This window comes from Eutrigla gurnardus, assembly GCF_963514095.1.
Source record: "Eutrigla gurnardus genome assembly, chromosome: 1".
Lineage (NCBI taxonomy): Eukaryota > Metazoa > Chordata > Actinopteri > Perciformes > Triglidae > Eutrigla > Eutrigla gurnardus.
Genome location: NC_139915.1, coordinates 31,678,249 through 31,800,144, shown reverse-complemented (window position 1 = coordinate 31,800,144; position 121,896 = coordinate 31,678,249). Strand labels below are relative to the sequence as shown.

The following is a 121,896-nucleotide window of genomic DNA, read 5'->3' as shown; positions in this document are numbered from 1 at the left end:
ACTCACTTTAATCATATTTAGCTCATTTTCCTCACATTTGAGGTACAAATTAAATGGTGAATCTAAATGGCAAATCTAAATCCATCCATCCATCCATTGTCTTCTGCTTATCCGGGGCCGGGTCGCGGAGGCAGCTGCCTGAGCAGGGACGCCCAGACTTCTCTCTCCATGGACACTTCCCCCAGCTCCTCCGGGAGGACCCCAAGACGTTCCCAGGCCAGCCGGGTGACATAGTCACTCCAGCGTGTCCTGGGTCTTCCTCGGGGTCTCCTCCCGGTGGGGCATGCCTGGAACACCTCCCGAGGGAGGCGTCCAGGGGGCATCCGATGCAGATGCCCGAGCCACCTCAACTGGCTCCTCTCGATGTGGAGGAGCAGCGGCTCTACTCCGAGCTCCTCCCGCGTGACGGAGCTCCTCACCCTATCTCTAAGGGAGCGCCCCGCCACCCTGCGGAGGAAGCTCATTTCGGCCGCTTGTATCCGGGATCTTATTCTTTCGGTCACGACCCAAAGTTCATGACCATAGGTGAGGGTAGGAACGTAGATTGACCGGTAAATCTCTCTTCACCACGACGGACCGATACAGCGACCGCATTACTGCAGCCGCTGCACCGATCCGCCTGTCAATCTCACGTTCCATCCTTCCCTCACTCGTGAACAAGACCCCAAGATACTTAAACTCCTCCACTTGAGGCAAATCTAAATCTAAATGCTAAATCTAAATGTTAAATCTAAATCTAAATGCTAAATCTAAATGTTAAATCTAAATCTAAATGTTAAATCTAAATCTAAATGTTAAATCTATATCTAAATGCTAAATCTAAATCTAAATGTTAAATCTATATCTAAATGCTAAATCTAAATCTAAATGCTAAATCTAAATGTTAAATCTAAATCTAAATGTTAAATCTATATCTAAATGTTAAATCTATATCCAAATGTTAAATCTAAATCTAAATGTTAAATCTATATCTAAATGTTAAATCTATATCCAAATGTTAAATCTAAATCTAAATGTTAAATCTATATCCAAATGTTAAATCTAAATCTAAATGTTAAATCTATATCTAAATGCTAAATCTAAATCTAAATGTTAAATCTATATCTAAATGTTAAATCTAAATCTAAATGTTAAATCTAAATGTTAAATCTATATATAAATGCTAAATCTCACTGTCTATAATCTGTGACATATACTTTGAAGATATGTCGAGATAATTTGGTTTTGTACATATATTTGTTACGTCTATATTTTCTGTTATTTATATCTTTTTCACCCTTATAGAGAAAGAAGTTGCTGAACGTCTTCATGCCAGGACCCTCACTGAGGAAGAGCAGGCGTTTATCCTGACATTGAATCCTGGACACATCCTAGCAGTGTTTCCCCTAGAATTTTTTTCAGGCCCGGTGGTACCCACCGAAAAAACCCTACACAGACGAGAAGCGTGGGATGGTGTATTGGTGCAGTTGGATTAAGTCAGGTGGCACAGCAAGCAGTCTGCAATTCTGCAATTATTATATTTGCATTCAACATTTTTGTTCAACCAGAGTGTATTCAAGGTTTTCAAGGATTCAAGGGGAGAGTGACTTATTAAGGTGCCGGTTGATGGAAATGATCCAAAATTAGGAGCCGGAAAAATATGTCTGGAAAATGAGGAGCATCACATTAATTAAAAATGATTTTTATGCTGATGACACGGTTATCTATTGTTGTGGCTCCACTCTTGCTGAGGCCCTTGGCAACTTACAGATTGCTTTTAACCTTGTGGAAAGTCAGCTCATTGAGCTAAGACTTGTCTTAAACGCTGTCAAAACTAAACTGATGATATTTTCTAATGGCAGGGAAGTACCTGTGTCTCCTCCCAGCATTTCGTCATTACAAGGTTGTGAGATTGAACTTCTGACCTGTTACAAGTATCTCGGCATTTTAATCGATGATCGGCTTTCTTTTATACCACATGTAGAAAACCTGGTAAAAAAATTAAGACTGAAACTGGGATTCTTTTTCCGTCACAGATCTTGTTTTTCTTTTTCTACCAGGAAAAAGTTGGTTGCTGCCACTTTCCTCCCTGTACTTGATTATGGGGACCTCTTGTATATGTATGCCCCTGCAAACTGTCTGCGCTCTCTGGACACCGTGTATCATGGTGCCTTAAGGTTTGTCACTGGATGTAAAGCCCTCACTCACCACTGCACTTTATACGCCCGAGTTGAGTGGCCATCTCTGGCAGCACGCTGCCTTATACATTGGCATATTTTTATTTATAAAGTCATTTTGGGTCTGCTCCCCCTCTATTTATGTAATTATCTCTCCAAATCTCAAAGCAATTACCGCCTACGTTCAAATGAGTTTTATTTATTAAACGTGCCCAAAGTTAACACTGAACTTGGTAAGCACTGTTTTAAGTACGCTGCACCTGCTGCTTGGAATGCACTGCAGAAAACTCTAAAGCTAAAGGAGCTGATCAACCTTGGATCTTTGAAAACTCGTGTGAGAGAAATTGGAGCAGCTTCATACCGCACTTGTTCTTGTTTTAATGTGAATCCGAACTTTTAGTCCTGTTGCTTTTATCTTGTGTTGTATTTTATCTGTGTGTTTTGTGATTTCTGTGTCATGTATGTGTAGTAACTTTTCTGCTGCTGTCTTGGCCAGGCTTCCCTTGAAAAAGAGGCCATTGTGTCTCAATGGGACCGACCTGGTTAAATAAAGGCAAAAAAAAAAAAAAAAAAAAAAAAAAATAGCACAGATACTGTAAAACACTATAACGACATATGAGTGCATATATTGTCTTATTTTATCAAGTAAAATATAAGTTATAGGTTTACTCAACAGCCTAATAGTTCATAGAAATTCAGGTAGAAATAGGTTAACTCAGAGTTCCACAGCTTATCAAAAAACAATCCTTATTTTATTAACATAGGCTGCCTAAGGGCGCGATCAGTAGTGTGCCTACGGCACGATTGCCCCCGGGGGGTCCCCCGCGGCTTTGCATTCACACTGCTCCAGCCCAAACGGACTTTGGCCCGTTAGCCGGTTGTACATACGTCATCACGTCCTAATACTACACACACAATATGGCTTGATGTTGTTTTGAAGGAGTGCATATATTTCGAGCGGATCTGTGCGAGCAGGCAGCGCGAGGAAAGCGGATTTTGGACGGAGACACACAGCGGCATTTTTCTTATAAATGCACCGGTCCGGTTCCGGTACCGGTCCAGTTCCGCAAACACCACAAATCTGAAGAGTGCAACAGCTTATCAAAATACAGTGTCAACTTTCCGTGTTTTCAAAGTAGAAAGCGACATCGTGGTGGTTTAACGAGGCAGAACGGCATCAGAACAACATCAAGCGCGTAAAGTACACGAAGAAGAACGTAGCGGGAGCAAGTCTACTGTGCTGCGCGGAGGCGCTCCTAATGTAAATGATTATTGATTTATGAATGAATTGATAGGTGGCTTATTTTTTTGGTATTGATTTATTTATTTTTTGGCCTGGCGGTTGGTCTCCTTGGCCTGTACAATGGTAGGGGAAACACTGCCTAGCCTTTGCAACAGGAAGCAGCAGAGTTCCTGCGATTGGATTTCTTCCCAGTCCAAAGCTGACTTTTGTTCATGACACAAAACACATTCCAGTTGCTCACACATGCTCAAATGAGCTCCATATATTTGTTAACAGAAAGAATCTGGCAGATGATGAGTTTGATTACCATATTCTGGTGGCTCTCATGAATGCCGCCATTTTCAGTGTAGTGTAGCTGACTGCATTGCTAGACATGCACAGCCACAATAAAGCCAGTAAACCAATGGGTGGTTTTGCTGATGCAATGTCATTTATTTTTCTCTTTATACATTTCAGTTTCAATTATTGTCTGTTAATACATTTCTGGCTAATGTTGAAACTGTTTAGCCTTTCTACCAGTCTACTCTTAAGCTGTGTACACACCGGAAGAACTGCCCGACTCGCGTCGGTAAATTCGGCGTCGGCTACTTAATATGGCCGACTCGAACAACGACATGGGCGGTTCACACCTACGGAATTACAGCCGACGCCATACGTTCCGCGCTTGCGCGAGATGTAATGTCTCCAAAACAACAGGCGGCGCTAATCTGTATTGTGGGCCAAAAAACACGAAAACCGGAAGTAGGCGGTCCTCTCTAGACCACCTTCTTCGATTCCACTGGTTATCTGGTATGTTTACCATCGTCACTTCCGGGCTTCACTGATTCGCTGGTCAAGCTGCTAGCCTCCACCAATCAGAATGGTAAAAGAATGACCGACTCGAATGGCGGATTACACATTTGAATCGGCTGAAATGAACGCCGACGTGGGCCGATTCGAGCGACCACACCAAGGAGACTCATGTCACGGACGCCGACTCTCTCAAAGACGCCGATTTTCGGTCCGGTGTGAGCCCGCCTTTATAGGGCCCTAGTTTCGTAGACCAGGCGCAGTCAGGCGCAGTCAGCTCTCAGCGCACCTGCGCCACGCCGACGGGGTGTGTCCGCCTGGACTTTGCAAGTTTCGTGCACCGCGCAGGCTCGCTCAGGCACACCTCCCGTCTCGCCCACCGGCGCAAGTGGGAAAGAGGGAGGAGAAGAAGGCGTGAGTGGGAGACGAGGCGTGGACTGGGATTAATACAGCCGATTCAGATCTTCACCAATCAAATGAGCTCCTCTCCTCTCCTTTAATGCGTTAGGGGAGGTTCAGTGCAAGTTCCGTCACTTGACAACCCGATGACAGAAGCAGCGCCGCCGCTCCCACCACGCGCATCACGTGCTGTGCGAGCGTATCATAATAATAACAATGCCGATATTATAAAAAACAGGAGAGAGAGAGGGAGATGTTTTGGTCCGAGAGGCTGAGTTTCCGTTACGCGTGCCATCCGCCTTTGATCTGACGTCAGATGTGACGGGACAATCTATATAGATATAAATTCACGTGTTGATTCAATTAGTTGCATTAAATAGTGTTTGTTGTGATTATTTATTGCATTTAAATGTGCCTGGAACTGTGGAAACCTGCCTGTGAGGTCTCGGTGACGTGTGCGCACTGCGCGCCGTCAGCCAAACTTCCACTCCGCCAGCTGTGATTCGCATTGAATGAATGGACTTTATTTACGCCTTGCGCCTTGCGCCGAGAGTAGACCAGGTCGGAGCTGGCGAGCTTTCAGCGCAGTCTCGGCAAGGCTTTTTGCCACGAAACTTCCGCTACGCCAAGCTGAATCTGTGACGCCTCCCCCTGCTGCGCCGCCACACCCATCTTGGCGCAGGCGATCCACCAAACTGCCAAACTGACCGTGCGCAAGGCTGCGCGGGTCGAAACTTGCATTGCGCCGGCTCCGCCACCCTGCGCCGCCCTGCGCTGCGCCACGAAACTAGGGCCCATAGTATTTACAGTACAGCATTGTTAAATGTACACCACTACCGATGTTAATGTTGCATTCTTAACTTCAGTACCTTCATTATTATGGGCTCAAGAGTTAGTTAGACATTTACAATTTTGTGGTATATGAATTCCTGTACCCTGTGATATAATGTTTGTCCCCTGTTACCATCATTTTCAAGAGGGTTTACTGCAACAATCCATTCTTGCAGCTCCTGCTGGTTAAGTGGGCAAAATGTATTAATTGCATGAGATGTTGAGGCCGAGTCCACTGTTCTTGCCTCAGTTGCAGCTTCAGGATAGTTCAGTAACAGAAGATGTCTGTCTAGTGTGAAAAGCTGAAGTGGGGTTCTGTTTCCTTCAGATGAGATTGAATGATTGTTAAATGCAGCTTTAAACTCATCTAATGTGCGATTGATCCTGGGAATGTACACAAAATAAATCCGATTCATTGTCTACATCCAAGGCCTCCATTGACTCCAGTTCATAGAAAATAGGTGCAAACACATGACGGCAGTTTCTGTTCAAGTCCCGATTGAATCGTTCGATTCGCTGATTATGTACAGAACTTCCAGTCAACACAGAATTTTCACCTCTGCGCAGTCTCATGTCCTCCCAAATCTGGACATTTTCCCCTCCATGATCAGTTCTGATATGAACCGGCCGGCCAAGTTCACTGATGGCTGTACTAAAGAGAGCCATGACAGTCTCAGCCCTATTGTTGATGGCACACTGGAGGGATGTCAACATTCTGCTGTAACCATCCATTGTGCTATGTACAACTAATTTCCATCTAATTAGTTTGTGATTGCCATCAATGTGCCATATTAGGACAAGGCACAGTGTATACTCGTCTTTGTATTGTTGTTGTACTCCTGGACGCGACACCAGCACCATCAACCCTTTTTACAGAGTCTCTGAGACGATGTCTCTGCACCATAATGTTTCTGGCACGCAAATGTCCATTAAGCATAACTTCTCCTATAGCCTATGAGGATGTTCTGCTTTTATCTCTATTATGGTTGCATTCAATTCCTCATCAGAAATGGTACTGAATTTTGTGAGCCTTATGTTGTATTCCCGCATCAGCTTGTATAATGTGGGTCTGGAGATCCGCAGGACTGAAGCCACTTCAGAAAGCGTTGTTCCGAGCAGCAGCAAACCCTCAATGACCTCTTTGTACGCCCATCTTTGTTACTGTACGCCCATCCTACAAAACAGGAAAAAACGGACATCCTGAATTGCACTGAACTAATCAACCTGTTCTCATTTCCAACTTACGTGCCTCCTCCACTCCCAACCCCATCGGTTTTGTTTAGTTTATGTATGCAGCAGCAGGGGTGGGCTGCCAGTTGCTTTGTCCTTCGTTTTTCCTGTGTTCAGTAAGTAGGGAGGTAAGACTTTGTATTTTGGTTTCCTCTTCTTTTGCAGGTCAGCCTCGGTTCTTTATAGTTGGGTTGTGTTTGTTATTTCGGCCTTGGCTCACCCCGACACAAATGCTGCTTTATGCTAAGTTGCGTATCTTATTACTCTTATTATTTTGTAAATAAATTATTGTTTGATATACGCACAAATCCATGTCCTTGGGTTCTCTGTGGCTTGGGAGTAAGGGAAGGTGTCCGCTTATTCGTGTTGTGCTCTAGGTTCCCCTAGCTGGGGCATAACACATCCCTATACACAGGGCTGGGTTATTGGGATTACATAATCAGATTACAAAAAAAGTACCTATAATCAGCCCATATTGCATTTGAAAAATGTGTAATTAGATTATAGCTACATTGTTAAGGATTACTTGTTACATTTTTGATTTCTCCATTATTTTGTCTTTAAAGCAGAACAACTCTTAAAAAAGTCATAATTTGCATATTTGGTTTTAGGTAATTCAAAAGTAAAGCAATGAAGTTAAATTACTTTATTACTGTGATACATTAGTAATTGTATCGGAATACATTTTTAAAGTAACCTTCCAACCCTGACCATTCATTACATTACAGAGACCTTAAGAGCCAAGCTGGGACAAGCTGGGAATGACAAGGGAGGTCTAATAGGCAATTATAGTGTAGTCACACAACCAAATGATGTATATAATGGAAGGAAATGTATCAAGATGGACTATAGCAGAACAATAAAACTAGCTCTAAAATATGCCTTCTGAATTAGCTGATGAACTGGATGAGTTTTCTTTTGTGAACTAATATTTCTCAGTTAACTTAAGGTAACAAAACTTTATAATGCTATATCACAACTTCACTTACTGATCTCAATGATGCAATAGTGGTAGCAAAGGTGGCTGAGGACACAGCTGGAGGTGCCTGTGTGTTAACCTGGGGTGTGGAGACCTGAAACAAGAGCCAACATTTTAACCTGTTAAAAATCCATGTTAAAGTGTTTAATGACCATAGAGTCTGGTGTACACCACAAACATACTAACAGGACACATCCTTCGAAAGCTTAGATTCTTTGATTGCGATTGATGCAAAGGAAACGTAACCAATGTGCCGACTGCAGCCGATTCTTAGGATGACTGACGCATTGTACAGCCAATAAATGCGCAGATAAGATTACATGGTAGATTCAAGACCCAGGGAGAAATCACATAAATAAGAGTGTTCCACAGGGCTCAAGTAATTAGATGGCCTAAAATGTATACATCTGACATAAATGTGATCATTGATGTGTACAAAATATGACTATAGATGACCTAGATATATGTGGGCTACATATCAACTGCCACCTCCATGAGTAACAGGACTTTTTGGAAAATGCCTAGCCATACTCTTAGAAAAACGTGTAAAATATTCATTTTCTGTGGTATGTTAATCAAATGTGTTGAAATTCGACTGCGTTTTCCAGCTTATAAGTCCGAGATATAACATTAGTCATCTGCAGACATCTGTTTGCAGGGTCACAGTTCAAAAGAGTCCAACACACGCCTCTAATCAAAATGGTTTAAAAAAAACAGCTTTCAACTCATATTGGTTATGCCTTGGAGAAGAGTTTTAAGCATTTTTTAATCAAATGTCCTTGATGGCGGCAAGACTCCTGCCAGGAGTCTCCTGGTCCTTCGGTTAATGCAACGAGCGATCCCGCTAAAGTTAGCTATCTGGGAAAAGTTAGACACATAACATTATTTAGCTACCACAGCTTATACTTCATGGGGCACGGTCAGCTTTCTTACCTGTAATCACTAGCTAAGTTATAGGAAACTCTGAATAACAGTCGCTGAAAGTCCTTTCAGTGAATCACAAAACCTTAGCTGACACCCGAGTCACACTGGCAAACGTTAGCTTGCTAGGTCGGTTAGCTCACAATAGCTTCCCCCAGAATACAGTAAAAAGTTCAGCTTTTATCTCCGTAACTTACCGTTAACGGTGTGGACGGTACCGGCGGAAGTGCACCTTGGAGTGCAGCACGCACACCTGCTATAACCGCCCGCTCAATATCTCCTAATTGGAGGGAGCCGGCCATGTTCGGTCCTTCCTCTCTTTGCCTCCGCATCCACAGCAAGTCGGTCAGAGGTGTGGGCGGATCTGTGGAGCTGACGGGCGTGGGCTATTTGCATATTTTCTAAACATTTAGATTTAGATTTAGCATTTAGATTTAGATTTAACATTTAGATTTAGATTTAGCATTTAGATTAAGCATTTAGATTTAGATTTAGATTTAACATTTAGATTTAGATTTAGCATTTAGATTTAGATTAAGCATTTAGATTTAGCATTTAGATTTAGATTTAACATTTAGATTTAGATTTAACATTTAGATTTAGATTTAGCATTTAGATTTATATTTAACATTTAGATTTAGATTTAGCATTTAGATTTAGATTTAGCATTTAGATTTAGATTTAACATTTAGATTTAGATTTAACATTTAGATTTAACATTTAGATTTAGATTTAACATTTAGATTTAGATTTAGCATTTAGATTTAGATTAAGCATTTAGATTTAGCATTTAGATTTAGATTTAACATTTAGATTTAGCATTTAGATTTAGATTTGTCATTTAGATTGACCATTTAATTTGTACCTCAAATGTGAGGAAAATGAGCTAAATGTGATTAAAGTGAGTTAAATGTGAGGAAAGTGAGCTAAATATTCAAAATATATCAGCTCGAAAAGTCTGACTAAATTTTTACATTCGGCACCCCATAGCAGTATGCATTAAAAATACTGTTTATGGCCCTCTTCTCACATGGTGTTTACGGAGAAACAGACTCCCACAGCAAACACCACAGGTGACTGGTTTTGGAGGTAAGGCGTTTTAACGCCCACAATAGAATATGAAAACAAAGACCCGAGGATCGTGTTCACACCGCCAGTGTCAGTCCTCACAAAGTAAAGCAACACTCCGCTCCGACAGGAATGTATCGCAGTCGGGCCATAAGTTCACCCTCAGATGAATTTTCTTAAACAATAATGTACATGTTGTATCTGTATTTTGGTATCTTGTCTTTTTTCATGTGTCTGAGTATTTTATTATTATTATTATTATTATTATTATTATTATTATTATTATTATTATTATTATTATTATTATTATTATAACAATTGTGATTAAACTACCATTTTATTTTGTTTTCAGTGTTGTCAGCTCATTTATATTTGATTTGCTATTAAAAGGTCAGTGTGTGAGGTTTTGTCACAGCTCTATAAAGATTTTGCATTAATGTGGGAGAATGTGATATTTCGTTTTTTCAAAAGTCGAAGATAAGAAAATAAGTACTTGTGAATATTGTAAATTACCTCATGTTGTACCTTTCCTCCATTCTATAAATGTAATTTCTGAATCAAAAAGGCTTTGAAAACTTTCAAAATATGGTCCTCTCTAAACATCCTTGCATAATATAGACTACCCCAGCCAATGTTATTATCTGTATCCTTTATAGGCCTGTACTGTTCTGTATGCTTTTGTATGACGTCACGTATACTTTGTACTATATCTTTTTCAATAATGTTTTCAAAAGAGAAATTGGAGAAAGTTGTAGTTTGGATCACTAATTTAGAGTTTATTCTTTTAGATCAATAGATAGATAGATAGATTCATTTTATTTTATTTTATTTTATGGTTTATTTAGGTTGTCCACAAAGAAAAACATTAAGTACCTGACGCATAAACCTGAGTAACATTATATTATTATTATTATTATCATTTTCTGAAGGTTTATTGCTGGGGTCAAATTGGAAGGATAACACATGTGAGACAATTTGAGGGTAACAGGAGGGATAAGACAATACGCTTCCTCAAATCTGACACACAATAGAGTAGCAAAGCAAAGCTACAATGAAAAGCTTAAAAACAGGTTTTTTAAACAATGACTCGTGCCTTTTGTGGTGACGAGACAGGAAAGTACCAGATTGATGTGAGTAGTAGTTAGTAAAGTGTTTAGTTACCTGGAAGAATACAACATAGGCGTAGGTGGCAGTTCACTGAGTCAGTCAACAACCTCCCCCTCACCTCACCCACCTTCTTTGAATTGCCTGCTTTGTGTCAATTAGATAAGACGTTTGGGCTTTTTTCATCTGAAGTATTTGTCAAACTATATCAAATTTATAAAATCACCAACATAACAGTCCAGAACCTCAATTTTCTTCTGTACAATTTGTTTGGATTTCCCTCTGGTATAAAGACCCAAACAGCCAAATTGATTCCACTAGTGCAGAGAACTTATGATATAGGGGGCAAACAGGGAGCGGATCCTCTGACAAGGTTCAGATTCTTGGTTTGTCTTTGAACCATGGAGGATGATACATATTCCATGCCTATTTGTATTTTATCTGGAGACCAGCGTGGGGAATGTGGAAATAATTTGAACTCTGATAGTCTATTGTGAATTTGATTTTGAACGCATCGCAGAACCGAAGAAGTCACCCCCCCCCCAATCAGAAAGTAAGCATTGACAGACAGGGAGATGGTCCAATTACTTTCTCCCGCCCGACTTTTTTTTCCCACGGCCATTTTATTTATTCATTTCTATCAATATGTTACAAGGATTTCAAGTAATATAACAGAAAGTGTTTCTGAATAGTATGACCTTTCAGCTTTCTGCAGAAAGGATCAGTACACGAAGCAAAGCAACTCGATCTGTCTGACCAAGAGCACTATCGATGGCCTACCTTGGCTTTTCCTCTTTCTCCGGTTATGGCTCCCTGCAACAGGACTGATACAGCCTGATACACAGCAGGTTGATAACTGATAAACAAATATTCATATAGGTACAGTGGATAGAGAAGTGCTGTCTCAGCAGCTCAGTGTTTCCATTTCCCTAAGCAGAATAGATATCATCTCATGCAGCCGGTAAATTTCCATTGCACAATCATGCCTTCTGGCTCTTAACAGTGAAGCCAATGCGTTAGTGCCTTGAGCTTGCATTCTATCGAAAATGGGTGAAGTGGTGTCCAACCTTCTGTTCTGAAACATCCTGTATGGGTTTACATAAGTGCAAGTGGTAGGACAGGTTAGGTCTGGTAAGGTGTGTGGCATGCAAAGGTTTTGGGAATGCAGGTCTGCTGGTTGTTGAAGTCTTTATCGATATAATGGCAAGGAACAGCAGAAGCTATCTCAAGAGCAAGTCTAGACCATACTTTAAATTCACACAGACCAGGAAAAATGAAACCAATGAGGAAGTTCCTTGAACTCTCATTCTTTTTTCCAAATGGCCCAAAGGGGGTGACTCCTCTGATGGCAAGTAGTCAGATTGTATATAAGTCTATGATAATTATCACACCACTTGATTAATAACCTCACTAAACATATAATTATATTATATTCAATCACTGGTCTCTCTCTTCTTCAATATAATGTGACAGTCATTTAGTAAATTGTGTTTAATTTAGAATTCAATAGACAATAAAGCAGGAAAAGCTTTAGGCTGTGTCTACCGTGTGATTGGCAGAATGAAACATACACACAGACACACACACACACACACACACACACACACACACACACACACACACACACACACACACGCACACGGTTGTGTGAAGCAAGAACTGGGAAGCAAGAAGAATCCATCACTTTCTCATAGGTTTTTAATAGACTACTAAAAAGACATTGGGTGTTATTTTTGATTCATAGGTAAGTCTGTAGTTTATTAAGTCATGTTCAACACTGACCTCCAACCTTGGATCTCTAGGACCAAAACCAATGGCTGTCTTTTCTGCATTGAGCAGTGCAATTCTGGATCATCCACTCATTGGTTTGTTCGATACACTTACTCAGTGAACGAAAGGGATTATATTCATGTGATGACACTGTAATGTAAAGCTGTGTGTCATCAGCATAGTTGTAAGAGATGTTGTTATACTCCATAATCTGAGTTTGAGGGACCATGTAGATTTTGAACAAAAGTGTCCCCAGAATAGAGCCTTGGGGAAACCCACATCTCTTTTTTCCCCCGCTCAGATTCATAATCAGGAAGTAGTCCCAAAGTAGGATTTGGACCAATTTAGCACAGTACCAGAATGTTCGCCCACTTCTCCAACCTTTTCAATGATCTTGTCAAAAAATGTTAGGTTTGATTTGGGCCTGTGATTAATTAATACTTTTTTTTTTAAAAAGAGGTTTGAATACTGCAGTTTTCAAGGCCTCAGGAAAAATGGATCTGGGGTTCGGTTCCTCCCCCAGAAATGTTTTAACAGACTAGATGTCATTTTTTGTATTCTGATGCATTTTAACATGGTTTTATACTTTAATCTGACTATAGCATGAGAAAGAAATATGGGTACTGGTGGTTTGCGCCTGTCTGATCACATATTTGAAAATATTAAAAAACAAAGTATAGAAATGGATTCTATGACTTATTCAGCCTATCTATTTATTCTTGCATACAATTGCAATTTCTGTTAAATTAATTTCTGTTAATGTTAGAGTACATTGTCCATTAAACTTCATCCCTGTCATGGATTATTCCTTAGGTATTATATTATTTCCCATTGATAATAAAAAGTTCTAATGCCGTGAGCTGAGCTCATTTTCTCAAGTGACAGAAATCAACATCGTGGCTATCTACGATACATGTTGAGGACCAGTCACACTTATAATGAGCAAAACAGGGAACCCCTGTCACATGGGACTGATTCACAACTGAAAGTAGCGCAAAGTGGGCAGACAGATGCGCTAACTTTTGACATGTAAAAAGTGGTAATTATTTTAAAAACACCAATGTTACTAACGACTATGATAGGAAAAATATTGCATGCAAGATTTTCCCAGCTGAACACAAAAAACAAACTGAAAAACAACAATGATAATAAACCATCTACATTTCCGTATTGAAGGTACAGCATGACAGAGAGAAACTTAAAATGTAAAAACATTTGCTGCACATTGAAACTCCTTGGAGCACAGAAACTTGTGAGACTTTCTGCATGGTTACAGCTATAACAAATTCTAAAAACAAATCACTTTTGATTTGATGGAGTCGTTCGCTCTCTTCACAATGTGCTCAGACAGGATCAGATCTCTCTTATGATTCTGCACCAGTTCGAACACATTCCACTGTGCTTCAGTTAAATGCAATTATTGGGCTTCAGCAAACACATTGGAGACCATCCATCTGTAAGGACCACACCAAATTCAAACTCAACCTTAATTTTGAGTTCAACTACACGACTTTAAAGTTTCACGGTTGCGACACTATCGTGTCCAATTGTTGTCCACATAATTGTTTATGGGATAAAAGCATCATATCTTAGGCGTATCATGAGGACAACACCAAATTCAAACTCAACCTTCAAGTTCAGATACACAACTTTAAAGTTTCACGGTTGCGACACTATCGTGGTGACAATGTCTGTCCATGGACACTTTTCCTTAAAGAAGCAACTTTGTCCACATGATTGTTCATGGGATAAAAGCATCATATCTTAGGTGTGGCTAGGTGTGTATCGTGAAGCTACAATGCAAATTTAAAGCTCTTTTGCTTTCCACCTGCTGGTGGAAGATGGCATTATTGCTCGGATCACAACATTTAAAATATGATGCACCACATTTGTCGATGAAGCCTTCAAGAACAAGTCAGAATTTCCTTTTAAAATTGCTTTGTTTAAAAAAACAAAAATACACACATTTGACAAGTCATAATCCTTCCAACATTCGAGAAATGAAAGACAACAATTAAAGGCAGAGTAGGTAATTTGGAAAAACCACAGAGACTTTGAACGTATCGCCGAACCGAAAAAGTCCGGCCCCCTTCGTTCAGACCTCGGTTCAAAGCCGCTTCCCAAGAACGCCAAACGTATGCTCGAGATCGAAAGGTCGAAAGGTAATTTCATGGTAAAAATCCAATACAACACTTTTAGTTAACAATCTTGCACTGCGATTAAACGTATCACAACGAGTGGATCTTGTAACCCACTCTACAGCGTACGGAGTTTGTCATAATTTTTTGGTGCCCACACTAGGCGGGTGACGCTTATGTCCCTTGTGTCAATGATAATCGGGTCCCAGCAGTACTCAGGCGAGAGCAGCCTGCTTGGTTTGTGAAGCCAAAAGAATTTGTTTAGATGACTCTCATCATGCCACAGAGCCTCCACGTTGTTTAGTTTGTCCTCCATGATACTCAGAAAGCAGTAATCTGCCAAATCCTTCACATTGTCACACAAGCCTCCAAAGAGAGCAGCGTGGTAGTAGTAATCTCCGGATGCCATGAAGGCTTTGGATTTGGGGTTTCTGTCGTAACTGAACCGTTCCTGTGGAAGATTGTAATACCATGCATGTAGCAAAGCAACCGAATCCCCCAGAGCCTCTGAGCCAAATCTTCCCTTGAACTCCTGATCCACATCCAAGCAGAAGACATAGTTGCAGCGGAAACGAATCTCTGATTCGATGACATCTGATATTGTTTTCATGCGCATCATCGAGATGTCCTGCCACCTGGAGTGCTTTTGTACCTGGATAACCTTCATGCTTCGATTAGGAGCGAGCTCGATGCTTGGCACCTTATCTGGTAGATCCGTAAACACGTAATATGTCACTTGTAATCCCACCATAAAATGTATCTCCGCAGAGGTAAGGAAAGTCTTGAGGTAGGCATCAAGGTATCTGAGACAGAGACAGACAAGTGAAAAACAAGTGATGCAGATGGGAAAACGACACAAAGAAAATATGTTTTCTGTCATTTCTTTATTTGAGACAACTATCACGTGCGTCCATGTTTTAAGGGGTCATTGCTTTGAGCCTTAACGTGGTAATTGGTACATTTGCATGAAAGTTGTTGAACTGATATTCACGCTGGTTTGGAGAAAGTGCTCACAATGCCAAATCTTTAGTATTAAAAGTGCTATCAGACTCGTATTAGGGCCACTGTAGGAAAAAAAAATAAAAAATGGAGCCGAGAGAGGTGGGCAATATTCAGAGAAAAAAAGTTGCAAATGTGCTACTTTAAAACAAGCAAATTTAAAACTGCCCAATCAATAACCACCCATAAGATGACAATTTGGCCCATATAAAATTAACCAACAATAACCATCAACAGCCATCACCCGAAGGACCTGAGAAAGGCGTTACCATCACACATGTTGTGATGTATTAATTAGAAAAATAAATGCAACTTTCATGGGATTTTAGCTAGCATAAATGCCGGTTGTTAGCATTGTAATAAAGTAGCAAATCCGCAACTTTATAAAGTAGCACAGTTTTTATTTTTTCCCCTACAGTGGCCCTAATACGCCGTCGTAGAAGAGCTTGTGTCAAAGCGCTGGTGCTTTCATGGTCAGTGTTTATGGAGGAACAAACCTTCCCACAGCAAAGACGGTGAGGGCCACAGATGACTGGTTCTGGATGTGTATTTGGTTGTAAAGGTTGGGGTCGAACATCCCCTCCCAGATGATGGGAGCATTCCAAGCTGTGCGTGTTTTAACATTTGTTCTGGCCCTGAATGGAAGATGAAAACAAAAGATGTACGTTAAAAACAGTCGATATGACAAACTGCTGCTTCTCAATGAGGCAGACCCACACCGATCTTCTGCCTTGTGCTTCACCGAAACCTGGGTTGTGTCGAAGAAACCTCACAGTTTTATTTTCATCTCATTCTAATATTCTTTTCTCCTGTACTGATCAAATGTCCTGCTGCTCTTATTTCATTGTGGTTAACTCGTTTTATCCTGATTAGAAGAAGTAATTCTCTTTGCTATTGAGAGAAAAGACCTTTTAGTGTTTCTTCCTTCCTGGACGGACTCCGAGAAACTTCCTTATCTCACATTGATTGATCAGAGTCTGATGAATGGCCTCTGTTGTGACATTGTGTAGAGAAACCAGTCTGCCCTGAGAGCAGTCACACCTTCGACTTCTCAGGAAGTCTCTGTCTCTACAAGCAGGTGTGTACATGCGTACCAAAACAATCTTTTTTTTCTTTTTCTTTTCATACAGTGGCCCTAATACACCGTGGTACAGAGGAGCAGAAGCATGTAGGCTGCCATTGCTGTTACGAAACATCGCGGGGGAAGAAGTCAGGCTAGAGGGTTTGAGGGGCGGCACAATGACATCATCGTATGCATATTTACCGTTTTCAAGAACATGAAACGGAGGGGCGTGTTTTTTCTTTTTCACCCTCTCACTCGTTCCGCCATGCCAGGGTGCTATCTTAACGCATCGCAGCGTTATTCCGCAAACAAAGTGCGATCTAAATGCTCCAGTTTGCGGCATATTTTTACTCGCCTTTACGCCATTCCAGTGGAATCGTCTGTCTAAAAGGAGCTACAGACTGTTTATAAGAAGTTTACATCATCATTGTGATTTGAAGTTGCCGCCTGATAACAATTAGCATACTAAAGATGCAGGGCTTCTAAGTCCTGGACCCCCCCCCCGTTTACTAATCAGAGGAAGAATGTTCTTGTTTTCCCAAAGCTTGCCGATTGTTGATCTAGTTCTGCTTGAATTACTTCTACATGGGGTCATTTTCAGACTTAATTTTCAACTTAAAAATAGTGTTTATTGTGAAATTTGTCTAAGCAGATGGGCAACATGTTGATTTTAGATTCAATTTCTACATATTATTCATGATTTCTGAAATCTATACAGCCAAAAAGGTCAGATCTCTTACCCAAAGTTAAGCGTGTGGTCTAAATTGATGCTCTGTCTCAGCAATCCTTTGGCCGCCGGCTTGTTGTTCACGGGGATGAGCGCCGCTATATTTCTAATATTGAAAAAGGACCCATCGTGAGACTGGAATGAAATCATTATTAAGTGACTTTTGCTGTCATGCATAAATTCAACTTGCTCGCATGTGCTGTTATGGGTCTTCAAGAGCAATAATCTTGAATAATGGTGATCAATAATGATGACTTTAGTACCCTAGATACAAGCAGGTGACGCTGACAATGAGCAACACGAGGCAGCAGAAGAGTCCAGTACTCTTTTCCTTTAGTCCACTGAAAAATATGCAAAAGCAAAGAAACACAAAAAGAGAACATATCAGCTTCAACCCACGTGATATGGATATAGTTGTATAGGGAATAAAGACTCATAGCTGAAGAACATAGTGAATATTAAGTGGTATGAGGCAGGATTCTGACCTTAGTTCGAGTTAATTTTGCTGTAAATGAGATACATTGACCTGAAGAGTGTTATTTTAATGTACATAACGTCTATGTTTTGTAGTAGAGCTATTCTTCAGTTATTTATAACCTCCTCTTCCCATTCACAAAGTTAAAAAATAAAATAGTAAAAATCCATGGTAGATATACAGCATTAAACAACAATGCAAATCCAGAAACAATGTCCTTAAATAAGGTTTTTGTAATCTGATACTTGTTTATTTGGGGTTTGCTGACCGTCATCTACTGTAGGTAATATACTAACTATAGAAACATATCTTAGACAAGCCTACTTCAAAACACCTGAACTATCCCTTTAGTTTTTTTTTATCACTTAGTTATCATGTCTGTATTTACATATACCAGCATTCATTTGTTCATTAACTCGTTTAGAGCTACATCACCAGATTAAAAAAAAGAAAAAGAAACAAACATTGCGAAAAAAAGAGACGATACCTTGTGCAATACTGCCGCTTCATTTTTCCAGGAAACAAACTGTCAAAGGAGGTGGAGGTATCTGGTCGGTCGATACGATTGTACCTAGAAGAAAATAGCACTCAAGACTGCAGTGAAACCAGACACACAACAGAAGAGCGGCGGTACCCCCCCCCCCCCCCCCCCCCCCCCTGTCACTATAAAGTGTGTATTCCAGAAAGCAGTTTTTGCTAAAACTCTGAGTTTGTAAACCATTGGAAGAGGGATACTCTTGAGTTTTAGTTAAAGATACCATGCTAGCATTTGCCTGAAGTAATTCACCCACAATTCATAGCGTTGTGACGTGAAACACATGTTTGCCAGGGAAAGACAGAAAGAAAAGGTAAACAAAAATCATAGGAATGTCATCGTAGGCTACACACCTGGTTTATTCATAAACCATTTATTTGAATTATGCTCATTGAAGCCACTAAAAAAAGTAAATCAATTATTTGTTAATGATAACAGCGGGAGACGTTCAAATCAGGCTGTAAAAAACTGAACTAAACTTAAATTTTAAGATAAAATGTTTTGTCTCATCAAAAGTAACGTGGCGTGTCAAGTGATGTCCCATTTGTATTTCTACCATTTCAAGTCCTCACAGCCTCACATTCATTTAACGGGAGTCCCAGAGGGTTTGGGGGGGGGGGGGGGGGGGTCGGCCCCCTGAGTTTCTCCCACCTGTCTCCGCCCTTTTCCTGAATACCAACCAGCTGTGGATAAATGGGATGTCGTTTCCTTGTGTTAATAGACACGGAAGCAGTGATTCTAGCAGCATCACGTTGGGTTTTGATGAGCCCACTTAGTCCAATTTTACAAGCAATCACACATCTTAACAATATTCTTCTTTTTATATTTTCATACATTTCATATCACGGACATAATCCGCGACCAGATGCTTTGCAGAAAATGAAATGTTTATACAGAACATTTCTGTGTTGAAATAGCAGCTGATATTTAATGTGTGAAATATGATTAAAATCTTATATTCTTATGCTTAATTTTCACCTGCAGCCACGTAATGTTTGTGGCTGTGGGATGGCACTTCTATGAAAATTAGTATTTCCTTTACATCTCGCCTTCCACTCACTGCGGGAATTGAACCCCCGTCGCCCCGTGCGCATTTAAAAAGAGAATCTAAACATCGACTGTTTAATGAAGTCACACGCATTCATATAGGCAGTAATTGCCTCCCACGCCAACAAGTAATATATCTTAACTCGCTCCCCGATGCCAATCGTAATTATCGACGGGCACGCGCCTATATGTAAACTTGTTGAACTCGATCCAGAGCAGATCGTTCTGGAAGCGAAACCTACTGGGAATTATTGTTTTTAAAATGAAAATTAATAACAATAATAATAAAAATGTAAGCAAAAAAAAATCAAATAATAATAAATCTGACATTTCTGACAATATGGAGAAAAAAGGGTTTAAAGATGAACTGCAATGTCATCTAAAGAGTGGAAGTTTAGAATGAACCCCCCAGCAGGGAACATTGCTGAGACCTACCTGGTGCAGGTTTTTCTCAGGTAAATAAATCCACCAAGAACATCATCACTCGGACTCTCCGCTCTCAAATGACCGTGTCATCCTTCTCACACGAGGAAGGCGCAAACAGGGAGTGGCTCCGTTGTAAAAAGCTTCAGGTGCATTTACCCTCATTTTTTTCAGTGAGTCCTGAAGGAAACATGCCTTTGGTAGTAGTCCCTCCTGTTATTAAATATGATTTGACTCGACTGTGCATTAAATTGTCTTAACATTCTTTGTTGAGAGGTGGGTCACCCAACAAGTTTCCCTCAGCTTTTGTCATGAAAACAGCAACGTTTTAAAGTGCCTAAACCTGCTCCGGAGCAGGTTATGTTGCTGATAAGAGATCAACGTGGAGAAAAGTACCGCCTAGCCTACTGACCAATCAGCTCTCTGGGAAAATGGCATCAGCGTTTGGAAAAGATCCCGTGGAGGTCTGTGCGCGGATGATAACAAAAATAAATATCAATAATTTAAAAAAAGCTCTCGAGAGCTTCAGAGAGCGATGTTTTATATGAGGGATCGCAGCTGAAAGAATGAGGCTGATATACACCACGCCATAAAAATACATCAAAGCACCAGATTAGTTTGTTTCAAGGTATATTTTTGTCCTTTTATTACGGGAGGACAGCGTGAGAGCGAAAGGGATTCGAACCTGTGACCGCTGCAGGGAGCCCTCATATCAATTCTGCCATGCCCATGTCGATTGCAGGGTCATGCCAAAATAATCCCTCTGGATAACGTAAAATAACGTACTGTCTCTTAGTTTAAAGCTAAAATAAAATACATGGTTGATGAATAAACCAGGTGTGTAGCCTTTGATGACATTCCTGTGATTTATGTTCCATACACACAAAGAATTGTTGGGTTATTTTTTCAACCCAACAGCTGAGTTGAGACTGTTGGTTAGTTTAATTGGGTTGTTTTCATTAAGTTGGGTAATCTAAGAACCCAATTTGCTGGGTTATTGTCGTTGGCAGTTGAGTTATTAGCTGTTGGGTTGTATTTTCCATTATACTGTGTTGGGTTATTTCGGACTACCCAACATGTTGGGTTGACGTTCGCGCATGCGCGACCAACAGTAACGTTAACGCCACGGTCATGGACATACTGAGAGACTCAGCTCTATACAAAGCAAGGTTTGTTACGTGTGCACTATTGTTTCACCACAATGTTTAATTTATATGAATAATATGTATATAAAGCTTATTGTAGTAACCGTGTATGTTGGTCATACGAATGGTTCAACGTAATATGAGCGTGTGTAGCAGTGATTGGGAGCTCTCGGTCATTTGTAGTTAACGTTAGCGATAGCTTGTTGTGGGTAACGTATGTTAACAGTTATGCACACCCACAGTGGGCCAACGTAAACGTATATGGTTTTAATACATGGAAGCCTTTGCGGCCAGGGCTTTAGGAAATATAAGGTTTAGATGTGAGTTAATGAAGCACCAATGAGCAACGTTACTATCTATTGGTAAGTCAGCAAGCTGTTAGCTAACGTTATTAGCATGCACAAACTCAATTTCATTAAACGTAGCAAGTTAGCATGTTAGCTGGGTCGCTATGTAGCAGTTTCGAAGTAACTCGAGTGTTTTAAAGTTAAAGTTAGGAGGACAACGTGAGGTTTTTCATCAATTTGGCTTCCATGTATAACAACGTAAGTAGGAGAGTGTTGTAAACCCGAGTGAAGGAAAAATATATTATGAGTCCAATTGACCGCGGTGGGGGATCGATTTTGGTTTTGACTACCCCGCTACATGCTAGCAAGCCTCAGCTAGCCAGCCAATCCGCACTGTATTAGCCAGCTTGAGTTTGCCGAGGGGGAACCGGTAACTTTCTTATTTGCTCAAGTCGAAGTTTAAAACCGTAGAGAAGTTAATTGTTACAACAGTGAAAATACCTTTGATTTAACGTTACTGAATGAGTTATTTATGATACGTTTGTTTTATTTTAATTCTTTGTGTTGGCTTTGCAGTTTGATTCTCCCACCTCATGGACGATTTTGTGAGATCCAAATTGATTGAGTGGCAGCTTCCAGGGCTCATTGACAGGTTTAGTGGTAAGTCAATTTAAGTTGTTTCCATGTCACATTATTTTATTGGTACTAACTTGGTAGCCACTACTATTATAAATAAATTGGGATAATTATTCACTGAGCCTTAAGCTACTGTCTGCTAAAGGACCACTATTTTCCCATATTAATTTTAAGGAAGAAAATAGTTTGAGTGTTGTACCAGATAGATACTCTATTAACCTTAAATATCTTAAAGCTAAATCTGGGATGTTTACAACAATTGTGTCCCATTAATTTGAACATTTTACAATAGTTCTACTGCAGTGAATTCTGTACAATAAAACTGAATTTCTGTAACACCTGGCCATATCATAACAGGTTCAGATTATATAATGAAACCAGGTGCAAGTCATGAATAGAAAGGAACACACAAGCACTAAAAAGATTTTGGTGTGGTGATTTTAATGGGGTTTTTTTCTGTGTTCCAGAGGAGGCAATTGATGAAGAGAGCTTTGGCTACCTTGATCTTCCAACCATCACCACCTTGATTCCCAGAATAGGCGACAGGCTCAAGTTTGTGTAAATCACTGTTCCCTATTTTTGATAAAAAGTTTGTTACTTAAAATATTTTGTATTCTGTGAATTTTGAATTTTAATAAATATTTGTTCTTAATTTTTTGTGTCAGAATATATTTAATCAATAAATACCATAACAATATTATATAATTATAATAAAATATTAATAATTAGAAATTAGCAACCCAACTGATTGAGTAGAAAGAACCCAGCAGTATAGTCAAATTGAGCCTATGGTTGGGTTATATGAACAACCCAACTGGGTTGTATAAACAACCCAACTGTTGGTTTAAGGAAACCAACCCAACTTGTTGGGTCAAAATAACCCGGCATGTGTTCTGTCCAATATTTAACCAGTGTTGGGTTAAAAAATAACCCATATTGGGTTGTTTTTAACCCAACATTTTTAAGTGTGTATAACATCTTTAATGTTAATATTTCTGTGATATTGTAATATGCAGGGTTTGAATTTCATTTTCCCCCTAGACCAGAGATCTTCAACAGGGGGTCCCCGAAATGATTTGATCCCAAACTTTTTCCTTTTTTTCTTCCAAAAATACACCTTAACATGAATAAAACCTATATTAAGCACATATGAATCTCCCCGTTTGTTTGATATTATGTTTTGAAATTGTGATGTGGACATTCCAAAATAGAATTAAAATACAAACCTTTCAACAATTAATATTTTAATGGCTTACCTACATCATTACAAAGTACTTTAATGGTACTATAGGCTGCACTACACTTTATTATTGGCCCGGTTTAGGAAGGAACAACCACCAACCACCTTGACCTGAAACCGTTGGAGACCTCTACCCTAGAGCCTTGAACCCTGGACCCTCAGGGTCCTAATGGACGTCACCTGGTAAATAGTTGAGTGTGAGAGGCTGTGAGGGTCTGAAATGGTAGATGTAGACAGCACTTGGCATATGACTTATGTTGGTTTTTATTCGACATGTTTTCCACCCTGATCTGAACGTCTTCCAGGCTCTTATCATCCCAGACCAGACGTAACTGTCAAACTCCCCCTTTCATCTGTGTCTGCCGATACATACAAACATGGTAGACTGATTTACGGCCCAAAAGTTCTGTTTACAACCACGAAAAGCCAGCACGCCAACGATGAGTTCAGGTGGCGACGTAAATCCAGAATGCGCCACGCATGGATGGCCACAGTAGGACTAAAGAACTGTGTTAATTCGTGGAGAGATGTCTCCCCTCATTGTTGGTTCTATAAACAGGCTTCAGTGTCAGCGGCTCCTCCTTCCTGTCGCTTGTCACTCATCAAAATTCCCTATGTGGAATTAAAATGACAAAAATAAATATTATATTTTGCTTTGATTTCTAGTCAATTGTTTATTAAAGGCCTATGGTGCTTCTTAACTATCCCATTTACTGCTGTAAACACTGTAAATTCAAACCACATGTAAAGATACTGACATGTAAATGTCATGTGCAAATCCATTCTTTTACATCGCCTGGCTTTGCAATTTAAAATTTCACCAGCTCAGAAACACCATGTGCAGCCTATTGTACGTTAGTCCCACTGACACAAGGATTGGGTTACCGAGGTTGGGTTACCGAACTGCAGGATTTTACAGATCCTCCCATCTTGTCTTTGTTCACATTTGAGAAAGCAGACATTTCTTTAGCCAGAGGCTTCACTAAAAACTTTGACATGTGACCTGTATGTTTCTACAATGGCAACATGCAGCTGAGAGAGTAGAGCCATATTCAGAGAAAAAAAAGTTTATAGAAGAGAGTTTATAAAGTAGAAAATTTGCAACACCCATAAGATGACAATTTGGCCCATTTCAAAATATTCAATATTCAGAGAAAAAAAGTCGCAAATTTATTGCTAGGTTATAAAGTCGCAGCTTTGCTATTTTTTTTAAGTAACAGATTTGCTTTATTATCGAGGTCTGAGGAAGTAAACACGTTGCTTGACCGGATGTTTGTCGTTGCTATGACAACAAGTGAAAACTACTGCTACTTTCTTAGCCCAACCACCCGTAAAATGACAATTTGGCCTCAAATAAATTAAACCAACAATAGCCATCACCTTGAGGACTTTAACGAGGCGTTGTCACGCGTTGTGATGTATTAATTAGAGAGATTACGTACATTCATGGGAAGCTAGCTAGCATAGATGCCGGTTGTTAGCACCATAATAAAGTAGCAAATCTACGACTTTATGAAGTAGCAATGGAACATCAATTCAGCTGTTAAATATGAATATCCCCTATGTGCAATGAAAAAATAATGAAATCAACCCTTCAGTTTTATTGATTAATCATTAATCATTTATTATCTTGTTATTGAACAACAATCCCATTTACTGCTGTAACACTGCAAATATCCAGGACGAATAAAAGCTTATCTTATCTTTATGTGGACAGCCACGTCACTATTCCAGGTAAGTTGTGTATACTTTCTGCCTGTATTTCATTTGACGATGCCAGTATTGCCTCCCAGAGCTTCCTTTTAAGGACGCTTAGGGTTGAGGATGATGATGGCATCTACACCATGATTTGTTCTCTGTTCATTCCCATAGAAACCAACAAGTCAATGTTGTTTTTTTGACAGTGCGTTGTCCTGCATGCCCTGTGTGTTTTGTCTTTTTTAACACTTGTGGTCTACCATAGCTCAGGCTCGTGACAACAACACGAATTAGCAACATTGGTCACTTGTACCGTAATTTCTGGACTATTGAGCACACCTGAATAATAGTATATATAGTAGGAGGAGAAGCCTATGTTGTGAAGAACCGTTCATGTTCTGCATGTTCTGAATTGTTATTAGTAAAGACTGAGAAGATTGGATCGGTTATACTTTTTTTTGGAATACTTGAACCCCTCTTTTTGTGGAGTACTTGACGCGGCCCAGCCTCACCCAGACTCTACCTCCAGCGGCCCACAGGTAAGTTGAGTTTGAGACCCTTGCCCTAAAGGGATCTCACTTCCCAATAATCCAGCTCAAAAAAACATCACGCAGTCTTGTTGGAACACCAAGCATCCGAAACTCCATCCAGTGGAGCACGTCATTCATGAGTGAATGAAACTGTTTGAAAATGAGTCTTCATGTATTTCTGAGCTTCTCTTTGTGAGTATTAGTTAGGGGGCTTCGAACAGAACTGAAGCCTCTGAAGGAGCCTGCATCGAGAGGTTTCTTGGGACTCCAGCAGCTTCAAACTTATATTAAACTTAAACTTAATAAGCCTTTATCTGACCGGTTTCGTCTGGGCTCTGAATCACACACTGTTCACAGTTCGATGATCTCTCTTTAGTGTTTGAGTTTTTGCGAAACATCTATCGTTTTCCTACCTTTTGTAAGACACTATTTCACACTTTTACTCTTACGAAAGCTCTTTCTTCCTCCCCACATTGCATGATAACTGTGACTGGCATAATAATGTGGAACAACCTCTTTAAGTAGGTTCGCCTTTAATTGAGATCACCTGGCAAACTAATCAACACACCTGTCTGAGATTGTCACCTAAAAGGATAGGAGGGCTAAAACAAGCTAACAAAAGTGTAGACATATACTGATGCATATAATCGGAACTGTGCACAAAGCAGAAGTGCAGATTTGACCACTTCTGCTCCCCAGCAGAGAGATGTTTTTGCAGATTAACGTTTGAGCAACAGCAGCGTGACCTCTTTGGTTATTTCACAGGACAAAACTTAGGTTCGGTTTCCTCTCACAAGTTTGTGACCGCAGACGTCTCTGTAGCCTGTTTAAAGAAAAACATGCAATTTATGTCAAGCATTCAACGTACTGTAAAAGAAAAGGAAACACAAACATAAATCAGATTAATTCAGAAATACATTGAGAAGGAGCAGACAGAAGCAAAATGCTTATAAACATCTTTACATCATGTCATAAAAAAATGTATGCCTGATACATTAACAGTAGAATTCTATAATTTACCTACAATATTTATCTGTGATGTTGTTTGATCAATAATTAGACTCAGGTGTCCTCCTCTATATTGGTCAAATGTACCTTTTTTTATTGTAAAATGCTATGGCTTAGTTTGATCTCACAATTTAAGGGTTAAGCCTGGATGGCAATTTCAAATAAGATAGTTGGGACGCACCCCTGCCTCCTAAATGGGCACTTCTTGCAAACTCCCAGTTTGTAATGCAGGTTGTTTCTCCACCATTGCATGTGAACGGTGTACTCCTGAGTCCCATACTATGGAGGTCACTTCCAATCCTTATATAAATATATAAAACGTTTGGGTTTATTGCTCTGTCCTGTGATCAGGATGCATGTTTGTTTGTCTCCAAAACTGTGTTGGCAGTGTTTTGTTTTAAATGTTTCATTTGTAGTGTCTCTCCAGCATTAGCATCCATGTGTTTTTACTAACTAACTACTAACAAATCTAGAATCTGTGTTGTGTAACGCTCACAATGCGGTCAGACATGATTGGAAGATGTGTCACAGCTCTCCTGCTGATCTCCTTTGTGTTCGGTGGAGGGCGTTCTGTGCCTGTGCTGAGCAGGTAGGTCCTCTTTCTGTCCGGGAGCAACACTTGAATGTGTGATCGTCGTCAAGGAAACGACTGCATTTTTGTTTGTGTTGGTATTTGCCTGTGTCGGAGTGGAAGGAGCATTCCTTCTCTTGAAATCTGTAGGATTGAGTATTCAACGAAGCAGTGTAACGATGGCATTTCATTGGTTTTCTTGAGCTTGATTTATAAATTGCAAAACCTTAAATTCTGCTGGATACCTCCCTCCAAACACATCTAAAAAAAATGAAGACAAGAAGACTCTTTATGGAAAAATAGAGCCTGGGAATGTGCTTTGGAGGCCGCGAAGGTTGAACCGCTTGGTCTCTGAAATGAGACGGTCGGGTTTGGGGAGAATTTCCTGTTTGGGTAATTTGGCGCTCCCGTTGCCTAGCAACCAGCGATTGAGAAGAAAGAGCACGGATGAGATAAATAACGCTACATGATTCAAATGGAGCCAGCGATCATATTTACATTTTTCTTTAATATATTATGATGGCGTGTGATGCTGTTTCTACCACCGTCTTCATCGGCTGTCTTCTTCTAGCAGAGCTGATGAAGGAACGGCAGAGTTGGAGCTGCTCTTTGACCCCGGCCTCTTCAAACAGCATGTCAGCTATATTGATGGTAAGAAAGCCACATCAGGATGCATAGCGCCCTTTCAAAATAAAGTTCTGTCTACAGGAGGATTACGCTACAAAACCACTTAACTGACTATTTCGTGTGACTAACGACTCAAATGTTGAGTGCCTAATGAGTCATGTGACCAATACTTAACATGTCACTTGAAATAAGTGTCTGATCTTTAGTTTCACATTGGACACAAAAACAGCGGCCTTCTGGGTGAAAGTTGAAAGCCTCTTAGCAGACTACTACATGCTTTAAACTACTAATAACGACTAATAATGCTAATTATTATAAATGATGATTGTGTTAATGTGTTGCTGCAGATTATGGTGAGAGGCCCCTCCCTCCTCCTCCGCCACCCGGCACCGAAAATCCTTACCAACCGAACCTGGAGGACGAATACTACTAAGAGAAGTCCAGCAGATCCTGATGCAAATACCAGAAGCAAAACAAAACAAAACAAAAAAACAACAACCCTATGTTCAAATAAATACTAAAAATAAACAGCTTATTGTATGCAGTCCACTTTTCACACCAGGACACAAATACAGCGTTGCAAATGTGTGTGTGTGTGTGTGTGTGTGCGTGCAAACGGACAGCAATAATGACAGGACACAATGAGTTCTGCATTAAACTTTTTAAATAAAGAATAATTCACACCTAAAAAAAAAAAACCAAAATAAAGAGAAATCTTCACATACTACATGTGGAATCAATACAATGTAATATTTTATAATTACAGATATTAAATTATTTATTTATATATGGCATGTCTATACACCCTTTGTATAGCCCCCCCCCCCCCTGCTATCTGCCCTGATCGGCTCTCGAGAAAGGAAACCCATAGAAAAGTCAGTGTTGCTCCTTTGCTTTGATCAGCATCAGTAGTTTTGTTCTGTTCTTTTTTTTTAAAGGAATAAACTGTGGGTTTTGGTGAAATGGCTGATTCAACAAGTTCCATATCCTTCCTTCATTCATATTTATTTTACAGACATTTCTTTTTTTTAATCTTCTGTTAAATATAGATCACATAAAATAATCTGTTAGAAATTAGTGTGTGAGAGAAATGACATATAAGCACGCTTTCTGTCTGTTTTCCACTGCAGCAGCTGTGCTGTAACTGTGCTGGACCCGGAGCAATTACAGAAACCTAAACATATCAACATTATTAATAGTAATGACCATTGTGTCCACCTTTCAAAATCACACACACACACACACACACACACACACACACACACACACACACACACACACACACACACACACACACACACAATCACGTCACTTGGATTCATAACTGTAATATAATATTTGGGAATTGTAATGCCTTACTCGTTACTGGCTGAAGTAATAATACATTACTACATTATCTGTGCAACATAAGTTAAGTAACTTAACTTTTAAACGCTCTGCTATCATCTCATGAGAAAGGCTGGCTAGGTCACTGGTGTGTTCATTTGATCCATTTACTGCAACCAAATCTATATATCATGGGTTCATATCACTGTAGTAAACCAGCTGATGTGTGGCTCGCTACCACTAAATGCTTCCACCATTGGCAACTTGAAGGATTATGTTCTATAACATATGAAAGATGCATTATTTGTGTATTCCTATATGCATATCTTGGACATATTCAGAGATGTATATTATCATTATAATACAATTAGATATATATTTCTGTCGTTTTATGCACAGCACAGCTACAGCACAGCCCATTTAGCGCAGCATGGAGAGAGAAAAAAAAAGGTCACATCAAACATACTCCTTCATCGGCAATTTGCATTCCAAACTCTTAAAAGTCAACACACGCTCAATGGCAATCGCTTGGTGTGATAATGTTCACTGAGGAAGGTCACAATGTTGAAAAAGAGGCACTACTCGTGAAAGATATGAAGACACCAGAGTTTTCCTTTTTTTTTTTTTTGCTCCCTCGGCCCTTAACGTCTCATCGACGCCACGCTTTCATATTTCTGATGCGGAAACTAAGAGGAGCACGTTTCTAGAACACCGACGTGGAGGAGGATTCTGAATGTCTTGAAACCACCGAAGACCCTAAGACGTGGTGTTCCCATAGTAACGACAGAAGCTGCTGAAAACGACTGAAAAGGCAAAATCCACACTCGTACACCTTCACGCTGCTATATCGTATTCAGATAAGTGATGCCGAGCACATTTCAGGAACTACAGTCTGCCCTGCCTCGTCTACTCTGACGTCAATTAGTGATTTCCTATATTACCCAGAATGCCCTCAGACTTAGAGAAAACACACAGATCCCCTAGGATGGAAGCTGAAACTGTGGCATATTGCTCCACAAGGTTATTGGACATTTCCTGCCATCAAACAGCTGATGTTATTGTCTAGATTTGACAAAATAAGGTTTGGTTCAAGGCCAAACGTCTACAAAGGGACCCAAAAAAATGCGGAGAACATCACCTATAGCTGGTTTTTGGGGTGGATTCTTTTTTCTTTTTTTTTTGTGGATATCAGGTGTGCTAAAAGGAAATCACGGTCATCGTTCTCACATGGGTGTGTTTTTGTGTACACAGTGTGACGATGTTATTTCAGGAAATATGCAAACTCATCATGTAAGTGCAAATAGAAGCTGGTGCAGTCCAGTACGGCTCCGGTTGGGGGGGGGGGGGGGCTGCCAAACGCTGCAGTGACAGTAAGTTTGTGCTTTTCCACGTTTTCCTCATCACCGTCTCCACTTTGCATATTCTCCCGTTTCTCCTCATTTGGCTTCATTCTCATCTCGCACTGATCCTTCCCTTGCTTGTCAGATGTGTTGATTTTGTTTTCCTTTGTTTTAAGATATGTCTGTCCTTCATGCAACGTTATGTTATGATACAGTGTACTGTACAGGGCTGTGGTGGAAGGCAGGGCGGGGCTATTCCAGGTAGATGTCCTCTGTCGGACACGAGAACTCCACAAACTCTTTATAGTACAACTGGAAGGCTTTCCTGCAAAACAAAGGCGTGCACGTCAGATCATTGAAGAAGACACACCCTGATATATGAGCCAAAGTTAGCTTCTGTTATGATAGTGTGTTCAGCAACACAAAAGGAACAAATAAAAAAAAATGTACTGGCCAAGAATTGAAAATCAGTCAACAGTTTCAACTTGGCAGCGATTGTTGTTTGTGGGTAGCTAAAGTCACATGTAATAACACATGTAATAATGTCTTGAGAGGCCTGTTGACTTGGGCCTGATGCCAATAACATCCATGCATTGTCTACGTATTAACAGATTTATGTATTTATAAATATTGCACATCTCAACACAAATCGAGAGATTTCTTCTTTTACACATTTCCAAATCGGATTTCTTAAACATGGATTGAGATGCAGTTAAAAAAACTCAGCACACATATTTCTTCTTCACACGTATAGTTTTGCTTCGATAAATGCTCCCATTGTTTTTTTGTCACTGCTCTCAAAATTATAATTATATTAGTATTTCCTGTTCATGTTGTTTTCCGGTTCTACTGTTTCTTGTAAGCGACACTCAGTGGTGTTATATTTATATATGTGTCATATTCAGTCATGAGAGAGAGAAACCTGACAAGCATCGGCTCTGTGTCCTCTTTTATTTTGGAGGATCTGATGAAATGTAAGAAGTGTGTGGTTTCTGTATGTTTCTCTGATGTTACAATACAAGCAAATGACAGTAAATGTATTGTAAAAAAAGAAAGAAGACGAAAGGTACTAGAAAGCATCCTCACCGTCTGTGTTACCATGTCCTGCATGTTGTCATGAGGAAGAACAGCGGAATGTTTAATCTCCCACAATTAATAGTTACTAGTTAACAGGCCCTCTCTAAATCAACTACAGCGCATCTCTACGTGTCGGCAGAAAGTAAATGTTTAACTCTGCTGCGTGCAAAGAATGAACATCCAAGCGCTTACGTGTGTGGCGAGGTTATGCATTTTAAAAGAATGATGCATTATGTGGCTTTCACTGCGTCTCATCGCAAATTGCTGTGTGTTAAAGTGACACGAGGGTGAAGGTATTCCACTCAGAGCGAGTGTACACGGCTTTGCAATGTATATTTGTACTTGTAGTTTTTTTGCTAATCAGTCTTATTAAATACTTTTTTGATTTCAACTATCAGAAGTTAAAAAAAAAATCTAATGATAAAGAATTCACTACAAACATGAAATACAATATAAATTTGCAGAGGATATGAATTATGGAGAAGGGATGGGATTAAATAAGTGTATACTTCTTCCCACTCTCCTTTTTGGAAAAAGTTATTCATATATATCTCTATGCTTTCTAGTTTAGTGTAATATTTTGTTTTCTGTATTAATTTTGACATGTTTGAAATAAAAAAAATCTAAATCCGGCTATTTTGTTGAGGGAGATCCTTCTCTCATTTAAGTGGGGATCCAGTCCGACTCACCCCACTGACTCTGCCAGAGGTTTGGTGGAGTCTTCGGACACAAACACGTGGCAGGCAAACCTCTGGTCCGCCGGGTGCTTCGTAATGAACCCAAAATACCTGCAGGGAAGACCGGGGACAAACATAAGTCACCACGAAGAGGGTTCATTCAGGGTCGACGCCGCCTTTTTAATATTGTATTCTTTCAGTCATGCATTAATAATAAACTGCTGTTCGACATTCCATCAGCAGGCAGGCTAGACGTCCAGTCTACTGGTTCAGTCTGTCGTTTGATGATCTGTGTTGACACCTGCTGGTAAGTGAATGCTTGGTCTCTGCAGGTGAACACTAGCAGAGGATTCAACACATTGCAGTTGTTTCACGGCGTTTCTTGGATTCTTTTTGACGAGGTCTCACAGTCCCTGTGCCCTTTGACCTTCACTTACTTGCTGTTTTTAGGGTGATATCCGCAGAAGGAGACGTTCTTTAACTGGAAGAAGTGGCTGCACTCGTTACTCTGTGAACGGGACGAGAGGGAGAGTAAATGTCTCAGGAGCTAAGAGTTTGATTGACACGTATCACATATGTATTTAGCCCACTATACATCATGTCTGTATGGAACTAATGCTAAACTCATTTATACTTATATATCCTGCATTCAAATGGACAAAAACAAATAAAATGATTTACAGCATAATGTACAAAAGTAAAAGTACTAACTCTGTTTATATCTTTATATGATTATTTAAGGGTTGCACTTTAAATGTCGATAATCTCTCCTTCATTCATTTCTTACGACGGCGTATTAGGGCCACTGTCGGAGGAAAAAAAAAAAAAAAAAAAAAAAAAACGGAGCCGAGAGAGGTGGGCAATATTCTGAGATTAAAAGTCACAAATTTGCTAGTTTTAAAGTGGCAAATTTGCTAGTTTATTACGATGCTAACAACCTGCATTTATGCTAGCTAACTTCGCTTTCTAATTAATTCATCCCAACGTGTGACGCTTTGCTAAGGCCCCTAAGGTAATGGCTGTTGATGGTTATTGTTGGTTAATTTTATATGGGCCAAATTGTCATCATATTTGTGTTTATTGAGCAGGTAGTTTGCCTAAGCTAGCAGTAGCTTTCACTTGTTGTCATAGCAACGGCAAACATCCGGGTCAAGCTACGTGATTACTTCCTCTATGACCGCTAGCTTAGCCAAACCACCCGATCAACAAACACACATACCGTAAGATGACAATTTGGCCCATATAAAATTAACCAACACTAACCATCAAGAGCCATCACCCTAAGGACCTTAGCAAAGCATTGACACAAGGGATGGATTAATTAGAAAGATAAAAGCTACATTCGTGGGAAGTTAGCTAGCATAAATGCAGGTTGTTAGCATCGTAATAAACTAGCAAATTTGCCACTTTAAAACTCGCAAATTTGCTAGTTTTAAAGTCGCAAATTTGCCACTTTAAAACTAGCAAATTTGTGACTTTTAATCATATAAAAGGTAAGTCATTTTTAGTCATTTTTAGGCCTTTTTGTATCTGATTCTATTTGTAAAGTTTGCGATTGGAGACAAAGTACCATGTTCTTCTGATGAATGTTGTTTCACCGCAACAATATATCATGTCTCATAAGCCCATGTGGACGGGAACATTTAATTGTTTGTTCAGCATTTAAAAACTATGAAAATAAATTAACTGTATTGGAGAAATAAACGCAATGTTTCTGTCTGAAATGTTGAGGAACAGAAATTTAAAAGGAACATCTCCTCCTCTCAGAAAACACATGACACCCTGGAACACATCCTGCAGTCTCTATTAGCAGCCACACGGGGGCGACGTGACCCAGCCGTTTCGATGAGTTTACATGATGAACCTCATGAAGCTGCTCTTGATTTCCTTTGCATTGGAGACAAAGGGACACCAGGAGGACTCACTCTGTCGTGGGCGTAGTAATCCTCTTGAACGGCCAGCTTGATGCCTTTAACGTTGATCTCCAGGATGCAGGAGGAAGGCGGGTTGTACTTGACTGTCATCCTTCGGTTGGTGGCAATCTGGAAAAAACAAAGTAATGCAAATGATGGATACTAAAATGTAAAAAAAAGCTCAAAAATATTAAAATACAATTTCAACCTATGACCCAATTCTATATGACATGATAATACACAAGTAATACTATGTTGAGAGTAAAACAGTCACATGATTTTGGAGAGCTACTATCAATTTACATGTTGAGAACTTAGCAGAAAGCTAGTATAATACTGTTCATCCTATGTGATATTACATAACTAATTTGATATGTTGCCAACTCCAAGAAGCTCCTTCAGTTTTGTTGCGTGTTGCATTGCTGGACGATGACTTAACATGCGATCTGCATGTTTTCAGACTTTTTAAGTGCTTGTTATGAAATGTAATTGTTGCATTGTGGACGCACCACACACACTACAAATAGGATGCATAACATTTTGTATTTTTTTTTTGCATTATGCCACATGTCCTCTGCCACAGTTTCTGGGACAACAGCAGCTATTTGTGGCATTTATTTCTAAAGGTGCAATGCGATGTGAATGTTGCTGTTTTTTCTCGTATATTATATTGTATGGACCTGGAAGTAGAGGTGAAATGCTGCCCCCCTATTTATTTGAAATTGACAGACCTTCTGCATAGCTGCACACAGAACGTCGTTTCCTTTGTGGGAGGGCACTTGAACGGAGCCCAGGAACTTCAGCCGGTATCTGTCCATCCATTCAGTGCTCTTCACTGCACGGCCAAGTCAGGAGAAACATGGAATAAGAGCCCAGGAAATAACAATAATCAAAAGGAAGGAACAGCTTAACGGGGTGAGCTTTTTGTAGCTCATTTAAATTGACAGAATAAGTTGTTTACTTTGGTTTTACACAACAGAAGGATAATAATATCAATTCAAGAAGTTAATCACCATTTGAAACTAAATAGCAGCCTTCTGCCTCCTCATGAACACGTTCCCATTCAGCCGTCTGGAATTATTTATATTATTTAATACTACTATACTACTATTATTATAATCATGCCAGTACCTTTGTAGTTCTCGGTGTCCTTTGTCACCTCGATGGCGTAATACGCTGGAAAGATCCCGCGAGCGCCGGTCCGCATGTTGTAGCCCTCGTACCAGTAATCCTCTGACTGGACCTCCACCAGCAACGGATCGTCCACCTCCAGCTCCAGCTCGTCGTCATGGCGAGGGACGAACCTGACGAGACACATGCAGTTAGTGAGCTGCAACAACAGAGCTCGCTTACATCGGTCATAAACGATGAAGTCATTCATCGATCCACGTGAGTTTAATACTCAGAGCATAGATTTGTTTTGTGTCAGCTTTTCCAACGTTGTTTTTTTCACATTTGAAACTGAATTTGCACTTATTTAAAAATGCATTATTAAACATAAACATTCCTAAAACTGGATGACTGGATGATGGTGACGATGATGCACTTCTTCCTCACCTGTAGACGGCTCTGTGGCTCTGATCCCTCTCCTCTCCGTTTATGAGACAGGAGAATAAGCCAAAGGATTCTGCACCTTGAAAACCACATAGAAATATTATTCATGGCAGTGTGCCTAAATAAAGCTAAACAGATGACTGACACTGGCCCTAAACTGCATGAACACTCCCGTCGTAAACACACAGAAAACGCATTCAGGGTGCATTGTGTTTATTTTAAAGCACACCTGCATCCTTTAAGGAGCTATGAATCACGCTTTAATGAGGTGTGAAACAGACGAGCATTGTGTATTTCTACCTACGTCCCCCTGAGACCCCCCCCCCCCCCCCCCCCCAGCACTGCTCAGATAAACGTTGGTGTTTCTAATGACTCTGCAAAACACATGGACGCCGTCCAAGAGCGCTATCAGAGGAAATGACCACACACACAATATAAACTCATCTATGTCTGCCTCTTTCATAGGCCTTCCTCCTTCCTGCTTCACACACACACACACACACACACACACACACACACACACACACATGCACGCTGGATGGAGTCAGACTAATGAAGGTGAGTCCTGGACCCTCCTCCCTCCTCGCGGGTCTGAAATCCAAAAACACACGGTGGTGATGAGAACATATTTAGTGTCATTGCTTATGTTCTTCCTCAGAGCTTCCAAACAGCCTCTCTAGGACTGCCATTGTTGTAGTGTCTAACACGAGACTCAACCAAAACACACACACACACACACACACACACACACACACACACACACACACACACACACACACACACACACACACACACACACACACACAGGAAAACGGCATGCTGTTTTTTGGCTGGGCGTCCCGGCAGCACCTCCACGTCCAGCTGGGCTTCAGCCCCGAACGTGCTGCTGTCGCAGTGCTGATAACGGCACATCGACAAAGCAGCTTCCACTGCTGCGCCGGGTATTGTGACCTAAATGAGTCCTAAACTTTCATGTAAATCACGTGTTCCAAATGTTTCATCTCCAAGCTGCTCGTGCGATGTCCCTCCTCATCGCCATTCCTGCACCGGTTTCAGCTCCGATTCAACGGGACGGCAGTGAGACCCAAACTCCTCGCCGCCGCGGACAGACAGCCACGACATCCAGAGCTGCGTGTCATGCCGAGGATGATCCGTGCTGAACGAGAATATTCCAGCTCCCGAGTATCTGTGTGGCTTTGCTTCATCAGCCACATCGCTTTAAGCCTTTCCCCCGACCACGCTGCCAATTCGGCCAGACAGCATTCACCGCCGCGTTCCTCTATGTTTAAAGGGGATTTACGCGGAATAACAGTCCGCCGTGTCCATGTGAGGCTGTTTCACACATAATTCTGCAGGGGGGGTTGAATGCCTTGTATTAAAAATTCCATATTCTCTCTCAAAAAAATAAAAAAAATACAGTTTCTTAGTTTTCATCTAGAAAAAACCCTTCAACTGCTCTTGAGTCAGTTAAAACAATCATTTTAATAGTCATCTATAATGGTTATTTGCACAAAAACACACAATACAAATGATGAGGAAATAAGAGATATTATTCATATTGATAAAGAAATCGTGGCGTAAGTAGTTTTAATTATGTCTTTAAGCTGCTTAGAGCTTAATTATGAGGTCATAATTCCCTCTCTATTATCTATTTTATATCACAAATATAATCTCCTTCATACAACTGTATTTGTTCAAGGAAATTACAAGATTTGAACACATTCTGAGAACATTAAAATGCACCTTTGCCCAATACTCATTTTCACAGGATCGAGCATCGTAATGTATAGGATGTAAACAATCCTAAATCCACTACGGTGTGGTTGAAATACTAACATTATTTTCTATTTTTTCCATTTATGACATAATGTATGCAAGACCTCTAAATGTTAATGTATGCAAGACCTCTAAAATTGTGATCAAATTCAAATATCATCAATATATGGTAAGTATAGTAATGTGGTAATGGTGGCGGTGACTTACTGGAGGAGCGAGAGCGTCCGTTCATGAAGACGTTGAGGAACTTCTTGGAGAAGTGCAGGTCGACCTCGGGGGTGGAGTCCTCGGACAGACACGCCGTCGCCTCCCTCCTCACTCCTCCGATCTGCAGGCCGTCCTCGTCGTCCTCCTCCTCCTCCTCCTCCTCGTATTCCTCCCCGATGGCCGACTCGTACGGAGACGACACGCAGTTGTCGTAGACGGTGGCGGAGTCGCTGTCGTCGCTGTAGCCTTGGTAACACTGCCGGAGGCTGACCAGCTCCAGCTGAGCGTGCTCGTCCACCACCAGCGTGTATTTGACCGAGTCGTACGAAAGCCCGCTGGCCTCCGAGTTCATGGAAGTCCTTATTGGGACTCCGCCGCCGCCGCCGTCCCCCTTGTCTCCCCTCCTGCTCCCCCTGTCCATTATTATCCTGTCCACATCCTCGTCCTCGCCGCAGTAGCTCTCATCCGTGGCGTCCACGTACTCCACCGAGGACCCGGGTCTCAGCATGACCCCGGCCCCCGTTCCCGCCCCCTTCAGGCTGAGGTCCAGCGTGAGGGAGGAGCGGGCCATGCTGGGCGGCGTGATGAGGGACTCGACACAGGACGCGTACGAAGGCGGGGGGACGTAGACCTCGTCGTCCTCGTAGATGGAGGGGTTGGTCCTGTCCGGGAGGGGCTGGTACGGCGGCGGCCCCTCGGTGTCGGAGCTGATGGACATGCGACCCTGCTCCGTCTGCTGCGACAGGAAAGGTCGCTCCTGTGGGTCGGGGGGGTCGAGGGGGTCGGCGGAGCGCTGCACGGGAGTGAGGTAGATCTCCTCCGTGGGCTCTAGGTGGACGTCCGTGTGGTAGCGGATCCTCTCCCGGTGGGGTCCGCCTCCATCCGCCTTCCCCGCCGGGTACAGGGGGGCCGGCGTGTAGTTCTGCGGCGGGGGCGGAGCCGGCGGCTTCTCCTGGAGCTTGGAGCGCGTCGACGCCGCCGTCGTGGTGGAGGAGGAGGAGCTGTGCGAGTGTCGGGAGGTGTGGCTGTGTCTGCAGGGAGCGTCGGTGGAAGTCCCGCGGTCTTTGGTCTGCGCTCCGCCGCCGCCCTGCACCTTGTCCTCGTCGCTCAGGCAGCTGTGCTCGCGCGGGGGCGTGCGCTCACCTGCAAACGACAACGCGCACAAGCACACGCGCAGACACACAAGCACGCACAGAGGCCAGACACACAGGCAGAGTGAATACGCGTGATGCAGGAGGGCAGACATGGCCGACGGACGAGACAGACAGACAGACAGACGGGAAGGCAGACGTGGCGACAAATGCACAGATGTGGGAGAGCGGGGACGGGACGGGGAGAAAAAGAAGAAATGGTTAGGTAACGGATGTCGGGATTACGCAGATAAATCCCTATTTGCTCAACAAATTCATAGCCAAAAGTCGATTCATGCATTATGTCATAATCCACCGCCCGGCAAATCCCGGCATGATGACATCACTGATGATGATGCAGCGCCGGCTGCTGAGGAGAGCAAACGGCAGGTGAGGAAACTACAACAACACAGTTGATACAACTTTACTTTTACAGCAATTAACTCTCTTCATTGAAAAAAATGAGCTTTGGCGCTCGTGAGGCCGTGTGATGTCATTTGCTACTCTGCATATGAATGGCGACAGATGTGTTTGGTAACAGTCTTTTTCGTCTTAGTGCGAGTAAGAAAAATAACAGATGTTACGACTCAACCTACACTGCCTACTGCCCACTGAAGTGGACCGGTGCCCGACTAAGCTGCTCCTGATCATTATAATAAAAAAAGCTGTTTTCTTCTATTCCAAGGGTTCCCAAAGTGGGGGTTTGTCCTTAAGATGCTCTATCTCCACCTGTTTATGGTCCAACGGTTATCCTGATGGAGATGAAAATCATATTCCGCTCGATGCTGCTGGAAATCCATTAACTCGTTCCCTTTAGACAAAAGCTGCTGCTAGCGGGATTGTATTGGGACGGATCTTTCTAGTGCAGCCGTATCGTATTGTATAAACTGTAATCATGAGCGGCCAACTGAGCAAACAGGTTTCCATCCGCCTCTTAGCTGCAACGTAGAGATATCAAATGGCAACATGGCAATGCAACATCTCCATCACCGGCAATCGCATCTACATAAAATCCCAACTCTTATTAATGAAAGTTTAAATTTCTTTGGCCAGCAACCATTTCAGAACGATGCTTGAACACAAGCTGAAATGTGAAATGATGGTTTATATAATAAGTGACGTGCCGTGTGACTTCTCCCATCGATGGCTTTGGTCGGCCTCGCCTCACATGTTGCTCTGAAAGGCTGCCGCAGCGATGAGCGATGACAGCTCCGAGCTAAGCTAAGCTAAGCGCTGCCTCAGCTCGAGCTACTCCATATAACTAATCCCAGCCTTGAAAGCGAAGCTCTCGGAGGATCAGAGACTCAGGACCTGCTGCTGGGTTCGTATCGCGATGCTGAATTATATTAGAGAGCATTCTGCTCATCACATCCCGGTTAAAAGCAAGCAAACAAGAAAGATCCACTACTTTAATTCTACTTGAACCAACACTTAGAGCTTCATGGTGCGAATATCCGGTGGGAAAGAAAACTCACCTGTTTTTAGAGGGGAGGACGAGCCGGAAACCTTCTCCTGCCAGCTGTACTTCTTACCGAAGGAGTTGTTGTTCAATGTGTCCTGTGGAAACGCACACAGGGAGCTTCGGTCAGTTCAGGGTCCAGACTCTCAATGTACACAACTTTTTGTCTCCCTCGCTCACTCTCTCTCTCACACACACACACACATACACACACACACACACACACACACACACAAAGCTTTTATTCTGTTGAATGAGCAGGGAATCTTTTGTCTGTGCTCCGTGGTGTGCATTTAAAGGGAACCAGACCTCTTAGCAAAGCTGCTGGGAACACACACACACACACACACACACACACACACACACACACACACACACACACACACACACACACACACACACAGGGGTCTCTTTAGGCTGTTTTGGGGGGAGTTGTTGATAGATGGGTGTTCTTTTTTCTCAAATGCCCGTTTTCACTCTTCCAGATTCTGAAAGGATGATGTCATCCGCATCACAACACAGGATGTCTTCATCTCCTTTGGTTTAAAAGTCTTGTGTTTCCCGTCCTTAATTAGTGCATCTTCTCACCGTGCTGCACTGCTGTAGGAAAGTACTTTTCTATCTATTTAAATGTGTCCTCAGTGCTTTGACACTGTTAGATCACGGATTGGTGCTTTGTACACATCAGCGTATCGTTGGTTTCATGCCCTCAAAAGACTTCTTCTTTCAGAAGACTACACAAGAAATACAATATATATCCCTTTCAGCAACCCACACAACGATCAGTTACCTTGAAAAACGTAAATTTACTGAATTGAAGTAAAAGGAGAGGACGTGTTTAACACATGGCCACTATCGCCACGGTGACTTGCAGGAGCCGGTTGATGGCAGTAGCGATACACTTGGATTAAAATGCTTTGTTAACTGATTTTTGGCATATTGTTTAAAGTTGTTAGACACGGCCTTTTTTTGTTTCAACTTTCTGTTCACTTTCTGTTGGTGGCATCCGAGAAAAGTTTTCTTTGAGAATTAAAGGTAACAACACATGGTGAATTATTGATCTACAAATAGTCCTTTCAAGGATAAAGTATTCATTTACATATATTTTTTAAGGTTTCCCCCTGTTTAAAGTGACTATTAGGGGTGGGTAAAAATATCAATACGGCAATATATCGCGATACTTTGCCGCCCAATACAATATCGACTTTTCAAATCCAAAGATCGATTAAAAAAAAACAAAAAAAGATTCACGTTTAGACGCCTTGTGAATGCAGTACTTTATCCTTTTTCATTTTATTTTCAATATTTATTCCAGTGAATTTCATGGGAATTAATAAAATGGAGAGGCTGTTTTGAATGAAAAAGTTTTCACTCAGTTTGTCCTCTGATCAATATCATCTGATGTACAAATACAGGTACTTGTGTTTTCATCTTTATTTATATCGCAATATCCTGATATTGTGATACGTATCGTATCGTGACCAAAGTATCGTGATACCTACCGTATCGTGAGGTTCTTGCCAATACTCACCCCTAGTGATTTGAATGAAAATCTGTATAATAATGCATCAGGGGTGATGAACGGATCAAACATGAGCTCTATAGTGAGTTTCAGCTCATATTTGACTGTCAGGCCCACGATTTCACTGTAACAGTGAAAAAGCTCTAAAAAAACACCGTACACTACCCGCCCAGCTCCAGGCTAATCGGTGAAACATGGAGATGTCTTCCTCACGAGTCGGTAGAGACCAAAATATGAACGTTGCCACTGATGGATGAGTAATAATCAGATTTTTAATAAATAGAAGGAGAACTGGAAACTCCTGTGACGACGACGTGTCGCCCAAAATAAGATCCTGCTCCGTCCGCCCACCGCCGTGCATGACTCACTTCCCCATCTACGTGTACGGACCGGGCTGTCGCCATGGCAACGGGTGAATCAGCAGGTGGGAGATCTGAGTGGCTAATGGAAGTGACTCTGATAACACATGACTTTTCTCAACTTAAGCTTATAAACTTTACTAGTTTATTAACGTCTGATCATCATATACAATACAACACACACACACACACACACACACAACACACACACACACACACACACACACAGGAGCCGTGGCCAGGTAAGAGATTAAAGTTGGACTGAGATTAAATGGGAGAAATCCCTCCTGAGTTCTGCTCTGTTTTTCTGTCTGAATCATTTAAGTAAAGCAGCATCTTTACTGTCTGTCTTCTCATCCTCATCCTCCAGATTTCAAACATGTTGCAGGCTCACTGTTTTGTTTATTTGTTTTGCTTTTAATACTGCATTGGACATTAATCCGTAAAAAGTCGGATTCTTCAACTTGTAACTTCTCTGTCGGATGCTACTGGATCTAAAAATATATCTTTTTCAAAGGCCTCAGTGCTCCAAGCCTCATCAGTATTCAGAGCTGCTTCCTCTCAACCACAGGACTCTTCTTACGCGCTGCCAAATGATGCTGATCTAATTGCAGAATTTAGCATTTTTTACCAATCCTCTGACCTGGAAACAGTCACCCAGTCTCTCTCTCAGTCTCTCTCTCTCTCTGTCTCTGTTTGTGGAAAACGCTGAGTAAACTTTTGGGGCGGTGCCATCTAAAGATGTGAATGTTGCGTCACGAATAAACAAATATGTGTGGTGGGAAAGCCTATCAGCGTTTGTTTTGTTTTTTTGTTTTTTTCTGACCGCCAAATTCTGTGTAATAACACATAAGAACAAACCACAGACTGTTTATGGTAGCAGCAATAAGGTTGCTTTCATATTTAGGCCTAAATAACATTATTGTGTGTGTTTATGGAACAACTACGTTTGCATGACCTAGCACTGATTGATTAAACTCCATTCAGAAAACAAGCCTCGAACGACCTGACAAAGCATGGATGCAGACTTTTTACAAATCTGCATCATTATTGAATTATTTCGGCATCCTTTGTTATCCCGTCATTGCAATCAAATTGGTGTGAACACATATTTATCAACCTATTTTGGTGATGTGCTGCACATTTCAAGGTCTGTAAAAGTTATTTGGGTATTTGAAATTGCCATTAGGTCTTCCAGATCTGTACTGCAGCAGGTACAACAGAATCGATAGTCTGAGGCTAAAAGGGAAATGAACATCCTTTTGCTTATGTGAGAAATCCAAGAAAGAAGAAGAACCACAGGGATACATTTCTAGACTCATGGGAGCAGGAAATAGACCAGCATGCACTGCATTTCTTCTTCTACCCATCTTTCCTCGACCTGAAAACGTTGCTAAGCTTTGTGTTGAAGGTTTTAAAAAGGCATTCTGGTCCTCCAACATACCTGATGAACACACATGCACACAGGTGGATCGGCTAAGCGTTGCCCTAATTGAGCAATAAACCTGTTTCAAGTATACCTCCCAACATTTTTAATACTTATTTTATCAGCTTTTACTTGGACATGTGTAATCTCCTTTTATAGTTGTATTATTTATAAAGTGTACGTCTATGAGCAATGACAATAAAGGCATTCTATTCTAGGATTAGAAGTTGTTTTCATGATAAAAAAAGACACTCTGAAGTTGCTCTAAATGTAAGATTTTTGGAAACATTAATATATTGTACTGCAGCAGAACGGATGGGATGTGTTTAATCAATCAAACAGCCAAAACGGAATAGTGTCTCTAATCGAGGCTCTCCTCATTTCATATACAATCAATAAAATGTGAATGATTCCTGAATGAAATGGAAACGTGTCCATGAAGGTTTCACAGCCGTCTGCGGAGCAAAGGGCTTTTCTCATAACCAGGTGGTTCAGTCAGCTTTGAGTCTGTGAGAGATGAATTGATCTTCATGATTAATAGATGAAGGCCATAACACATAGCAAACAGCTATCAGCACATTAAACAGATGAATGAATTACAAACACTAATACATGGTCTGTAAATATGGCTAAGGATATTCAGCAGCAAAACCACTGTTTGCTACGTAAAGATACTGTGGAGAAATGTCTACCTGGGCAGAGAATAAGTCTCTCTCCCTCTGTGTGTGTTGTAATCCAAGCTTCTCGTACATAAGAGGCCCAGCGCCAGTCCAGATTAACACTGGTAGCACTGTTAGCCGCTAGCTGCCGGCTCAGCCGTTCAGAGCTGCGCGCAGGAAACAGATATGCTCTGAATCTCGCATTTAACACGTTAAAAGTCCAGAAATCGAACCCAACAACATGGACGTTTCAGTGGCTTTGTGTCTTCCGAGGTCACGGAAAGGCCACTTTGAGGAAACCTTCAACCCGCTTCACATTAAAATGCTGCAAACGAGGGTTTGTTTTCTAGCTTCTGAATGAAGCGAGTCAACACTCTCCCGGGAGGACAGGAAGACTTCCCAAGAAGAAAAAAAAACATCTCAGAGCAATTATTTCCTTCATACTCTGGAGTTCTGACAGCTCACACACACACACACACACACTCACACACACACACACACACACACACACACACACACACACACACACACACACACACACACACACACACACACACACACACACACACACACACATAAATGCACAGCAGAAAGAACAGTAGGCTTGTTTCCACCTCACGGAAACTGAGCAAAGAACAAAGCGCAGTCAAGTATAGAGCTGCCTGGTTGATCAAGTTGGCAGCCTGCGCTGTGGGGGGGGGGGGGGGGGGGGCATTTATGTAAGATTCAAGGGCAAACTCACTATACATGACTGTATACATAGCACGACAGGAGCATTCCTATACTCGCTGGCAGGGACGTGTGATGTGAACGAGGCATGGCTTTGACTTTACAGCACATTTACGATGGTTAACTCTCGTTGCCTGTTTTTTTCAGGAGCAGCAGGGGTTTTTAGCTAACAAGATTTGACAAACCCACTTTACATCACCTGCACCAGCATCAGGCAGCAGAGGGAAGAGGCTAGCGACTAGCTGGTGGTGATAGAAGAGCAGATAGCAGCTACAAAGTCGCATATTTCCATCGGGAGATAGTAGAGCTCAAGGCTTGGAGTGAATATTGGTATTGCAGTCATCAGCTGGGCGCATCATGAAATAAAAGCTGAAATGAAATCTTTGTTTTTGCCATGATCACCTTTTTTGCTGAAAACTCAGCCACTAGCTTGGTGGATATAATATCATCAGAACCGATAGGAAGTTGAGTAGAATGTTATACATGCAGCTGTAAAATTGGGGGACGGATGTATGGATCAACAAAAATGCATTACATTTATGGTGATGATCCCCCTAATTTTATTCATGTATTTGTTATTGTAACCATGGCGACAACACCCTCGCAACCTCACCGCTGTGGTCATTTGAACCCAAACCACCATCTTCCCCTAATCCCAACCAAAACTTCACCACATCCACGTCGCACCATGAAAACAGATGACTTTTTTCTGATATGACGCCGACCTGCAGGATGACGAATGACGTCATCCTGCAGGTCGGCGTCATATCAGAAAAAAGGGCTTGTGTCATTCTAGAGGCATCTTGTTGTTTAATTTGGAAGGACTTGTTGCAATAGACACTCACAGCAGTAGTTTTCTACATCCTGTAGCTCCTAACCTGGAGCTAAAGATAAAAGCACCTTCTATAACATCCACTCCACAAGAAAACGGGTCGGATTTAGCTTCATGCCTTGTGTTTTTAGCCCTTCCTGATCTCATAATGCCTTTCTTTAATGTCTCAGGGCAGGGGCAATATCTCACAAATCTTTTCCCCTGCATCTTTGTATTGACTTGCAGGTTTATTGATCTAAACGGCTTGCAGCTGTGTGCAGCACCGCTGCCCGAAACACCTTATATCATCTACACCTCAAGCCTAAAAGTAATCCTCAAACAGCTCTTTGAAATGAAATATGTTCCCCCTCTGAGGTTTTTAAGGCGGAAATTGGTCTAAGGACACACACACACACACACACACACACACACACACACACACACACACACACACACACAGTCACGAGCTGTAGCAGCATTCAAACACAAACAGAGACAAGCACCAAGGGGAGGAAAACAAATCCTCGGTCCTGACAATTGAGGCTATTGTTCAGCCCAGTAAACACATCCTGTCAGAGAAGCAATTGTAGTGAATCCAGTGGTGATGTCAGGTGGGTTGTTCATTCATATTTACATCTGTGTGTGAGGAGGAACGCAGACAGACAGGTCGCACACAGACAGACAGAAAATCATCTCCACTGAAAGTCCACTCCTCTTGCTTTCTGATCAATACTCACAAACGTGTGTGTGTGTGTGTGTGTGTGTCTACCTGTGTGCGCGGCACAATCGGGAAGAGGTTAAGGGTCGTGGGTCTCTTGGGCCGGTAAGTATCCATGGTAACAGGTGCTGCGGGGTCCTTGGTGACCGATGGTGGTGCGATGGCTGACGCCTTCGAGGACTCTTTGTCGCCGAGGTAACCGTCAGCGCCGTCGATGAGTTCCAAATGCAGCATCTCTGCCTGGAGCTGCCCGACGGCACCAAGCTCCGCCCTCCCCGACATGCTATTGGTTCCTCGCCTCACATGGCCCTGCAGGGATTGGAGGGAACGCACCGTGAGTCGAGGCAGGGAAAGAGGGAGAGAGAGAGAGCGAGTGTGTGTGTGTGTGTGTGTGTGTGTGTGTGTGTGGATGGGATGAGGAGACTGAGCCGGCCAATTAGAGGCTGCTCTGTCTTCTGCCTGTAACACTGTCGCTGCCAAACACCAGCTGCTCAAAGCAGAGATGGACTTCAGCTTCTCGTCACGGCGTTTAGTCATGTTGATATATATTAATATTTTACACATCTTGTTGACAACGACCATCTGTAGAGCCGTGTTGATGGTATCCATGGTTGATGCCATTTTTACTGACTATTTGAAGCTTTGCAGCCGCATGCCTCCAGCAACAGTGATGCCACAACTTAAATATTAAATATTAACATTACAGGCATTTAGGTTTACTATTTTGTGGTTTCGGAGTGAACTATTGCATGGTTCCCACCCCCCCCTTGAGGATGATTTCACCTGAAATATTAATGGATTGCCTGCTAAATAGCAGCATGTGAGCATGTTGATGTAAGCGTTCAGCTCAAAGCACAGCTGTGTCAAAGTACTCGTAGTCTCCATTCTCAGTCCCGTCTACAAAAGCCACATTTTCACCACATTTCCTGGTTGTTTTTTTGCGACAGGGACTACTTTTTTCAACGTAGAACTTTATCTAATTCCCCATTTGAGTTCCTCTGGTCCAAAAGATGCTTCAAGCTCTGCTCAAACCAATCAGAGCATGTGTTTCATGTTCTGATCAGATCGACTTTGAGTTTCTTCAACATCGCTGCTGAAATGAAAGCATGTGACCGACACCAAAGCCATCTGGGAGACGGAGTAAGTCAGAGGTCACTGGGACGGCACAGTCTGCTTCACTTAGCATCACTATCTGTGCAGCTACAGGACACACACATGCAGAGAGAGAGAGAGAGAGAGAGAGAGAGAGAGAAAGAGTCCAACTGTTGGTAGTTGTGATGTAGATGTTGTGACATGGACACCAAGCAGTCACGGCTAAGCCTATTACAGTATCCTTAACTCCCTCTTTGCTCCACATCGGATACAGGAATGCAAACACAACTATGCCGACCCTCAACAGAACTGCAACACAAGCAGCATGTAGAACTACATGCAATCTGACAGAATTATGCATCAAGTTTACGATATTTTGATTTAAAAATGTCTATATATTTCACAAGACAAGTCAGACTGGTGAAAATGGTGAAAATGGTGTCAGTTGGCAGCTTATTACCATTGGGAAAGTCTTTTTCCACTAATATGACTTTTTTAAATTTTAGAATTTAAAACAAAACAAATGCACAAAAATGGCCACGGGTAATATAACAAAACCAATTACATATTAATTGTACATTCAATTTAAGTACATTTTTCTTTTCTTAAATAGCAGTTAATAACAGTAGTGAATAATTAGTAAACATTGTGACATATAGCTTGTTATCATTAATCACTAAACCATGACAAGTTTCAACCATGCTATTGATTAATGATTCATATCCACATGTCAGTAAAATCACAATTTGGATGTGATGTTCAGGGGTCAAGGCACTGTGGGAAAATCGAGAACAACACAGAGTTGTGTTAACACTCAGCATCCATGGTAACGACATTCACCACAGTCTGTTTCAGGGGAGACGGTCAGTGATCGCACAGCTGTGAAGCAAACTGAACAGCATTCAGGTCAAAATAAAGCTAAAATCATGTATTCAATCCTCGGCTAATAGTGTGTTTATGTACACCTTAATGCTGGCTATACAATATACTGTATGATGGTGAACGTCTGCATTATGAAGATTATTCTTCAGGCATTTATATGTGTGGACAATTCCATCGGCTAAGCGTTGCTTTCAAGCACATTTGTATGCAGAGAAACAGCGACCACAGATATCCAGAGGTCTCTCTCTCACTCTCTCTCTCTCACTCACTCTCTCACTCCAGAAAGAGGCTTTTGAATCGGGACTAAAATGGGTGTAAAGTGCTTGTGCAGCTGCCTTCCTATTCAGCCATTAAGTCCTTGAAAGTCCACATTTCCCCACTTAATTCCAAACCTGTCCCTTTTCAAATGCAGCGTGGAAACGCCGATTCCTTTCACTGATGCATTCAGGACCAGCTCGGTAAGAGAAACATCACATGCTCATCAGTCGCAGGCAACGGCATCAATTAATGGGAATCACTGGAAACCCAACTGCAGGTAAATAATGGAAGCTGGCTATGAATCCACATGTTTGGAATTAAACACAGATATTAGCAAAAGTCAATACTCCTCAGGGCAGAAATTATGTCTTTAGAGTTCATATATATTATATAGTTCAGCATGAGAGCTGACTGGATTTATAAAAGACAGGATTTAAATATATATTTTATGTGTCCTTTATGAATGCAGGGAGACCTTATAGTCTTATTTAAGATTATTTGATTCTTTTTCACTAAAAACAGATGATGATTTGATGATTATGGGGATAATATTGTGAATTATTTTGGCCAGGCTAATGTTCATATTGGCTTATGGCTAACGCTAATATCAGGTTGAAATGTTTTGTGGTTCAGAGTGAAATGTTTGAGAACTATTGGATGGTTTATCATATTTGATATGAATAATAATAATGGTGCCTAGAGAATAATTGCTCTTGATTGTGAAGATCCTCTGAGCTCTCTAGTGCCCCCTAATAACTCGACACCCACTAGATGGACTGGCTCCTCTTCAATTTCCTTTCCTTGACCTCATGACCTTTTCCACTGATATTTTTTATTTATTTGACACTTCAACTGCAGCCTAAATGGTTGTATTATTTCTTGTTTGCTCCTCCCATTTTCAAAGCCATAATCTCAGGTAACACAACACTGAGTCTGCAACAAATGTCCATACAGGTTCATACTTCCACGTCATATTTTATGTCCATCCACCCATCCATATATGGTCTGTCCTCCATCCACCGTCCGTTCTTCATCCATCCAGTCTGCCCATCCTCTTCATGCATCCACCCAACTGTCTAACCCTTCATCTATCATTTATAACTCATCCATCCATCCGTCTGTTCATCCACCCAGCCTTTAAGTCCCCATAAATCTCACTTATTTGATGATGATGACACCCATTTTAAGATCAGTCACATCACACCCCCGTCTGTCTGTCTGTCTGTCCGTCTTTCTGTCTGTCTCTCTGCCTCCAATCACAGTGCAGCCACTCGCCCCCGATCATATTTCTCCTCCTTTTCTCCTCCCCCCTCTCTCTCCACCTTCTCACCTACTGACGATCAATGTCTGCTAATGCAAGCTTTTACTCTTCCTCTCATGTTTTATGACCTCAAATTACGGCGGGCCGCTTTAAGAGAGCCCCGGCCCCTGTTGCTAGGAGACAAGGGGCTCGGTGAGGAGGAGTTTGAGAAGATGCTGCTGATTCTGCCCCGAAGCGACCATGTGATGCTCGGCTCTCATCCAACCAGAGCAGCCAATCACAAACCAACAGGTGAAATATAACGATGCAAGACGGCTGAAAACGCAAAATCACCCTAAAACGCCAATTAAAACAACTAAAGAGAAATTATATAAAGTCAATATCTGATCCATATGTTGCAGACGGACTTCAGATCATCTGACAGAGAATCCATTATCTGAGTGATATCTGAAGATAATATGTTCAATAAAATAAATCATCCATCCATCCATCGTCTACAGCTTATCCTGTATTATTCTGGTTTGCTATAAAACGTTGTTTTAACTTTGACATTGTGAGCCACTGCAACTGGAACGATCCTTAAAGTTGCACTTCAGTATTTTTATTTCAACAGTGGAGAAAAAACACTACGTGTAACATTAAATTACAATACATTACTGTGGTTTTCCTTCAACTCTACAGAGTATTTGCACCATTTCAGCTCATTGTTTGTCAACCTTGAAAAGTTAACAACTAGCTGTATGAAGAAAGGCAACATGGTGGATTAAAATGGTCTTGAAACATCACCAATTCTGTAAGGTGATGTGTCAGTTTTTTTAATATTGCTGCATATCACCCTGATCATACTCGTAGACAGATACGACCTGAGAGTTCCCAAAAGTGAAGCCCAAACATATTGATCGCCCCCTGGTGGCTGGCTGCAACATTCCATGCTGGTGAATGGGGTCAAATTTTAATAAATCAATTAAAACCCACCTACATTTTAGGTGGTTCTCATTCAAATGGTAATTTCTGTGCTTGGCTCCTGATTGGCTAGGGTGGGTGTGTGGGCGGGACCATGATAATCCCATGATCGTCCCCCGATCACTACTGTGCGTACATAATATTTAGTTATTTACAGTGGGGGGAGGTGATCACGCCCAGGAAACAGATTGCATTGAAATGCATGAAGAACGTATCAGCAGACATCGAAGGGGGACGTTGCTCTCAAACAGAGACACAGCGAGCATCTCTTGGATCTGTTTGTGTTCATGATGCAGCTTCCTCTCTGCTGTTACGCTGCACGGATGACGTGAGCAGTATCCATGGGGGCAGTGTGTGTGTGTGTGTGTGTGTGTGTGTGTGTGTGTGTGTGTGCATGCCAACACTGTATTGCATGTATTTTTCAGCTCTGACACATAGGGTAGGTGAGAGAAACTCTGTTGCCATGGAAATAGGTCTCCTTCTCCTCTTGTTGGTGTTTTGCTGGCCGTGCTCTCCCTCTCTCTCCACCTCGTCTCTCTCACTCTCTCTTTTCCTCTCTCTCTCCCTCCCTCCTTCTTCCTATCTGGGTTAATGAGATCTGGTTTTACTGATGTGTAATGATGTATTTAAACACTGTTAATAAGAGGTAAATAACATCAATGATCTCTAGTGGCGATGAAGTATATGGCTAATTTACCATATCCACATATCCTAATGCAGTAATTCTTATAAAAAGGATATTCAGAATCGGTTTAGGAACACAAATAGACCCTCCTCAACTTCAGAGCAATCCTGTCTGAATTACATACTTATGTACTATTACATATGAAAAGTATTAAAGTATGTTTTTCTTTTTTTTTGTGCAAAATGAACATAACCATGTCAGGTGAAATGATTTGCTTGTGCATGTATTATGTAGAATGTGTGTGTGTGTGTGTGTGTGTGTGTGTGGGCGGCTACAGTCACTTACTGTTATTGCCCATTGCATGTGACCCCACCCCGACACATGGCTGCTCATCCCATTCACACATGACAAATGACCCCTGTCCTCCCCCTCCCACCCAACACACACACACACACACACACACACACACACACACACACACACACACACACACACACACACACACACACACACACAGAGAGGGTGGTTGTGATAATGCATGTTGTCGTCTCATGTCTCTGAGGAACACCAAATCTCTTTATGCCTCGTCCTGGACTGGAGCTGCTGCACATTAGCGATTCATAACGACAGCCATGTGCACGCTAATTGAAAATCTCATCTCTCTTCTTGCTGTTTGGAGCTTCTGTCCACAAACAGATGAGCCTGTTACACCGGGAGCTGAATTCCCGGAAGTGAAAGTCCACTTGTGTGTGTTCCCGTCACATCAGAGGAGCCGCAAAGAGCATGTCAATTATAGTGATCATAAAGGACTCAGCTTTGTTTGAGGTTTTAGACAGTAACAGAGTGCTTTTCACCCTCTCTTCTTCTTCCAATAGATGTTGGACACAAGCTTTAAACAGATGGAACTGAAAATAATAGAAAGGCGAGACACCTGTGGGTAACGAAAACTATCAGATATATTTCAGACAATTTGTGAGCTCTTTATAAGGCTGTGGAAGTCTATTTTATTTTAAGAGACATCACAAGAAATTCTAATTCATAGTTTTAATATTGACACTGCTGGAAATACATTCTTGCTTACTTGCAAATGTATCCTAATGGGGCTAAAATTAAAGTAAGAACTAAAGTAAGATGGAGGTTAAGTTCTTTGTGTCCAATGAATTAACAATGTTTAGTTTCTGGGTACTTCATGGGTGTGGTGAAGAAAAGAACATTTAGATGCTCGTTTTTATGTTATCAATGTAGATGTACAAACTAGATCACTACAATCCAAAATGCTAATGTGACTGGACACCAGTTTCTAGACATTTACAATCTAACATGTCTGCATCAGCATGGACACGCCCTCTGAACCCTCCCTATAAACTCCTGGAAACACACACTCACTTTAGATATCACATTGTCTTACCCTAACAATAACCATAACCGTCCCTTAAGTAACCGTAACCTTCACCATAAACCAAGTCTTCACCTTGAAATGGAATGATTTACATCCCAGGGACCTGCATTTGGGTCGCATAATGTAACTCTATCTCTGGGTAACACACACACACACACACACACAAAGACACACACACACACACACAAAGACACACACACACACACACACACACACACACACACCGAGGCAGACACCACGCCTGTCTGCGGTGAGTGAAGCCCCCTCCATGTGACCGTCCATTATTGATAAGACGAGATGAGTCCTGCAGCTCCCCGGGGTGATGAGCTCACTGATGAGGTCATCGCTCTGTGTGTACATACAGGGCCGACACGAGGCCTCGGCATTAAGTGCAGACGACCCCTCCTGACATCCTGCAGCTGCACCGCCTCCTCCTACATTCAGAACGGGCGGGGCCTCCGTAAAAACACTTGTGAATGGAAAGCGAAGATGCAAAGCTGTCTTTAAGATGTGAAACGACAGCTGAAATATGTAAAAGCAGAAAGGAAACGACAGTCAATCATTCGCCGGTATTTTCCAAGAAAAAAAAATAGGTTTTCAGACCTGACTTTGCATGAAATACTAACAAGAGAAAGACAAAAAGACCACCTGATGGTCATGTGTCTTGTCCCGTGTACCGGATTAATCTCTTCAGTCTCCACCGACTGCTGAATGAAAACAACTGAATGATAATAGCAGCAATTAAAACAAACTCTCTTATGTAATCTGTTGTGGCTTTGACTTTTACTACAAGCTTCACCATCTGATGTGGATTAAATGCTAATGGAACAAACAGCCACTGAGAGTATTCTGGGATTTGCTTTCAGCATTGAGCTCAAACGTTTGTAGTTTACTGGCAGACCACAGCAGCACCACAGGTCCTTTCTTTTTTAATTAAATATACAGATTGTATATTGACCTTTGACCCACAAACCCAGGTCATCCTTGAATGCAAAGATATGTTAAGGCTAAAGGCATTCCAGAGATGTCACGTTCACAAGAATGGGACGGACGTGAGGTCACAGTGACCTCTGCCAAATTGGAAGCGTTCCCGAGGTATTACTACCATGTCGTTAAGGTCCGAGTTGTGGGTTCAAATAGGCCTGCAAGTTACGCTGATTTCACACAGGACACGCACAGCTGTCTCCAAGGTGAGAGTCCTCATGCTACGTCACCTGACTTCCTCCCTTGCTCCCGTCATAATCACTACATCCACTAGAGGTCACTGATAACGTACACACTCTCTACTTACACAGACGTTTTTTTTTATGCCCCGAGTGTGACGTCAATGACACGTGCGGTTTGTTGTCGTTGTTGTCGCCACTGTCTCATGTTCGCCAGACGCCATTTTGGATTCTGATCTCAGCAGAGCCCCTGCAAGGCGATCAAACCAAATGTATGTACAACCACCATCACCAGCAGCAGAGAGCTCTCTAGCATTCACCAATCTGGACTATAATTAGCTCCCTGGATAGGAAGACATGAAACAGAGAGAGAGAGAGAGAGAGAGAGAGAGAGAGAGAGAGAGAGAGAGATGAATGGATTTTCAACCTAAAAATCCCCCCAGCGCTCTAGAATAGTGATTTCCTCATCCGTCAGGTCGCAACCTCACTATAACAATCAAATACGAGTCACAGAAGAAGAAGAAATGTCTCATCTGCTCCAATAATCGACATTGAAGAAAGACCCTCGGCCGCCCTGTTGCCTTGGTTACGGTAGCCGAGCCGAGTGGAGGAGGAGGAGGTGATGAGGGTTTTACTGGGAACGGAGCCGCCGAGATCTGACAGAATAATACAGTTACCTCTGCTTATTTTCTCCCTCTTGCATACTAGCACTCGCTCCAGTTTTCATTAATGACACACTCATTTCCATGCACATGACACTTGATGCTCGCAGTGCCCCAAAAAACTTTCTTCACTGGAAAACAAGTTTCAGAGGATTTGAACAAAACAGGAAACAGGTCAGATTGAAATATTCAGATCGCCACGGACGCGACGGGGAGATCGTCTGTGATCAGACTCGGGGTTTCTTCCTCCGTCTATCAGGGCTCTGGAGTCTGCTGGCAGGAAGCTGAATGAAGCAGCAGGACAACATGCCACATCCAATTTTAGGAAATGACACTCCACTTTTGTTTTGTATTTTACTTAATAATGGATAATAATGAAATGAAAATTGTATTTCAGGGTGCAATGGCAAATTGACAACTCCCTCGTAAGGCTTATTTATGAATGAATATTTAAAATAAAAGTGCAACACTAGAGAAATATATACAAATGGTACAATGTGCATGCCTGCTTCTTAAATATGCTCAGTTAAAAATAGTGTGAGGCCTGAAGACAAACATGATCTTTCTCGATACACCAATTAGTTTTGATCAAGTAATAAAATGCAAAGAATGGTCTGTTTGTGTCGGATGTTGAATCGCTTAAAGCTGAAAAATGAGCATAAAAAGAAATAGGACATTACCCGCTAGGAGTAAATACTGAAGTTGTTTGTTACTGTTACTATAAAACAAACAGCTGCCTTTATTGTTGAAACGGTAATTATTTATTGTTCATGGGCCGCAGAGTCCTCGACCCACAAGGTTCTTGACTTCCGTGCAAACGTTAATATTGATCAGTCCGTGGATCGGTAAAACCAGTCAGATATCTGCTGAGTTATGTAAGTATCTGATCCCAATACCCAAACTGAAGCGGCCCCAACTCTAAACCATGCAGCCAATCCGCTGGCGTAACCTGAACACAACACACAAGTTCACAAAACCATAGAACGGGAGGAAGTCTTACATATCTTATTTAATTACCTTTATATCTGGGCCGTTGCAGTTGAGGCTCATCCCGCACTCGTCTGTGATCTCTGTAATCTCCGACAGGTCGTCATCTTCAAACTCATCCAGGCTGATGTCATGGGTCAGCCTGGATGAAGGGGGGGGGGGGGGGGGGGGGAGATCGGGGTGAGACGGGGGACAAGGGCAAGGGGGAGAGACGGGGAAAGAAAATGAACGTTAATCCCAGCAGCAGCCATCCGAAAGCCAAAGTACATCTCAAAATCTCTTTTTGACCCAATTATCTGTCCGACTGGGTGCAACTCCAGGGCGAAAAACTCCGAGCCCGATGACACATCAGACACGTGGGACACGAGCTCTGGTCATGACTACGAATATCTACGTCCACCACGACGTCCGCTTGGTTAGCCATCACCAGTTTATCAGTCTGCATCTGGAAGTCCCACAGGATCTTAGCTTGGTTTGTTGCCAACCACCTTTACAGGTGCCTACCTCAGGACTCCCAGCCCATAATACTCAGCACTTGGGGTGAGTATTGGCAAGAACCTCACGATACTTTGGTCACGATACGATACGTATCACGATACTTTGGTCACGATACGATACGTATCACGATATTGCGATATAAATAAAGATGAAAACACAAGTACCTGTATATGTACGTCAGATGATATTGATCAGAGGACAAATTGAGTCAAAACTATTTCATTTGAAACAGCCTCTCCATTTTATTAATTCCCATGAAATTCACTGGAATCGCCCACCCCTACTCAGCACAGATGTACGCTATGCAACAGGTAAGGGACTGGAGAGATGGAGCTACACACCTCCAGTGATGAGAGAAACCATAGCGATGGCAGGAAATGCATCATCAAAGACAGCAGCTCAATCTGTCAGTTTACTGAATCAAAAATCCCGACAGGTGTGAGAGCAGACTGAAGTGCAGTGTTTCAAAATTGCAAAAAAATAAAAAAATAAAATAAAATCTGACAACAAGACTAAAAGACACAACAATCAGTCCACGTTCTAGCAGCAAGAGAGAGAGAGAGAGAGAGAGAGACCTCTGGTGTGGGGACTCTGGATAGCATGCAAACAAATCACAGAGGTTCATCCGCTTGGGAGCATGAATGTAAACAATCACATGGCAGACTACATTATATACTGGCCTTGCATACCAGTCTGTGGACATTAAAGATGACAGCGTCGGGAAGACGCTATATTTATATTCTGCAGGGGAAAACGTGATTGTCTTCTCTCGGTGTCAGGCAGGCGAATGTCTGGATTCAATTAGCTTCCAGTAAACAAAGCTTCAGTTTTCCCCATCTGTAATTATGTCCGCCTGTTATCTCTTTCCCCCCCGCAGCCTCCTGGGCGTAGCAGACGAGAGTCAGGGACCAGGAAAATGTTATTAGAGGGTGGACAGGAGAGGATGGGAGTGATCGCACGAAAGCAAAGCTGTCAGAGAAACCTGGTGAAGTTGATGATCCCGGCTGCAGCTGTGTTGGACTACGGGTACGGGAGTTGGATAGGCATTTGTTGACCTCTATAATGAGGCCCTCGAGGAGGCGGGAGGATGGGAAGAAAGAGGAGCGGGAGGATGGGAAGAAAGAGGAGCCATCTATTGGTCGGGAATAAAGGAACTCAGATGAGAATACACGATAGAAAGAACAGGAACAGACATGAAGACTCGACCCAGTGGAATCAGCACCTTCACTGACTCATCCTCCAACTGGCAAAAGCTGCAGCATCGGCAACTTTCTATCTTCCGCCAGGAGATAATGGGATCGGTCATTTTTGTGCATCTCCGTGTCTGTCCGCAGCTAAGCTCCCATACTGCTGCACCAAACTGCAGGAGATTTTGGATGCTCCTTCATGGCTCTGCTTCTCGCTCACTACTCTTTCCAAACTCAACCCAAGACACAGAGGGGGAAGACCGTTTGCTCACTTTTATTGTTTTAGTTTTTTGTGTATTTGACTATTAGCTAACAGCTAACATAACTAACTGGGTGCAGAATCGCCGCTACTCTTTGGCTAGAAACACAGTGGAGGAAAAGAGTTGACCCACTTTTATTGTTTTGGATGGTCTGCAGCCAGACACAGTTATTATGTGCCTTTTTATTGGGCATCAAATCAATTTGACACGCATGTTGAAAAACGTGAAGGCTAAATAAACGCTTCAAGTTGGGGATACAGCCATGAGACGGCGCCGACACACACATGTGCACAGAAACCAGTTCAGACATCTTCATAGATGAACATGTAAGCGTGTCTGATGTGTGAAAATCCCGTTTGATACGCCGCATTTAAACATTATAGCAGTTGCAGACACTACTGCCCTCCACTGAGTAAACCTGTCTTGTCATGTTTGTTTTTCATTACCTTTAAACGCAACATCTAGCGGCTGACTGCATTCACGCCTGTAACTGGCTTTGTAGAGTTTGAAGAAAGGATAATAATACAATGTCTGTATCCTATCGTTCTTATTGTCAACAAATACCACACAAAGACCAAAACCAACAATTACTTTTGGCAACGATTGCATTGCCAAAGCCTGGTAGAGATGTATTCTCTTCTATTGTTGACTAAAAAAAAACACAGCTACTGTAGTTTATTTGTGATGAATGCAGTACTTTATCCTTTTTCATTTTATTTTCAATATTTATTTCCAGTGAATTTCATGGGAATTATTAAATGGAGAGGCTGTTTTGAATGAAATAGTTTTGACTCAATTTAACCTCTGATCAATATCATCTGATGTACATATACAGGTACTTGTGTTTTCATCTTTATTTATATCGCAATATCGTGATACGTATAGTTTCGTGACCAAAGTATCGTGATACATATCGTATCGTACGGTTCTTGTACTCACCCGTAGGCTTAGATGTAGACGTTTGATTCTCTTCTGGAACTCAAATGTTATTTGTAAAATTCAAATGTCTCACATTGAACGTCACCATTCAAGTACATCAAGTACTTCAGCCCATTTGTCTGCAGGTCTTCTTGCCTTTACACACCAACATGTGTCTCAGGGCACCATCTGAACTATTTTGGTCCCAGCTGAATTGCACCGACAGGCTTCAGCCTCGGGACACTGCTCTGCTTTGTAATAACAAACAGCTTATCGGTTCACTCCAAATTTAATTTATTCCGATACAGAGTGATGCTGGGCAGAGGAACAAAATCAATATGCTCTTTAGTGTCCCCGTTATCAGCATCACTTACAGGAAGGAGGAGAAAGGTGGAGGAGAAATGAGGAGAGGAAGGAGAGCAGAGGGAAGGAAGGGTTAGGAAAAGAAAGACGACGAGCCAATCAGAGGCAATCAGCCATAAGAACGGCTTTGCAAGGACAAAAGGGTGAGGGGGGTCTCGAGAGCGGTGAATCAGATGTAAGAAGATGATGTCGTGACTGTAGATTTAAAACCCAGAGGAAAAGTGCAAATAGAAGTAGCATACAGTGAGAGGATGGAGATTCACCGGGACAAAATAAATGAAGGGAGGGAGGGAGGGAGGGAGGGGAAAGAGGAGATAAACCACCTGGATGGGACAGGGTGACCCCTTTGCTGCAGTGAATTGTGGGTAAGCATGCCTGCAGTCACCAGTGAAAACCAACAGTGTGTAAAACAGAAGATTACATTGTCACACATCAAGACATTGCAAGGAAACGTAGATATATTATGGTGTCAAAACCTCCTATCACACATTTTGATGGTGGTTTTTTTTTCAATTTGCAAATTCAAAACAATTTCTTAGCTATTGTCCATATCGTAGCAAGCACCTGTTTAACAGTAATTGCTATTTAAAATGCTCGATTTACACTCCCTTTATTTTTTTAAATTTCCAAATAAAAGAAAAAAAGATGAGGAGCATCATAAATGGTTTAGCTGAGATTAAATGAAAGAAATGCAAATTGTATTTTATAAACAAAGACTTTTTTCCTCCATCCTGCAGATCCCCCCCGCCTCCATACACATGATCCCTCACCTGCTTCCCATCAACAACACTGTCAAGTAAGCTGAAAGCACTGCAGCTGTGTGCTGAACCCATGGACGTTTGTAGGCGGTCACATTCTATGTTGAGCTCCTCTAGTATATCCTGTATACAAACACTCAGCTGCCAATGTATTAAGCACACATAGCGAATAAAATAAGCCTGCAATGAAGAAAACTTACAATCAGTGTATCTCTTTGATTTTGAATTCCTGGTATCGTGCATTTTGCCTTTTTTTTGTGAACGCAAATATACGAACAGGAAATGTGATAAAGGAGAGAGGGCTGGAAGACATCCAACAAAAGGCCACCTCAGGCCAGGAGACGCTCCAAATGTTTCACAATTCCGACTCCACTCACACACTCACAGCACCCTCAGTGATCGATGCAGGCTGACTCAGCAGTCTGGCCGGGCCGTCCAGGTCAGAGAGTCCTGTGACACATTTACTATGTCATCATCACCAAAAAGTGACACGCAGCAAACCCCTCTGACTGTAGTAACAAACGGATATCATCACTGTGACACTGTTTCCCCACACAGCACCCTAAGGAGATCTCATATCAGCATCGAGAGCCGGTTAGGTTGTACGGCTTCAAGTACTATTAACTTGCTCTGTCAGCAAAGTTCTCAAGGAAACTGCTGGCTGGATTATGTTCAACTTCAACTCTTTTGAGTGGATGTTTGGACCTGCAAAGACCAGGACTTCCTATGTGTCACATGACCTTAACACTGGTTAAAGTTTCCGGTCGCTGGTCTGCACTACAATACGGTAGTTACACTGTTACTGATGACGCCGTCCCAACCGACTGCATCATCGGGGGAGCATAGCGCCCCCCTCGGGTAGAGACTGTTACCGCCGTCTGCACTGTTGCCATTGTTTGCACCGTTAGCTGCAAGACGCTGAGTTAGCCATCACCATGTTGAGATCAGTTCATACTGATCACCTTTAATGTCGAGCTGAAATGCCCTTAATCCCTTTAGAATGTGTTTGTATCAAAATCCAACAACGTTTTCTTCCTGGAAAGATAAAACATGACTGATATTCAGCTACCAACAGATTTCAACCAATAATGTCATGACAACGATCCATCAAATCAATCAGTCAATCAATCCTAGAGTTAGAGAACCAGCACCACAGCTTTATTTTTGGAATACTCATCCCTGAAGCAGCTGCAGACACAATTCAGATGTAGTTCCCCAAAAGACGTTCAATACCAGCTCCAGGAAATCTAAGACTAAGTCACCTGAGAAGACCCCAAATCTCTTCAAATATAGATTATTTTCCTCAAGATATCGGATCATTTTACTTCTAATGTGTCTTAGGTTCACCTCTCCAGGGAAGTTTTTAATATTTCATGTGCTGTTCAGTGATTTTGATCCCTCAGCCTGTACGATCCTCCTCCCAGAACAGCGTTATCACTTTCATTAAGGCCTCTGTGAGTTGCAGGATTCAAAAGCGTCCCTTCAGAAACGTGACATCACAGCCACCATGTCCACCGTTCATGTTATTAAATGACATCGGAGGGCAACGCCACTGCAGGATGGATGTTTCTTCTTCTCCCCAAAGGATTTGGGATAAAGTCCTGCGTTATTCTGACAGTGGGGGGGGGTGGACAGGCCAGCCGGCCTCTCTGCTTGTGTTAATGAAGGACAGCATGACCTCGCGCTCAGGCCGCTCATTAGTCTTTATCTGAATCCAGCAAGGAGCAAACTGCACTATATTTACCTGCTCGCTTGCAAACGTTGATCGCTGCTTTTGTTCACAGGTAGCATGCAAGGTCAAGTAGAGATAAGGGTCAACATATATGTATATTATCAGACCGGCAAAGAAGAAGAGACAGTTTAAAAGGTCATAATGGGGTGAAGACAGATCGGAAAAACACACTCCTGGTATTTGAAAGTGAGAAATAAGCCATTTCCACCCACATATTTGTATTATTACCATGTTACACTCCCTGAGGACTAACATCTGTGTTGTTATGATTCCCCTCACACACACACACACACACACACAAAGTCATCACATGTATACCCTCGCCCGTCTATTTTCTCATCTCTCCCCCAAAAAATGCCCACAATTATCGGCTTGGTCCTCCTGCAAAGGACAGGACCAGGACCAGGACCAGGACACGGATCAGGACTGTCCCGTTAACCCCGCCCCCCCTTCATCATCGTCACGCTGGATGAAAACAAACTCCGAAGACACAAAATCCATCCAAACGGTGCATCGCCGTGACAACACACCCTCAACATAAAGTGCGCTGGTCTGTATTTTCAAAGCAGAAAGCAGCGACCTCCTCTGCACCGCTCCACTTCTCCTCCTCAGACACAAACACACAGCCGTGTGCATCACATCTCGCCTTCAAGGGCAGAAGACGACGTACGGCAAGAAAAAGCACCTCCAACGCCTACAAGGTCACACACACACACACGCACGGCCGTGTCGTTGCATGCCAGTACATATAACAACACACAGAGAGAGATGCCCTACCATTTCTCCCACTGGTCCTCCATCCAACCCTCTTCTCCTTCCCCTCCCGAGTCCATACTGTAAGTGAGGAGGGCATCCACAGCTGAGAGGAGAGGCGGAGGAGGAGGAAGAAGGGGGTTAGAGAGTGAAGGAAGGAGGGGAGGGCGGGAGAGAGGGAGGGGCGAGCAGGAAGAGAGCCGGCAGGAGAGGGAGGGAGGAGGGGCGCAGCCTCCCCCCTCCTCCCCCCCTGGGTCGATGGCGGAGGCGTCCGGCTCAGAGCCTCCCTGCTGCTGCCGCTCATCCCGAGGAGAGAGAGGGAATTACTCAAAGCAGAGGAGCTGCATCTGCTAACGGAGGAGTCATGTTATACAATACTCTCTCTCTCTCTCTCTCTGATGTGTACTCTGTCCTGTGTGCATCAGATTTACTACACCACTGCAGGAAAGTGCTGGCGTTGGCAGGACATCCAACGCCACGGCGAGCCCAAGCAGGAGAACCATCAGTGCAGGAGGACACTCCTCTCTCTGTCTCTCTCTCTGTCTCTCTCTCTCTCTCTCATTATTCATGAGGCCGCATTGATCATAGGACTCCTAATTTCCCCTTCTCGTCTTTCTCTCCATCCATCCTCTTACAGGGAAACTCTTACTACCTTACTTTTGTAGTCTTACACCTTAATACGATAATATTGCACCCTCCCAAAGTAGTTACTGAGGTGTGGCAACATGGCAACATTGATAAAAACATTTTAAAACGTTGCCTGACGTGGTATAAAACAGTCAGAAAAGCAGACAAGCCAACAGTTTATCCATGTATTTTGAGGTAAAACTGGAAATATTCCCACCCAAAATCCCTCATTATGCAGGGAAATTAGATTACTATAATTGTGGTGGGTCAAAGTTGAACCAGGAAGTTGGTCCCTAAACTCTCATGAATGTTTACAGCATAGTTGTCATTATGGGTACAGGTGAAGATGACATGATTCATGCCGATGCTCGTCTGCACGGTTGATCAACGTCCTCTGGAAACCAACAAGCAGTGAACTGTACAGTCCATGAACCCGCTCAACCCAGTCAACCCTGCCGACCTTAAAGACCTCCTAGCCGCATGCTATAGGCCGAAGCACATGCACTGTATCCGGGCAATAACACTGCAGCAACGAGGATCGAGCTAATTTTAGCCGCCGAAGGCTCACATGAAGCGGGAAGATGTGTCTCAGTGCTCTCTGACAACACATTCGTGTTCCAAACTCGACAAATAACACAGCCAGGGACGAGGTGTCGATATACGCTTTACATGCATGAAGTCTTTTCAAAATAAAATTCCATCCTCATAGGAAATGAGGTTTCCAACCAACCCACTTAGATACGCCTGAGCTGTATGCCTGTCATGAGGGTTCTTTTTGATTTGGACCCGTTGTTTTGACATCCTTTATCAGGCAGTGATTTATCTGATTCAATAGTTTCATATAATATTGGCTCAACATAACTCCCTGGCTGGAAAAAGAGAAAAAAAAAGGAAGATTTGGATGAAGAGGAGGAGCTCCTGAGTTAATAATGTTCACGAACCATCGAATGCCATGCATTCACATTTGCAACCCACGTTACAACTCGATGGAAAAGCCCAGGATTCACACATTCCTTCACAAAGGTCAAACACACTGGGTCCTTGTGTTCTGCACCCTGAGTTGCAGCAATATGGCCGTATGGGCCGGCCTCGGCAACCAACCGCAACCTATGGAGCCCGAGGAGTTCAGCGCTTCCCTCTACACGTGTGAAAAAATAACATATAAAGCTAGAAAACACACAGAATGCATACAACGTGTTTTATATTGTAGTAAGGTATCACAACTAGGAACAACCAGCCTGATATTCTACATATATATATATATATATATATATATATATATAGTATATTTTAACCTGATGTATTCTTGTTTTCTTTCTGTTTATGCAAATTCAATCATCTCCATGTTTACCTGTTGTAATAAATTCACTCATGTAAATTTCCACAGCACTAATTTCATTAGCCGGTAATCTAAAAATATAACTCAACGCTACCTTCACATTAAAAGCCCTCCAGCACCTGGTAGAGGGCATAATTAACGTGAAACATCTGCATGAAGTGTCAAGTCTCACAGATTAAACACTAATTGGAAAAAAAAACTTAAATTGGCAGCACATCTCCTAGCAACGCTGGCCCACATTTATCCGGCAACCGTGGGAAAACACTCACAAATGTGTCTAAAAAAATGTATTAATATAATATCCTTATATATGTGTGAGGAGTGAGAGAGAGAGAGAGGGAGAGGGAGGGAGAGAATGTGTATGTGTGCACTGTAAGCAGAGGGGAGGTGCCATCAGGTGGAACGTGCCGTGTCAGCAGAACTGAGCGACAGCAGTAAATAATGAGCATTCTCTCTCTCTCTCTCTCTCTCTCTCTGAGGATCAAATACTGAGGGAAAAAAAAAACGGCAAGCTTGTTCGGTTGAAAAACCCTGAAATCAAGGATCTCTTCTTCCCACCGGAGAACATCAAAGTCCACGAAAGACGGATGCAGTGAATCAGGAAACCCCGACACATCAGAATCTGCTTCACCTCCCCCGCCTCTCTCTCTCTCTCTCTGTCTCTCTGTCTCTCTCTCTCTCACATCCCACACCCTGTGAATCCATCTGGTCTTAGCTGATCTTGTCAGTCACGTCATTTTGGGGAGCTGAAGTGAAAAGATGAAAGAAGAGAAAGAGAGAGAGAGAGAGCAACAGAGAGAGAGAGAGAGAGAGAGAGAGAGAGAGATCACGGACTGCACTTTCAAGATAAATATTTGATGGTTCAGTCAGCTGTACATTTTTAAACATATGCTGAATAACTCTGATTAATTTTCATTTAATATGAATGTGAATATAAGCGCTACTTTTTTTGCAACTGCTACTTTCAAAATGGTAGGACAAACAATATTAATGTTTGTGTCAAAACAACATTTTAAATGTCATGGAGAGACGTCCTGGCCTACACATCATATTCTACAGAATGAATAAAACATCTTGGTTCGGAAAAGATTTCAATCAGTGTTACAGAGAAAAGTAGAATAATGATGGAAAAATTAATAATCACAATTAAATAGATCTTCAAAAATCATGCAGCACAACATCACACTTTTCTTTTGCCTGAAAAATTACAAAATTAAATAATAATCCATAACTGCAATTTAAATTAAGACAAATACTGAGCTGCGTATAAGAGGAATATGCTGGATCTCTGGTTTTCATGAGCTCCATGTTTTTTTCCCATAATGCACTACAAGACAGACTGCAATCCTACAGTGTTGCGGAACCATACATGCTGAGTCGCACACACACACACACACACACACACACACACACACACACACACACACACACACACTAAATGCTGTGCTAATGTGAAAGAACCTCCTGCTACGCCCTCTCGTGCCAAAGCTGATCAATGCAGTGGAGAATTAAAAAAAAAAAGGTAGTTCACCTAAATAAATCACATGAAATATGAAAAGTCAGTCTTTACCTGAAAAAGCACCAATTCTCGATCTCATATTTAATGTTTTAGGATAGCTGCACGGCTCACCCAGTGTCGTCAAAACTAGTCGAGCTGATCATTTATGACATCCTTTCGACTTTCATTTAACAACTGCGAGGGAATAATAATGCAGATTTGAGCAGCTGCTTTTGTCACGTTCAGATGCCGTTTTCATCAAACAGAGTGTGAACCTGAAAAATGTCACCAAAACCCTATTTTTAACGTTGCTGTCATCGCTCGCGGTCGGTGTGAATATCATTAACACGCCAGCTGCTGCTTATTGTTTCCTCTCTTCTTTTGGTTAACGTTTTGGACCTTCAGTGCTTCTTGCTCATGACAACTTGTTTACTCTCGAGTCACAGTGTGTGTGGAGGTGGGGGTGGGGGGGGGTCGAGGAAGGAAAACATGGCAGCATACGGCTGCTCTGAGATCAGGCCAACACCGAGTCTGAGGGATTATCTGGCTTCCCTTCTCCAGCCCACGACAACTCGGAAATACCAATCAGCACACTTCAGTCTGCTAATTTAATTCGATTTAAAGCGAGGGATTAAACTTTTAGCTGCTACAAAACCAGTTGACATAATTTCATAGTTTGATTTATTGCTGTTATCACCAACTGTATTGTCTTGTTTTTGCTCATATGTCACTGTTTCTGCTTGTCCTTTGGCTTAAAGCAAATCCATTACAAAAACAAATGACTATGACTAACTAGTCATAACTGCATCTTGTTTTTTATTTATTTTAATGATACAGACAGACAGACAACTAGATAGATAGGTAGATAGATAGATAGTTTTGCGAGAGCAGCCATTTATCAAAAACAACACACTACAATATAAATAATATATTCCATTATACACCAGACTACACAAAACTACAGTATAAAATATGTATACTATATACACAATTTACTACTGTGCAATGAAATAAAAATGAGGTATTGTGATAATAAAAAAATAATGTGTAAATTCTCCTTGTGCAGATTATAAATTTGCATTTTGGGTCACAGATCTTCAATTTCTCATGCCACACACACTCTATTGCTTCTGTTTGATGGTATGATGTTTGTTCTGTGAGACGTTAAAAAAAATCATATTTAAGTGTGTTTTCTTTCTGTCAGACAAATCAAACACTGCTGGAGAGACTGTGAAGCCACTGCCATGAAAGTCTGCAGAAAGATGGTTTGTGGGTAATGAGACAGGGCCGACTGAGCCTGAGGGTGGGGGGGGGGGGGGGCGGGGGTGCTGCTATCCCGCTGGGGTGTATATTGATCACAGGCCTCCATCCACTCCCGTCACACCACTGAAGAATCACAGCTTCTCCTCAGGCAGCCTCGTATGTGTGTTTGTGACGGAGCATGAAAGCATGGTGACGACAGCATGCAGCTAATCCCTCACCCTGTTGGTTTGACCTGCAGGCTGAATTTAGCCCTCAACCTGATGCATTGTGGGTTAACTCTACCGTAGCTCCCCAGCACCGTTTTCAATATCGACTGATCTGTCAAGTGTGTGTATTCATGCATCTCATCGCTAATTCATTCTGTGCAACAAAAAAAAAAACGCCCATCACAAATTCCCAGAGCCCAATTCCTCAGTCTGGACCACAAGAACTAAAGGGAATTCAATCAGACGGACATTATTCAATTTAAAATTAATTAAACTTGATGAATGATTTCACAGTAACTCATTGAGAAAATTGCCATCAATTATTTCTGTGGTGTGTGTCTATGAACTGTTTAGCCACACATTCAAAACCAAATAGATGATACAAGTAGTGTAGTATAGTATAGTATAGTATAGTAGAGTAAAAAGCTGTAAAAAAAAAAAAAAAAAGGGGGGATTTGTGTTTGTTTGTGCTTCCAATCCATGTTTAAATTGTCATAAAAAAAAGAAATCTTGCAGACAAAATCCCAATAAAGCAGCAACAGAATAATATTGAGTTGCTAATAAAGGTTGCTGTAAACTCACTTCATAAGAGGTTATAGTGACAGGTGATTGATATGCTGTTAATAAATTATCAATGCGCACTATAAACACACTTTAGACACTGGATGGTCTTCAAAGTAACTACAGGATACGCAGCCAAAAAAGGCTAATTAAAAAGGGTACTATCCTCCAGTAAAAACACATTTATTAAAGGAAGAAATGCCATGAAGCAGGCCATAAAGCCACATTATAAACAATTGATTTGAAGCTGGAAGTCGTGAAACCACTGCACGGTTATTACAGGGATTTCGGTTCGGAGCAGAGAAAAGTATATGCGACGGATGAGTAAGGCAGTTTCTAGAAGCTCCACCGGGGAGCAGACACGCCCAAACAAAAAAACATGCGGCTCCAGAGTCAGATTTCAACCCGCAGCTGCAGCGCGGCTCCGCTCACACACAGCATCCGCAACTTCGGCGTTGCAGAGCCGCCGCGGCTCGTCGCTCATTCCCTCGCAGCCTCCACCAGCCCAGCCGGCGCCCCCTCCCCCTTCCCTCCCTCCCCTCAACAGGCTCCCTCCGCCGGGGCGCTTACCTGAAGCTGGCCGGGGAGTTCACCTGGACGCTGCGGCCAGGCGGCGGGCTGGCTTTCCTCTTCTCTCTGTCCGCCATGCTGCCGTCCCGTTTTCATTCCTCCATTGGTTCCGCGCTGTGCGGCCGCCCATCAGACACCTGAGGTCCGACGATGATGCGATAGGGTGCTGCCTTCGCGGACCGTCGGGGAAATTAGCAACTCGGCCCAAAGGCGTAAGAATGTCTGAATACTATTCGTAACTTTGCAGGATTTGGAAAATATGGTTTATGTTTGAGTCCACATTTAATTAAGTGCTCAATTGTTCGAAATAGGTCTCTGATGTGTTGCAAAGCCTACAATAAAAAAAATGAATAGTCTAAATAATTAATATGTACATTATAAAAATCGATAAGTAGCCTAATAGATACTTTACAGTTTGAATGTAAAGACCATCATAGGCTATAATAGATAATAGACCATCTCACACTCAGGATTCAGTCACAATTACAAAACAACCACAATAAAAACAATTAGAGGTAGACGTTTGTTTTACAGGTCCGCCATGGGTTGCGAAATTAACCTTCCTCCATCACGACAATTGTTTTTTTTACTAATTTGAATTCACAATTTGCCATTTCTTCTGATTAAAACCACATTCCGTGCGTGACTTATTCTTCTTCTAAAAAGCTGGCGATTACGAGGAGACCGTGAAGGCAGCAGGAGTTCCCACAGAGAGGAGAGGGCTGCGAACTGGATGAAAAACAGAGACGCATTACAGGCGACCAACCTGGTGGATAACTGGGCTAGTTAGTATCAGACTGGATTGATTAATTCAACATCTGACCCAGTATATGTATCTAACGTGTGCGTGTGTGTGTCCGGTCTGCATGGAACAGGTGTAATGTGTCCTGCTGATCTGCATAAACACTGTAGTAGTTTATTAATCCGGGAAGAAGAAAAACACTGACTATGTTGATAATTAAACTTATTTAGCTTGACCTTTGAAACAAGCAAACAAACACATTGGAGACAGTATGTTGGCCTGCTGAGATCATAGGAGTCATGTGCGAGAGAAAACAGTAGAGGGCGACACTACACAGAGAAACTGTGAGAAGTGATGTAACTGATGTCTCTGACTGGAAGTCATCTTCATTGTGCTGTTTCTCATGATTTAGGTTCACTTCGTCAAACACCTGACTGCAGAATGGGAACTGAAGTGAAAACACATTGAAACATTATAAATACATTGTAAAAAAATATGTCCCTTTGCATTACATACTGTCACAGACATGTATTTACCTTTTAAAGATCAGCTCCGTCCGTCGTGTGTGGCCGCCCAGGCAAACTAATTTCTCCTCCTTTACACTATTAACACAGAAATAACACTTTTGGATTGCAAACAAAGAAAACAGTAGTAGTAGTAGTGATAATATCTGATAATATCTAATGTCTGACTGTATTCAAACACAGTACATTAACTCATCACAGTGAGTCCCAACCACTTTTTGTTCACTCTGATTGGCTCAGCCTGACCCCCGGCCGGGTCACCGACTTCCCTCTGAAGTTACACAGAGAAAAAGAAAAAAGGTTGAAACGAAAAAAAGGGAGATGAGAAAGAAATGGATAATTTAAGTAGCTGGAGGGAAAAGTCCTTGTGTAAATTAACAATGCACTCTCAGATTAATATTTAGTCTCTCATGAGTGTATGCCACTATGTGATATACACTGTGCTAAAGCTTGTGTTGATTCTGTAGTCAGTTGTATAACCACTATTGCAAAGGCTAGATAAAAATGTCAGTATAACAATGATAGGCCTATTTAAGTCTGAAAAATAGAATCATAAATCTCCCTTAAGACTCTTTTCATGGTATATTACCCTGTTTTTGAAGGCATAATACCTCACTGGAAATACTTCACCTTGAGCTTCATGATGTTATGTAAGCATTGTGGAACAATTACGATATTTCTCAATACACAGAGAGATATGTCGACATTCCTAGCAATAATCACAGACCTCTAACAATAGTTTAAATGGATGTAATGTTCCTTACCATTTAGAGAGACCATTTTCTCAAGTATTCTCTCATTTGGAAATAGGGAAGTAAAAAACAGAACGTTCCATCCCATTTTTAAAGCTTTAACAGTTTGCTTCTGTACAAAAAAGACAAATGTCATAAAATGTGAATCAGAATTTTTGTTGGCATATAGTGTGAAAACCTTTAATAGTTTATTTTAGTTTAATAGTTTAGTTTAAGAGTTAATACTAAAAGTTTAGTTTATATTTTTATTTAGCAATTTACAAAGTTGCGAATGCGTCAGTTCATTTTTTTTTGTACAGGAATCAAATGTTGCATGGCAACCGGCTCAAAGGTCAGCACCAAAGAAATAAAAGAAGAGAACAACGGACATTCAAATCCACGTAGCATGATGGTCAGAGTAGCATCCATTGTTATGTGTACAGTTGACGTTCCTCACTGAGGTCGTGGCTAATTAGCCAGCTTACTAATTCTGTCATTCTTTAATGCTTCACTGGTTACAGAAAATGTGTTGACCAGCGCTTGTGAGCAGTCGCACCGCTGGGTCTAACGGTCACTCCCCTGGGTCTAACGGTCACTCCCCTGGGTCTAACGGTCACTCCGCTGGGTCTAACGTTCGATCCACTGGGTCTAACGTTCACTCCGCCTCACTCCCCTCGGTTCTGGAGAAGGGATAGCATTACCAAGCGAAACATCCGTATCGGGAGCTGCGTTCACTCTCTTCCCCGACAACACTTTCCAGACCCGCCGACACCGAAGTTGGCTCGAAAGTCGAGGTTGTCAGAAAAAACGTCTTCCATTTACTGTCCTTAGTAGGTTTACATTGCACACACTTTTCATAATCAGCAGTTCATAGTCAGAGTTTGACAGGCGTAAAAAAAGAAAAAGACATTTTGTGATTCTGGGGGAGCTTTGTGACGATAGCGTAGTGAAAATCTAAATGACACTTTCAACCTGCTGCTTCTATTTCTTGGTGCATGTGCTTCCATCGTGCCCTGGGGAAAATACTGCATTGTGCTACAACTAACCGCATTTAAAATAAATATATTTTATAATTACAAGATAATTTATGAACAAGTAATGCCACAAAGTAAGTGATATTCTAATCTATATTATATTCTAATGTAATGTAATAAAAAAACAAGAAAAATTGTCATGAGTCAAAAAATGTCCATGTGCAGTGTTTTCAAGGGCGTCAACAAAAAATACAGTCAACACAATTTTTTCCTCTGTGTTCAGCATGCAGTTCCTTTCCATTTGGCAGGCTGGTCTGAAGATATCGAATCCCTTCAGGTGTCTTCGGCACTCATGAGTTTCCTGTCACACAAGTACCTCTGGACCCATCCGCAGGGATTCACATCGAGCCGCAGGAAGTTCTGCAGCCACGGACTCCTCTGAGCTCCCTCCACGAACTCATCCAGCGTGATCTGACCTGCAAACACAACATCCGTGAAGGAATTATTCACTGATAGGTATTGAGTATTTTTTATTTATTTATTTATTTTTTGAGTTGGTAGTCAACCTACCATCACTGTTCACATCCACCTCTCGAAAGATGCGCTCACACACCTGCTCAGCAGTGAGGTTCTGTGTTCCTGTTTCATCGGCAACACAGCCGTTCTTTATCCTGTAGATGATCTGAAAGACAAATCCAGCAATTAGACTGTTCTCATCTTGAAATGGTAATTCTGTGGTCAAATTGTGTGGTGCAAAGCCACACCAGTGCTACTGTTCAAGGGTCTGTCAGTTGGTTGGTTGGTTGGTTGGTCCATCACCACAGTGCAGACGAAAATATCTATAGGATAAATGACCATAACCTTTGCACTTATGTAAGCACCATAAGAGTGATATTGTAGGATTTTTTATATCAGCATTTCCACCCAAATAATTATGTCCTCCCACAGTGTGTACATCACAGCTATTCCTTTCTGGGTACTTTATGCAGGAAGTAGTAAAATGGGTCTACTAATCCTCCTGGAGTTCTTTAGACCCATTTTGCTGACTTCTCTAGGGCATGACAGCTAACTGGTGAACTAGTTCTGTCAAAAAGTGTCATGGCAACAGCCTCGACAATGACACACTGGTTGACTGACAGGCTTGTCAGTGTTGTATTCAGGCAGGTGGTGAAATGTTTTTAGGTTGGATAATGAATAACGAGTGGGACAGAACATGATTAACGCTGAAAACATGTATATTATTTTAACTGGGATGTCTGGTAACTGTAGTTTATTACCAAATACCTTCAAAATGAATGGCATCCCAACAGCATCAGCTCTACTCTGCATTTACTGCTTATTGTTAGCATGCTAACACACTAAACTAAGATGGTGAACATTATGCCTGCTAAATATGAGTGTTAGCATTGTCATTGTGAGCATGCTGATGTGAGTGTTTAGCTCAAGCTACCAGTGTGCCTAAATACAGCCTGCAGACTCTGAAAAAAATGCAATAATGCGGTAATTAGTCCTTAGAATTAAGAACGTGTATTTACTGCAGTAGAACTTAATATCATAAAGTGAAATATGCGTTTTCATGACATCTGCGCTTTTTTTTTTTACCTTAACAATCTTCCGGAGTTCATTCCTGTCTAGACACCCGTTTTCATCGCTGTCAAACACCTTGAAAGACCACCGCAGTTTATCTTCAAGTTTTCCACGCAGAACAAGATTAAGTGCCGCCACATATTCGATAAAATCCATTGTGTTGTCCTGAAGACGTGGAGACATGACATACGTTTTCAACATCAGGTGTAAAATGATTTTTGCCAGGGTTTTCATTTCAAGACCAAAACATATAACTCACATGATTCATGTCAAACGCTCGGAAGATGCTGTCCATGTACTGTGATTCGGGTGTGCCGTGGTGGACTCCAAACATCCTCTTGAACTCGTGCAGGTACAAGGATCCACTCGGGCACTCTGTGATGAATGACTTGTAGAGGTCCTGGATGCTATTTAACTCCAGTTCTGCATCCTGGGTCTGTACTTGCTGATTTTGACCCATGCTTTGTTTGAGAAATAAATAAATACAGATATTTCAGTGAAGTTGTATCCTTAAAACAGCCTGCGATGAATATTTCTGTGTCCACTTCATGGCTGCCGTTGAGGGTCTCCATCCAGAACTGAGTCCAGTGTAATAATGGATTCATATGTTTGACCCCAACCAAGGAGCTTATTTTCAGCCTTTGGCAAGCTGCGTTTAAAACACTAATCCACGTGCCTGATCCCATCTTGAACCTTTCGTGACCTAAGGTCACCGGTCCTTTTCACGCAATCAATTACTAAAATGATGGCTAATAATAGGGACCAGAGGTGCTTTTCTTGTGTCGATCCATGGAAGGAAATCAGGTACATGTTTGTTCTGGAGCTGTTTGCAGGTCGCTAAGAAGCTGTTGATTTAACTCACTTGTACATTTCCAAAAATATATTTAATATTTCCTCTATTTTGTCAAATGCTCATAAGTCTTTGTGGATCAGGTTTTGCTATAGAAATGGTATGTTTTATTAAGTGTTTAACCTGAATCCCTCTGTTTGTTTGTTTGTTTGTTTGTGTGTTTGTTTGTGTCAGCTTAAGTGGATTCAGTCATTATCAGTTTTCCTATTTAAACCTGTAGATTCAACATGTCAACATGTCTTAAATCAGAGGTCTGTGTAATCATTTGTTACATCCATGTCTCCTATATGTCTAATAATATAATTTTATATTAGAAGAACTATCACACCTTGTACTTATTTATTGGTATCTGATCCAGACTGTGTGTGTGTTTGTAAGTGTTCACCACTTCTTTTTCTACTTTAATCATGTGTCAGCGAGCGTTGCTAATCTACAGTATGACGGACATGGTGAAACTCTATAAACCCGTAGAGCTAGAATAACTAAGTGAGTAAATCCCAGGGGTTTATGGGTCGGGCTGACTGGGAGGACGACGGTCTCTGTACCTCATGTGGTTCTAGAACGGAACGGGATGTTAAAAACCTTCTGATAAAGAGATGGATGTTCCTTTCAGGTCGTATTTCAGTGAGAATAAGTATTAGAACACATAGTTTTTTTTAGTTTTTTATTTAATTTAATAAGGGCTTAACGGTGTTAGAAATACTATTATTTGCTGAAAATGAAAGCAAAATGAAAAACAGTAAATAAGTAAATAAAAAAAACAATAAAAAGCAGACATTCATTCACTATTTACATGTTGACACATTATACCAAGAAGGCTGTCACTTGAGTAATAATGAATTAAACCATTAATACTGTTTTAATAGTGAAAACAGGGTATAATGGGTGCAAATGAGGAAGTAGTAATTATTCATTGTTTCCCAGATAATTTAAGTGGTACCTAAAGCCAAATGAGGGCCAGTTCTGAACAATGTCTTTCTTTCGTCGGCCTGTAAATATAAAACTGCTCATGTTAATTTGAATTTTAGTTGTAAAATGTGTGTTTAATTCATTTTTTATGGTTTCTTAACCATTCTTCTTCTTTTGCATAGAAGGCTTGTGACATTTCAAAAGTGTGCACTCCTTCTGCGCTGCTCGAGCACCCATCCAGCAGGGTTCATGTCCAACTTCAACATGTTGAGCACCCAGGGGTCCTGTTGTGCTCCTCTAATGAACTCCTCCAGGTTAATGTGTCCTGCGGAACAAATCAAAAAAGTCAAAGCAGGATTACAACAAAGTATTACCTCCATATAACTGCTTTCACTGCTTTACATGGCATGTGATTTAATGCTCACCATCGCCATCACTATCCACGGCCTGTAATATTCGATCCACAACCTCATCTACTGTAAGCTGTGAATCACTCGTGTCTGTCTTTGTGCCTTTCTTTATCCGATAGAGGCTCTAGAAAGAAAGATGAACAAAGAATGTTTTAATTCATGTTATTAACACAGGAAATGCATCTATATATCATAAATCTTTGGAATCCAGCAGACACAAATTGGATATTTTGTATATCCCTCAGAATCCATGTTTTTACATCCACCATCACACCTGTAACTATGACAACCCCGTTGTTGGAAAACATATTGGCATTCTAGATTTCTGCAAACCAATACGTCAAATTATTACTTTCTGAAACAAAAATAAGTTTCATAAAGCGGTTCCAAAAAGGATCATGGTTTGTGTTAATAACGGAGCAGCAAAATAAACAACTATAAAAGTGCACGTAAATAGCATTAATAAACGAAAAATGTTTCAGTAACATTATTGTAATAGTAACTTTCAGTAATGTGATTGTACCACTTAACATTCAGTAACATGATTATACCACGTAACTTTCAGTAACGTTATTGTACCACGTAACATTCAGTAACATGATTATACCACGTAACTTTCAGTAACGTTATTGTACCACGTAACATTCAGTAACATGATTATACCACGTAACTTTCAGTAACGTTATTGTACCACCTAACTTTCAGTAACGTTATTGTACCACGTAACATTCAGTAACGTGATTATACCACGTAACTTTCAGTAACGTTATTGTACCACCTAACTTTCAGTAATGTGATTATACCACGTAACTTTCAGTAACGTTATTGTACCACCTAACTTTCAGTAATGTCACTATACCACGTAACATTCAGTAACGTGATTATACCACGTAACTTTCAGTAACGTCATTATATCACGTAACTTTCAGTAACGTGATTATACCACGTAACTTTCAGTAACGTTATTGTACCACGTAACTTTCAGTAACGTTATTGTACCACATAACATTCAGTAACGTGATTATACCACGTAACATTCAGTAACGTGATTATACCACGTAACATTCAGTAATGTCATTATACCACGTAACTTTCAGTAACCACGTAACTTTCAGTAACGTCATTATACCACGTAACATTCAGTAATGTGATTATACCACGTAACTTTCAGTCACGGTATTGTACCACCTAACTTTCAGTAACGTCATTATACCACGTAACATTCAGTAACGTTATTGTACCACCTAACTTTCAGTAATGTGATTATACCACGTAACTTTCAGTAACGTTATTGTACCACCTAACTTTCAGTAATGTCACTATACCACGTAACATTCAGTAACGTGATTATACCACGTAACTTTCAGTAACGTCATTATATCACGTAACTTTCAGTAACGTTATAATACCCTGAAATTTTTAGTAACGTTATTGTAGGCTACCACGTAACTTTCAGTAATGTGATTATACCACGTAACATTCAGTAACGTCATTATACCACGTAACTTTCAGTAACGTCATTATAGGCTATCACGGAACTTGCAGTAACGTTATTAAAATGCAGAAATTTTAGTAACATTATTCTACCACAAAACTTTCAGTAAAGTTTATTGTACCACGTAACTTTTATGAAAGGTATTATACCACATAACTTTCCATTTTTATTTTGCAGAAGTTGTCCATGATGCAGAGGTGAGAATAAAACACTGTTAGATTACGATGCATTTACCCAAGGTGGAAAATCAGCTCCTCTAATTTTGATTCAATTAAATTAGTTTCACAAAAGGTGTATAGAATTAAATATGGCTTGGTTTCAGGGTCCTGGAATCATGCATGCTGGCTCACTGTCATAACTGTGTGACCCTTGAAGGAGCCATTATCAATGTAATTAGGAGGAGCTAATCTTTTACTATGACAAATCAAAAAGTCCCTTGTGAAAAGGGGCTATTATTGTTCTCAACTGAAACTCTCAGTAATTCATTCAGCTAAGACATACTGTGAAGTGCCATAAGTGAAGTGTGTATGAAAGTGAATATGTGAGAATGAGAGGGAACATAAAGACCACAGACTGCTCTGCAGAGTTGAACTGCAGGAGAAAACAGTTTCAGACTAAATGCAATTATGTAAAAATAATGCTGTAAGAGAATCCCCCCTTTTTCAAGCTTGCTATTTTATTTGCATCCAACACCCTCGTGTTCTGCGATAGACTCATAGACAGACTTACATCAATTATGGACCGTAATTCATCCCTGTCCACATAGCCGTTGCTGTCTTTGTCATACACCTTGAACGACCAGCGCAGTTTGTGCTCTAGGTCTCCCCGGAAAACCAGATTCAGCGCTGCCACGAACTCAAGGAAATCGATTGTATTGTCCTGCAAGGAAGGTTGAATGAGTCACATTTGGTTAGATAAAGATAAACAGTATGCTAGACTGTAACCATGTGTACTCTCTCACCCCGTTTCTGTCAAAAGCTCGAAACATGTTCTCTGCGTAGTCGGATGCTTCCCCCGTCGGGTCCACACCGAAGAAACGCTTGAACTCGTGCAGAAAAAGTAGTCCGCTCGGGCACTCTATGACAAACTTTTTATACATATCCTGAATTGCTTTGACGTCAATCTCCTCTCTGTTCTCCGTTTGCTGCGTCTGCCCCATGGCTGGCTCCTAACTCAACCGTCCATAGTCCTGAAGGCTTCGGGGTATATGCTCCACACACGGAGTGGCCAGACTTGAAATGGTCATCTCTTACGCTAAAGTCCTTTAGTTTAACCCTGCGGAATCCCAAAGCTCTATGAGACAGACGATTACTGTGGCCGTGGGATTATTAGGGCATTATGTTGGTGGGGTTTCCTTTGTAAATGAATTAGTTTTGCAGCTATATGTGGGTCTAGGCCCAACGCTGTCAGAGTGGAAGTCCAACATGTTAATTCAAGTATGTGCATTCAAATAGTCTATCCAGAGTGATTGCTCCTAGCCTGCATCTCTGTCGTTGTTGTCATAGCATGTTGCTTTGATACCATGTGACTTTTCGTCGCTCCTTCTACGACATTGCTTGCTCAAATGCATAAAAAGCATGCTTCCCGAGTGACTGGGCTGGTTGTGGTCTTTTAGCAAGTTCTTTAACGGCAACAGCAGACGTTCCACTCATTTTTAACCAGCTTGCTTCTTAATATTGCTTAATGTCCGTTGTTTCATGGGGTTTAGGTAATTATTAGCTGATAATGGTAATAGGGTTGACGACATCAGAGTTTGCAGACCAGAAAAACCGAAACAAAAGAGGCAGAAACTGTAGTGCGACTTTTACTATCGTTAAAAATAAAGATAAGATAAAAATAAAAACATGAATTCCTGCAGCCTGAACAGTGAGTCCTTTCTAAATACTATTATTTATTATTAATCTCTTGACTTTTCCTACTTAAGGGAGACATTTATTAGTAACAGGCCTCACCAATTTTTTGATAAAATGCGACATCTTAACATTATTAGTCATAAAGCTTCAACAAACATGCTGCAGCAGTTAGCATGACTCCTTAAACATGTCCATGTCTTTATCTTCCAAATGGCTGATGTCCAAGTTTACTGCCTTCCTTAATCAGTCATAGTGTTGTTTTTTCTGTTTGGAAAAAAAAGGACACTAAGAGGCTAAGGTACTCTAAATCACGCTAATTTGAAATTGGTATATCAATCTCTTTAATTAGATTACATTAGCTCTGCAGATAGGCTACAGACAAGATCACTCAGAAAACCTTAGTGTGAGTGGCCAACAATATGTTATAGGCAACACAATGTTACTAAAATGTCCAGCATCCTAACCTATTATGGGATGTTAGTACAGGAGTAGAGGAAAGTGTTGCAACCTCTCGGAAGCAGTATGTAACTGCTGATTTCTTATACCTTGCTTACTAGTACCAAAAAAATGCAAAAATCTGTGCTATATTTAACAATCCCATGTGAATATATATAGTTTTGGGATTCCTTTCAAGCCAATGTCACGTTGGTTATTGGGTGCTTTTTTAACGATTCACATTGAAATTCCTGAGAGGCGATTCGTGGTTGCTCAGATTATCATATCGGAATAACCTCTCAGGCTTGTCTCGTGAAAGTATTCTTAAGTATGCTCATGTGTTTAATATTCATAATATATTCTGGAATTTGTAATGAGGGATAAACATTTTGTTGCTTTTTATCCAGGCATCATCATAGCAGTTAGCCTCACAAGAGGGGCCCAGATACGAGTCAAAAAACATGCTTTCCCAAAATATTATACTACAAAGGAGGACAAACTACACCTTAAACTTAAATATTTACAAGGTCAACCTTTAGCTCCTCTGTCATGGCCGAGTTTAGAGAAAGTCTTACTCAGTCCTTCACTAAGAGGATTTAAAGAAAGGCATAATGGGTTTATAATACAATATAGTAGATGTTCTTCTATTGTCCGTATATTCAATACTTTAGTATAAAAGTATACAGAAGATTTTTGCCTCTTTTTAGGTGGCAACAGTGAAAATAAACTGTTCTCAATATTTGTTGTGTGAAGGTTTCAGAATGGTTAAGATAATTGGCATCATTGGAGATGAATTAGATATAAAATGGGAACATCAGATTTGCCTTATACCATTATTCAACACTTCTGCTCTTAATTTACTTTAAAGCAGAAAACATCTGTTTACACCAATTAAGGTCTATTGACTGTGTGTTTGCGTTTGTGTTGATTTGTTGGCACTCTTCAACAATTATGTTTAACCTAACCAGTCGAACAAGCCTAACGAGATTAGGCTCTTGACGGAGGGATTTCCCTCACAGGGGTTTGACCTTCACTGCCCCCTGCTCTTCTTTATCTGTCCACAGATGCATAATATACTGTTAAGTTTCACCTTTACACAACATATTAAGTCCATATTAATATTAATTTCTCGCATAAATAGTTTTTATTCAAGCAAGACACAGAAAGGCATCTACTTGTGTCTAAAACAAGCAGCTCCGTGGTGATTTGTATCAACAAATGCTGTTTCAAAAAAGGTAAATAAAAGGAAATGCCAAGATATAAAGTTATACAATTTGTAGGGATTTGACAAAGGTTATTCAGGTATGTAGAGTACATCAATATTCGTTGTCTCAGCATTGGACCTATACAGTATGTAACTACACTCAGTGGGCACTTTATTAGGTACACTTGTATATTCTAATCAGCTTTTGGTGACATTGTTGGAAATGTATTACTCCAATTACAAGTTTATTATTGAGATCAATTAGTGGTGGTGTTGTTCTGGACTTTTATTTATATTTTTGGAAAGCTGTCTGATGTATCACTTAATAAACACATCAATAATGTTCTAAAAAAAACACCTGGATACCACAGGTATAATGCAATTAGACTTAATAGTAGAGCTGTTGTATTGCTGAACACGACTGCATATCTACCAAGTCATCCCATGTCCACTAGGTGGTGAAGTTGCTTCACTGCTGGAGCTTGTGGACCGCGTTGCAGCGTGATTTACATGCTACAGCTTATAGTGGAAACTATTTCAACCCAGAAATGAATGCATGACAGAATGTAGTGGGATCAGATGATCAGTGTAATCAACTGTCCCAATGTGTTGCTCTGAAAATACTCACCAGCATCAATAGCCCTGATTTAAAAAAAAAAAAAGGCATTTCATTGATTTAACATAAAAATCGAATGAAATTGATTCAATTCTTATTGATTCTCTCAATGTCTTTTATCAACATGCTCATTTTAAATAATATTGGAACATATTGTTATAACCTTTTCTCTGTTACCATAATGCCATTATGACTGAATTACTGCAGGGGGACCCTGACATTTTTTGCTCCCCAACTCCCCAACTCCCCATACTGTTTTTTATTAATATATGCAAACAAACACATAAAAAAAAAGATCTCAAGGTCCACTAAGTAGCTTTTTCCAAAGCACTCAATCACGTCTTCCTTTGTGAGTTGCTCAGGTACCACGACTCATTTGGAGCTTCAATCAATCACATGACAACCAGGATGTTTGAGTCAGATCATTTTTGCTGAAAACCGCATGATAAACCGCATGATAAACCGCATGATAAAAATGATCTGTATATATATATATATATATATATATATATATATATATATATTTGAAAAGGCGAAAGCATGCCGTGACACCTGCTGTTGTTAAATTATCTGCTGTGATCACCAATCTAAAATCACTGTGCCGGGGCCAAATATTTTCATTTCACTTGAATGTCCACTGGGTGATGACAGAAGATAATGTCTACAAGAGCAGCAAAGCTCCATTAATCATCCCCTTTTCATCTATTACTCATATCTTATACAAGCTCTCTGCACTGGCTAGTAATGTTTCCTCCATCTGTTACCTTCTCTGTATATACTATAGGGGCAAGCTGCTCTTTTTCTTCCAAAAAGGTTCAGAAGACCAATAGTGGGCTGCAAATTTTCTTTTTTTTCAAATCAAGTCAGATATGTTTTAGAGAGATGGCACTGTTATCATCCCCTGTTTGACATAAAATCATGCTAAAATTTAAGGATCAATTTTCCAATAGTGGACACGAGCTCTACAGACTTCAGGACCGGATCACGACAGATGTTTCAGTTTAACGAGTGATCTTGGTAACTGGTGACTTTTAGCTGAAGGCGTCCATGGTTGCTTATATAGCTACATACATAAAGGGTTGGTGTAGATGATAAACCCAGGTGAGTATGCATTTAACATAGATACCTAAAACTTTGGTCACTAAAAGCAACCATGATGCATTTTGGATGCCGTGATGGCATTTGAATTTCTGTACATGACGATGGATTACATCAGATAGCATCGAGCATGTTATCTGTCTATAAGTGTCTAGTGGACTTTAAGCTCATAATTTCTCACTGGTTTCTATATAAACACAAAATAATGGATCCACTTGCTAATGTCTTCTACTCACTCACTAAAAGACGGCTCTAGAAAGTTAATTTGATTAAGTTGAATTTGTGATCTTTGGTGGATAATGCTTAAGTCCAACCTATCCCCTCATTGAGTTGCAGAGCTTCATATGTATATAGTCACAGCTGCAACACAGGCAGAGAGAACCCAAATTCAATATTTAATAGTGCAAAAAAAGACTTAAAGACTCAGAGTTCTAATGTCCATGCTGCAACAACGACAAACCAACAAACAACGCTGGTTTAATCACAGAGTGGAAACAGGTGAGCAGGAGGCAAGGCTAACAGGGACAGGTGAAACTAATCAGACTATTCAAAATTGGCAGGAAAAAACAAAAAGGCAGGAAGTGAAGAGCAGAGTAACAAAATAAAACAGGGAGAACATTCTTCCCTGGGAAGAATGTATGACACACAACATGAGATTGTTAGAGGCATTTGGTCACAATGTTTGGGTCAAACAACATGTGTAGAGACAAAGCCATCTCTTTGGATTTATGGGAATATTCTGCTAAACCAAGAAATGATCAGAAACACATGCTGTTCAGTTGTAGAGTCAGCAGAGTATGTCTGGGTTTGATTCATATCTGTCTGTCAGGACGGATCTTGCCTCGCCTGGAATGACAAGTATTATTTTTTTTCCTTCACCAGGAGTAGTGCAGGGTCAGAGTCACCGCTGTTTTAGGAGGTTTATTTCATGGAAACTCATATCCAGCCAGCATTCAGTGAATGGAAGCGTCCTCTTCAGGTGAGCTCCAACCCCAGAGATCTTGAAATGCTGAAAGCCTTGTGTTTCCTAAATCTAGCCCCAGCCATTAGGCTACCGTAGCTTGTAAACACTCATGTGAAGACGCTGTCCTTCATTCACAGTCTGTGTTGGAATAATATTTTTTTATTTGTGTTGGTCAATGTTTGTCAGAGCAAGAGCAGAGTGTTCTGACAATTTGATACGATTAAAAGCCTGGAGGTCTTTGCCCATGATGACCAAGGATGGTGGAGGTATGAAACAATATTTACACCAATTTTTAAATGTGTCAACTGAATGAATGTTTTTGTTTATACATTGGACTCGCAACTCAGAGGGGTATTCCATCAAACTAGCTAAGCGCAAAGCTGGGCTAATTTCAATAAGCCTCGCTACCTTTAGCGAGAGTTGCGTTCCATCAACGTGACTTGAGGCACTCTCCGCTAAGTAACCATTGGAATTTATCCGACCAAACTAGCCTGCTCCGGGGCAGGCTAACCATCAGGCTTACTTTAGCGGGGGTTTCAGAGAAGTCCGTCTGTCGGAAACAACTGTACCAGCAGAAGGTTCCGCCAAGCCTAGTCCTCGTGATTTCGTCACGTGAAAGACCAAAAATTACCAAAATTACATATATGAAGTACAAACAGACTATATTTTCATCAAGCGTCTAAGAATACATGCTTGCAATTAAAAAAATATGAATAAATCGTTTATTTTGTTTAAGACCGACTGGCCATATCATAGTCTAAAGCCCCTAGTTGGGTGAGTGGTGATGCACCTGCCCTCGGATGTGGGCATCCCAGGTTCACATCCCGGCGAGGACATCTCATGTGTTTTTTTTTTTTTTTTTTGTGCTTGTATAATTGTCTTTAGATCAGAGAATTAGACCAACATTTTACCTTAACTATGATAAATATGTCATACAAATTCCCCAGAACCCAAATATAACTTGCAAAAACATGATAGGCATAAATATGTTATTATTAATAGCATGATATAGATCCCAATGACAAAGGCATTGCTGCATGCAATTTTCAGCCACATAAATTCCTTTCAGGTGAGTTCATTAATAGGTTCATTAAATGTGTTCATTAAATTGTTGAGATAAATGAGTTGGTCAATGTAGATGCATTTACTAGGCCCATCTATAAAAAAGAGAGAGAGAGAGAGAGAGAGAGAGAGAGAGAGAGAGAGAGAGAGAGAGAGAGAGAGAGAGAGAGAGAGAGTGAGTGAGTTCCGGCTAAAGAAAGACATTTCTCAAACTTGTGTTACCTCTACACTATCCTCACGTTTGAGAAATTGTTGTCAGTGATATATTAGAACATGTTACTCTTGACGGTACTTCTGTATTTAATCGCTCGGTAATTAATTTGTATTTATCACTACAGTATTCCCTTTTTTGGTTATGATGGGTTTATAGCCTACTCCTCGTACAGTTCCATCAATATTTTTTGCGCTGCTCTTTTCTGCCATTTTCTCGATGATTCGACATTCACGATTCTGGTCTGGCTTCATATCCCGTGAACGCGCGTAACACACGACAACGTTAACCTGGCTTGAATTAGCCTCAACAAGGCGCGGCTGAAATGCGTTAATGGAACAGGTTTAGCCGCAAGTGGAAGTTGGCGTTAGTTCTAACCAGGCTTAACCAGGAAAGCGCCGCCTTAATTAACGAGTTTGGTGGAATAGACATTCGTATTTGGATTTTTTTTATTGTTTTGTTCGACCTCTTCGCTCTTATGAATCCAATTTTCAGCAGCATCACTCAGCTCCTCCAAACTAACTGTATGCTACCTGCTACCTGCCCAGCACCAAACAAGCTAATCAAACGTAGCCGCAAGCTAACCAGCTAGCTAACAACTAGCTCCTTAACAACAAGAAAACAAATCTTATCTTAAAGGAAAGTTAATCCTGTACTAGCTGTCTTACTATTTGGAGTCTGATGAATACTCTCGGGGTCTGCTGGATGTGACTAGATATTTGAGTTTCAGTTTGTCTGTGGAGCGCTCATGCACTGGAGTGCCTGCATAATTATACAGGAGTGTCATAAAGTTTCCATTGTTTCATTGTGAGAAGGCGACGACTCAAATCCTCTTCAGTATGACCAAACTGTACGGAGGAGAATATGAATCTCTTTTACATGAATTACACTTGATACAGATGTCGTTTCAATTTCAAATAACAGGTGTTTCAAATCTCCCTGGTTTCAGACCTGAGAAGAGGAGACTGTTGAATATTTTTATGGTTTTATTTCCGTAGAGATTGAGATGCTTTCTCAATAATTTGGCCGGTATCAATTGATGATTAAAAAGAAAGGCTAATACAGTGGCTTTTTTTTTTTTCATCTCATGATGAACAGTCTGTATGGGTCAGTGATCACCACCGCTTGAGATGAAAAGGAAGAACAGCATGGATGATTGCATTGATTTTTGATTTCTCTCTGCACGATGGTCCGTCAACATGCGGCCCTGATGCTTCCTTATTCTTTTCTTAGTGCTGAGCATAGACTTAAACACTCACACAAACACTCTAATTCAAATTCACCTACACTTCTTCTCTTGGCTAAAACAGAGGCTCGCACACCCAAGAATCCCAAGAACAGGACAGATGGTTTCTCTTCCTGGTTTCACAAGAAAAGGTCTCCTGGTCTCCTGGACTCTCCCCCCATTCTATCACGTTCTCATTTATCATGTGCAATGACAAGATTTCAGAACGGCTCACATTGAATGGTATCAGAAACTTCAGGCTTTCCGGAGACTTCTATGTCCTCCCGAGGTAGCTTTTGTATGAGAAAGTAGGGGGAAGAAAAAAAAGGGTGAAAAAAGAGGTTTGCCTGTATAAATTATAGGCTCATAAATAACAGTGTAGACTGTCTTCAAGGCATGATCATGTCTCTCTCTCTCTGTATGGATAGATTGATAGATGTTCACATTAAGGCCCTCGTGCCATTAAACTGAAAAACATTAACAAACACAAATAAAAATCGAATTCAAACACATATAGTGAATAAATGACAGCGGGAGTGACGTTGCATATATGTGTCTATATAAATATAAACTACAGTCGCAGTAAACATGTGGTTTAGGAAATCATGGATGCAAGTAAAATAAGTACATACAGAATGAACAATAAAACATAAATACAGGAAACATGTCACAATCACTGCTATCTGGTTGAAAGTCCTGTGTATTAATACATACATATATTGCACTCCAGCGAGAGGAATATTTAGATGTCCAGACAAACAACAACAACAAAAATAGATCAAGATTATTAACTTCGCTGCACATTCTTGTTTTGCAGCCGCTGCCATTTTTAGGACAGTGTTTCATTCTCTACAAAGGCCTGCGAGCACCTTTTGAAATCTTCTAAATAGTGAATGCAGTTATTTTGGGGTTTTTTTTTTGGTGTTGCGTGGTCGCGAGTGTGCCAGAGAGTGTGTTAGTGTGTTTATGAAGTTGTTTTTCTGTGCAAGTGGTGTTGTGGGGATATGAGGCAGAGGGTTTTTGGTTGAGAGCTATAGGAAATTCTGAATCATTTATACAGTTTGATCCCAGCAGCACTGCTGAGCTCAAGCAGCAAAAACACCCTATAGGTAGGTAGAGGAGGCTACAGAGACATCTCCAACTAAAAAAAACAATATCCGAACACACTATTACACTCAAGAACATTTACATTTTTTCTACATTTGAGTTGAATTGATTTCCTCTCCTTAAATACCGCCTAAGGATTTAGAATCACGTCTTCATCTGTTAGTGACTCAGTTGTATGTATTTTTTTTGTCTAATGGCAGAAATCCCAGATAAACACCAAACTTTAATGAGTTGTCTCTCACCCTAAGGCCCATACGTCTGCCAAATTTCACTGAAATAAAGTCATCTGTTTTTTGGAGTTATTACATTGACAGATGGAGAGTAATTTAGGATCCGCTAATGTGGGACCGTGCTCAAAGTCTCTAGATAATTATCCGGGAGTTAAAGAGGTTTACTTTCGAAACAACAGATGCATGTGGAAATATTTTAATTCTGAAATGGAGAAGCTTTGATTGTTTCCTGTATATTCTTAGAGTATTTGCGTGTATTCGAGTGTTGGAGTAATAAAATAGTCCCATTTACTCTCTTCTGAATGGTGAAAATTTCCCGGCTGCAAAGAGTTGCAGGTCGAAGGCGGCAGAAAAACCTGATCTGGGTCTGTGTCCCGGCAGGCAGGTCCACTTGCCTGAGGCCCTGCTGGAGTTTGAGCTGAATAATTGTCTGGTGAACCCACACGGTCTGAACTGATTTCACTGGAAGGACCCAGTGGCACCGATCACAAGTATTAAGGATAAATAAAATAGCCAACTTCTTGCTTGGTCTCATGCAGGTCATAGAGAAGCATTATACAATTGAAACAGCAATTAAACATCCTTTACAGACAATTAACAATTAAGATTCAATCTTCTTTAATAAACGAAATCTTACCTAAATGTGTTTTCTTCGCCAACGTTGGTGATGTCAGCGGATATCCCATTTCATACCAGTCCAGGTTTTGTAAAGACTTGCACTTGCAATGAAAGACTGATTTTAGGATCTCAAAACCAGCTTTCCTTGCTCCAACTACAGTTTCAGACACAATCCTCTGTTTATTCCGATTTAAATGCATCAGTTACTTTTGACCAGGCACAATGATTACATCATGTGTCCCAATTACACAGGTGAAATTAATTCATGCAAATTGTTTGGCGCTATAAAAGAGAAGACATTTGCAAATTAGTCCAACGACCCTATCTAGTAAATAGCTATTCCCACACCTAGACTCAGTGATGCTAGACAACTGATACAAGTAGTAATAAAGTACATAAATCATAAACTGTGAACTCACTTTATTTGTGTTTGAGGCATTAGGGTGGAATGGCAGGAATTGACATAAATACATGCAGGACCTCTGGATGTTTAGCACATGTGTGTGCCTTATGTGTTTGCCTCCAGAAGACTGAAACAAAGATGTCCGCTCCCAACCTCGTTAACACTTCACCATAACTGCTGTAGCTGTATATTCTGACCTCAGTGCTGTTATTATGCTAATGTAACCGGATCAGGTTTCAGCTGGCAGCTCACAGAGCAGCTGTGTGATTACATATTGTTTAGACACAGGGGCTGCCAACGCTCACACTTTTTGGCGTTGGAAGCCAGCTTTTTAACTCTGTCCCATAAACTCGCTCCACCCAAATAAAGTCTCTCCAATACAATTAAGGTCAGATAGATTTCAGCATCAAAGCTGGTTAAAAAACAAGCTTGGGTCCTGAGCTCCATCAAAGCTGTAGAGACTTTAGTAGGCAGTGTGTTTTTACCAATTTAAAGATATCACCATCTGAACTTATAACTATGAGGGGAAATACAACAAGCATCATTATAAACTTTAGTTGATGAGTAATACCCCAACAAAATGAGTCACATTTATGGAGAGGTTTTATCGTAATGCCATCCTGGTAAAAAACATATTCAGGGTTGTTGGTAATTAAAAAATCACAGTGAATTCCCTCTTCTGTCTATCTGTTCTAATGAAGGCCAAAAAAGTTCTATTTTCTCATTTACTTATTTTGGAACGTTTCCAACTGCGGCTTTAAATCTGTATAACTTCGTAGTTTAACGCCGACGATGAAGCTCAACAACCCAGGTATTGTTTGCCTAATGAGAAATGATATCACAGACATTTTAGGGAGATCCACATGTGAATTATCGTCCCCTTTAGGGCCAAACTGCACGCAGGGGAGGAAGGTTTTGCCCTTTACCCCGTCATTAACCTTTGTCTCCCTTCCCCAGACACAATGACATGCACCAGTGAATATCGACCACATGGCTAAGCAGACGAGGAGGGTAGCATGTGTGTGTGTGTGTTTCTGTAAATCATGTCCTCTGTCTCTAGAAGAGTCTCCAGGGCAGCGATCAAGGTCCCAGACACAGTCCTGCTTCAGCTTCCTGGATGTATTGACCGTCCAAATCCACAGTAAAATTCACTTAAAAGGAAGCCGTTGGGGAGACGGAGGAAGGATAGTTCATATCCCGTCTGTATTATTATCAGCAGCCACATCTGTATGTATCAACAATGATTTTATCTGAGTCGCATGTATTTATCATGTAGGACAGGACATTTTCTGTGATAAATGTGGCACAAGGCAGACTCGTGTCTTCTTTCCAGGTTACATGCTGGAGAGGAGGCGGTGTGGATCAGGCTCCATCTGTTGGCCAACTGCCGGATCCATCTTTTTCATATACAGCATGTTCTTTCTTTACTTTTAATTGTTTTACTTTTGAAAACACAACACTTCAGACATCACAATATAAATGACCTCCCACCCTATACAGCATGTTCACATGTATCATTTCCATCCTTGATTGTCTTAGTTGTAATTCTGTTGTTTCTCCAATCACAGAGGGGCTTGTATGCTGTACAGATTGCTAATTTGTGACTTTTTGTTTTGATATTTTATTGATATTAATTTAGGATATATTACTAGTACTGATATTTTTATATTTTGATTTTTTTCTTATATTTTAGAAACATTTCTGGGACATTTTACGGATTTCTTTCTGGTATTTTATTCATATTTTGTTTTTCATGCCTTTGCAAATTTATCTTTGATTGTCTGATGTCCAATTTGTTAGTGTCTTTTTGGTGAACTGTATTTTAATTTCCATGAACTGTATTTTATAGTGCGAGTTAATAATGTGACTTGATGTCATTTAAGTTTGAAGAGAAATGATTTGGGTTATTTAATATAAAAAAAGACTGTCAACTTCCTTGTTTCGGGGGGAAAGTCGGGGTGTAAGAGAGGTTAATCCGGTCCATTATACGATCCAGAAGCCTTTTTCTTATCTGCTGCTGTCCAGAAGCTTCGAGGCTCCAAAAAGCATTCTGTTTTTGTAATTACTGCCATGTGAAATTGGTCCAGATGGAGCTAAGGAGAGGAGGATAAAAAGGTAACAAGGAGTAGAAAAGCTAGAGGCCTTGTTTTATCACACAGAGATGAAAATGGCTCTTTTATGGTGCCAACTTTCCTTTTTACAATACAGAGCCAATGCCGATCGTGTCTCTTTGGCGCTGTTCAACAGATTGTGTGGGAAATATGGAAAGTCAAAAATAAAAAGTGTAAATATTAATCCATCTGACTTGAAATTAGTTCAGTTTCCCCTTCTTCTTGTGTGTCTGGGCTTTCCAATACAACATCTCTATGCAAATGTTCCATTTAAAGTCATCATAAAATGAATAAATGATAAAAGTTAATCACCATATTACACGCATTAAAGATCCATGACCTTTGTACTAACTACAAAGCACAAAGAGGACAGCAGACCAAAAATTAATAGAGCAAATTGAAATGTCTCCTTACCCTTTTTTAAAATGTGCTAGCCTACCCATACATAAATGAAACTGGGGTCAACAACTGCCGTTTATATTATACTTGCCAAATATTATATTTCTATCATTAGCTCTAAGAGTGACAAATCATCTACATACATGCTTTCTAAAAAAATATCTTTTAAAGTAAAAATCTGATACATTTATAACAAAGAAAACCAAAGATGGAATGCATCGAAATCGACATTGTATCTAAGTGCCAAGAATCCTTTAAGTCAAACATAACATAAAACATAAAAAGAATCTGAAAGCAAAATATGGAAGAAATGTCAATTATAAATGACTAAAATAAACCAAAAGACAAAATCAAGACATGAACCAATAATAGGGGTATCGATACGGCAATATATCGCGATACTTTGCTGCCCAATACATTATTGATTTTTCAACTCCAAAGATTGATTAAAAAAAAAGATTCATGTTTAGACACGTTGTGAATGCAGTACTTTGTCCTTTTTCATTTTATTTTCAATATTTATTCCAGATAATTTCATGGGAATTAATCAAATGGAGGCTGTTTTGAATGAAATAGTTTTGACTCAATTTGTCCTCTGATCAATATCATCTGATGTACATATACATGTACTTGTGTTTTCATCTTTATTTATATCCCAATATCGTGATATTGCGATACGTATCTTATCGTGACCAAAGTATCGTGATACGTATTGTATTGTGAGGTTCTTGCCAATATTTACCCCTAACCAATAATCTATAAATTAAATAAGATTACACTAACTCTCAAAACACCTGAGTGAAAGGAGCTCCTCAATAATCCAAACTATTAATACATTTAAGAAAAAACAAAAAATACTGAAAATACAGCAAAAGGTCAAGAGAAGAACTATGAAAATCAAATTTGAAATTGCCATTTGGCTGTGAGGTTGTACTTTCAACAGTAAACAGTACACCATATTTTGTAATAAAAGACTAAATCATAGGTGTCAAACATAAGGCCCGAGGGCCAACACCGGCCTGCCAAAGGGTCCAATCTGGTCCACTGGATAACATTGTTTGGTGCTGTGTCATGGTGAGACACCAGAACGACTGAGAACGGCTGAGAGAAATTCATCCTTGGCAGGTTTTAAGGAAACTGGACAGTTTTCAGTCATAGCCGATAGATCAGTGAGACGCTTTCAGAATGCACTTCAAAAGATGATGATATAAACTGTCGAGTGTTTCAGGGTTTTTTCTTGATTACTGTGATATACAGTATGTGTAGCTGCATTTTCTCTGTAGCACTCAACCCAAAACATCACCTGATGTCTGCTCAGCCATGTGACGCGCTCGGTGACTAAGCATTACACAATACACACATGAAAATAGTGATTCACGGATTCACCGTGGCAAACATCAGTTCAGTTATTAATGACACAGTAAACCTGGATAAGCTCCTATTGCAGCTATACACACAAATATACTCCACCTCCTCCCGTTGACTGCAGGCTCGTCATCAGCAAAAAACACTCGGATTTCTATTGTAGTGTTTAAACTTAATTTGTTCCATTCATGCATGAAAACACGGCGCTATTCAAAGTCTTACAGCCTCTTTTTTTTTTTGAAGATGTCATATTACTTCCACACATAATCACTTCCGTCCCGAGGACACTGTAATGAATGCCGGACTGGATTGTCAGTTATGATTTTTTTCCCCCCACATTAAGCTAGTGGATGATCAGAGCCATTGAGGCTGTCGGGTTTAAGAGATGGGTGTGTCGCAATGTCGGATTTAAAAGTCGAGGGGCCAAATCCTCCGTAATGCGTTTTATTAAAATGAGGCATATTGAACGTGATCGCAGAGAGATCTCCTGTCAGGTATCCATGATCAGTTTTTGACAGTTGGCCTATCCTTTGAGCAAAAAATAGTTTTACAACTACATTGCAATGTTAATATGCAATAGGAGATTAGCCCTTTAATGAGCAATGCAGTTAAAAGCCCCAATTACTCCACTTAATCGGTGCCCAGCTGCTGCTGTCTGTAGGGGACATTTTTAAATAGTATCAACTATTTTTACTCACGGTGAAAGATTTGGTCATGAAATATACATAGACCTTATAAAATTGACGTTAAGGATAACATGCTTGAGGGACGACCCTGAAGTTGCTTCAGCAGAGGAATGAAAAATAACGAGCTCGCCATATGTTTTTTGCAGAGGCGGCGGAGTGAGAAGACGTGTCAAACTTGTCACATTGCAACAAAATTGTAAGGATAAAAATCTCCGTGGCTTTAAATGAGACCTGCGTGTTTTTCGTCAGCGATCAGGATCACTGTCAAAGTGGGAGGAAGGCAAGCGGAATAAAAACACACAAGCAAATCCCGTAACCATAACGAGGACCAAAAACGGAGCCAACTAACAAAAATTTAAGTCCAAATAGTCAGTGTTGCCCTCGAGGCGTATTAGCCAATGAACACCTTAGCAAATGTTTCAAGCTGGAGGCTCATCATCACGCTGGAGACAGATGAATCTACACAACAGTGGTGCTGAATGTCCACAGCACTTCCTTCCCTGAGGGGGGGCAGGTAATCTGCCTCACTGCAGGATGCCACAGAGCTTTGGAAAACCAAACAGGAGCTAATAAATGTATGCACCCGGGTGCACCTACCCCCGTCAAATGCAGTTTGCTTGGAATTCTATTGTATTTGTTTTTCCTGAATGAAGGTTGGGGAGAAAGTGATAGCTTCCGATATGCAGAGAAGAATAATTTTATATGAAATTTCTTATTGAGGTCATAAAATGAACAAGAGACAACTCAAAGTCTGACAACACTGTCTCCCAAGTATGTCAATCAGTATTAAAAAAAAGTAGTGGTAGTATTGCATATATATTTTTGGAAATGAACATTCCATTTGAAATTTAACACAGTTTCATCAAAGTAATGATTAGTATATCCTAACTTTTTGGATGCTAATTTCAAAAGTGATGTAGAAAGTGACTGGTATGAGGTACTACAGAATAATGCTATTTTCAGTAAAACATAAATAAACATTTCTTTTGTTAAACTTACCTGAAATATAGCATGGCTGAATTAAAATGACCCTCATAAACACACAACACAATAATGTATTATGAAGGCATTACCATTAGGCATGAAACTTGAAGCAACTTAACAACACTGACCACGCCCCTACATAAATGAGATCAATGCATTGTATCCCTCTTTACGAGCAATGGCAGGAGTGGTAGCACCATTGGGAGGATATTGAAATGGCAGCCTGTTGGAGCTCAACTCGCTTTCCTTTACGTTGCTCAGTGAATTTAATTGAGCTGCCTTCACTGTGTATTGCAAGCCACACATCGGCTGGTTTACTACAGTAGTAAGAAACCAAAATCATTTGCTATTTAATTGGAATAAACAAATAAAAAAGATGCCGAAAAAACAAAGTAATGAAGACGATTTGTAAAAAGTCAGAAGTCATGGTTTGTTACGTCTGTCCGAAAGACGATGAGTAAACATCTTTTAAAATGCTTGTTTCCTGAATGGAGTTTAGATCCATCGGAGTTATGCTAACACTGTAGCTGCTCCATCAACACTTAACGTTGTTGTTTGTACTAGACCATCTCTGGTTGTTGTTTTTTTTGTCTGGAAGAGAATCTCAACGCTCACAGGTGTTGAATTATTTCCACTCGCACAAATAAAACATTTGAAAATCAAATTTGAACTGCATCTTTGCATTGACTTTGTGTGACATTATGGGCTGTATTGCTGCACACACACTTTTACACACATACACACTTTTCCACTCAAGAACTCGCCTACACTGCTGAACTTACTGACACACAGCACTGTTATTTTAAGCTTTCCTCTTATGTTAACTTTAAATTAATTATTTGTTAATTAGCTTGGTTGAGTGCATATCCCTTTCCCGTCATGAGCAGTGTTTCATGAACCATAGATGAAATACCGTCTGCTACAGGCAGTATTTTTATAAAGGCCTTTATATTTCAAGTCTTTTTTTATTGTATTTTGGGTTATATTTTCTCTTTTCCCCTTGTGGAATCTGGCTTTTTAGATAGTTAGATTCAATTTGAGATGTCTGTCACTGAAATGTCACCAATACAATGGAGGCAAATAGAATTTGGTTGGTGGAAAGGTATTAAAAGAAATGACATTTAGGAAATTCAACAGCAGCATCTTTTTTCCAGAAAAAGTGGCACAATTACTCCGGACATCATCTACGGTTTAAGCAGAGTACGTCGAAGAAATAGTCCTAAAGTCCCAGCCGAATCAGAGACATTGTCTTTTATATTCCATGCATTCTTCTTTGTCAAAATCTTGCACTGCATTACCCAAAATGCAAGTCCAGCAATGCTGGAGAGCTTGGCTTGTTATGTTAGTAGGCTAAGGGATCATATAGCCTTGAAACCTTGAGGAGCTTTTTAGCAACTATTAGTCGTTGGCTCCAACCGATGCTGCCTCAAAAAAACGGAAGTACATTCATTTGGAGCTGGACATTGAACCACCAACCTTGTGGTTAAAGGCTGGTTTAGACTTCACACAGCTTCCTCTGGGGACACTTTAAGCACTTTAACATTTTTCACAATGCCGTAGTGCTGATGAAGGCTTGGAAACAAACATTTGAGGACTACACATTTTCTGTCTGATTAAGAAGGCTGCTAACTATTTGGTTAAGCTCCGACGAAGTGGTTAGAGAAAGGTTGCTTTTGTGGTCAGAAGGAATCGACCTTGCTTTAGGGAACAGGACACGAACGCCATCAACTGATGACATGAAGCAGAAAACCTAAACTCCAGGCTTATCACAGTATTACCATCAGTGTGAATTTGTTCTACATTTCTCAATAGAAAATTAGAAGGCTCAGAGAAGCTCATGTGCTATTTCGAATTGTGTTTTCAATATTGACTGTTTGACTGAAGGCCTGCATTTCCATAACTTTTAAACGCTTGAAAAATAAGACAGTTTTTGACATTTCTTCTTGCATAAACAACTGCCTCATTAGAGCCAGGAAAATGCACTGCGGGGGATCAGTCACCAATGAAGTGTGACCGTCTCCTCCTCAAACACACAAGTCAACATTTGAATATCTGCTTCTTTAGCACCACTGAAATGGTGGTGTTTCAGTGGTGCTAAAGATTGTTTTCTACAAATGATTACTTGCGTACCCTCCCGATCAAATCTGATAAATGCATCTGAAAATAAGCACGAGCTAACACCTGCAGCTGTGACGCCCACATCGACTACAAATGAGCTAAATTAATTTATTTTGCTCATTAGTGCAATTTATTGTGTTCATGGATATAAGGACAGCTGAACTAGTGGAGAGATGTCTTTGGATCCATGTTATTATTGTTAACAGGTAACATAACGTGTTGTGCATGTGTCCCAGACAACATTCATATAAGAAAGGATCCTTTAAGACAAAAATCTTGCTGAGATTATTCACACTCAGGTGAATACAGGATGCGAGTCACATGCATTTCACAGCCTTCGGAGGCTATTGAGCATATGTACGGGGTGACTCAGACGGCTGTAGATCATCGTTGGCTAGCAGCCGTTGTCTCGCCTTGGGCCCCACGACGAACTCGTGAAATTCTGATTCATCAACAAAACATCCTACTAATGCACGGGCTGAGATAATGTTTTCATAAAATCTGCATAAAAGTCACAGATTCTCTGGCGATCAAAGAACATTTGTCGGACTTTCGGTTGGTCCACTAATTTGGTCCAAACTAGAGCATCGATCTATCATTCCTCACACCGATACATTGGATTTGGAAGTGATCTTGGATCATTCTTTTATGTGTTAACAACACTGGGATTGACTTAACCTTGCTTTCTTAACTTTGTAAAACCAAATTTAACAATTAGATACATAAATATAAATGCTGTGAATTGCTATCCATGAAAATCACGATATCCAATATCAGGAGCTGTCCATCGTCATGGTCACCCAATAAAGCTATTTGAATCAGTTATTGGTGTTGGATATCATAACAGCCGATGTTACTGGAATGCATTGAGATTTCGTAGATAAACAGAATTTGGCTTTTAGTGAAACATCTTGATGAATATTGGATGGATGGAAGGGATTTGGTATTTGTGGTTCCCAGATGATGTATTTTAGCAGCTGCTGGCCGTATCGCCATTAAATGGTAAACACATTCATGTTCCCCTCAAGATGCATCTAAATAAGTTTGGTGATCACTTGACTTTTCCTCAAATTTGTCCAATAATGTGAATTACTTGCAAATCTACTAACATTCTCATCGGCCTTAATCCTAATTTTTGTACCATTTAGTCAATGTGAACATACTAAAAATCTAAATAAGATGGCAATCATTACACTTGCCAAACAGAGAATGTAATATACTTTAGTATTTAGCTGCAAAAGCATAACTTTACAGAGGCAAAAGACACTATTTGTTTTATATAACAACATATCTGAAGAGGGATTATTATAAATCCTGTCATCCAAGCTAAGACTTTGAGGTTGCACAATACCGTTTCTTGTTACTTGAAGTGGTTCAAAGTCATGAAACATGAATCAGAAAACATGAAACTCTGTCTGGCACTGCATGATGGGAAAATTCTGGACATCACTACATTTGCTAGAGTGGTGCTGTGCATCCAGTGAGTGCTCTTTCAACTCAGCTGGTTGGAGCTCAAGTGCTTTGGTTTTCATTCTTCTTTTTTTTACAAAGCGCAGCCAAACACTAGGCTAAAAAAGAACAGACCTACACATAAGTGCTACTACTTTGTCAGAATCCACTGTTTATTCAGCCTCAATCTTCCCACCAATGGACTACAGCAAACTCTACTCGGCTGGTCGCAAAGATATGGATAAATATATTATCCAGTGCCTTTTTTATTGAGTGTTTACACATATATTGTTGAAAAATCGACTGAAGCATAAATAAACGCTTCTGTCGTGTTTTACAGGAGGGAAAAATTCTTCCTCCGGTCAAGACGGGAATGATTGAAACATCCTTTTACCGTGTTGCGATATGGGGCCAACATTTGTGGGGAGTCAGTGATTTGTGACTTTGTGAAAAAAAAAGTGGGACAAGGCCATAAAGTGGATCCAATGGCTTCCATGGTCACCCTTCATCCTGCAGCCACAATATAATTAATGTTCATTCCATTCGTTCATTCTTCCTCTCTTTAACCAATATTTACCAGCATTGTGTTTTCAGATGAGTCGCCTCCATAATCTTATCTTCCCTCTCCAGTCTTCTATTTCAATGGATTAGTTCAGATATATCTTCTCTTTTACATAATCCATAACAAACCCTGCTTTATATTTATGTATATTTAACATTTACCTCCGTCATTTCTTTTGGTCATTTCTACAGATCAGATTAAACGTCTGAGCATCTGGTTATAAAAGGTCACATATGGCTGATACATCTCCATCAATTGTACTTGAGCCAGCTTTAAACAGAGCTTCGTCTGGCAAATATCTCTATTTTTTATGTGTTGTATTATATTGACACATACACAGTTATGTCTGCATATAAGAGCTTTTCTACATTAAAGTGACATAAATTCAACAAAAAAGGGCCATGAATGAAGACTATTGAAAGTGTTCCTTAGTTCCTTATAGTACGAATCAATTGGTATGATATTGATTAATGGCAAAATGGGCTGTACATTTCATTAATACCGCTGTTGGCCTTAAATCAATAATTTACATTAAATATGCAACAGGTAATACCACAAGCGTTCTGCTTTGAACCATGTGATTGCTGTGCTGTAGGTCAGTTTTGCTTGCATGAATTGGACTTCTCCATACTTTCAATAGACAGGAACGATGATGATGAATAAATTGTGAAGCACTTTCAAAGAAAATCTTTCAAAATGTCATATTAAAAATGATCAATTTAAATGACTTTTGAGTGTCGACGACAAAATCCAGCAATCGATAAGTTTCTAAATTGTTTTTAATGAATGCCGTTAAACTGGTGGTTTTATTGAGTTTGAGCCTAAGGTTGAGTTTGAGTTAATGACAAAGAGATAAATCGAAGAAACGGCAAAATTTCAATAATTAATTTAAATTTAACATATTTAACACATTATACATGCTGGGCATATTTTTCTTACCCTACTCTAGATTCTACAATCACTGACCGAAGTCTGATTTGATTAGGATTAATTTATTTTAGAGATAACTGTTGGGAAACTATGAATCTATATACTTAAGGTGGTATCATCTTTAAACAGCAGAATTTGTTTTTCTCACTTACGCCTACTTACTTCACTATTTATTCTGGCTCACTCCCCTTTTTTCCAATTCCATCTCTTCTTCTAACTCCGTTTCTAGTCTCCCGCCCACCCAACGCCGCCGCTCGCTTTCCCCCCTCTGTCAGCGTGTGACAGATCGATGCTGTATCCTTTCGGCTTCCCTTTGCAACTGTATTCTCCTGGTAATTGAGCTCAGCTGGTCTCCCAGGGGGCCGCAGATTTTCACAGGCGCTTCGAGGAGCTCGCCCTCCTCCCTGCCATCTACATCATCACTCCGTCTGCAGCCTCTTTTTCCTGCTATCTTTTCCCCCCGCTCGCTGCTGCCACCTGTAAAAGCAAACCCCTAAAACCAATACCCACCAAAGCTGTAATTGGTTTTGATTTCCACCTGCAATGTCATCTCTCTCGCCGTCTAGCGCCGGCTGAGCGGCTGAGCTCGGCCGTGCACACACACACTCATGGACATGCTTTCCCCCCTTTACCAACCAAAAAGTTTGGGATTTCAAACATGAGGGAGAGTGGAGAAATGGACTGTCAGCTCTGCCATTGTGTTAAAGACACTTAGAAGCCTTATACTGGAAAGAAATCTGATTTTACAGTGTCCACGTTGTAAACCAGGACATCAAGATTGAATGGAAGAAATGCCATTTCCTTTCAAGGTATGGTTTGTTATTGGACCTCACCTAGTATTTGTCATTTTCTATTCTACTATGAAAAAGTGTGTATTTTCAAACTTCTTCAAACAAAAGTTAGGTTTATAGGCTCTCTATGTCAGTTACTCAAGAGTCCAGTAAGAAGTGAATGCCATTCGTGTCGCATCCTGCTGCGAAATGGTGCCTCCGTCCGCAGTCTCTATATCAATATCAAATGCCGAGGGGGCCAACGATTAAGCTGACGGGTCGGGAGTGAGAGCGGTTCGCTCGCGCAGTGTCAAACTCGTTCGGCCGGTATTGATTACCTCGTGATATTGGAATTGGCTGTTATCGGATACAGTGTCAGGGAGTCTTTGGAGGAGTGTATAGATTTGAAGCCGAGAAGGGACACATTAGGATTCCAAACAAGGCGCACGCCGTCTTGTTGGAAGACGGATTGTATTGCGAGTGTTTGCGACTGGATTTGGCTGTTAAAACATTTATAGAAAAGCCACAGTAACTACTCAGTGAGACGACACATTCGCTAGACGGCTTCCTAAACTTTGAACCCTCATGTAAGCGGTTCTCTGCGTTCTCTCAGAGTGACTTCTGGGACTTTCATGTGTGTGTGAAAGCGTTAATGAGATCAGCAGAAGAATGATGTTATGCTATAAGTGTGAGGAATCAGCCCCCGTTTCCTATTAATTAAATGTTTGTGTCGGCAGCAGATGCACCGAACGCCTCTCAACAATGCCTTGCTCGGGTCTGGGTTTCTAGAATTAAAAGAGATAAATCACAGTGCTACGATACGTCTCTGTCATCTCACATAGCACACACGCGAGTGCATCGTTGAATCCATGTCGCAGCAATGTAGACGCATTTACGAGCGTGCCAAGGACGGAGCATTAAATTAAATATATGGAAATAATGGTGGATTGGATTCAGTCGGACCAAAGGCTCCCAATTATGTTTGATTGCACACATTTGCTGTTTTGTAACTCATAAAAATGTGTGGAGGCAAGGTTTGGGTGCTCTTTTGGGATCAGAAATCCATATTTGTAAGATAATTTCACGACGGCTATAAACACAATCACACCTCCTCACAAAAGTGCGGTAAGGTGCCGGATATTGAAAGAAAGCATGCTTCATCCTGCTGTAGCCTGCCTGCTCTCTCTCTGTCTGCGTCAGGCCTTTGAGGTCTGTGAGCCTCAAAGCGACCTGGGAACGAGAACGGGTTGCAGCTCCTGCTTACTGCCCCCCTTGGAGTTCTAATGCTCTTTACTGACACACAGAAGAGTCGCAAACACAGCAAAATAATAGGAAAAAAAAGAGAAGAAAAGAGAAAGAGAGCAGCATCTCTGCAGATACAAACACACACACACACACACACACACACACACACACACACACACACACACAAAAACAAACACACGGGTCATAAATGATGATTCAGAGGGATCGTTTTCATCAATTACATTCATCGTTTTGCTGTAGGTAATCATAACTTTAAGCAAAACCATTATGTTTTTTACTTAGTCATTTTGTTTTAAATTACAACATAAACTTGTGGTTTATGTTGTAATTTTGTTGTAACTGCAACTGTAATCTGGGAGAAAATGCTATCCTTTAAAACTTAATTGCAGTTTGGTTGTATGGTAACGTAATTTGGTAGGAGATAAAACGAGAAAACAATACTTATTTTAGTAAAAATGGGAAACAAAAAGCAATCATATGATTCGAGATCACACTCCAGTGTCGAAACTGCTTCTTTACCCACGATATTTGATATTTAGTCGTACGCCACACCAATTTCTGTTGTGCTTTTGCTTGAGGTAATTTATCAAAATATGTCCTGTCTTCAGCAAAAGACAAATCATCCACTTTGTGAGATCTTCTGTATCTGCAACCCACAAACAGGGCGGTTAGGTAAAACCTGGGTTTCATTTATCAGGAGCAAGAACACAGCGTGGCAACCAGGGTAGGTCGAGCAAAACCCAACAATACAAAGAGGGATCAGGCAGGCAGCCAGACGAGAGAGCTACCAGAGGTCAAAATCACTTGGAGAGAACCAATTTACAACATAACGCTGGGCCACTATGGCTGGAGGGGAAGGGGGGGCAACAGGCAAACAACCAAAGCTACATACATAGTGTCTTTTTACAATACACTTCTGTCTTCACAGGCAGAAAAACCGCTGAGTTAGGTTTCGGAGAAGAGCGTACTTTGTCACCGATCTGGCCGTGACCTCTGTGTTTCCTAAATGTCCCCGTCCTCCTTGTGACTCCCACTGCCCCGTCTGTCACTGTGGTTCTGTCCCAAATCACTCACCTGTCCACCAACCAGCAGGGAGCTCTAGAGGACTATATAGTGGGCTTATCTGTCTCATGGAAAAACACGTTTTCTCTATGCGGTTAATTATGTCGCCGCTGTCGAATAATTAAATCCCGCCGGAATCAACCATCCATAATAAATACGGATTTTTATTTTTTTAATAACTACATATTTACAGGCTTTTATTGTGAAAGGTAAGAAAGGAGTGGTCCATGTTACTGTTAAGCATATTTATTTCTCCCCAAATTCATAATATTTAAAGTAGGTATAAGTAGTGAGTGATTGTGGACGCAGCCGTCTTGTGTCCACTAATTACAAATCACCACCACCTTGCTCACCTGCACACCTGGCCGCGGTCGCCTCATCACCTCCAGTGTTACAGCCTTCCTGCCACTTGCCAGATTGTTGTTTCCTTTAAGATAGATTAACTTTATTTAGCCCAAACTGGGAAATGATTTTGCTGAAGCAGCAAGTTGACAAAACCAATGAAGTTTACATATTTTTTTCTTTATTGAACATACCACAAACATACAAAAACACAAGCAATACAATATAATATTGCAATTCTTCAGAAGAAAAAAAATGAAAGAAAACAACAGAAAAGGGGGGATTCATACAAAGTAAACATGGTAAATATAAATATTTTACAATCACCTTTGCAAGACCATTAAAATACAAAAGGGAAAAGGAGGCAAGGCCATGAAATTGAATTTACATATCAAACAATATATACATATCAAAAGATGACACAATGTGAATAATATATTAACATATGGTATAAACATACCGTTATACTACAACTCCAGTATAAAATATTACATGATTTAAATATACTACATTGGCTTTAGTTTCATGTGTTTCATGATGTGATACGCAGCACTGACCGGCATCAGTATATGACGAGTTGCCATTGAGACAGTGTTGCTTTTTTTAAGACATTTATTAAGCATAACATCCTGAAATATACAGTACGTGACAAAAATATGTCTGCCAACACCTTCCTGCTCGTCGCTCTCTCCTATAATATTGAGCCCAGTCAATTACAAATTCATGTTTCCTGTCCTAGTTTTTTAAAAAACGGAGGAAGCACTTCTCTGGGATAACGCAGTAGAAAGCTGAGGCCGGGAGTTTCGGCAGCTGCAGCTTATCACTCTCGATGGTTTCGTCACAACAAATTAATGGCACCTGCCGTTGCTCGCTCCTCATTTACAATCCAGACGTTCCATATTTCATGAGCTCTATTTACGACTCTCTATTGCTGCCTCGCACACACCTGCTTTCTTCGTCCGTGTGCTCACTTCCGAGCCTCTCGGTGCAAATCTAATGTCAAAAACCAAAGATGTATGCTGATTTCTCTCATGGAAACTGTTTTTGTCCTTATTCTCTCCTGATTCCGGGAGGTTAACTTGATTGTTTCAAACCTAAAGAGAACGTCTCTATCTGGACATTTTGAAAGCTATCAATTGGATACAGGGGTGCAATTGATTGTGCTGCTCCCTCAAATCCTTGCAAAATAAAGAAAGAGCCTCCGTTGTCTTTACTTATGGGGACACGCAGAGTGGAGCTTTATTCTGTCTAAGACAAATAGGCTTGGTTTAATGTAATTAAGCCATTCTTGAGCACCATTTTCCCCTCACTGGTTCATTGTGTGGCATGCAGAGTGGAGATCTTCTACTTCTTTTTTTTTAGCACATCAATCACATCGTTAATGGAAGTCTCCCGGTCCCCAGGGGTTACTAAATTCTCATTAGCTTTGAAAAGTTAATGTGACTGGATAACATCGTGTACATGTTTTGACTGCTAATTGGCACACGTGTGCACCATCACCATCCTGTTGACCTGGTTAGCCCGTCCCATCCTCATCCGTCAGCACATTTAAGAGAAGTTCTGAACTCCATAAAGTGGGCCAATCTAAATGAGGCAGCTACACGCTGACAGTGAGATCCAGCTAATATGAAACAATCATGAAAATTAATTTGTAAATGTATCTAACTCTAGCATAATAAACTCCTGCTATCAACCAGGATGGGTGGGGTGTCAGCAAATATTATCCAGCAAATGTCTTCACTCAGACAGATGAACAAACGTTATAGGCAAAAACTAAACATATTAAAATGATATATGTTTGGCTGAAATTACTATCAAATTGAAACAGACTAAAAAAGTACAAAAGTACCAATTTTATTTGGTAATTCACAATTGAGACGGCTGATTGTGGACGCAACTGCTCATCAACGTAATACTGTGAAGGCCTGAGAGTCTCTATGAGGGGAAGGAGGCTAAAATGACCTATTTAAACCTCATGATGTCAAGAGACATTGAATGCAACAGATGCATTTAATTTGCTCGTGCTCGACCGTCTGGGTTTACGAGATACAGCCGACTTGAAAAGTGTCTGCGACTTTTACCGAGGGATTAGTTTTTTTTCAGTCATTTCTGTAATAACAGCTTTAAAAAATCAATCTTTTATTCAGACATAACAGGAAACGCTGCCAAAGGAAAGCAATTAAATTGACAAAATTAAACTGTGACAGCAAATCAGAAGTCTAAAATGAATTTGGAGCTACAATTTTTGGTTAAAAGGAAGCTTACTCGACATTTAGATGATTAAGTTGCATTAGGATGCTAAACACTGCACTGTGAGGAACAGTGAAGACTGTATTCATATATTTGGAAAATATACTTGACTGCCTGTAAACAACTGCGGCTCTGTGTTCTATTTTCAAGATTTAAATATTAGTCAACATTTTGTCAGGTATCCAGCTATAAATCAGTCTTTTCATCTCCCAAAAAAAACGTTATGATGAGAATCACTGGAGAAGCACAACCTGAAGTAGATTGGAAGCAAGTATTTTATAAAAAAAAACTTGTGGTAAATTGAATGGAATGACATTCCTGATGGGAAATACTCAATTTGGGTTTTTTTTTTATTAAAAAAGGGACGCATCCCTTCTTGGGTATGAAATTCAGTCAAAATTCAAATGCACACTGGTAATTTAATGACTTTTGGGCCGTCTGTATTTCACAAAGACGGACATCTTGTTTAAAAAATGAAACACTTGGAACAAAACGAGAAGGGAATACTGAGTGACAGCTGCGTGCCTGAGGTGACTGGCGGCAGATTTGCACGCTAAATTATCAGAAAGCTGAGTTTCCCTCTGAATGACAAGCAAGCGTTGGCGAGCGTCGGCATGCCATGTGACAGCGGCTGTAACTCTATTTTTGCTTTGATCGAAGACAGTTTGTCACAGCTAATGAGTTCAGGGAGAATGGGTGATTGGATGAAACATGTCAAACTAAGGGGCAAAAAAAAAAATCCTTGGTTGTTCGACCCTCTCATTTCATCCTTTTCCTGCTAATTTGCCTAATAACATTTTTTAGTATTAACAAAAACAAGATTGCAGTGTAAATATTAAACAGGAGCACCGGGGAAGGCCACAGAAATAATATCACTAGCTCGCCTCCAAACTGAGCACATATTCACTGGAGTATTAATGAAGCTCTGGTTCGCATTTATTTGCATCAAATCTCATTACCATCAGAGTTAGAAAGGGATGCAGTAAGGCCAATTCCAATATTTACACAAATATACAAAGTATACACATGTTGACATAACCTTCACCGTAACCCGGACCAAACACGACCCACTCTCACTCCCAGTGCATCAAACACGTTTCTCATCTCTATGAGATGCATTTACACAGACCTGCATCCTTATTTCACACACACACACCGACTGGCATGCAAAGTGTGAGATAGACCAGATTTAAGGATTTACTCAAGTTCACATCAACCATGCTTTTTCCCTAAACCCAACGTTGTGCCTAAACTTTAGCTTCCTGTGAAGACGGACATTTTATTTTGAAAGGGCACAATGCAAGCAGTGAGACATGTGACTCAAACACTACACACTGCCCAAGCTGCGGTATTTTACATGTATGTTTTGACATGATGACATCACTGTAACCCTGACCAAATTCCTTGCAATTTAGTGGTCAACCTTTTAAAGATCGAAACGTTATTCCAAAATGAGAATTGGGTACCAATAATTATAAATGTTTATCAATTATATGCAGCAGTTCCCACAACAAATACACACATACAAACACACACAGCAAAAGTGAGATATTTGCATAGGCCAGAGCTGCGACAGCAGTGAGTGCCATCAGTACAAAGCCAGAGTTTCCCACATGATGAAATGAGTTGGCTTCCCTACATGGCAATTTAGTGTTTCCAAAATCACCATTTCCAAGTAACGAGCTGTGATTTTAAAACATGAGAGCACAAACTGTGTACTCTGTCCGTCATGCTTCAATAAGCACACACACACACACACACACACACACACACACACACACACACACACACACACACACACAAAATGCAGACTAGGTAGTTAAAAAAAACCCAACAATGACAATGTTGACTAATAATCCTAAGGTTTTGGAAAAACAAAGCTGACTTTGTTGTCCTTGCAGGACTGTGAGGGTTAGAGGGTGGTGTGGTGCAGATGCAGTGGGTCTCCAGATAATTCAATCTTCAAAAGAAAGTTTTTCAAAAGCCCAAGTTTAAAAAATCAGCCATGGGAAGAGATCTATTATAATGGAGATGTGAGGAACGTGTGAACTCCAAGTTGACATTTATGAAATATAAAAATAAAGAAGTTTAAATGTGGTACAACCTTTTTTTTCTACAGTGAGATTCTGCGGGTTGCTGATGTAAACCAACCTAAATTCCTCTTGCAGCTAAATTCCACTCTGTGTTCATCTGCTTTAGAGGATGCTCAAAGTATGTTCTGCTGCTGCTCTGATCAGGTGTCTGTGGTTGGTCATGACCAAACTTCTAGAAGATTGTTTCGTCTTCTGGAAAACTCAAATTAGCAGATAAACACTAACTCAATTTGGTTTTACAAAAAAAAAAAAAAAACATCTAGGAGGATGCACAGATCAATTTCACCCCCTAGAACGAGGGTTTAATGAAGTTTTAAAGTTTTTAAATTTGCTAATTAACAGAAAACACAGCCGTGGCAACAATCATGAGTTTAAATGCATAACTTCCTACTCAAACTTGCGTATCTACTAACCCTGTTTGGATGTGATATGATTGCTATCTATCTATCAATGCAATGCATTTGATCCCTTTCTTATTGAGAAGTCAAATGAGCCTAAGCCCCGCCCACCACAGCTTTTCTGTCAAGCTGTCAGAGCCACCATGAAGCCCACACTGTCACTAACTGCACTTGCTGAATAAATACGATCTAATTATGGAACAAACAAAGAAGAGATTTCAGAGAGAGGCAGGCAGAAGGGTGTACAGTCCGCTTCTGAAGGCGGATCCAGGATGTCCAACTAATTCAGCAGTGAAAACAGTTTATAAAGATAAAGAAGCCGACAGATCACAGTGTTAAAGTGAACCACCACATCACCGGAAGACGATGAAATGAAGGAACAGCACTATTACTGTATAGCCGAGTATTCGCCATTACAATCATTATGACTCTTCTGCTTATGACAACTTCTCCAGGTAAACAGTATCACTTTTTTAATCATGACAAGCTCAAAATCCACAAATTGCCTGAAAATGAAGGAAATCAGAAACTCTTATGTGGGAGTCTACAAAGCAGAGCCGGTTAGTTGACCCTGGCTAAAGCTGGTCCATCAATGATTAGCTGGTGGTCAGGACTAAGTTCAGGGTCACAGGTAAACTGAACCTCTGGTCAACCGCAGTCAACCAATCACAAGAATCAGTCTCTCAATGTGAGAAAAAACTGGTCTGATTGAACAAAAACCCCCACAATCTGACAAACACATCTTAGGAGAAGAAGGTCAAGTCAACAAGGACATAATGATATTTCTTTAGCAGAAAAAGTCTTTGTACCTGACAGACACTTCAGATTTAAACACCTACAGCTTTGCGTAGGAGAGCTGTTTATCCCGATGTCTTTCTGAAATCTCTGAGAGACTGTGAATATGTCGTACAACACACACGCCTGGGGCCTCATGTACTAAGAATTGCGTGGATTTCCTACTGAAAAATGGCGTACGCTAGAATCCAGAAACGGTCGTACGCACAAAAAAAATCAGATGTATCAAAGTGTGCGTACACATGGATCCAAGCACTTTTCCTTTGTACATCCCAATCAACGTGGAATTAAGCGCACATGTGGAAGTGCTAAACTCCTCCCTGTCCACGCCTCCATTTAAATATGCAAATGAATTTAAATAGGGCCTGCACCGGGGATTCCCCTCTCTGCACCATCAGATCTACAAAATGAAAAAGGGAAGAAGCGCAACTTCACCGAGTCTGAGCTCGAAACGCTCTTAAACGAAGTCGAGACTCAAAGACCAGTATTATTTGGTAGCCTCTCATCAGGCATAAACACACAAAAAAAGAAATGTGAGTGGGAGCGTGTGTGTGAGGCAGTGAACGCTGTGGGGTCGGAGCAGCGCACACTCCCTGAAATAAAAAAGAAATGGTCCGACGTGAAGGTGGAGGTGAAGAGGAGGAATTCGGCCCACCGCCGAAGCGTGACCGCAACGGGCGGGGGGACAGGAGGATATCAATATATTGTATATTATATTATTATATATATTAATGACTGCAGAAATGCGCCGTGGCTCCTGCAGAGTGACATTTCCAACTTTACGCACGCGTTTATCGACACAAATACTGAACACAAGGAGACAATAAAGGGCTTGTTAGATAGCTCTGCCGCTCTTTTTTCACCAGGGAAAAACAAATGCACATATTTTAATGCACGTGCCCAAATGGGCATTGTGCTGATTTACACTCCGGGCGCAATTAAACGGATACATTTACTCACCGAGAAGCCACCCATCGCGCACCGTGCCAGCCTCCAGCCTGTTACCAACCATGCTATTAGTAAGAATGAACGAGTCATGCGTTGAACCAGGCCACCTTGCCACGATGTTGGTGAGCTGCATTTGCGCATCACATATTATTTGAACATTTATTGAATGAAAATGTTTCCTGTTGACAAAAACAAATTCATCCTGTGATGGCGCTTACAGCAACATGTGTGCAGTCAATAGCTCCGATTACATTAGTGAAACCGGCTCTTGCTGCAAATTGCGCTTTAATGTTGGCCTGTTCAACAGCATTGTATGGGAATTTGATGTACCTGGATGACATTCTTATGATCCCGTCCCACACAGCTGGCATGGCTCGGCTCAGAGTGGACTGGCACACTCCTGACCGATCGGCCAGTTCCCTCTGGAAGGCTCCTGTTGCCAGAAACGAAACCCCAGAGTGGTCAGCACCTGTGTGGGCACGGACAACCCCTGGCTCCTGGCTGTGTTTCTTTCTAGGGCCGGCCGCAGCTCTGCGCACAGCTCCAGTAACACTGGCCTCGGCAACCTTAAACGACTCATGAGCCAGTTGTCGTCATTTGCTAACATATCCTCCCGTTCTCTAAACACCCTCTCACGTCTGATGTTACCGTTTGCGATGTCTTCTAACAAGGCCAAGGCTGCCATTGTTAATGCCATTTTTTCATCACTTTGTGCATGCTTTTATATTCATCCATATGATTGCAAACACGTGTGTGTTAATTGTCCATTAATGTGTCTCTGATGTGCACATTACTCTGAGGACTAATTGTTTTCACATAATTAACAGTTTCCCAGCATCACCTCAGAGTGTCGCCAAAGGAACAATAGCTGTAGAAACGTGCGTACGCCAGCCATGAAGCTGCCGTGGGACACCGCACATTTCCACGCTCATTTCACTTTTGATACATCTGAACGTTGGTGTGGAAAATTACGTACGCCATGTTTTTGTGCGTACGCAACATTGATACATGAGGCCCCTGGACTCCAGCTTTTTCACAACAGAAAACTGGAAAGTACCAGAAATAGCATGTTGCACCGTAGATTTCATCCCTGTCAGATGTGCTCAGCATCTCATTTCAGACCGCGAAACTTTGCTCCCTTGACCGGGCCAAATCGGCCAATCAGAGGAGTGACGGAGCGACCTCCTGTGCCCCAGCTGAGGCACTTTGGTAATGGCCGGCACTAAAGGAGTAATTGAATGTCACAATAGTTGACAGGCCCTTTGTGACAACTCGGGGCACCTGCCGGAGAGATGTTTCTAGAAATAAGGAGAGGGAAGGGATGCACGGAAGAAATCTCAAGATCTCTGTCGGGGTTCTGGCGTTTGGGTGGTAACGCCCAGGTCTCAACACGTAGAAGCAATCCTCTCAGGAGAAAAAAATCCAAATCTGTACCGACGCAGCACACAAAGCAGTGAGGACTCGCCAGAAAGCCGTGTCTCGGAGAGTCTGGTGGAAGTGGATCGCCCTGGTTAACTGAAGATAATGAATTCATGAGTGAAGGCTTTGACATGAGCTACGTGACTTGAGTAAAGCTCATTTGATGCAGGAATCCTGAGACTCCCCACATGAGAGCTAGAGACAGTCAAAGATACATATCTTCTGTCATTTGCACGCTTAATTGACTTATTTCCCTAATCGACATTTAATCAGCGGTATTTCAACAAAGACTGCCTTGCATACATAAGGATTGTCATTAACAATGGCTATGTGCCTCCATTTTAATTTGCAGCACAAATGGAATAATAAAAATGATTGTGAATTTTTGCGAAAGGAATCCCATTTAATCACTCCTGGGATTTCGGAGCCGTTCGACACGCCAGCGTCCAGTGTGCCGAGTTACTGCCCCGCTCTGTCAACACACCAGTAGGCTTTAAATCAACAAGCATGGAAAGGTTCTGTAGAGCATGGGGATCGGGATCAATACAGAGTAGTGGTGTGTGTGCCGCTGGTTTAGTGCCACCTTCTAGTCGAAGGCCATTAGGCTGGAATCGATAGCTGTGTGGCACGCATCGCGACTGGAACACAAGTCCTAGCGGGGCGACAGGGAAGGCCTTCCAAATGACAACATTCTTTCAACTGTTAGAATTGGCTTTTACTTTGCTCATTTTAGACTTGTACCTTTTCACTGAACTCATATAAATCACTGACATGTTAACCTGATGTGCAGGAACCCGTTGAATCTTCAAGGCCCTCTTTGATCTGAAAGTTAGGTTTGCTAGAATAGATACACGCCTCAAGGACAACACCCACACATGTTTCAAATTACATTTCTGTAAGTTTGCGTCAGAGATAGCTGACCAGTAAGACTCGGTTGCGTGAAAGTTCAACCTCTGTACGGGGCAGTCCCAGCCCAAGAAGATAAAATGTGACCAGCACCCCGAACCGGGGCTCACTCTGACTGAGATCCTGTGGGAGCTCTGCCATTCTGAACCCAGCTGTCATACTTTACCTGTGACTTGAATAAATATATCTATGAACTGAAGAGTTCTCTGGTTTATCCTTGGGCTTCCAACAAAAGAACCGGGGGTTCATACAACGTACGCACTTACGAGGCCAATGTGGCATAACGTTGTTGAAAAAGTGGTCCTACTCATCCGAGCTCACGGAAAATTGGGTATTATTACTAAACTTCCCAAACTCCACACAAAAAGCCCTCCATACATTAAAGTCTCCATCTCATACATGTCGAGTTGGGGTCCTGGAGTTGCAGCAATGATGGACGCCAACTTATTCACAGTCGAGGCACGGGCAGCAATTAAGTCGTCCAAAGTGGGGGGGAGTCAAGATGATGCAATGGCAGTAACACAGTCAGCCAGCGGTGTTTTTGTACCCTCCCGAGCGAAATGTGATGAGTGTGTTCTCTGCCTGGTTCAAAGGAGACGCTCTGAAGACCATCTGAAAGATGCTGACACACAGCGTTCTGCAAAAAAAGAAAAACACAGTGTGCCACATACTTAATGAGGAGAAACCTGAAGACGTTATCTGATGAAACGCATGGGAAATAGCGGAGAATGCGGAATCTTTTTGAAGTTTTACGAGCGCTAAAACGCTCTTGTCACTGACTTGTACAACAGGGAGTCCGGGCTGCCAATTGTACCAAAGATGCCTTTTTTCAAATGTAGCGATGATCTTCATCGGCCGAGGCGTTCTCTCGCCGCTCGGTTCTTTTGAGTTACGGAACTTCAAACAGCTGGCGCTTACGCAAACTTCCTTAATTTGTATCTTTTTTTTTTTTTTTTCCGAGGCAGGGCCTCGTCCCTTCTTGCTTTCATTATGATATTCAGCAGGCTGATTGCTTCAGTGTTGCTTTAATACTGAGGGGGTGGATGTAGCCCCCCCCCCCCCCCCCACACACACACTTTCATTCTGGCTTGTCAAGCTGTGAAGGCCACAGTAATGGACAAGTCAGTCAACAATAAGAAGAATGTAATTATTTACAATATATGATTATTATATGCCACTTCCAATTTTGAGTGTATATTCTTAACTTTTCTTCTAATTACACATTTGTATGAGGGCGTAAACGTGGAACATTCGGGTTCATTCGAACAAAAGAAAAACAACATTAATAAGAGAACCAGCACGACTGAATACATCTAACCTTTGTTTTTGGTATAGTGCGATTGATTAAAGAACAGATATTGCATTGTGTATCCATTCCAGAGTTTTGACTTTAGTCAACTAAAGTTTATAAAACAACAACAAAAAAAGATACTGGCTGTGAGCACACTTACTTAAACTAGGAGAATCTCTTCTCCACAAATTCCTAATCGGTCCAACTGCTCTTAACAGAGTTCTCGTCACAGCTAAATCGAATCACGTGTCCCCAGAAGCTCACCGGGAACATGAAGTTATAAAATAATTGTCTGATGCGCCGCGGGAGCCGAGAGAATAATTACCCAGAAGACTCTCCTTCCTTCACAGTTGGAAATAGCAGTGGTCTAATGGCCGGTCATTTAACCTCGCTCCCTTAAAGCTGAAATCTGACTAAAAATAATCTATTGCATGCAGATGTTCCATAAAAGAAGAATAAATATCGTTGGCTCCATGTACACAAACATTACATGAAAATGGGAAATGAGGCTTGAAATCATTCCATGAGTCACTTCGGGATGATCTGTTTATTTGTGCATCCACTCAGTCTTCCCCCAGTGTAATCCCTGGATGTTTCCCTCAGTTAGAATTCTTATTATTTATTTTATTTGAAAACAACTTTTGAGAATGAACAGAACAGGTGTGAAATGTTTCTTGAGAGAAAAGGAGCAATACTGGGAAAGATCGTATGCTCATGACGATGCTTTTGGGGCTGTTATGTTTTGAACATGACAAAAATCCACATTTCTCATTACAGAAAATCTGTGTAAAATCCCACAACTGTTGTCTCTTTTGTAATCATTACCTGTCACAATGTTTTTTTTTTATGCAATGAACAAAAGCCTGATTATTAATAGACATAGGCTGATCCAATAACTGAATATTGATTTGCGGATGATTGAGTTAAAGTTCTCACTGTGTTTTAGTTGTAGCTAAACTTTCAATTATCTCACTGATTCTTATTATCTTACATATCCACCACATAAACCTATGTAGATGAACACACACTGCTACACTGAAACACTGCTACTGCCTGACTCACATCACAGGATAGAACCCAAATAGTTTACATCTTATGAATCTTGGTGCAAATACCAACTTTCTGTCAGCTTCCATTTGCTAAACGTCCTTTCTCCAGTCTCTGGAGTGCTTTGTCTATTATGTGTTTTTCCCATCATCCACCCATACACTGAGATGTTAACACATACCCAACTGCTGAATCTCCACATAGTCCTCCAGTACGAATAAAGGCATCAACCAATCACAATGTGTATAACAGGTGGTAATACACTATATTTTTATATATATTTATTAGGATTTTCAAAGAATAACACCGTGGCTCCATTGTAAGATGCATTACTCCTTTCAGCACTTACAGGCAGCACATACCTCATTCCTTTCAAAATACAATCCACGGTCAAATTAAATTCACAGGAAAACATTCTTGTCCTTTTTATTTGTCATACGAACACATTCTTGGGTCAAGGCCTTTACGAGTCTAGAGCCACACTTTGTGATGATGTTTTACAGGTGTAATTAGGGGTGAGTATTGGCAAGAACCTCACGATACGATAGGAGTTGAAAAAAACATATTGTATTGGGCGGCAAAGTATCGCGATATATAGCCGTATCGATATTTTTACCCAGCCCTGGGTGTAATGTTTACCTTCTTTCACAATCTAGATTGAAACTTACTTGAGGCTAATTGGAATGTAATTTTAATGTTTAATTATTAGATAAATAAATCGATTTTTATGGTGCGATGACAACTTTGGGTCAGCAAACCTTTTACAGTTCATGCTGAAGGGAACTCGAATGTCTGCATCAAAATCAATGGCAATCTAGTAGTTGCTAAAACATTACACATTCAAAACTAACCTGCAACCAAAGTCAGGGACATAGTCATCATAACAACCTCAGGGGACCATGAATATCTCTCGACAAGTTCACAGAATGGTTTTTGTGTGTGGTTTCCGTGGGATATGAATATATTGAGCCATCTCTGCTCTGTGTAGGCTGAGATCAGCAGATGGAACCTTTTGTTGATGTTGTCCCTGGCTCCATTATCAGGTGGGCGTTCTTGAATGGTGTTCAGATATGTGGGTGTGATGCATTCCACCCTGCTAGGTTTGTTTACTCTTCTAACGGCAAATATTAAAGTTAGCTTGGCAAACATTAAATTATGTATTGGGTGGGTTTGGACTTTGCACCCCCATATCCCCCCACATTCAGTCTCAATACTGATGGTTAGTCAAGGGCCACCCTGATTTAAATTTTGCCAAGGCTCATTATGTTTTTACTTATTTTGTCTTCCTTGAATTTGACCTTGGGCCAAAACACTTTTATTTAACACTTTTCATTGAGGGTGAGACAGGGAAGCCTCAATAAAACTCAACAACTATGAGTGACTTGTAGAAGAGCGGCAGCACTCTGCATTTTACTGATTAAACTATTTGGGCACATAGTTCACTTTAATCAAGGTTCAGTCTACATTCTGCTTACAGAAATGCAATTAAAACCTGCATCAACATGCAGGACGCTTCCATCACTCTTCATCAGTAGATGCGCTGGCTCACCCGAGGATGGAAAGTCGTGAACTTTTATAAAAACTAATTTGTGTTGGTCTTTACCATTTTCTGGCCTTGCATGCTATCCAGATCATGTTTGAAAAGAGCCAAGTATATTCAGCAGAATATTTAAACACCCATTAAAAAGGTGTTTATGAGGATATGATGATGTAAATATCAGCAGCTTTTTTTGTGCTGGCTTCCTTGTAGGAGCTCACTGTACTTGCAAAGACAGAATCACTAGAGCTTAGCACAGGACAGATCCTTTGTCTAGTGAGGAGTGGAGGAGCCAAATGTTCCCCTCCCCCTCTCCCTCTGTCCCCATCTCCTCCTCTCTTCATCGCTCGCTGTTATTTTTGCAGGTGCATCTGCAGTGATCTATTTTTCCTCTTCACATCTTTTAATGATTCATGCTTTGGGGTTTCTCGCCCCCTCATTCTAAAAGCTTAGTGAAGAGAGAGAGGGGGAGAGGGAATGAGGGGAGGACTGATCAGCAGCATAAGTGAGTGATCAGAAGGGTATGAACAAAAGCGTAGGATTAGAATCGCAAAGAATAAAGAGGAGCAAAATATTGTTTCAAAAAAGATTGGCAGAAAAGAGGCTCATAGAAGAGATGAAATGTGGGTTCGATGGGGATGTTTTGCTGGGTGAGCGTTGAACTCTGTGCCCGTTACGGCCAGATTCTCTGTGATCCATCGAGGTGGAAAAAAAAGACATTTCTGCACGAATAACTCGCACAATATATACACTCTTTATGTCCGGTATCACGGCACATCGATTACTGAAGGGGATTTATTTGTCTGATGGCTTCGAGGGTATTAAAAAATCTGTAGATGGAGCACTATTTTGAAATACACTATTTTTAATATACTAGCAATTCCTTCTATGAAGTGTCATTTATTTTTAATAAAAACTCTTAAAAACAGCCCTTACCAACACAATACTGCAGCTTGGCCAGGGCACCTGAACATCCAAGTTTTGTCTTCCCTGAAAGTTCAGGTGTAGGCAATCAAAAATAACGTAGACAGGTTTGTCAAACAAACTGACAAATCATTGGTAAGTCAAAAAATAAGAAGCATGTAAAACATTATTTTTAAAGGTCAAAATAGAAGAGAGCTGTAGTCTTGACATTTCTAGTATAGTGAAGCAGTAGGCCTACTGGGGAAGAAAAGGGTGCAGTGTCCCTCCTTCATTTCCTCCATCATCCACTGTTCCAAGTGTTGCAGAACCATGAATATAATTACCCAGATAACAAGCACTTTTTGCCTGTATGTCATCTGGTGAGCCGGCGTAGCCAACCCTCGTGATTGTTTTTCCACTGCTACTATTATTATCCATCATTGCGCCAATTAATCTAACGCCAGTGTAGCTTGAAAGTGTGAAAGGGCAGCCGGATGCCAGTGGGTTTGACTCATGGACAACCAGTCCACGGAGAAATGAAGGATTTTTAATAAGCCCTTCTCAACCAGAAAAGAAGAATTTGGACCAAATCCCTGAATACAATTCAGTGAACATATTTTTATGAGTTATGTTGCCATAGTCGTGCTGTTGGAACTATGCAAAACTAAAAAATAAATGTGAATTTACAGGTAAATACATCATCAGACCAGCAGGTAGGTTTGCATCAAATGTAATGATGATAAAGACAACAAACACTGAACAAATTTTAATCCAAACCAAGATGTTCTTGGAAAGGAAAGGTACAGCATCAATATAGACTCTTTGGCACATAGCAGACTTTTTATTGTCCTAGAATCGCATCTTAAGATTCATGCATTCATGAACCATGCACTGAGTTTGCCTTTTGATTTCAGGCAATTAGGTTAACACAGGCAGAAACGAAACCAAAATACTACAAAGAAGAGTGTTGTCATTGTTCAACAAGATCTCTGGAAATAGTGACAGTAAAACCTGCAGCTCTTGCTTGTTTTTCTACTCTCCCATCGTTCTGACTGGCTTTATTCAACACATAAACCTATAGACAGAAGTACAATTATATTTTCCCTGTGCATTATTTCTGTGGTGCAAGAGACACCATATAATAAGAATTAACTTCATTTGTATAGCACTTTTCAACAACACAGTTACAAAGTGCTTTACAAGATAGACCGAGTTATTGTAAAAAGGCCTTCCTGTCAAAAAGTGTTTTAATGAGTGATATAAAAGAGGATATCAAGTTCAATATACACAAAAAAAGTGATAATAAACAAATGCAAATGATCCCCTGCTGTTTATCTGTTAAAAAAAGACGTTTTTATTTTCGATGCCTCAGAACTTAAGCAGTAACCCTGAATGAGCTGCAGTCGTCTCTCATAAATCATATATCAGAGCACTTCCTCCGAGCAGGTGTTGGTTTATAAATTGTGGACGGTCTTACAGTGGAACAAAACAATTCAAGTGAAGACAATGGAGCAGCAGTGATACCGAAAATAGATGGTAATATATTGTAATATAAGCACTGCCAATAATAATAAGGGGGTGAGCTCAAAGAAAGAAATGTATTCCATATATTATGGTCAAGGGTAATGTGAAGGGGCCTTAGATCGTCTCCGTTGGTAAGAAGTTTTTGAGGGTCTCAAGTCACATTATAGCTGTTAAATTGTTGAACGCAGTAGAGCAGAGCATACAAGGTCAGTTACCTATTTTGAGTGGCATGACCACTGTACATATGGCCTCATAATCCTTTGAGAATATTGCCTTTTAAGCTCTTATCTTAAAGGGTACAACTCTCGCTGTTCCCTTTCTTTTTTTTTTCCAAAACAGTCATAACCATTCGGAAAGTTAAGAGCACATTGGTTCCACTCAGTGAGCAATTTACTTCAAGGTTCATATGAGGAGGTTAAGCTAATTCTGTGTATGAAGAAACAACCCAGTCAGACATATTCAAGCTTGGATGGACTTACGAAGGGGCCATTTTGTTTTCTATATTTAAAACAACCTTTTCCCAGGCATGAATACACTATATCCCACTGTACGGTGGCTCACATGCACGTACACAAAAATCCTGCACTGAGGATTCTCATTAACATGATGCATTCCCAGCACAGGGGTCCGCAGCCTTTTTGAAATCACAAGCCATTCATCCATATAGGCAACATGCATAGCAACATTAAAAGAAAAAGATTCTCCCTCGTTGACTTGTTATTTGCGTCGCAAGTCGATTAGGATATGTTGTTATTATGGTGGACATACATTTCAAATGCATTATTACATGTGTGAACAGTCAGCCGTGGGTGGGTCCAACAAACACAGGACTTTCAACCATGAGACCCGTGTTCCTGTCACAATGTGATGTTGATTTATTGTGATGTTTTCTTGCATGAACCGAAATGTATGTGCTTAATAATTTAATTTAAACAAATTAAATACCATCACCATATAATCCGCTGATAAGTGGTCCTAATCACTTTACATATTTCTATGAGATCACGTTGCAAACAGATTCACATCTGAGTTGAAATCACTAACCCTTAATGATGTTACCCCTGATTAAACCATAATACGTGTGTCTAATGTTTCCTTACACTGAACTTAATTATCACAACTAAATCTAACCTGAACCTTTAAAACCAAGTTTGAACCCTCAAACAAGCATTTGAAGGTCCGTCCCAAAGTGAGTACTGCCTTAAAATGTCCCCACGTTCCTAAATGGTCCTCATTCTGAAGGTCTAAAACACAATCTGGTCCCCACAAAGACAACTGTACAAGAGTTCTCACACACGCATAAACACATACAGCATTACAGCATAACGTCAGCTAGACCTTTTATGCCACTTTTCTCCCCTGATTTCCTCACGAATCCCAGTGAAAGAAAGTACAATACGGAGCTCAGAGAGGGAGTTTATATGGAAATGACAGAATGATTTGGCTCATTTATTCATGGAAACGACAACATCAAAGCCGATACTCGATGAAAAGATGAAATGCCTTCTATGTAAATGATTTAATGTGAAAAACAAACATGTTGTGAGTGTCGGGGAAAAGAAAAACATGTAACGTATAATATGCAATTAGGTCAAGTCCATTAGAAAAAAAAGCCAAGCAACAAAGAATTACAATCATAAAAGCATTCCGTTTTATAATATTAATAATATCCAGACGCTGTGAAAAGAACAGCATTTTCACAGGAGGTAAGTTACATTATTGGTTTGTCTGGACGATGCAGTCACAGATATATTGAAGTCTGGCGTCCACTGTGCCTCCGTGCTCGAGGAGTCATTGGTCAGTTTTTGTTCCAACCCACAGAGCAGCCGTCAGCCCTAATGAGGAAGGAGAGCAGAGGGAAGGAGTACGTCAGCAAAGACAGCCTTGTCACGATTAAAAGTGAGACCAAATATATAATTTCATATGTTTGTTAGCTTAGTCGACATAATGCATTCTGGCGTCTCTCACACTCTTAAATGTGTTTGTGTCAAATAATGCAGCTCGTGAAACGATGATTCTTCCTGGAGCAGCTTTGATGACTTTTTACTCTTGCAATAGATTCATAGATATGAATCATAATTTTAACGTTGCATTTTCATCATTCATCGGTACTATTATTATCACTTTATATAAAATATAGAAAAGGGAGACAAAAAGCATGAAAATTACTTTACAAGCTAAAATAATGTCTCCATTTCCTCTGAATCTGATAAGTCTGGATATTCTAAGTTTAGAAATGTTGCAAGTATCGGTTACAAAAAGGAGTAACAATTGTCAACATTAGTATTCCCTCCATGCTTTTGACCATTTCCTGAAGATTCAAGAGACCTACTTGATCGCTTTACCTTTTCCGTATATTTCCTGAAAAAAGAGCATGTTCTTGATTATGGACAAAGCATTACAAGAAGATTTTACAACAAACGAGGTGCAGTCATAACCAAATGTTTAATTCAGATTCACAACTTAATATTTAGTAACAACACATTCTCATTGTCAATTTCTGCCTATTAAGTCCATAGCATCTATTTAAAATTAAAAGTTGGGTTCAGGCAACGAAACCTATACCTATTTTGACATGCCCTTACAGTCCATCCATGCTGTGGGTCACTTTAGATTGGAGTTAGTTAAGCCCATTACATGTCCTACAGCCTCTGTGTGTAGATGTCCGATCCTAAAGGTTCACTCATGGACCGAGAGCGGGTTGGCTGTGAGGGAATAAGCGGTGCATTCCCGTCTATCTGCTCTTCCAGCTGTATGGAAGATGTGATGCCTGTGAGTCTGCCCAGGAGGTAGGGCAAATAAAAAAACAAAACAAAATAATGCTCCAGGAAGGGATGAATGTTGGACCAGAGTTGTGGTTTGGGATATTAAATGTGCGCAGGAGAGCAAGTGATTCTGATTTATGGGTTATCTGCGGAATGCATCACTTTGAAGAAAGTCCCATCACAACTTAACAATGAGTCAATGAGTTTAACACTGCCTGCATGTGCTAGTGGCAACGTGTTTATATATATATATATATATATATATATATATATATATATATATATATGCATGCTCGTGCACAATTATCAACTTGACAAAATTGGTTCAATCCAAATGCAGTATACTATAAAAAGAAATCTGATGACTGCATGTAACAAGTGGTGTAAGTGATTACCAGCTGTGACAGCTGGCTCGTATTGTTGTGTGCGTGTGTGTGTGTGTGTGTGTGTGTGTGTGTGTGTGTGTGTGTGTGTGTGTGTGTGTGTATAAGTGTGTGTCTAATCATGGTAAAATATGATGCAGGAGACACAGCTGCTGTTCCTGGAACTACCACAGAAGCAATTAACAAAACTGTACAAAGTGTTTGTGTTTCTGTCTCTGGGCAGGTTTTTGCCTCCGCGTTTCACGTTTGTGTCACAAATGTGTGAGATGCGTTCACAAAACTTCCCAGGAACAAAGTTGAGATCAAAACCAAGGCTGGGTTTGAAGATGGGCGTGGTCTTTACAAGGACACCGGAAGTAGGAAACAGCAGCTGGTGTGATCCCGTCAGAAGATGGTCTGTAGTTAGAGATTGAAATAGATGTTAAAGTGTAAAAATAACAGTGTAAAATTCTTTGGTGAAGTCAGTCATAGAGCCCCTCCCCCCCCTCCAGCCTCTTGAAAGCTCTCTATCTCTTTGTGTGTCTCTGCCTCCCTCTCTCACTGCTTGATCAGCTGATCACCAACACCTGATCTCCTTCCACATCAGTGGAGCTGCTACTCCCAGAGACAGTCTACAGTTCTGTTCGTCCTTGATCCTTTGTCTTTGTTAGACTTTATTGACTTGATGAAGGAAGACTTGTAGGTCTTCTGCTGTTTGCTCCTTTTCTCTGCTCGTTGAGGAGATTAGTGATATTTTTTGGATTTGTTTGATTCTGTAGAATAATGGAGAGATGAGTTAATGTGGGTTCCTTTGATTGTTATTTTGGTCTTTGAAGGCCTGACACCTTATTTGCATCTCTGTCATTAATATTAGTTGTTTTATCTGTTAATCATCTTCGTAGAAATGAATGTGACTCATTGCCGTTGAAATAAAGTCATCCCTGTAACGATGTTTGTATCATACCTGACACACAACTTTCTGCAATCTCTCTCTGCCATCCACAAAATTGAAAACTGTTCTAATACAATCTGATGTTATTTGTTCCCTGGTGGTATATTCAAGCACTGGAGGCAGTAGAGGTGCTTGACTACAACATCAAAAATGGCTGCCCTCATTCACAGACCTTTTGCTAATTTTGGATGTTGCAGTATGAATAACGTTATATCGTCAATAAACATATTTTATAGAATGCTATTTGATAGTAAAATAGTCTTGAATGCATGTCTCAAATACACTGCAGGTATTACCAGTAAATTATCTCTAAACCTCTCCAAAATCTTCTTTAATTTTTGATTAACCATGCATTGCAAGCCACAATGCAAAACACACGGTCTTGATTATTTAAATCAATAAAAGATTGAGTAAAAACTGAGATTTTTTACAACCTGTTATAGCATAAACAATGGTATTGATGTTGTTTGATCAAAATAAATTGTATTGAAATTCTGAGTGGAATATGATTTAAATAGCAAACACAGTACACATTTCTCGATCTCATTAGCATAATCATGGATGGCAATTGAAGTCTCCTAATGCAACATTTACAGAGGGAAGCTCCGCTTATGGTGATGAAGAAGATAAGGATGAGTACACAAATAGAAAGCCCAACAACAACAACAACATCACAGGAACACGACAACAACAACAATGCAATCAGCAAGGGGCAAAGTGGAAAGGAAATTGTATAGGTGGAGGAAAAACACAGTTTGAACCTCCAGCTGTTCAAATCTTTGATGAGACGAGTCCGACTGGACACCGTTTATTTCAAACAGTGTAACGGATGAGATGCCACAGGAAACTGTGTAGTGTACACAAACGGGAAAAAGTCAGTCAAGTTCTGGGTATGAACTTGCACATTGGGGTTAGAACAGACACCTAGTGGGAGTCCATTTTTATATACACATTAGGGGTGGAAGTAAATATTGATACGGCAATATATCGCGATACATTGCCGCCCAATACAATATCAATTGTTTAACTCCAAAGATCGATTCAAAAAAAAAGATTCATGTTTAGATGCGTTGTGAATGCAGTACTTTCTCCTTTTTCATTTTATTTTCAATATTTATTCCAGTGAATTTCATGGGAATTAATAAAATGGAGAGGCTGTTTTGAATGAAATCGTTTTGACTCAATGTGTCCTCTGATTATATTGTCTGATGTACATATACAGGTACTTACGTATCGTATTGTGACCAAAGTATCGTGATATGTATCG

At 40.9% G+C, this 121,896-nt stretch overlaps 3 protein-coding genes and 2 long non-coding RNA genes across 8 annotated transcripts; 2 read left to right on the top strand and 3 right to left on the bottom strand.

Moving 5' to 3' along the window:
* Positions 1 to 12,400: 12,400 nt before the first annotated feature.
* Positions 12,401 to 20,137, bottom strand: LOC311012556 (alpha-1,3-galactosyltransferase 2-like). 2 transcript variants are annotated; one of them, XR_014597053.1, is made up of 7 exons: positions 19,910 to 20,137; positions 18,380 to 18,463; positions 17,681 to 17,758; positions 17,431 to 17,523; positions 16,125 to 16,262; positions 14,120 to 15,431; positions 12,401 to 13,975 (listed from the first exon to the last, which is right to left on the bottom strand). XR_014597053.1 is itself a non-coding variant. In XM_084008044.1 (6 exons), the coding sequence occupies exons 2-6, from the start codon at positions 18,400 to 18,402 to the stop codon at positions 14,747 to 14,749; spliced, it is 1,017 nt and encodes a 338-aa protein (XP_083864170.1). In that variant the 5' UTR covers positions 18,403 to 18,463; positions 19,910 to 20,137; the 3' UTR covers positions 12,401 to 14,746. The 2 variants fall into 2 exon arrangements, 1 of the variants encoding a protein (XP_083864170.1); XM_084008044.1 differs by having other exon boundaries at positions 12,401 to 15,431.
* Positions 20,138 to 20,783: 646 nt separating this feature from the next.
* Positions 20,784 to 22,929, top strand: LOC311014010. The gene is made up of 3 exons (XR_014597213.1): positions 20,784 to 21,066; positions 21,906 to 21,989; positions 22,433 to 22,929. It is a non-coding gene; the product is annotated as an uncharacterized lncRNA (long non-coding RNA).
* Positions 22,930 to 26,900: 3,971 nt separating this feature from the next.
* On the top strand, positions 26,901 to 28,121 carry LOC311017675. Of its 2 annotated transcripts, none has more exons than XR_014597651.1 (3): positions 26,901 to 27,030; positions 27,587 to 27,663; positions 27,987 to 28,121. It is a non-coding gene; the product is annotated as an uncharacterized lncRNA (long non-coding RNA). The 2 variants fall into 2 exon arrangements; XR_014597652.1 differs by having other exon boundaries at positions 26,921 to 27,030; positions 27,584 to 27,663.
* Positions 28,122 to 29,363: 1,242 nt separating this feature from the next.
* On the bottom strand, positions 29,364 to 68,287 carry mapk8ip1b (mitogen-activated protein kinase 8 interacting protein 1b). 2 transcript variants are annotated; one of them, XM_084022221.1, is made up of 12 exons: positions 68,148 to 68,287; positions 55,645 to 55,756; positions 46,374 to 46,631; positions 40,115 to 40,196; positions 37,510 to 38,652; positions 35,530 to 35,605; positions 35,104 to 35,276; positions 34,704 to 34,807; positions 33,985 to 34,101; positions 32,497 to 32,567; positions 32,072 to 32,170; positions 29,364 to 30,630 (listed from the first exon to the last, which is right to left on the bottom strand). In XM_084022221.1, the coding sequence occupies exons 1-12, from the start codon at positions 68,222 to 68,224 to the stop codon at positions 30,558 to 30,560; spliced, it is 2,385 nt and encodes a 794-aa protein (XP_083878347.1). In that variant the 5' UTR covers positions 68,225 to 68,287; the 3' UTR covers positions 29,364 to 30,557. The 2 variants fall into 2 exon arrangements, with proteins under 2 accessions (XP_083878347.1, XP_083878348.1); XM_084022222.1 differs by lacking the exon at positions 68,148 to 68,287 and adding an exon at positions 62,108 to 62,228.
* Positions 68,288 to 71,451: 3,164 nt separating this feature from the next.
* On the bottom strand, positions 71,452 to 77,528 carry LOC311015228 (uncharacterized protein; the record flags this gene model as incomplete). The annotated part of the gene is made up of 9 exons (XM_084012360.1): positions 71,452 to 71,594; positions 71,689 to 71,800; positions 72,721 to 72,870; positions 72,965 to 73,166; positions 74,078 to 74,111; positions 74,676 to 74,789; positions 74,890 to 74,998; positions 77,099 to 77,248; positions 77,331 to 77,528. 9 exons carry the CDS (start codon positions 77,526 to 77,528, stop codon positions 71,452 to 71,454), a joined length of 1,212 nt encoding a protein of 403 aa, XP_083868486.1.
* Between the last annotated feature and the right edge of the window lie 44,368 nt (positions 77,529 to 121,896).

What these genes read in the sequence shown, in the direction of transcription:
- LOC311012556 (XM_084008044.1), bottom strand. Translation starts at nt 18,402, where the DNA reads ATGAAGCGGCAGTATTGCACAAG. An exon ending in AAGCGGCAGTATTGCACAAG is followed by an intron (nt 17,759 to 18,379) that starts GTATCGTCTCTT and finishes CATATTTTTCAG; the next exon opens with TGGACTAAAGGAAAAGAGTA. An exon ending in GACCACACGCTTAACTTTGG is followed by an intron (nt 16,263 to 17,430) that starts GTAAGAGATCTG and finishes TCTTCCATTCAG; the next exon opens with GGCCAGAACAAATGTTAAAA.
- mapk8ip1b (XM_084022221.1), bottom strand. Translation starts at nt 68,224, where the DNA reads ATGGCGGACAGAGAGAAGAGGAAAGCCAGCCCGCCGCCTGGCCGCAGC. An exon ending in GTCCTCCCCTCTAAAAACAG is followed by an intron (nt 38,653 to 40,114) that starts GTGAGTTTTCTT and finishes TGTCGTTTGCAG; the next exon opens with GTGAGCGCACGCCCCCGCGC. An exon ending in GGACACCGAGAACTACAAAG is followed by an intron (nt 34,808 to 35,103) that starts GTACTGGCATGA and finishes TTGGCCGTGCAG; the next exon opens with TGAAGAGCACTGAATGGATG.